Here is a 118,137-nt window from a genome sequence, read left to right on the forward strand (position 1 = left end):
TTTGTAAACTGACTACCTCATCTTCAGCACTTTCACTCCAGTTCCCATCTCCCTGTCAAATTAGTTTAAACTCTCCCGAACAACTGTAGCCAACCTGCCCCATAAGGATATTTGACCCCCTCGGGTTCAGGTGTAACCCTTCCCTTTTGTACTGGTCATCCCTTCCCCAGAAGAGATCCCAATGATCCATAAATCTGTACCACTGTCCCCCACACTGGTTCTTCAGCCACGTATTCATCTGCCAAATCATCCTACTCTTGCCCTCACTGGCGCGTGTCATAGGCAGCAGTCCAGAGATTACTATCCTGGAGGGCCTGTTTCTTGGCTTTCTACCTAGCTCCCTAAAATCAGGACCGCCTCAGCTTGTCTGACAATCTACCCCATCCAAGCCTGATAAGCCAAAACCAACGTAAAGACTGGTAAACTCCAAAAGAATGGCTGCTTGACCTGCACTTGAATTATTCTTATTGGCCCTTTCTAATGAATCCCTCTTGTTGATTGGTCACTCCTCAAATCAGAAAAACAGCTGTGAAACTTAGCCACCCTAATAAACACTCACAATGGGTTTTCTCTCCATAACAGGCTTATTTTTGGAGTAACATCTGCACCTGCACTCTGGGAGAAAGTTATGGGCCAGGTGCTGTAGGCTGTCCAGCTACTCAGTGTTACCTGGATGACATTATTGTTACCGGTAAGGATGACAAGGAACATCTCCAAATTCTCAAGATAGTGTTACAAAGATTCGAGGCTTGGAGCACGACATGACAAGTGTGACTTCTTTAAACCAAGCATCACTTACTGTGATCACACCATTTATGCACAAGTTTTACATAAGTGTGCTGAGAAAATTCATGCAGTGGTGGGTGCCCCAAGGCCAAAGGATGTGTCATATTTGCAGTTCTTTTTAGGATTTGTCAATTACTATCTCAGGCTCCTGTCAAACTTAGCTAATGTGCTTCATTTCCTGAACTCATTACTGCAATCAGGAAGAAATGGCAATAGACAGAGTGCTCCATTTTGAGTACTGTTGGTGGAAGGGCCGACCTGGAGGAAGCAACGGCAGCCATAGCTCTGGCACTGAGTCTGGTCCTGTGGCTCAGAAGGGTAGGGAACTGAAGAGGATGTCAGCAGTAATAGAGGCCTCTATAGTCAGGGGGACAGACAGGTAATTCTGTGGATACAAAAAAGAAACATGGATGGTAGTTTGCCTCCCAGGTGCCAGGGTCCAAGATGTTTCTGAATGCGTCCACACTATCCCGAAAAGGGAGGGTGAGCAGCCAGAAGTCATGGTACATATGGGTAGCAACAACATGGGTAGAAAAATGGAGGAGGCCCTAAAAGCAGAATACAGGCAATTAAGAAGGAAGCTGAGAAACAGGACCTCAAGTGTAGAAATCTCAGGATTGCTGCCTGTGCCACACGATAGTGAGGATAGGAATAGAATGAGGAGGCAGATAAATGTGTGGGTGAAGAATTGGAGCAGCGGGCAAGGATTCGGATTTCTGGGTAATTGGGACCTCTTCTGAGGCAGGTATGCCCTGTACAAAAGGGATAGGTTGCACTTGAATCCAAGGGGGACCAATATTCCTGTGGGCAAGTTTACCAGAGCTGTTGGGAGTGGTTTAAACTAATATGGCAGGGGATTAGAACCAGTGTGATAGAGCTGAGGATGAGCCAGCAGGTTTACAAGTTGATGATGGGTGTAACGTGAATGTAAAGACAGGCAAACCAATGATTGGGTACAAATGCAGACAGAGCAAAGAGTTAAATTGTACCACAGCGGCAAAATTCAAAAGGTGAAGAATGCAAGTCTGAACGTGCTATATTCAAATGTGCGTAGCATTCAGAATAAGGTGGATTAACTCATGGTGCAATTAGAGATTGGTCGGTATGTTGTTGTGGGCATCATTGAGTCGTGGCTGAAAGAATGCCACAGTTGGGAACTAAACATCAAAGGATATACTTTGTATCAAAAGGATGGGTAGGATGGCATAGGCAGTGGTGTGGTCTGTTGGTAAGAGATGGAATTACATCTTGAGAAAGAAGTGACAAAGGATCAGAGAATGTTGAATCTTTGTGGGTGGAGTTAAGAAACTGCAAGGGTAAAAAAAAGCACCATAATGGGAATCATGTGTAGGCCTCAAAATAGTAGCCAGGACATGGGGTTGAGATTGCAGAGCTAGTTGGAAAAGGCATGTAATTAGGGTAGTGTCACAATTTTAATGGAGGACTTCAAGGTGCGAGGGGATTGGGAAAATCAGGTTGGTGTCGGATCGCAAGTGAAGGAATTTGTTAAATACCTATGAGATGGCTTTTTAGAGCAGCTTGTCCTTGAGCCTACTCGGGGAGAGGGTGTTGTGTAATAAACCAGATCTTAGTAGAGAGCTTAATGTAGAGGAAACCTTAGGAGATAGTGATCATAATATGATTGAATTCATACTACAATTTGAGAGGGAGATGCATAAGTCAGAATTATCAGATTCACAATGGAATAACAGAGGCATGAGAGAGGAGCTTGCCTAGGTGGATGGGAGGGGGATACTGGTGGGGATGAAGGCAGAGCAGAAGTGGCTGAAGTTTCTGGAAATAGTTTACAAGGTGCAGGGTAGATATGTCCCACAGAAGAAGTAGTTCTCAAATGGTGGAAATAGGCAACCGTGGCTGACAAGGGAAGTTAAGGACTGCATAAAAGCCAAGGAAAGGGCATATAAGGTAGAAAAAGTGATTGGGAAGCTTTTAAAATCCAACAAAAGGCAACTAAAAAAGCCGAAGGGAAAGATGAAATATGGAGGCAAGTTAGAAAATAACATAAAACAGGATACTAAAAGTTTTTTCAGTTATATAAAGAATAAAAGAGATAGTGGACCACAGATAAAAGATGCTGATGAGGTAGTAATGGGAGACAAAGAAATGGCAGATGAAGTTAATGAGCACTTTGCATCAGTCTTCACTCACTGTGGAAGATATTAGCAGTGTGCCAGAGGTCCATGAGTGTCGGGTAACAGGAATGAGTGCCATTGCTATTAAAAAGGAAAATGTGCTACGCAAATTCAAAGGTCTTAATGTGGATAAGTCACCTGGACCTGATGGACTACATCCCAGAGTCCTGAGAGAGGTTGCTGAAGAGATAACAGATGGTCATGGTCTTTCAAGAATCACTTGATTCTGGCATGGTCTCAGAGAACTGGAAAATTACAAATGTCACCCCACTTTTTAAGAAGGGAGGAAGGCAAAAGAAAGGAAATTACAGGCCAGGTAGCCTGACCTCAGTGATTGGGAAAGTGTTGGAGTCTATTATTAAAGTGGGGTTTCAGGGTACTTGGAGATTAATGATAAAATAAGTCAAAGTCATGATAATGCATTTTGGTAAAAGGAACAATAGTGTGGACTATTATCTAAATGGGGAGAAGTTTCAAACATCAGAGGTGCAGAGGGACCTAGGAGTCTTCGTGCAAGAATCCCGGAAGGATAACATACGGGTTGAGTCCGTGGTAAAGAAGGCAAATAAAATGTTGCCATTCATTTCAATGGGAATAGAATATAAAAGCATGGAGATAACTGTGAGGCTTTATACAACAACTAGTCAGGCCACACTTGGGGTATGATCAACAGTTTTGGGCTCCATATCTCAGAAAGGATGTGTTGTCATTGGAGAGCATCCAGAGGAGGTTCACAAGGATGGTTCTGGGAATGAAGTCATTAACATGTGGAGTGCTTGGCAGCTTAGGGCCTGTACTCACTGAAATTCAGAAGAATGTGGGAGAAGCTCATTGAAACCTACCAAATGTTGAAAGGACTAGATAGGGTGGATGTGGAGAGAATGCTTCCTCTGGTGGGGGTGTCTAGAACTAGAGGCCACAACCTCTAAATTGATGGGTGACCTTTTAGAACAGAAGTAAGGAGGAATATTTTTAGCTAGAGAATAGTGAATCTGTAGAATGCTTTGCCACAGACTGTGGTGGAGGCCAGGTCAGCTCCTCAGGTATATTTAGAGCAGAAGTTGATAGTTTCCTTATTGGTCAGGGTATCAAAGGATATGGCAAGAAGGCAGGTGTATGGGGTTGAGTGGGATCCGGGATCAGCCATGATGAAATGGTGGAGCGGACTTGATGGAGTGAATAGCCTAATTCTGTTCCTATGTCTTATGGCCTAAAGCAGAGAGAAGTGGCTTTCAAGAAGGTAAAGGAAATGGTGACATCAGACACTGTACTCACACATTATGATCCACATTGTCCAGTGATGTCTCGCCTTATGGTGTAGGTGCAGTCATGTCACACATTATGAGTGATGGAAGTGAATGCTCCACATTCCTTTACTGCTGCAGAGAAAAACTATGCACAGATTGACAGAGAGGCCTTCAGTTTGGTATCGTGTAAACTGTTTCAACCAGTATTTGTATTGGAGCGAGTTTACCCTCATTACCGATCATCAACCGCTGGTGTCCATTTTCAGTCCACATAGGGGTGCTCCACTAACAGCAGCAGCATGAATGCAGAGGTGGGCTCTGTTTCTTGGAGGACACAATTACAAAATTGAGTTCTAGGGGATGACTAATCATGGAAATGTTGATGGATTGTCTTGCTTACCCTGAGAAAAGGAAATATCTGAAAAATTTACAAACAAAAACACTGTTTTTGACATATTCTCACCAATGCAAATTCAAAGTCTTCCCTATTATAGCAGAGATATTCCGAAGGGAATGCAGAAAGGTCTATGTGGCCATACTAAATGGTTCGAATGTGCAGCAGAAATCCCAGTTCCCACATTTTTACCATTTTTCAAGGAACTTGCCTTATGTGGGGATTGAGACTTATTGTACCATCCAGGCTGACAGCTAAATGTTTGGAGGAATTACATGCTGGTCATCTAGACATGGTCAAAATGAAAGTGTTGGCTCAAAGCTATGGTGGCCTGCGATAGAGCAGCGGATGGAGGAGATTGCCATGCACTGTTTGGGATGCCAACTTGTCCAGAAGATGCCAAGAGCATTTGGAAGAAGACAGAAGAAAGGTGTCCAGCGCTGTCAGAACCACTTCTTGCAATACCAGAACCAATTCCTACTAGCGGCACAAAAGAGCCCCCAGACCTGAGATTATTTCACAGTCAACACACATCAAAGTTGCTGGTGAACGCAGCAGGCCAGGCAGCATCTCTAAGAAGAGATACAGTCGGCGTTTCTGGCCGAGACCCTTCGTCAGGACTAACTGAAGGAAGAGCTAGTAAGAGATTTGAAAGTGGGAGGGGAAGGGGGATATCCAAAATGATAGGAGAAGACAGGAGGTGGAGGGATGGAGCCAAGAGCTGGACAGGTGATTGGCAAAAGGGATATGAGAGGATCATGGGGCAGGAGGCCTAGGGAGAAAGAAAAGGGGGAGGGGGGAAAACCCAGAGGATGGGCAAGGGGTATAGTGAGAGGGACAGAGGGAGAAAAAGGAGAGAGAAAAAGAATGTATGTATATAAATAATAAATAACGGACGGGGTACGAGGGGGAGGTGGGGCATTAGCAGAAGTTTGAGAAGTCAATGTTCATGCCATCAGGTTGGAGGCTACCCAGACGGAATATAAGGTGTTGTTCCTCCAACCTGAGTGTGGCTTCATCTTTACAGTAGAGGAGGCCGTGGATAGACGTATCAGAATGGGAATGGGACGTGGAATTAAAATGAGTGGCCACTGGGAGATCCTGCTTTCTCTGGCGGACAGAGTGTAGGTGTTCAGCGAAACGGTCTCCCAGTCTGCCTTGGGTCTCACCAATATATAGAAGGCCGCATCGGGAACACCGGATGCAGTATATTACCCCAGCCAACTCACAGGTGAAGTGTCGCCTCACCTGGAAGGACTGTCTGGGGCCCTGAATGGTAGTGAGGGAGGAAGAGTAGGGGTTTCACAGTCACAAGTTTCTCCTGCCAGGCAGAGTGATCCCAACCACTTGACAGAAAAGACATCCCACAAGAGTAAGAAATCTTCCACAGCAATTAAATTTTTTGGCCCCAATGGGAGTTTATATATAAACATATATATAATTATATACATATACACATAGTACCTATAAAAAGTATTCACCCTCCCCCCAGAAGTTTTCATATTTTATTGTTTTACGACATTGAATCACAGTGGATTTAAATCGTTTTTTTACACTAATCAACAGAAAAAGACTCTTTCATGTCAAAGTGAAATCAATTCTCTGCAAATTGATTTCAACTAATTCAAATATGAAACACAAAATAGTTGATGGCATAAGTATTCACCCCCTTTAATAAGACACACCAAATCATCACTAATGCAGACAATTGGTTTTGGAAGTCACATAATTAGTTAAATGGAGAACTGGTTTTGGAGACGTGTGCAGTCAGGGTGTTTTAATTGACTGTAGTAAAAATACACCTGTGTCTGGAAAGTCCAACCGCTGGTGAGACAGTATCCTGGCAAAAATGATACCATAAAGACAAAGGAACACTCCAAGCAACTCCATGAAAAGGTTATTGAAAAGCACAAGTCAGGAGATTCATACAAGAAAAATTTCAAGTCACTGAATATCCCTTTTTGAGTACAGTTAAGTCAATCATCAAGAAATGGAAAGAATATGGCACAGTTGTAAATTTGCCTGGAGCAGGCCAGTCTCAAAAACTGAGTGACCATGCAAGAGGGGAACGAGTGAGGGAGACCACCAAGAAACCTATGACAACTCTGTTGGAGTTACAAGCTTCAGTGGCTGAGATGGGAGAGACTGTGCAGACAACTTTGCCTGGGTGCTTCACTAGTCACAGCTTTAAAGGAAGAGTGGAAAAGAAAAAGCCATTGTTGAAAAAAAACTCAGCAAGGGTTTGCCAGAAGGCATGTGGGAGACTCTGAAGTCAGCTGGAAGAAGGTTCTATGGTCTAATGAAAGCAAAATTGAGCTTTTTGGCCATCAGACTAAATGCTGTTTAGCGTAAACCAAAGACTACACACTATTCCTAGCATGGTGGTGGCTGTATCATGCTGTGGGGATGCTTCACTCCGCAGGCCCTGGAAGGCTTGTTAGAGGATAAATTAATGCAACAAAATACAGGGAAATCCAGGAGGAAAACCTCAATCTAATTGAGAATTTGTGGCTGGACTTGAAAAGGGCTGTTCTCTCACGATCCCGATGCAACCTGACAGAGTTCAAGCAGTTTTGTAAAGAGAAAAAATTAGGCAAAATTGCAGTGTCCAGATATGCAAAGCTGATAGAGACCTATCCACACAGACTCAAGGTCATGACAAATCAGCATGTAGGAGGAAGATTGAATATCTTGTTGAATGGTGCCACACCACCAATTTCTCACTCAATGTTAACAAAACCAAAGAGGTGATCATTGACAACAAGAGGAAGAATCGAGAGATCTATGAGCCAGTCCTCATCAGGGGATTGGTGGAGGAGAGGGGGAGTAACTTTAAATTCCTCAGCGTTATCATTTCAGAGGATCAATCCTAGGACCAGCATGTAAGTGCCATTACAAAGGTAGCATGGCAGTACCACTATACTAGAAGTGTGTGTGGATTCAGGATAGCATCTAAAACCTTGTCAATGGTGCACATTGGAGACTATCCTTACTGGTCATATCATGGCTGGGTATGAAAACACCAATGCCCATGAATGAAAAAGCCTACAAAAAGTAGTGAATAAAGCCCATCATAGAAAAAACCTTCCCCACCATTGAGCACATCTAAGGCCCACTACCACAAGAAAGCAGCATCAGTTATCAGAGACACCCATCATCCAGTCCATGTTCTCTTCTTGCTGCTACCATTGGGAAGAGGGTCCTGTGCCACACCTCCAGGTTCAGGAACAGTTATTACCCTTATACCATCAGGCTCCTGAACCAATGTGAATAACTTCACTCACCTCAACACTGAATTATTCCACAACCTATGGACCCACTTTCAAGGACTCTTCAACTCACGTTTTTAATATTAGTTTTGTCTTATGCATATTAATAGCATTTGTGTAGTTTTTCATTGATTCTAGTTTTTTCTTTGCATCTATGAATGCCTGCAAGAAAATGGATCTCAGGGTAGTATGTGACAACATATGCATGGTTTTATAATAAATTTACTTTTAACTTTTAATAGTGTTGAAAATTGCCAAAATGATAGAATAGGATCATAGATCAGTTGCAGATAAGGGTGGAGAAATAAAGTTCAATCTGGCACAATTTAAAAGTGTTGGACTTTGGGCGATCAAATGTGAAGGGCAAGTACAGTTAATAACAAGACCCAAAAAGTGTTTATGGGATCCTAGTGTCCAAGTCCATAGCTCCCTGAAAATGTCTGCACAAGTTCATAAGGTAGTATTGATTATTTGCCTTTATTACATGAGGCACTGAGTTCAAGAGTTAGCCTTATAAAACTTTGATTTAGACTATTGCAGCCATTATGGGAAGCATGTGGAGGCTTCAGAAAGGGTGCTGAAGAAGATAAATGGTAGAACAAGTGAGTTGTGGAAGCTGAGGGGAGATCTAATACAACTTTATAAAATGATACAGTTGTATTTTATGTATTTTATTGTATTTTATATTTTATCCAGTGTTGAAATGTCTTGTACGGAAGGACATATATTTAAGATGGGAGGGTTAATTCAAAGGAGATGTGCTGATTTTCTCTCACACCCACAAACTCAAAATGGAGGATATGGAAATTGTGTACAAAGAAGGAATTAGATTAATCAGTTTAACACAATATTGTGGGCTGAAGACTTATGCTGTATGGTTTTATTTTCTATCCAAAGATAATCCTACTTGCAACTACTTGTAAAATAGTCTTTCCAACACAAATTTCTATATTCAGCATTCTGAAGCAGAAATCCTGGCTAATTTTCCCCAAACCAAATTAATTCATAGTTCCAGCAGAATTCATTAGTCACAGCAGAATTAACAAACTCTTCCAAACCTCAAACAACTTGGAAGAGAAAGGGGAAATTAATTACACTTATTACACAAAAACTCTTTATTCAATATTTATTCAACACAAAAACCTTGAATATGGACCTCATTCACTTTCGGTAAGGGACACATATGTACATATATAACAATTTCATTTGGAAAAGCCACAGTAGTCTTTGTGCACCTCTGTTGCAAGCTTGTAATTACAAAGGCTTCTTGTTGTGCATTTGATGTTTAATTTTCACATTCGCCAAAGAACTGAGCAGTTTAATAGACTTTTTTTTTAAATCAGGTTCTTCCCCCTATTCCTCCCCTCCAAAATAAAAAGGTTTAATAGTACAGGAAACAAGCAAAATTTTACACAACCCAAGCTGAGTAAAGGTTGAAAAAAAATATTTTTGCAGTCCACACCCTGATAAAGGTTATGTCCGGCCATAAATCTCCAAATGTTGCTGCATTCTCAGTGGTTAAATCTATTACTGTTGTGATAAATGATAAATACAACATGGCAAATGCTTTGGAAATTTCCAGCAGGGTCAAAATACTAAACAGACATCACTGCATTACAGACAATAGTTTATTACCCATATTCCATTTTGGCACCTCCTTTGTTGTCAAAAATGCTGGCAGAAACTGAACAAAATCCATATTTGTAAAATAAAACATGTAAAGATAATGCTCACAACTAGGGATTGATACCAATTATTTTATTGCAATACTAAAATTAATGTTAAAGTAAAACTTTCAGAAATAGTGAGCAATTAGGCTTCTCTCAATGCAGTTTCAAGTGTGTATGACACTAGTGGGATGCCTAATGAGATCAGGTAGCTTTGAAGACTCGTGCTCATTTACAAGAAAAAGAAAAATAAAACAAGCTCTCCCTCCAATAAACATGGACACAACTCAAAACAATTCGACAATGCTGTGGCTAATCAAGAAGATAAAACTGATGAGGTGTACTGATGAGGTGCAGCTTAGAATTGCATCCGTTCTTCACAATTACCAGATGTTAGTTTGAAACAGGGGAGGGGTCACACTTGGTTTTGGTGACCACTGCTACCTCAAACATGTTGAAGTCCAATAGCATTAGCAGAGATTCACAAAGTACTCTCTGGGTGGGTGCATTTTCCTTCAGAGAAGTTCTCTCAGTAATGCCATCTTCCATATATTTCTCAGCAATACCAACTAAAAACTCATTTACTGGGATCAGCATCATAGCACTAAGCTATTGATCACCCAAATTTTGAAGTGCTTGATGAAGTTTGTCTTCATCTGAAATTCTACGCCACATAGTTGTATTGGTTGGTATTTTCTTTGTCTCTCTCCATGTAGTCCCTGTCAATTAAACTCTCAATTCTTTTCTTTAGATCAGCAGGCTGAAAGAAAAAAATGGGAAATGTTATTAATATAGCAGAAAATTATAGCATGCCAGACTATGCCTAATCCTGATTTCATTTAACAGAATTAATGGTTTCTCAACTGATGGCCTACAAGGAACATAACCACATTTTTTGCATTCACCCACATAATGCCCGAGTAATTCACAAACATGATTATCTCTTTACGGTTTGAGGGTGAAAAATTACATTGCCAAATCAATTAAGTAAAATAATCATAATATATACCTTGACTGGAAATTTCAGCTGGTTATATACTTCAGATACAAGAAGATTGTGGCTCAAAGTTTTTCTCATTTTCATGATTCGCACAATAGCAGCATCTATTTGATACTGCCTATCTTGGAACACTCTCTCAGTGGTGCTGGCCTGCTCTTCAACCTACAAAAAAAGTGTTACAGTTGCAATACTTGAAAGATAATATAATCAGGCTAATCTTATTAATACTAGAATTAAATGAAAGTAATGTTTTAAAAGGAAAATATAGTCAAGGGATATTAAAAACTTTGACAAAAGCAGCAATTGAACTGAACTTTTCACAATTTCTTGTATTTCTACAGTGCCCAGAATATGGTAAAACATTGAAGATGGAGAGGAATTGAGATGGTTAAGAATCGTTTGATTTAGCTTTAGGCATTGGCTATTGAGAATGATGGACTTGAGATAAATATATCAAATTTATTAATTCCATTTTGAACGGTAACTAAAAGTTTTTCTTTAAACTCCCCTGGAAATTGGGTTTTCCAAATTTTCCTAGTTCCTCAACTGGTTATGACAGTTTACTTCAATGCAGTTCGCAGCATTTTGATAGTATCCTCAATGCCAAATAAATTAATCTTAATATGCCCAATGAGCTGAACAAAACTATTTGCATTAATATATAAGAGTTAAGTGGTAAATAGTGTGCTGATCCTGAAGTTATTTGTTCTTTTACAAGGAAGAAATCTAATATAAATATGAATGTATATATTGCATAATGAAAAAATATAATTCTGCTACAAAAACCTGCCGGCATTAACTGTGCAGGCTCAAACATCCAGAATGGCCACTTATGAATTATAATGAAGGAACATATACTATTACACACCAGTCTTCAGGAAAAGTATAGGAGGAAACAAGAAAATGAGATTAAAAATTCTTTTTTAAAAAACCACCAGTCTTTCACTTCTGTAGATTAAGACCACATGCGGAATGAGGGAAGCAAAAAAAAATTGTAAAGTTCTTTAACAGAATTTAGTAAGTATTAACAAAAACAGTCTTGCAAATGGCTAAAAAAAAAAAAAGCCTGCAATGCTTCAGTAATGGGTTAATTTCTGATCTGGATCTGAGCCACTGCATTGATATAGCATGATTAGGTGCCTCAAAAATACTCCATTCTTCAACATTAGCATTTCTTGTACCTTCAATCATATGAACATTCACATCGACCTTACACAATTAGTGTTTATGTATTTTAATTGGTAGCCTTCTCAAGAAATGAGGGAATTTGTGTACCGTTTCTTTCATCTGGATCTGGTTAATCTTGATCCTGAACAACTTATGTTTGAAATCATCATTACAGGTGAACTTATCATAGTCTTCTACATCTTTGCTTTTCGGAGTCTTGGTCAATACACGTGCTTTGCCACATGCCAATGACTGTAATGTTCTTCGTAATTCTCCGTCCTCTGATGATAAAATTTTCATAATTAATAACTTTACATAAGTATTTGAGAGACATCTGTCCCTCCCACCTTCTGATAATCATACTTAAGGCATCCTCCAGTATATTGTGTAATTGGCCATTTTCTTGTGAGCCAAGACAGTGAATGAGAGCAAGCTTTTCAAAAAGTCACAATTAATTCTGGTCTCATCTAATCTCAATATTAGAATGGACAATTTCAAAAAATTCACCGAACAACAGAGAAAAAATATTTTTTTCCTTTTCCATTGCTCAAGTTAAATTATGTATTTTAATAAACAGCCTCGACTCAGATCACCTAACCAGTATAAACCAATTATTTTTTATATTTAGAGCATAATTACAAGAAAAACAGATCAATTATTCCAGTATTTAAATAATTGCTCTATCACCCATTTTATTGGAGAATGACAAATACAAGTTTCTGACACTTGCTTTCATAGAAATATATTTCTCTTTTTTTTTTAATCCAGTTTTACAAATGAATACTTCTGGACATGTTCTACAGCTACATATTCCATTCTGGGGAAAAAAAAACACAAACCTATTCCAGTAGCAGTTTTAATTTCCTCCAGACTGAACTCTTCACCTTCATTAAACATGAGTAGAACCAGAGTTTGGAAAAGCGACACTTGAAGCTCTTTCTTACCCTATCATAAAAGGAGAAAACATTTGTAAAAATGCAATTTCCTTTATTAAAATGTTGTAACAATTTATCCAATTTTTAAACATATAAATTATGAATTATTTAGGTTCAGAAAATGGATGAATTCAATCCTGTAATTTACCTTGTTAAAATGAAGACAAATACAGACTACATAATAAATAATTAAATGTTCTTAAATGGGCTAATTGTCAGTAAATGCAACTTAGAAAAATATTCACAGGATGTGTGCACTGTAGGCTTGGAAAGCAATAAGATGGCAATGGGCAATCTCCAGGTTCAAATTAGAAATGGTGCCATGCATTCTCTGCTATATGGTAGAAAGTGCAAGTTGGGAGGCTCCATTGAGGATGGCAATGAGTCAGTTCCAGTTTTGCTCAACAGTCCATGTCCGTTGTCTGATTCTCCTCTTCATGATGCGCCATACATTTTCAATAGCAGATAGATCTGGACTGGCAGCAGGCCAGTCAAGCACACGCACTGTGTCTACAAAGCCACATTGTTGTAGCCCGTGCAGAATGTGGTCTGGCATTGTCCTGCTGAAATAAGCATGGACGTCCCGGGAAGAGACGTTACCTTGATGGCAACATATGTCTCTCTAAAATCCTAATATACGCCTCAGAGTCAATGGTACCTTCACATACATGCAACTCACCCATGCCGTGGGCACTGATGCACCCCCATACCATCACAGATGCTGGCTTTTGCACCTTTCGCTGATAACAATCTGGATGGTCGCTTTCATCTTTGGCACGGAGAACTCGACACCCGTTTTTTCCGAAAACTAGCTGAAGTGTGGACTCATCTGACCACAGCACACGGTTCCAGTCTTCCGGTCCATCTGAGATGAGCATAGGCCCAGAGAACTCGCCAGCGTTTCTGCATAGAGTTGATGTATGGCTTCCTCCTTGCGTAATACAGTTTCAAGTTGCATTTCTGGATGCAGCGACGGACTGTGTTGAGTGACAATGGTTTTCTGAAGTACTCCCGAGCCCAGGTGGCTATAATTGTCACAGTAGCATGACTTTTCTGTGCACTTTTCAATCTTATATTAACTCTGTCTCAACTTTTGTTGAGTGTGTTGCAGCCATCAAATTCTAAATTTGTGTATATTTACAAAATACAATTAAGTTGGTCAGTAAAGCTATTGAAAATCTTTTCTTTGTACTTTTGTCAGTTCAATAAAGGTTCACGTGAATTAACATCACAGATTTTTGTTTTTATTGCATTTTGGAAAATATTCCAACTTTTCTGGAAATGGGAGTTGTATATGTGGTTTCCAACTTAATTTATTATCTATTACCACTCCTAAAAATTTTGTTTCAGATACTTTATCAATTTCAACATCATTTATTCTAAGTTTACTATATGAGTTTGGTACACGGTTTCCAAATATTATGAATTTAGTTTTACTTAGATTCAGTGATAATTTGTTAGTATCAAACCATTTCTTTATAATTTTTAGTTCTTTCTCCACTGTATTTAAAAGTTGTTTTGGATGTTCCCTACTACAAAATATAGTTGTATCATCGCAAATAATATACATTTTAATGTCTGAGAGACCAGAACATATATCATTCATATACAAAATGAACAGCAATGGACCAAGCACTGAACCTTGTGGAACCCCACAAGTTACCCTCAAAAGTTTTGAATTCGAGTTGTTTATATGTACATACTGATACCTGTCTTCCAAATAACTACTTAACCAGTCATGTGCCACCCCTCTAATACAATATCTTTCTAATTTTGTTAATAATAATTTATGGTCAATGGTGTCAAATGCTTTTTTTAAGATCAAGGAATATTCCCACTGTGTATTCATTTCTTTCTATAGCGTTTGATATTTCTTCTACAAAAATTAATTAATGCTATTGTAGTGGTTCTGTTCTTTCCTGAAACCACAGAGTATATTATGTTTTGTTATGAAATTATTTAACCTTCTCACAAATATTTTTTCCAATATTTTGGAAAACTGTGAGCGCAAAGAAACTGGACTATAATTTGAAAATATATGTTTATCTCCAGCTTTGTATATTGGAATGACCTTGGCTATTTTCCTTCTATTGGGAAAGTTTCCAGCAATCAAAGACTGATTCCAAATATAAGCCAGTAGTTTCACAACACAATGATGTCTTTTTATTAAGTACACGTCATATCCATTCCAATCTGTTGATTTCTTGCTCTTTTATTTATATACTAAATCAATTATTTCTGTATCAATTATTTCTATATCAATTGATGTGAAGAATTATTTCAACAGTAATTCTATAAATGTCTTCCTTCAAATATCCTCACGACCTTGAATACAGTATATACTATACAGCAAATATTACAGAGTCAATCCCAGGTTCATTCTTAGCTTTCTCTTAATTCTACTGACGTGTTTTTCTGCAAGTCATCACTGGATAGTTGCAGGGCTTTAGAAGCATTTTCAAATAAAATAAATGCTGCAATGGCATATCCTGTCAGTAACAGGAAATGTTATGAAGCTTATAAATGCAATCCAAGTCAGCTAGATTGTTTTGGTCTTTACTAGAGTAAACATCATATAGAAAGAAAACATGTTGAACAACAGCATTTGTGAATTACATGTGCAAAAAGATCATGCACTTTCCATTTTAGCAATCCTTTCCTCAAGCATTTTAATGTTAGTCAGTTACCAAGTAAACCTATTATTCTGGCCTGATAATGCTCCTAAATGTAGTGCCTGCAGGCTTCCACTGAATCCATCAACTTCCAACACAATCCATCCTGACGGACCTATGTGTGTTGAAACCACAAAACTGGATTAAGCTCAAAGTTCAAAATACTTATATCACCATATACTACCCTGAGATCCATTTTCTTGCTTTCGCAGTAGAGCAAAAGAAAACTACAATTAATGAAAAACTACAAAGACTGACAAGCAACCAATATGCAAAAGATGACAAACTGCAAATAAAAAATAAATATATATTAAGAATGTAGTTGTATAATAACGCTGAGGTCTTGAAAGCAAGTCCATACGTTGTGTTCAGTTATCAGATCAGTGTTAAGATGAATGAAGTTATCCATGTTTGTTCCAAAGCCTGATGGCTTAAGGGTAATAACAGTTCCTGAACCTGGTGGTGGGATCTAAGGCTCAAGTACCTTCTTCTCGATGGCAGCAGTGAGAAGAAAGCATGGGCAAGATGATGGGGGTCCTTGATGATGGATGCTTTCTTGTGGCAGCGCTCCTTGTAGATGTGCTCAATGGTGGCAAAGGCTTTCCTGTCTTGCACTAGGCTGTACTCACTATGTCTTGTAGGCTTTTCTGTTCTTGCGCATTGGTGTTTCCATATCAGACCATGATACAACCTGTCAGGATACATTCCACTGTGCAACTACAGATGTTTGCTTGTTTTAGTTGACATGTCAAATTTGTGCAAACTTCAATAAAAAAAAGCAGAGTCTTCTTTGGAAAGGCATTTACATGCTGGTCCCACACAGATCTTGACATGATAACGCCAAGGAATCTAAAGTTATGACCCTCTCCACCTCTGATCTCGAATGTGACTGGCTCATGGACTCCCAATTTCTTCCTCCTGTAGTCAAGATCAGCTCTCTGGTTTTGCCAATGTTGAATGAGAAGTTGCTGCTGTGGCACCATTCAATCAGATTTTCAATCTCCCTCCTGTATACCAATTCGTCACCACCTTTGATTCTAAAACTCACCTAACACTGGTCAAATGCAATCCAATCACAGAAGGTTCTAAATAAGACTAAAAACATTTTTAGTCTACCATTGTGGGCTGAATTTGATCCAGAAGAAAGCTAGTGTCTACAATATTGCACAAGGGTTATATTGTATAAAGATGAAAATTAACTTTATTTGCAGCACATACATGGGAAACAGTGAAATGAGTCATTTGCATCAACGACCAACAATGTCCAATGATGTGCTGTGGGCAGCCTGCAAATATTGAAATGCTTCCTGTGGCAACGTAACATGCCCACAACTTACTAACCCTATTCTGTATGTCTCTTTCAAATGTGGGAGGAAACCAGAACACAAGGAGAAAACTCACATGGTCATGGTGAGAATGTACAAACTCCTTAGACAGTGCTTTCTGTTCCTAGCATTGTAAAGTATTATGCTAACTATTAAGATACCATGCTGTCATCTATTAAACGTCTTATTAAAGACATTACAGATAAAGAATAGAACTTCAATGGTTTACTTAGAACATAGAGTAGTACAGCACAGTACAGGCCCTTCGGCCCACAATGTTGTGCCGACCCTCAAACCCTGCCTCTCATATAAGCCCCCACCTTAAATTCCTCCATATACCTGTCTAGTAGTCTCTTAAACTTCACTGGTTATCTGCCTCCACCACTGACTCAGGCAGTGTATTCCATGCACCAACCACTCCGAGTAAAAAAAACCTTCCTCTAATATCCCCCTTGAACTTCCCACCCCTTACCTTAAAGCCATGTCCTCTTGTATTGAGCAGTGGTGCCCTGGGGAAGAGGCACTGGCTATCCACTCTATCTATTCCTCTTATTATCTTGTACTTCAGGAGTTTTGTTGAGGACTGGTATAACAAATTGACCAATATAAACACCCGACAGCAAAAATGTTGCTGCCTTTTTTTTGGGTCAGGAGGTTACAAAGACAACCCTTGCCTTCCCACCTCCTCTCAGGGCATTTCAGACATTTAAAATGAAATTGGCAATTGAACAATCAGCACAGATTATTAGTTTAAAATTCTGGAACTGAGATGGAACCCTTGATAATCTGATCCTTGAAATAACACAAAGCTAATACGTAGAAAACAAACATGCTTAGAACTCAGATTCACCAAATTAATTAAACTTCATAAATATTTATTTCAGCAATTAGCTTTATAACTTTATTAAAAGTCCAGATTTTGAAACATACCTCTTTAAATTCTGCTTTCAGTACACAATGACCCAATGTTGACTGCCACTGTAACTTCCTACCACTGTGCTTGCCCAGATAAAAGGTCTTAAAAATCTCCTGAAGTTTCACCATCTACACAAAAAGAAAACAAGGAGTAATGTTTGGGTAATTATATAAAACCTTGCAAATTCATTTGTGTTCACATGGCAATGTATCTTGTAGTTTAGTGTGTAATGGAAATTCACTTTCCACAGCCCAAGGGACTTGTTGGTAACCTCAGCTTTCCAGCAGAGCATCCAAAGGTTAAAGAGTTGTTTCTGATTAAGTTAAACTTCCAACAAATATTCCTTGCTCAGCCTCTCGTAGTAAACTAGAGAACAATGAAGTTCTCATTGGCCCATTATTTAATCAAGAGAAACAATGGGTCCACGCTGGACTAATTAAACATTGCATTCACCTGGCCTAATGAACGTAACTGAAAGACATCACATGCAGATGTGTCAACTGGTAGGAAAACAGTGAAGTATTAGAAAGCAGTCAGGGTTGTTAGGAATGACAAGGTGGAATGACAGAAAGATCTAGAATTCATTCTTCAGCCTTTAGTTTCTGTGACAGATGTCTCGTTCATTTGCAAACATTGGCATATCTTTTTTTGTTAGATCTGTATCTGTTTTTGGAAATTCTTTGTAGTCTAAAATCTTTTGTAATTTAGAAACCTGTTGCAAGTCAGAAACCTTCAGAGTTTTAAGTCAAGAACTATTCATCTAAATTAAACATGTATCAGCCACCAAATAGTGACTGATAGCTAAACTGCACCATGGAGACTAAACCGTGCAGTAAACTCATCCTTGAAGGGTAGCTTAATACAGTATGCTCTCCCTGCAGCAAGGGTACTCATAAATACTTATGTTGGATAGGGTTTAAAGTCTCCACTTAAGTTTAGAGCTTGCATACAGTGGACTCTTATCACAAATGCTGCTATGTCAGTTATTGGGAAGATCAGGTTGGTTTCCAAGGAAACTAGTCTTCTACATGGGTGAATGCTCTTGCTCTAGTTAGAGCGTTGCCATTGTATTTGACAATGAGGAAAAACAAATCCATACTTCAATAAAAGCAAAATTGCTATTATGTAGCACTCAAATCATGTTTCTTCAATTCTTTGCCATTCTTCAACATTCATGAATGCATTAAATAATTTCAGGTAATCTGACAATAAACAGAGTTCAAAGAAACAACTTAAATTCTGTTCAATCATGATAATTTAATTACACCGTGTAAATGTAAGTTAAATAGGCCTCATTTAAATTAATGCAAATTTCAAAATCCAGTTGAAATGATCTGCAAAGACCACTGTACCCATAGACTACTAATGAATTTTTCGGCACAGAGACTTGGTTCATAAAAACACTTACTGCATCACTAAATCACAACCAACTAATACTCAAGTGACTAAATAACACTCTGTAGGCCAGGTTCTATAGACTGGACAAGTCAACTTACCAAAATATTTTTGTTCTATCCATTTATAATATGAATTGTATACATTTAGACCAGGGGTTCTTAATTGGGTGTCTGTGAATTTGGATGGGAAAAAAAATTACATATTTATTTTTGCTAACCTCCAACTGAAGTTTAGCATTTCCTTCATTTACTGTTATGCCTTCATACTATTGTTTCTTTAAAAAAAATAAGATTTAATTTTAAGTTACCTATATTTTAAATATATAGTCTTGTTATTTAATGCATTAAGGACATATATTACTATTGTCTATTAACACATTAAATAACCTTTTTATATTTTGACATCTCTAATTCAATATAAATTGGTTTCTTTTGTAATCCAGCGTATTTTATATATTTAAATTCATTATTCTTAGAAGGGGTCCATGAGCTTCACCAAACTCCCAAAGGAGTCTATGGCATAAATAAAGGTTAAGAACCCCTGATTTGGACAAAAGTTGAGACAAAACCTACAACATTAAACTACTGGCAGACTTCAGAATCAAATGTAGTTATTCCCCCTAACTTGTGTTCTTCCAATGTCAGTTCCAATTCAATCTGTAGACAATGCAAATATGTGCACAACTCCTCAATCAGATCATCTGAAACTCCCCCCCCCCCCCACCCCCTGGCATATTACAATCCAAATCTGTATCACACTAATTTAACAATTTTACAGAAATTCTTTTGGCCACAGACTCATTCACATTTTTTAAAGAACTGAACTGAATTCAAAGCAATCTTAAAGTAAATATTCAAATAATGTTTTATCTATATTCTGAAGCCAGTGATTGGCAGGCAAGTTACAATGAATTTACTTAAAATGATTTGCAAAAATAAAACAGACTAAACTACTATATCTTTCCTTCCCTTTCCACCAGTACAGCTATTACTGCTATTTTGTTCTCCCTCACACAAGCTCCATCAACACCTGAAGCAATGTTTTATAAACCAAGGTAAGAGGACACTGATAGCAAAACAATTAAACTCTGGGGGGATTTGTAACCAACAAGTAATACAAAAAAATGGAAAAAAAAACAAATGGGGAATAGATACAGACCTCTAGCCATAGAATTCGAAAGCAAGTAATGAACTGATCAACATGAAGGATCATTTCATTGTGACTGGTGCAGGAAAACATCAGTTTCAGTGAACCAGGTTGAATCCTGAATTCTGGTGTTCAGAGTTTCCATGTTCTGCTTGGGGCTGCTTGGCTGTCAAGTTTCTTACCCCATTCCAATTAAGTGTGTATCAGTAGGATACCTAGCTATTGTAAACTGCCTCTAGTGCCAAGCAACAAAGAACAACTAAACAAGAAATAAGGAAAGGGAAGATAGAGTATGAAAGTAAATTAGCACAAAATATAAAAGCAGATAGCAAAAGTTTTATAAATATATAAAGTGGAAGAGGGTGGCTAAAGTCAACGTAGGTCCCTTGGAAGACGAGAAGGGGAAATTGATATTGGGTGATAAGGAAATGGCAGAGGCCTTGAACGACTATTTTGTGTCGGTCTTCACGGTGTAGGACAGGGGTCCCCAACCTTTTTTGCACTGCGGACCAGTTTAATATTGACAATATTCTTGTGGACCGGCTGACCCGGGGGAGGGGGGTAGGGTTGACAACAGACTAGAGTAGCAGTCCAATACATTGAGCTTACCCCGAGAAAGACTATAAAAGACTATAATGACCATGAAGCCTTGCGTGGGCACCAGTGCGCATGCGTGTACCTGCAAATCTTCTTTGGCAATTCTGTTCGGGGGTGGGGGGGGGGGGTGTTTATCATGACCGGAATATAGGTGATAAGTGGCTAACACACTCAATTTCGTTTCTAAAAGGTTTATCTAACGAATATAATATTAAACACATAGCACATATTTTCCTCGCATGAATATAGTGATAAGTCAATTATCAAGGGAGCTTGAAGTAGGTGTTGAACGAACTTCCAGTAGAAGTGGTCGAGGCAGGTTCGATATTATCATTTAAAGAAAAATTGGATAGCTATATGGACAGGAAAGGAATGGAGGGTTATGGGCTGAGTGCAGGTCGGAGGGACTAGGTGAGAGTAAGCATTCGGCACGGACTAGAAGGGGCGATATGGCCTGTTTCCGTGCTGTAATTGTTATATGGTTATATAAGTCAATAGCATCATAACATTTTAAGTAACATTTGGATATTAAACACAGCACACATTTTCCCCATATGAACATATAAAATCATTGCAACACACCAATATCGCTGAATCAGTGGGAGCCCTGGGCTTGTTTTCCTGCAACAAGACGGTCCTATCGAGGGGTGATGGGAGACAGTGATACTGAAAAGAGTTCCTTATTTTCAGTCTATTCCGCAATTTCGTTTTCGTTGCATTCATTGCAGAAAACTCCGCTTCGCAGAAAAATGTTGGAAATGAAAGCAACGTTTTCAGTGCTTTCGTGGCTATCTCAGGATAATTAGCCTTGACTTTGATCCAGAATGCCGGCAGAGCTGTTACGTCAAACATACTTTTCAGCCCGCCGTCATTTGCAAGCTTGAGGAGTTGATCTCCTTCCTGCGCTGACGTGGATGATGCATGGGTAATGACCTCGCGTGCATTCAAGTTCAACGGTGGGCATGATAGGGAAGGAGGAAAGGTGCAGCTGACTCATATCGCCAAATCATATCGTTTCCTGGCGGCCCAGTAGCGCATGCTTTGCGGCCCAGTACCAGTCCACGGCCCGGTGGTTGGGGACCGCTGGTGTAGGACACGTCTAGTATGCCAAGGAGTGATGTTATGGACAAAATCGGAGGTGAGGACCTCGATAAAATCACTGTCACGAAAGAGATAGTGATGAGCAAACTAGAGGGCCTGCAGGTAGTTAAGTTCCCTGGTCCTGCTGGGATCCATCCCAGGGTGCTGAGGGAATTGGCAGAGATTATAGTGGACGCATTTACCAAAACTCTCTACTCTGGGCAGGTCCCGGCGGATTGGAAGACAGCAAATATCATGCCACGTTTTAAAAAAGGATGTAGGCAAAAGACGGGCAGCTATAGGCCAGTTAGCTTAACATCTGTAGTTGGGAAAATGCTTGAAGCTGTCATTAAGAAATAATGAAACATTTAGAAAGGAGTAGTTCCATTAAGACAGATGCAACATGGATTGAGAAAGGGCAGGTCCCGTTTGACAAACTTACCAGAGTTTTTTTGAGGACACAAGTGCAGTGGATAGAGGGGAACAGGTGGATGTCGTATAGGGAGGGGGGAAAAAAAGAGGAGAGCGGTAGTGATAGGGGACTCAATAGTTAGAGGTGCAGATAGGAGGTTCTGTGGTCGTGACAGAGAATCCAGGATGGTTTGTGCCTCCTGGGTGCCAGGGTCAAGGATGTCTCTGATTGCTTGCATGACATTCTGAAGTGGGAGAGTGATCAGCCAGATGTCGTGGTGCACATCAGTACCAATGACATAGCAAGGAAGAGTGAGGAGGTCCTGGAGAGTGAGTATAGAGAGCTTGGTAGGAAGTTGAAAAGCAGGACCTCGAGGGTGGTAATCTCAGGATTGCTACCTGTGCTACATGCCAGTGAGGGTAGGAATAGGATGCTCTGGAGGATGAACAAGTGGCTGAGGAACTGGTGTAGGGAGCAGGGTTTCAGATTTCAGGATAATTGGGACCTCTTCTGGGGCAGGTGGGACCTGTACAAGAGAGACGCGTTACACTTGAACTACAGGGGGACCAATATCCTTTCAGGGAGGTTTGTTAATGCTATTGGGGAGGCTTTAAACTAGATTTGCAGGGGGATGGGAACCAGAGTGCCAGAGCTGACAGTGTGGCTGGGGTGAAAATAAATCATGTTAAAAGTTCAAGCAAATCCGCTAATAGAAAGGTTGTGAGTGGTGGTAAAAATCTTCTGAGGTGTATATATTTCAATGCTAGGAATATTGTGGGGAAGGTGGATGAGTTGAGGGAGTGGATTGACACGTGGAATTATGACGTTATAGCAATTAGTGAAACTTGGCTACAGGAGGGGCAGGACTGGCAGCTTAATATTCCAGGGTTCCGATGTTTCGGATGTGATCGAGGCAGAGGAATGAAAGGTGGGGGAGTAGCATTGCTTGTTAGGGAAAATATTACAGCAATGCTCAGGCCAGACAGATTAGAGGGCTTGTCTACTGAGTCCTTATGGGTGGAGCTGAGAAACAGGAAAGATATGGCCACATTAGTGGGATTGTATTACAGACCACCCAATAGTCAACGAGAATTGGAAGAGCAAATCTGCAGAGAGATAGCAGGCAACTGCAGGAAACATAAAGTTGTGGTGGTAGGGGATTTTAATTTTCCATATATTGATTGGGTCTCCCATACTGTTAGGGGTCCAGGTGGTTTAGAGTTTGTAAAACGTGTTCAGTAAAGTTTTCTAAATCAATATATAGAGGGACCAACGAGAGGGGATGCAATATTGAATCTCCTGTTAGGAAATGAGTTAGGACAAGTGACAGAAGTCTGTGTAGGGGAGTACTTTGGTTCCAGCCATCATAACACCATTAGTTTCAACTTGATCATGGACAAGGATAGATCTGGTCCTAGGGTTGAGGTTCTTAACTGGAAGGCGGCCAAATTTGAAGAAATGAGAAAGGATCTATAAAGTGTGGACTGGGACAGGTTGTTCTCTGGCAAGGATGTGATCGGTAGGTGGGAAGCCTTCAAAGGAGAAATTTTGAGAGTGCAGAATTTGTATGTTCCTGTCAGGATTAAAGGCAAAGTGAATAGGAATAAGGAACCTTGGTTCTCAAGGGATATTGCAACTCTGATAAAGAAGAAGAGGGAGTTGTATGACATGTATAGGAAGCAGGGAGTAAATAAGGTGCTTGAGGAGTATAAGTGCAAGAAAATACTTAAGAAATCAGGAGGGCTAAAAGAAGACATGAGGTTGCCTTGGCAGTCAAAGTGAAGGATAATCCAAAGAGCTTTTACAGGTATATAAAGAGCAAAAGGATTGTAAGGGATAAAATTGGTCCTCTTGAAGATCAGAGTGGTCGGCTATGTGCGGGACCAAAGGAAATGGGGGAGATCTTAAATAGGTTTTTTGCGTCTGCATTTACTAAGGAAACTGACATGAAGTCTATGGAATTGAGGGAAACAAGTAGTGAGATCATGGAAACTGTACCGATCGAAAAGGAGGAGGTCCTTGCTGTCTTGAGGAAAATTAAAGTGGATAAAACCCCAGGACCTGACAGGGTGTTCCCTCGGACCTTGAAGGAGACTAGTGTTGAAATTGCAGGGGCCCTGGCAAAAATATTTAAAATGTCGCTGTCTACAGGTGAGGTGCCGGAGGATTGGAGAGTGGCTCATGTTGTTCTGTTGTTTAAAAAAGGATCGAAAAGTAATCTGGGAAATTATAGGCCAGTAAGTTTAATGTCGGTAGTAGGTAAGTTATTGGAGGGAGTACTAAGTGACAGAATCTACAAGCATTTGGATAGACAGGAACTTATTAGGGAGAGTCAACATGGCTTTGTGCGTGGTAGGTCATGTTTGACCAATCTATTGGAGTTTTTCGAGGAGGTAACCAGGAAAGTGGATGAAGGGAAGGCAGTGGATATTGTCTACATGGACTTCAGTAAGGCCTTTCACAAGGTCCCGCATGGGAGGTTAGTTAGGAAAATTCAGTCGCTAGGTATACATGGAGAGGTGGTAAATTGGATTAGACATTTCTCAATGAAAGAAGCCAAAGCGTGGTAGTAGAGAATTGTTTCTCCGAGTGGAGGCCTGTGACTAGTGGTGTGCCACAGGGATCAGTGCTGGGTCCATTGTTATTTGTCATCTATATCAATGATCTGGATGATAATGTGGTAAATTGGATCAGCAAATTTGCTGATGATACAGAGATTGGCGGTGTAGTAGACAGTGAACAACAGGTATTCTGCAGATGCTGGAAATTCAAGCAACACACATAAAAGTTGCTGGTGAACGCAGCAGGCCAGGCAGCACCTCTTCCTAGAGATGCTGCCTGGCCTGCTGCGTTCACCAGCAACTTTTATGTTAGTAGACAGTGAGGAAGGTTTTCAGAGCCTGCAGAGGGACTTGGACCAGCTGGGAAAATGGGCTGAAAAATGGCAGATAGAGTTTAATACAGACAAGTGTGAGGTATTGCATGTTGGAAGGACAAACCAAGGTAGAACATACAGGGTTAATGGTAAGGTATTGAGGAGTGCAGTGGAACAGAGGGATCTGGGAATACAGATACAAAATTCCCTAAAAGTGGCGTCATAGGTAGATAGGGTTGTAAAGAGAGCTTTTGGTACATGGGCCTTTATTAATCAAAGTATTGAGTATAAGAGCTGGAATGTTATGATAAGGTTGTATAAGGCATTGGTGAGGCCGAATCTGGAGTATTGTGTTCAGTTTTGGTCACCAAATTACAGGAAGGATATAAATAAGGTTGAAAGAGTGCAGAGAAGGTTTACAAGGATGTTGCCGGGACTTGAGAAACTCAGTTACAGAGGAAGGTTGAATAGGTTAGGACTTTATTCCCTGGAGCGTAGAAGAATGAGGGGAGATTTGATAGAGGTATATAAAATTATGATGGGTATTGATAGAGTGAATGCAAGCAGGCTTTTTCCACTGAGACAAGGGGAGAAAAAAACCAGAGGACATGGGTTAAGGGTGAGGGGAGAAAAGTTTAAAGGGAACCTTAGAGGGGGCTTCTTCACACAGAGGGTGGTGGGAGTATGGAATGAGCTGCCAGACGAGGTGGTAAATGTGGGTTCTTTTTTAACATTTAAGAATAAATTGGACAGATACATGGATGGGAGGTGTATGGAAGGATATGGTCCGTGTGCAGGTCAGTGGGACTAGGCAGAAAATGGTTCGGCACAGCCAAGAAGGGCCAAAAGGCCTGTTTCTGTGCTGTAGTTTCTATGGTTCTATGGTATACTCAGATTTCCAGAAGGCGTTCGATAAGGTGCCGCACAAGAGACTTATAAATAAGATACAGATGCATGGAGTCAGAGGAAGTGTATTGGCATGGATAGTGGATTGGTTAATCAATAGAAGGCAGAGAGTTGGTATCAATGGGTGTTTCTCCGGTTGGCAGTCAGTGGTGAGTGGGGTGCTGCAGGGGTCGGTGCTGGGTCCGCAGCTGTTTACCATTTACATTGATGATTTGGAAGAGGGGACTGAGTGTAGCGTAGCAAAATTTGCTGATGATACTAAATTGAGTGGAAAAGCAAATTGTACAGAGGAGGTGGAGGGTCTGCAGAGGGATATAGAAAGGTTAAATGAGTGGGCCAAGGTCTGGCAGATGGAATACAACGCTGGTAAATGTGAGATCATCCACTTTGAAAGGAATAAGAGAAGAGCAGATTATTATTTAAACAGTGAAACAGCATGCTGCTGTGCAGACAGACTTGGGAGTGCTTGTTCATGAATCACAAAAAGTTGGTTTGTAGGTACAACAGGTTATTAAGAAGGCAAACGGAATGTTGGCCTTCATTGCTAGAGGGATTGAATTCAAGAGCAGAGAGGTCATGCTGCAACTATGCAGGGTACTGGTGAGGCAGCACCTGGAGTACTGTGTGCAGTTCTGGTCTCCTTACTTGAGGAATGATATACTGGCTTTGAGGCAGTGCAGAGGAGGTTCACCAAGTTGATTCCAGAGATGAAGGGGTTAACCTACAAGGAGAGATTGACTCACCTGGGACTATACTCGCTGGAATTTAGAAGAATGAGAGGGGATCTTATAGAAACATACAAAATTTTGAAAGGGATAGATGAGGTAGTAGAAAAGTTGTTTCCATTGGTAGGTGAGACTAGAACTAGGGGACATTGCCTCAAGATTCAGGAGAGAAGGATTTAGGATGGAGATGAGGAGAAACTGTTTTTCCCAGAGAGTAGCGAATCTGTGGAATTTTCTGCCCAGGGAAGCAGTTGAGGCTTCTTCACTAAATATATTTAAGGTACAGTTAGATAGATTTTTACATAGTAGGGGAATTAAGGGTTACGGGGAAAAGGCAGGTAGATGGAGCTGAATTTATGGACAGATCAGCCATGATCTTACTGAATGGCGGGGCAGGTTTGATGGGCCGGATGGCCTACTCCTGCTCCTATTTATGTACTATGTAATTAAGAGGTTCAAAGTTCAAAGTAAATATGTCACCATATACATGTCTGAGATTCCTTTTTCTGCGGGCACTATCAGCAAATCTACAGAGTAGTAACTATAACAGGATCACTGACAGATTAACCAGCGTACAGAAGACGATAAACTGTGCAAATACAAATATAAATAAATAAAGAGAACATGAGATGAGATAACAAGTCCTTACAGTAAGATCATTGGTTGTAGGAACATTTCAATGATGGGGCAATTGAGTGTAGTTATCCCCTTTTATTCAAGAGCCTGACAGTTGAAGAGTAGTAACTGTTCTTGAACCTGGTGGTGTGAGTCCTGAGGCTCTTGGAGCTTTTAATTGATAGCAGCAGTAAGAACAGAGCATGACCTGGGTGGTGGATATCTGTGATGATGGATGATGCTTTCCTATGACAGCATTTCATGTAAGTGTGCTCAACAGTTAGGAGGGCTTTACCCGTGATGTACTGGGATATGATGGGAATGCGGAAAGAATAACATTGGATTGGTGTGAATGGGTGCTTGAATGGGCACTGGCTGAGAGAATTGGAGGGAAAGTTTCTGTAGCATATTACTCTATGATCAATTTATTCAAAATTAACAGAACACACGAACCTCCAGAGGCAAATGAACTTCCATGGGCACGTATGTTGGCCAGTAACCCATTGTGAGGATGTTTACAGTCAGTTCAAGATTCCCAGGTATGTTCTGATTTTGCATGTACTGGGAAAAATAAAGAAAAGATTAACAGTAATCCTTACAATAGTTAGATCAAGATCTAAATTTCTTACTTGAACATTGACATATCAAAAGCAAACACACGATTCCTAAATCATCTGTAATACTGTATCCATGCTCTCTCAATTGCCACATCTTAAGTTATCAATATCAAAATCAGCATTGAATGGTTCTTACCTTAATTTATGATCAAAGCAGACAATCCCTATTTGCTTAAGTTTGCTCTGATAACAAATTCATATCCAATTTCATCCTGAATCACCTCTTCTCCAACATTTCTGGGCCTTGGTATCCTATTTTGTGCACAATTGCACAGCTGAGGCCTAACTATTAATTTTTTAAAGTTCAGCATGACCATTTTCAGTTCCATACATTTATTTAGTAATTTCTCATATACATAATTACATTGATGATATTAATGCAATAAACATCACTTTAACTCCAGAGACCCAATCAGCAGCAGGAGCAGGCCACAGCAACAAGGCTTCCCACAGTTTGGCAGCACTTGTTTAAAAGTACAGAAGAGACAAGCAGAGGGGTCATTGTTGGGAGAAGGCCAGAGTTGAGAGGAGTGTCAGGCTTTGGCTCAAAAGAACCGTTGGCTCTGGGTAAGCTTCTGTTAAGTTTCCCTTTTTCCCCCTCTTACTGTACCTAGTGTAGTAAACAACTGTTGTGTGCTCTTCGTGCTGGGTGCTGGAGTCCTGGGAGACCCAGAGTCTCCCAGGTAACTAAGTCTGGGTGAAGTACATCCAGCTGCAGCTCCTTGAAGACCGTGTTAGGGATCTGAAGCAGCAGCTGGACGACCTTCAGCTTGTACGAGAGAGTGAGGAAATCAATCGGAGTTACAGGGAAGTAGTCACCTCGTAGTTGCAGGAGGCGAGTAGCTGGGTGACAGCCAGGAGAAACGGAAAGGTGAACAGACAGCGCAGAGTACCCCTGTGACCATTCCCCTCAATAACTGTACCGCTTTGGATACTGTTATAGGGGATGACCTCCCAGGGTAATGCCACGGAGAACCGATTACTGACACTAAGCATTGGTCTGTGGTGCAGAAGAAAAAGGAGAAGAGGGGAGAGGTAGTGATAGGACTCGATAGTCAGGGGAACAGACAGAAGATTCTGTGAACGTGAATGAGACACCTGCATCGCCTCCCAGGTGCCAGGGGCAGGGAGGTCTCAGATCGCACCCACTACATTTTGGAGAGGGAAGGAGAGCTGCCAGATGTCTTGGTACATATTGTAAAGAGTAAAAGCAAAAAGGCCCTTTAAAGAATTTAGAGAACTAGGTGGACAGCTGAGAAGTAGGACGTCCTGGGTCGTAACTTCTGGATTGCTGCCTGTGCCACATGCCAGTGATGGTAGAAACGGGATGATTTGGCAAATAAATGTGTGGCTGAGAAGCAGGTGTGGGGGCAGGGCTTCAGGTTCTTGGATCATTGTGACCTCTTTCAGGTGAGGTATGACCTGATCAAATATGATGGGTTGCACCTGAACCCGAGGGGCACCAAGAAACTCACGGGCAGGTTTGTTAGAGCTGTTGGGGAGGGTTTAAGCTAATTTGGCTTGGGGGTAGGAACCAGAGTGAAGGAACTCAGGATAGGGCAGAGGGTTTTAAAAAAAGCCAAGATGGCGTGCAGTCAGACTATCAGGAGGGGCAGGCAAATGATATGACATTACTGCAGCCAGCAGGGTGAGCTGGTTGAATGCCAATGAGATGGCTTTTCAAGAGCAGCTTGCTGTTGAGCCTACTAGGGGATCAGCTATACTGGATTGGGTGTTATGTAATGAACTGGAAATTAGACAGCTAAGGGTAAAAGAAGCCTTAGGAGGCAGTGATCACAATATGACTGAGTTCAACTTGAAAATTGGGGGAGAAAGTCTAATGTAGCAGTATTTCAGTGGAGTAAGGGAAATTACGACGGTATGAGAGAGGAGTTGGCCATTGTAAATTGGAAGGAGATGCTGGTAGGGATGACAGCAGAGCGGAAATGGCATAAGTTTCTGGGGAAAAAGAGGAAGGTACAGGGTAGATGTATTCCAAAAACGAAGGAATACCCAAATGGCAAAATAATACAAGCATGGCTGACAAGGGAAGTTAAAGCTAATGTAAAGCAAAAGCGAGGGCATATAACAAAGCAAATATTAGCGGAAAGACTGAAGATTGGGAAGCTTTTGAAAACAGAGATCTAAAAGAATCATTAAGAGGGAAAAGATGAAATATGAAAGCAAGCTAACAAACAATATCAAAGTGGATAGTAAAAGCTTTCTCATGTAAAAAAAAATAAAAGAAAGGCAAGAGTAGATATGGGACTACTAGAAAGAGACCGGAGATATAATAATGGGGGCCAAGGAGGTGGCAGATGAATTAAATGAGTATTTTGCATCAGTCTTCACTGTGGAAGACACTAGCAGCGTGCCAGATGTTGAAGGGTGCAAGGGAAGAAGAGTGAGTGCACTTACTATTACAAGTGAGGAGGTGCTCAAAAAGCTGAAAGACCTAAGGGGACACAAGTCACCCGGAACACATGAACTGCATCCTAGGGTTATGAAAGAGGCAGCAGTTGATATTGTGGAGGCATTAATAATGATCATTGGACTCTGGCCTGGTGTCAGAGGACTGGAAAACTGTAAATGTCACTCCACTCTTTAAGAAAGGGGGAAGGCAGCAGAAAGGAAATTATAGACCAGTTAGCCCGACCTCAGTGGTTGGGAAGATATTGGATTCAACTGTTAAGCATGAGGTTATGGAATACTTGGTGACACAGGACAAGATATGACAAACTCAGCATGGCTTCCTTCTGGGAAAATCTTGCCTGACGAACTGTTGAAATTCTTTGAGGAGATTACATGTAGGATAGATAAAGGGGATGCAATGGATGTTGTATATTTGGACTTTCAGAAGACCTTTGACAAGGTGGCACACATGAGGCTGCTTAACACGTTAAGAACCCATGGCACTACAGGGAAGTTACTGGTACGGTTAAAGCATTGGCTGATTGGTAGGAGGCAGCAAGTGGAAATAAAAGGATCCTTTTCTGGTTAGTTGTCAGTGTCTAGTGGTGGTGGGACTGCTTCTTTTTATGCTGTGTATCAGTGACTTAGATGATGGAATAGATGGCTTTTTTGCCAGGTTTGCAGATGATACCAAGATTGGTGGAGTGACAAATCATGTTGAAGAAACAGGTAGGCTGCAGAAGCATTTAGACAGATTAGAAGAACGGGCAAGAGAGTAGCAAATGAAATATAATTTAGGAAAATGCATGGTCATGCACTTTGGTCGTGGAAATAAATGTGCAAATTGTTTTCTAAACGGGGAGAATATCCAAAAATCTGAGATGTAGAGGAATTTTGAAGTCCTTGTGCAGAACACCCTAAAGGTTAGCTTGCAGGTAGAGTCAGTGGTGAGGAAGGCAAATGCAATGTTAGCATTCATTTCAAGAGGTCTAGAATACAGAGCAGGGATGTGATGCTGAGGCTTTATAAGGCACTGGACAGACTTCACTTTGGGTATCGTGAGCTCCTCATCTAAGAAAAGATATGCTGGCATTAGAGAGGGTTCAGAGGAGGTGCACTAGGATGTTTCTGGGAATATAAGGGTTATCATATGAGGAACGTTTGATAAGTCTGGGTCTGCACTCGCTGGAATTTAGAAGGATGAGGGGGGAATCACATTGAAACCTTTCGAATGTTGCAAGGCCTAGACAAAGAAGTTGTGGAAAGGATGTTTCCCACAGTGGTGGAGTCTAGGCCAAGTGGGCGCAGCCTCAGGATAGAAGGGCATCCATTTAAAACAGGGATGTGGAGAAATTTCTTTAGCCAGGGGTGGTGAATTTGTGGATTTGTTACCGTAGGGAGTTGTGGAGGCCAGGTTGTTGGGTATATTTAAGATACAGCATGTTCTTGACTGGACACGGCATCAAAGGTTACAAGGAAAAGGCTGGGTAGTGGGACAAAAGGATCAGCTATGATTGAATGGTGGAGCAGACTCACTGGGCCAAATGGCCTAATTCTGCATCTATGTCTTATGCTCTTAAATCTATTATTTTTCAAAAAATGAAATTTGTGATACTGGGAAAAAAAAACAAGAAATAGATATAGTGAAGGCAGGAAAGGCTAACACAAACAAAAACAGTACTATGGTATAACACCATCTAGACATGTGGATTCATTAATAATACAGAACACCTGATCAAAGCAATTGATCATAAACCAAATCACTGAGAAAATACAGTAAGAACCTTGAAATAAACTCCTGGTATGTTTCTAGCAATCACAAGTGTTAAAACACATGCTTGTACAAAATGCACCATCTAAGTGAAAATGGAATACCTGTTTAAACTGGATCATAATATCTTTTGAGAGCTCCATGTCTCTGAACATTCCTTCCAATTTGCTGGTGAACGCAGCTCCACATTCTTAAAAACAAAAAAAAAATAGTAACAGATTAACCAGCAGTAATAAACATGCATTGGATGTGTGATCGAGATTCTGCAGGGAGCGCTCATGGAGTGAGGTCATCTCTCTGGCTTCGCTCCATTCCCGTTATCCTTTTTAACCTATGATCTCCTTGATCTAATCAACTTTAAGTACACCAGAAGACTTACTTTATCTCTCTGAATTATCGATTAATTGACTTCATTTTGTCAATCGCAACTTTTGAGCTTAAAGAAATGAGTACGAGATCTAAAACCAAAGATGGGAAAGACGCTGATGGGAACAGAGGAAAGAAGAAAGGTGACTCTAAACCAACGGAATTAACTTACGAAGTTATGGTGAAGTGTTTGGAGGAAATGTTTGAGCAGCATCGGATAAAATTATCTGAAAGTTTAACTGCTCAATTTGAACAACATCGTCAAAGCCTTAATGAAGATTTAAAATCAATCACGGAATCTTTGAAATTCCTGAATGCTGATGTTCAAAAACACGATGCAAAAATTTCTGATCTGGATACTAAATCTCAGAAGACAGATACAAAAGTTGAGATCTTAGAGAAGAATCTAGCTTCGACTACTAAACAGCTCCAACAACTTAAATCCAAAGTTATTGATCTTGAGAATCGATCGAGAAGACAAAATTTACGTTTAATTGGCCTACCCGAGGATGTTGAGGTTGGAGATCCTGTAATATTCTTTGCTAAACTTTTAAAGGATTCGTTCGGTTCAGTTTTTCCCAACGATCCTCCATTACTCGATCGCGCCCATCGTATACCGTGGGTAAAGTTGGTAGCGGCTGTTTCCAAACCCAGACCAGTTATTCTTCGTTTCCATTATGCTAATGTTAAAGAACAACTTCTCCAGATCGCTCGTCGACAAGGGATGATCAAGTATCACCAGCATTCCTTCAGGATAGTTCAAGACTACAGTCCTGAAGTGATGAAGGAACAACTGACTTTTAAACCTTTAATGTCGGAATGCTATCAAAAAAATCTCAAACCGGCACTACTGTATCCTGCACGACTCAGAATCTCTCTTCCCGATGGAAATCGTCGTGTTTTCCACTCTACAACTGCCGCTCGGAGCTTTTTGGATGATAATTTCCCATCTGATACAGATACCCTCTCTTAATCTGTGTTGGGTGCTTCCAGCACCAATTTTTTTTTCTCTCTGGTGTTTTCCTTCAAAATAAACCTCCTACTACTGTGCGATGAAGGTTTTTTTATAAGTTTAAGATTTTTGTTCTTTGTTCTTTACTATAGTGATTATTCTATAACTTATATAGAATATTTATCTTCTGTGAATAACATCACTTTCCCTTAGTTAACCTTTTGTTTTAATTTATCCTTTTTTGTTATTACTAATGATCTGATCCGACGGTCATTTGTAGTTATATGCTTCCTATTTTTGATTTTCGCATAATTAAAATGGTGACTTGTCTTTCTTTTTCTATAATTTTTATTTTTTTTCGGGACGCCATGTTCTTATGCTTCTTCTTCCCATAATCCATTTTTCTTATTTTGGAAGCGTTTTTTTTATTTACTCGTTTATAATTAACTAATTATATGCACTGATACTGGTTTCTTTTATTTTATATATTTTAGTAATTTTTACTATGGAGACTAATTTACAATACTGTTTATTTTTCACATATTAGTCTTTGGGAGGTCACTTATCTAACATATATTTTTGGAGTTGCCCCCTGCAGAAATGGGGTTAAAGTTAGTATTAGTTAGCGCTTTTTTCAGCCTTCTCTGGCTCAGTTCGGGTTTCTATTTGGGGTTGGGGGAGGGGGTGGTCTTTTTCTTTTTTAATTTTTTCCATTGAGCTGATTCAGAACTACAAAGATGTCCCCAGTGTCGAGGTTTCCGGTTCCTCTCTAATCATGTATTCCTCTTCTGATTTCATGAGCTCACATTATGGTTAACCCCTTACTCACCAAAGGGTTAATTTTTAGTTATGGCTCATTCTATTAATTTTGTCTCTTGGAATACAAATGGTTTAAACCATCCAATAAAACGGAAAAAGATTTTCAAAATATTCCAAAGACTGAATGCTCATATTATCTTTGCTCAAGAGACTCATGTAAGGAAAGAGGACAGTCAACGCTTCTTTAAGTTTTGGAAAGGAAAAACAATACCACTCAAATGCTCAAGCCAAAATTAAAGGCGTTTCAATTTTTATTGATCCCTCAATTACATTCATTCATCAAGACATCATTTCAGATCCTAATGGCAGATTTCTGTTAATTACGGGGGTACTTTTTAATAAAAAGGTCGCTATGGTTGTTTATGCTCCGAATGTGGATTATCCTGAATTCTTTAAACATTTACTTACTTCCCTTCCTAATTTAAACGAGTATATGTTGATAATGGGCGGTGATTTTAATTTATGTTTGAATCCCATGTTGGATAGATCCACAAGTAGTCCGGCTTTACCGAATAAGTCGGCTACTATTATCAACTCTTTTATGTTGGATGCTGGGGTTTCAGAAATTTGGAGATTTCTACATCCAAATGATAAGGAATTCTCCTTTTTTTCACATGTTCACCGTTCTTTTTCTCGAATTGATTATTTCCTGATTGACTCTCGTTTGATTCCATATGTAGTTGATTGTAATTATGACATTATTGCTATTTCAGATCATGCTCCATTGAAACTTTCCATCAAGTTAATGGATACCTTTTGTACTACCAGACAATGGCGATTTAACCCTATTTTGCTTCAAGATCAGGACTTTGTCAAATTTATAAAGGAGCAGATTGATTTCTTCTTTTCAACTAATACTACGGATGAAGTTTCCAACGGAACTGTTTGGGACGCCTTTAAAGCTTATATCCGTGGTCAGATTATTTCCTATTCGGCCGGTTTGAAAAGACGTATTAACAATGAAATACTTCTACAGGTTGATAAAATTAAAGAAGTTGATAAAAAATATGCTATTTCTCCTAGCAAGGAGCTGTACAAACACAGAGTTGAACTCCAATTGGAACATAGCTTATTATTAACATCCTTGATCGAAAATCAATTAATGAGAACTAGAAGTGATTTTTATATTCATAGTGATAAATCGGGTAAACTACTGGCTAACCAATTGAAATTTGATTCGGTTAAACGTCAAATTACTAAGATCCCCAAACAGGATGATACTTTCACAGTTGATCATGTTGGGATAAACCAAACCTTTCAAGAATTTTATACCTCTTTATATCATTCTGATTTTCCTCATGATTCTAATTTCATGCATGATTTTTTAAGTAAATTGAGTTTTCCGAAACTATCTCCCGAAGATTGCCTATCATTAGAAACTTCCATTTCAGAGGAAGAAATAATAACTGCAATCTCATCATTAAATTCCGGTAAAGCACCCAGTCCCGATGGGTTTACAGTGGAATTTTTAAAATGTTTTTCCTCCATTCTTTCTTCTAAGTTGTCTAGAATATTTAAGGAAGCAATTAGTTTAGGTAAATTACCACAATCGTTTTATGAAGCCTCTATTTCCTTAATTCTTAAAAAGAATAAAGATCCTACGAATTGTGCATCCTATAGACCAATATCTCTTCTGAATGTAGATTCAAAAATTTTTTCAAAAATTCTAGCTACTAGACTGGAGAAGGTGTTACCTCAAATTATTTCCATGGATCAAACCGGATTCATCAAAAATCGCTATTCATCTTTTAATATTAGGAGGTTAATGAATATTGTTTATACCCCCTCACTTACTATCCCGGAATGTATTATCTCATTAGATGCTGAGAAAGCCTTTGACAGAGTTGAATGGCCTAATTATTTAATGTTCTTGAGAAATTTAATTTTAATTTGACATTTATATCTTGGATTAAATTGTTATATTACTCCCTGGTAGCCTCAGTCTGTACAAATAATTATAGATCTCCTTTTTTTCGTCTTTTTCGCGGTACTAGGCAAGGTTGCCCTCTTAGTCCTTTACTATTTAATATTGCTCTTGAACCTTTAGCAATTGCTATCCGTGACTCGCCAAATATTGTTGGTATTACCCGTGGAAATGAAATACATAAACTATCATTATATGCAGATGATTTGTTGTTATATATCTCTAACCCGGAGAAGTCAATTCCTGCTATCTTAGATCTGTTAGCTCAATTTAGTAACTTTTCTGGTTACAAATTGAATCTTAGTAAGAGTGAATTATTCCCTTTAAATAAGCATGTACCTATTTATGGACATTTACCATTTAAATTGGTTACTGATTCATTTATATACTTAGGGATAACAATTACCAAAAAATATAAAGATTTATTTAAAGCTAATTTTTTACCTTTAATTGATCAGATTAAACTTTTATTTACCAAATAGTCCCCAATCTCTTTGTCTTTGATTGGTCGGATTAACGCTATTAAGATGATCATTTTGCCTAAATTTTTGTATATATTTTAATCGGTTCCAATTCTTATCCCAAAAATCTTTTTTTGATAACGTAGATTCAAAAATTTCCTCATATATTTGGCAGAATAAAAATCCTAGGTTAGGTAAAAGATATTTACAGAAATCCAAGAAGGAGGGGGGACTTGCCCTCCCAAATTTTAGATTCTATTATTGGGCAATTAATATTCGATATTTAAAATTTTGGCTACAAGATTTGGACGCATCTTTCAACCCTCATTGGGTAAATCTTGAATCTAATTCATTACAAGGGTTTTCCTTGGGTTCGGTTTTAGGAACTTTACTTCCTTTTACTTCTTTTAAATCATATAAACAAATGAATAACCCAATAGTTAAACATACTTTACGTATATGGTTTCAATTCCGAAGATTTTTTGGGTTTAATCAATTCATTCTAGCAAGTCCCATTATATCAAATTTTCTTTTTCAACCTTCCATGATGGATCAAGCTTACTTTGATTGGAAAACCAAAGGTATAATATCTTTTCGCGATTTATTTTTGGATAACTGTTTTATCTCTTTTGATCAACTTTCTAATAAATATAACTTACCCAGATCTCACTTTTTTAGATATTTACAGATTAGAAACTTTTTAATTACTGTCTCTCCTAATTTTCCACACCCATATCCAATGGACACTTTGGAAAAAATCTTAGACTCAAATCTTTCTCAGAAAGGTGTAATAGCAATTATATATAATATAATTATGAATTTATGTCCTGATGCCTCTAATAAAATTAAAGCTGACTGGGAAAGAGAACTTGAGATAAATATACCGACTGAAAAATGGGAAAAAATTCTTCAGTTGGTGAATTCATCCTCTGTATGTGCTAAGCATAGGTTGATACAGTTTAAAGTAGTCCATAGGGCTCATATGTCCAAAGATAAACTATCTCGTTATTACTCTTATATTAATCCAATATGTGACAGATGCCAGTCTGAGATTGCTTCTTTAACTCACATGTTTTGGTCATGTCCCTTATTGGAGAAATATTGGAAAGGTATTTTTGATATTATTTCAACGGTCCTAAATCTAGACTTACAACCTCATCCAATTACTGCTATCTTTGGATTACCAATGATAGACTCAAATAATTTAACCTCTTCATCACAAAGGATGATTGCATTTCTTACTTTAATAGCTAGAAGGTCCATCTTGTTGAATTGGAAAGAGATCAACCCTCCTACAGTATTTCATTGGTTTTCACAAACTATGGTGTGTCTGAATTTGGAGAAAATTAGAAGTGCAGTTTATGACCCTTCTATTAAGTTTGAAAAAATTTGGAGGCCATTTATTCAGCATTTTCATTTGATGTAATTTGATCATTTCCAAACTGGTTTTATTTCTCTGTACTGTTGTTGGAGGGGAGTGGAGGCGTCGACGCTGAGGTTTTCTTCTTTTCCATTTTTAAGTTGTTAGTTTTGCCCAAGTCTTTTAGTTTAGTTTTTTTTTCTTTTGGGATGGGTTTTTTTTCTCTTTTTTTTGTCTTTTTCCTTTTTTTTTTGCTTTATGTTATCCGTGATCAATTCTACATGTATGGGAGTTTTGGTAATTTCCACTATTTGGTTTTGCAATTACTCTTTTTTTAAATGTAACAATACATCTCATATTATCTGTATTATTGCTATGTTCTGTTTCTATATTTTGAAATTAATAAAAAGATTGAAAAAGAAAGAAAGGATGTGTGATCATTTCTAAGATTTAAGAGTGTTATTTCTTTATCTGAGATAATTGATTAGAATAATCCTAGATGAAAATGGGTGAAACGGAGGAAAATTGTTTGATATTAGGTCACCCAACATTGGTGAAATACTTAGTTAAATTCAGCCAGTTGTGTTATTCATGAGAGGAAACATACAACGTACACAGTGACTTGTTATTAATATAAATATCTAGTCAGTCAAATCATTTGGTATCAACTCAATGCATACATGATCAAGAGGTTCATTTGCTCAGAACAAACATCAGAATGGGGACGAAATGTGATCCAAGTAATTTTGACTGTGGAATGAATGTTGGTGTCAGACGGGATGGTCTGAGTATCTCAGAAACTGCCGATCTACTGGGATTTTAATACATTACAGCCTCTAGAGTTAATAGAAAATGGCGCAAATAAAAAAAAAACATTCAGTGAGCAGTTCTGTGGGCACAAACATACAATTAGCAGGCCTTTTATTAGGTATCTACAGTACCTAATAAAGAGCCCACTATTCCTCTAACTGGAATTTGAAACATTTCATGACCTAACTGATCAATGGCAGAATTTCCATTCAATCAAATAAATTTGTACGCCAACTATAGAGAAACATTTTTGGTACCTATTACACCATTTGATGACAAAGCAGTGAAGGATCTCAAGAAAGCTGACACTGTCAGCTCAAATGCTCACCTTTCCTCAGAGTCTATTCTGCAGCTGAGAGAAATGGGACAATCCTTTTAGAGACATTAAGTGCTACATGTAAAAATCTAACCAACACCATCCAGCTGAAGGTCAAAGGAGTTGACTCGTAACTCTCGGAAATGATTACACATCAAATACAGCAGACTCTGGTTAATTGGGACACACTAAGACCAGTACATTTTGGCCCAATTAAGCAGCTGTCCAATTAGCGCAAGTTTCAAGGAAATAATTAAAGAGGTACAAAGACAAACCATCATTTAAATAACATTATTTACTTAATTATTGAGGAAGAATTCATCAGTGTATGTTGATGTATCATTTTGATTGACAGTGTGTGGCTCTCCTTTGTTGGAGGTCGACAATAGATGTTGTGTCCTAGCTATCTACATTGTTGGCACAGTGCTGACTGTGGTTGATGAGACCAATGCAAGAGTGGCAGTCTCTGCTGCAAAGACTGCATCTATACATGGCCTCAGCTCTGCAGGAGAACCAGTGTTCCTTTCTATGGGCCCATTTGTCATTCCAAAAAGTAGAAGTTTCCTCGATTTGTTGTTTCAGGGCACTTCTGCATCTGGGGAGTGGTTGGCTGCAAGATCCTCCCCAGACTCAGCACTGATCTCCAGTGAATTCATGTCCCACTTGCAGATACCCTTGTAGCACAATTGCAGGTAGCCAGCAATTCTCTCGCCTGAAGCCAGCTCATTGTGGAGGATGCCTTTTGGGACACAGCCATCCTGCATGCAGCAGACATGGCCCAGCCAGTGGGAGGTCAGCACGAGAGAGAACCTCAGCATCAGATACTCCCTCTCTCCACAAGATACTCAATGTGTGACAAAGGCCCCTTAAATGAAAGTTGTTGAGGCTTCTGTCCTGCTTAGCGCATGTTGTCCAGATCTTGTTGTACAGCTGTGTGCTGGTGACACAGGAGATGAACACTGACATTTTTTTTTGAGAAACTGTAGTTTTCCGAGACTCCTGTCAGAGAAGAGAAGCCTTTCCAATGTGCTCGTCAATTTTTGAATCCAAGAAGTTGCCAATGATGATGAACCCCAGGCATGTTAACTGATGAACAACATCCAGTTTGTAGTTATCTGTGGTAATGACTGGTGGTACCTTCACGACTTGTCCAAAGTAGTTTGTCAATTTCAGGCTGATAGACCAAGTTTCTTGCAGGTCTGGGAAAAGTGATTCGTCAAGCTCTGGAGGTGCTGCCGCATGTGGTTTTGCAACACCAGCAAACAGTTCATCCCTGATCACAGCCTTGCATACTTTGGTTTTGGCTCTTGGGCAGGTGAGGTTAAAAACACTGCCACCTGATCTGATGTCGAGGTATATCCTCTCTGTTGCAGTACCAAATATGTGCCTTAGGGGAAGGGCAAAGAAGATGCCAAAGAGCGTTGAAGTGAGAACACAGCCTTGCTTAATGCCACTGTTTATATCAAAGGGTTACGAAGAGGGTGCTGCACAGTCCCCTCCATGTTGTTGTGGAAGGATTTAATCATGTTCTGTAGTCTTGGCAGGCAGCTTACCTTGGTGGGGATCTGAAATAGCCTGTTTCTACTGATCAAGTCAAATGCCTTGGTGAGATTAATAAATGCAATGCCAAGGGGCTTCTTTTCATCTCTGCACTTCTCCTGGAGTTGGTAGAGAGAAAATCATGTCCACATCTGACCTTCCAGCATGGAAGCCACTCTGCGACTTCGGGTAGATACGTTCAGCCAACTTCTGTAGGCAGACCAACACGACTCATGCAATGACTTTGCCAACATTCAATAGGGAGATGCCCTTGTACCTGTGAGTCGCTTCTCTCAACTTTTTGTAGAGTAATGATTTTGGTTTCCATCAATTCCTGTGGTACAGCTCCTTCCTGCCAGCACTCACTTCATGTAGCGGGTGCAGCAGGGTAGTTATGCAGTGCTTGATCAGGTCTGTGGAAATCCCATTATTACCTGGTGCCTTCCCCGAGACCAAGCTGCCTTGAGCCTTGCTCAGCTCCTCTCAGGTTGGCTCTGTATCCAGTTCTTCCATTGTCGACAGGCACTCAATGGTATCCAGGGCTGGGTTGGTGACAGTCTTCACTCTAGAGTAAAGGTCAGAATAACGTTCCAACTATCGCCCTATCTGTTTGACCCTGTCTGTGATTATTTCCCCATAGATGGACTTGAAGGTAGCCATCTTGCTGAAAGAGGCTGAGGGCTTTCTTGATGCCACCCCACATACCCCAGATATTGCCCGTCAGTGCTATAGACTGGATATCTTCACTGAGCTGCATCCAGTACACATTGGTGCAACACCAGGCAGTCTGAGGATCTGTAGGTTCATCTCAGTTGACAAATGCTTATACATGGCTAGGGCAGCACATTGGCTTCAATGACAGGGATCACCTCCCTGGATTTGGCTTCGAATAGGTCATTTGCTTTCAAGGTCTTCTTCCCAAAGGTAGCTAAGGCTGTGCTATAGATGATATTCAGCAGGTTGATAGTAAATTAACAAAATGAGCGTAGACACCTCGTGCAGATAGTCGACTGCCTTCAAATAGTGCTTTTGACAATTGCATCAAATTTTTATTTTCATTATAACATTCAAGATGGTTGTCAATATCTCCAAATTCTTCATAGTCCCTGACTCGTTGGTTTCACTCCTGTCTGTTTCTGGCACTTCCAAGCCTGAATGCTTGAAACTGCAGTGTGCAAAGCATTCTGAATTATCTTACTGTATTTTACTCTCAACTTATTGAGAACAAAAATCACTGCTTTTCAAACAGAAACACGCAAGTGACGCTACTTAAAAACTCTTTGCTCTAAGCACAGTGTAGCGTCTAATTGGCCACACTATCAGCATGCGACCGATGCTAGTTAGAAAACATTTGGCAACAGTCTCCTGCCTCAATTAAGTGGCATAGTGTCCCAAATAAATGATGGGAATCCCAGCTATTTGATTGTTTAGTAGTTGTCCCAAATAATTAGAATCCACTTTTATTTATTCAAAACATTTTTTATGATATCGTCAAAGTTTTATTTTCTGTTTGCCATTCTTCTTCTTCCCATTATTCACTATAAGGGTGGAGGGAAAAATAAAATTCTTGCATTTTCAATGGCTAAATATCAAAAGCATCATAATGACCTGGCATAATTTTCCTCATTTAAATTGAAGGATGAGAAATTTTGAGCGCACAACCCACCATGATCCTCTGCAAACCTTAGAGCTTAACAGGTAGGTTTTAAAGCCTACAAGATTAAAAGTTAATTTAAAACCCATAGATTCGGTAGACAAGAACACAGAAAATGCTGGAGGAACTCAGCAGTCCAGGCAACATCTATTGAAAAGAGATTAAAGGGCTTGGCTGAGTTTCTTCAGCATTATTACTTTGATTTCCAGCACCTGCAGATATTTTCATAAAATTTGAAATCAAAAGTAGCCAGTCATGATGAAAATAATCTCTTTTGCTAGACCAATGATTACATTCAAAGTTAATTTATTACCAATGTACATATGTGTCACCATATACAACCCTGACATTCATTTTCTTGCAGGCATACACAGCAAGTCCAAGAAACACAGAAGATTCAATACATGAATGCAGCCAACAGGATGGACAACCAACCAATATGTAAAACACAGCAAATTGCAAATACAAATAATAATATACGCAACACAAGGTGAGTCTACAGGTTTTGGAAACAGTTCAGCAATGAGGCAGGTGAAGTTATCTCCTCTGATTTAAAAGTTTGATGGTTGAGGGAAAATAACTTCCTGAACCTGGTGGTAAGGGTTCTGAGGCTCCTGTACCTTCTTCCTGGTGGCAGCAGTGAGAAAAGAACATGGCCTAGATGGTGGGGGGTCCTTGATGATGGATGTTGCTTTCCTGTAACAGCACTCTGTGTCGAAGTGCTCAATGGTGGGAAGGGTTTTACCCATGATGCGCTGGACTGTATAACTTTCTATTCAAAAGCATTAGTTTTTCCATAACAGGCTGTGATGCAACCAATCAATATGGTCTCCACCACATTTTTATAGGTGGTGGTCAAAGTTTTAGATGTCATGCCAAACCTTTGCAAATTTCTAAGGAAGTAGAGGTGCTGCTGTTCTTCCTTCATAATGGTTTGACATGTTGGACCCAGAACAGATCCTCTGAAATGATTAATTCAAGGAATCCAATGTTGCTGACCCTCTCAACCTCTGATCCCCAGTGAGGACTGGCTCATGGACCTCTGGTTTCCACCTCCCAAAGCCAATAATCAGCTCCTTGGCCTTGATGACACTGAATAAGAGGTTGTTATCGAGGCACCACTCAGCCAGATTTTCAGTCTCCCTCCTATATTCTGATTCATCACTACCTTTGATTCAGCCAACAGTGGTGTTGTCGGCAAACTCAAAAATGGCATTAGATGTGTACTTAGCCTTACAGTCACAGGTATAAAGTGAGTAGAGTGGGGGGGCAGGGTAAACACACAGCCTTGTTGTGCACCTGTGCTGATGGAAACCGTGGAAGAGATGTTTTTGTGAATCCAAATTGACTGGGATCTGCAAGAGAGGAAATTGAGGACCCAACTGCACAAAGAGGTATTGAGGCCAAGATCTTGGAGCTTATTAATTTTGAGGGGATGACAGCATTGAATGCTGAGCTGTAGTCAATGAAGAGCATCCTTATGTATGCACCTTTGCTGTCCAGATGTTCCAGCATTGAATGAAGAGCCAATGAAATGACAACTGCTGCAAACCTGTTGTGATGGTAGGCAAATTGGAGTGGATCCAAGTCGCTTCTCAGGCAGGAGTTTTATATGTTTCATCACAAATCTCTCAAAGCACTTCATCACAGTGTATGTAAGTGCTATTGTTGTTAAGGCAGGTTACACATTCTTCTTAACACCAGTATAACTGAAGCCTGCTTGAAGCAGATGGGTACCCCAGACTGCTGAAACGAGATATTGGTGAACACTCTAGCCACGTGCTGCAAGGTACATGTTGATGATAATTAGGCAGAGATTTCTACAAACATGTCTGTTTGAAGTCCCTGACAATAATTTGAAAGGCATTGGGCTAGGTAGTTTCTTGTTTGCTCATGGCAGCATTCAATTTAGGTGCCAAGGTAGAGTAGCAGTTAGCGTGACACTATTAAAACACGGACATTCCAGAATGCAGAGTTCAATTCCGGCACTGTTCAGAAAGGAGTCTCTGTATGTCCTCCTTTTGAAAGGGGCATGGGTTTTCCTCAGGTATTCTGTTTTACTCCCACAGTCCAAAGATGTACCAGGTAGACTAGTTAGTCATTGTAAATTGTCCTATGATTAGGTTAGGGTTAATCAGGGCTGTGGTGTTGCTGGGATGGTGTGGCTCAAAGGGCTGGAAGAACCTACTCTGTGCTGTATTGTTAAATAAATACTGAGAGTGCTTGGTTAACATCTGCCTTTGCTGGTATGTTAGCTGCAGTCAGAATCAGGGAGAAGTCCCCTGTTAACTAGAACGGTCAGCACTTCATCATTAAATGTTCTAGGTTGGGGAGAACAAGATTGCGACAAGACCACCATGTCCAAGCACCACAAAGAGCCTATCATGAAGCACAAATCCCACCGCTGTTTGCCTTCTATGAATCAGCAGTCCAATTAACCATGTGCATCAAGAAGCCGTTGAGTCTTACCGACATCTCCAGCACGTTCTGAGTGAGCCATATCTCTGTGAAACGCACAATGCAGCAACTTCTCATTTCCCTCTGATACAGCAATCTTGTCCCTAAGTCCTCAATGTTGTTTTAGAGCAACTATACATTTGCTAACAAGATGTTGGGTTAAGGAAGTTTCATTCCCCTGCATTTCAGTCTAGCTAGGACTCTTCCCCTCTTTCCTCTCTCATGGCCATAGCGATGTACCTTTGTCTGCTTAAAGGTGCCGTAGCTGCATGCTTGAGAGTTAAGTCTGCCGAGTCCTTCAGAAGATCATGAAATCGCTAGATCTTTAAGACAGTTCGAAAGTATGTTACTTAAAGGGAAGTTACAGGCTAGAGACTGCAGTGAGAGCATTTCAGAAGAACTTATAAACCGTCTGCAACATGTTCACCAGTGCCATTTTGCCATTGATTATGCAGTGCAACAGATAATAGCAGGAAAAATAAAAATCAATTCGCTGTTAGGATGGATAATGAGTTAAAAATCGCTAATGAAAGAGGTGATAAGATGGGCTGAAATGCCCAAGTCTTAATGCTCACAATAGGACTTCACTGACCCTCCCTTAAGTTCACATACAAAGCAAAATTTGGGAAATTATACTTGAGCCCAAATTTATAGGTTGCACATTTAATTTCATGTATAGTGTTGCATGAGTTTAGAAAAATTAAACATTATGGGTCAATTGCTAAAATTAATGGAAAATTCACATATTATAGTTATAATTTTAAAAATTGGGAAACTATTCCCCCTTAACATCTAACCCAAGAAATAACTTGGGCATGATCTCATTAGCACTTATTGCTCATCTTTATGTGCACTCAAAGTTCTATTGAACACTCTTACTCCCTCATCATTTTAATCTTTTTAAGTGAAATGATTTCTATTGTTGAAAATGTTTTGACATGCTCTCCTGAGTTCTCTGGCAAATGCTACAGGTGAGTAAAAAAAAAAGGATGCACGTTAATGTTTGAATAGGCCATTAAAAATGTGCTTAATGATCCAAACAGCAACACAAATAACTTAATAGAATTAATTTGTATATCTTATACAAATAGACCAAAGTCAGCATGGTTTCCTTAAGGGGAAACCCTGCCTGACAAATCTATTGGAATTCTTTGAGGAAGTAATGGGTAAGATAGGCAAAGGCAAGGCAGTGTATATTGTTCATTAGGATTTTCAGGCCTTTGACAAGGTGTTGCAAATGAGGACATTTCACAACATTAAGAGCCCATGGTATTACTGGTAAGATACTTGCATGGATACAGACTGGCTGACTGGCAGGAGGCAAGGAATGGGAATAAAGGGGCCTTTTCTGGTTGGTTGTTGGTGACCAGTGGTCAGTGTTTTGAACCACTTTTCTTTCCTCATCATATGTCACCAATTTTGATAACAGAATTCATGGTTTTGTGGACAGGTTTGTGAACAATATGAAGATAGTTGGAGGGAAAGAGTGTAGCAGAGGAGGATGTTTGCAGGACTTAGATTGGGCACAGGAGTGGCAAACAGAATATAGTGTAGGGAAGTGTATAGTCTTGCACTTTGTTAGGAATAAATGCATAAATCAGAGGTGCAAAGGGGCTTGAGAATTCTTGTGTAGGATTCTCTACGGGTCAACTTGCAGGTTGAACTGGTGGTAAGGAAGGCAAATGTTCGCAGTCATTGACAGGACTAGAATACGAGAGCAAGGAAGTAATGTTGAGGCATTATAAGGCATTGGTCAGACTGCACTTGGAGTATTGAGAGTTTTGGAGAATTCATTGCCACAGATGGCTGTGGAGACCAAATCATTAAGGATACTTGAAACAAAGGTTGATAGGTTCTTTGTTAGTCAGAGTATCAAAAGGTTACCGGGGAGAAGGCAGGTGATTGGGATTGAGATGGATAACAAGTTACCTATGATGGAATGGCAAAGAAAATCAATGGGTTGAATGGCCTGACACAGCTGCTATGCCTATGGTCTTATCCTTTTAAAGCAAGCAGATTTGGCTTCAGTAAGATATTAATAAATGTGGGCAACTAACTAAAAAAGTGAGGACAATTTAAAAGTATATTAAAAGCAAAGATTTATCCATATTGCTAGAATTCTGAAACAAAATGGACTTCCTTATTTGTAGTCATTTACATTCATTTACTAAGAGATTCTTGCTGCTGTAAATTTCAGAAGTCTGAATTTCAAAGTTAAAGTACAAAAATAATGAGTTACCAATAGAATGGGAATAAGCAAAGCAATTTTTAAAAATGTCTTTTGGAACTGAAACATTCATTCGAACACAATTTCTTCAAAGACAAACTCACCATGTTTCAATTTGGACAGCATTGATTTTTCTGCATCAACTGATGCACTTTTCCCCACCAACAGTCTCTTTGCCAAGTCCTTCTTGTAAAATGCCTCAAAAACATCTTTTCCTGTTTTTTTAAAAAGACAAATTGGAATTAAAGCTTAGTTCTTTGACTGTACGTCCAGAATAAAAAGTCAATGAAATTAGCTTAAAGCCTTCAAATTCATCCGTTTTAAAATGAACAAAAAGAAATTCACTGCTAAGCTAAAGCCAAGTGAAATCATTAGAAATTAAGGGCACACATTTCTTTAATGTCGATTAAGTTGTGCAATTATCAAATTTTCAAACAAGCCATCTAACTAGCCTAAATTTGAATCTGCTGCACAAATTAATTTTCTTTCTTCCACAATCCTGATTGAGAAGTTGCAGAACTTGGGCCTCTGTACCTCCCTCTGCAATTGGACCCTCCATTTCCTAACCAGAAGACCACAATCTGTGCAGATTGATGATAACATCCCCTCCTTGCTGACGACTGACGATCAACACTAGTGCACCTCAGGGGTGTGTGCTTAGCCCACTGCTCTACTCTCTATATACCCATGAATGTGTGGCTAGGCATAGCTTAAATACCATCTATAAATTTGCTGACGATACAACCATTGTTGGTGGAGTCTCAGGTGGTGAGGAGAGGGCGTACAGGAATGAGATCTGCCAACTAGTGGAGTAGTGCCACAGCAACAACCTGGCACTCAACGTCAGTAAGACAGAAGAACTGATTGTGGACTTCTGGAAGGGTAAGACAAAGGAACACATACCAATCCTCATAGAGGGATCAGAAATGGAGAGAGTGAGCAGTTTCAAGTTCCTGGGTGTCAAGATCTCTGAGGATCTAACCTAGTCCCAACATATTGATGCAGTTATAAAGAAGGCAAGATAGCGGCTATACTTTATTTGGAGTTTGAAGAGATTTGGCATGTCAACAAGTACACTCAAAAACTTCTATAGATGTAGCATGGAGAGCATTCTGACAGGCTGCATCACTGTCTGGTATGGGGGAGGGCTACTGCACAAGACCAGAAGAAGTTGCAGAAGGTCGTAAATAGTCAGCTCTTGGGAACTAGCCTACAAAGTACCAGGGACATCTTCAAGGAGCAGTGTCTCAGAAAGGCAGCGCCTATTATTAAGGACCTCCAGCACCCAAGTCAAGCCCTTTTCTCACTTAAACCAACAGGTAGGAGGTACTGAAGCCTGAAGGCACACACTCAGCGATTTAGGAACAGCTTCTTCTCCTCTGCCATCCGATTTCTAAATGGACATTGAACCCTTGGACATTACCTCACTTTTTAAAAAATATATAGTATTTCTGTTTTTTGCATGATTTTTAATCTGTTCAATATACATATAAAGTACACTGAATAAGATTTACTTTATTATTTTTTTCCTTCTATGTAATATACTGCATTGAACTGCTGCTACTAAGTTAACAAATTTCACGTCACATGCGGGTGACAATAAACCTGATTCTGATAATATGGATTCATTGCTGTGGACCAGATCAGGAGCCTATCACCCTTTGATTCTTCACCCAATTTACCATTCATTCTACAGGAGCTGGGATAAAACATTGGGAAGCAACTCAGATATGCTGGGGACTTAGGGGAAAGAAGGCTAAAGAAAAGGCAACAAAAGCTAGGCCAATTGCATTCTCCACACCTATATTTCCAAAATGGTAAATCAATGACGATAATCAATTACAGTACAGGCAACCCATATGTTTTCCCCGTGACTGTGTGGGTTTCCTCCGAAGTGCTCCAGTTTCCTCCACAGTCCAAAGATGTACCAGTTGGTAGCTTAACTGGGCAACGTAAATTGTCCTGTGATTAGGCTCAGATTGCTGGATGACGTGATTTGAAGGGCTGGAAATACCTATTCCACGCTTTATCTCAATAAATACAATAAAGATAAATAAATGTGGCAACTCCATGACATCCAACTACAATTCTGGTTGCTGAGCCTTCGCCATCAACTTCAAGTGCAAGTAGCTCTGCAGCACACCACAACATATATATTTTTTAAAAAATCACTGGTCTAATGATGAGGCATGGATTAATTATAAATTAGAGATTAAAAAATTATAAACACACCATAAATGAATCTAAATATTATCATAATCTTATCCAGCATCTTCTCAAGCTCTTCATCAGTAGCTTCTTTATTCCCAGCTCGAAGCTTTGAATCCACATATTTTGCTGAAAAAGAGAAGAACACTGATTGTCTCTTGAAAATTAAATTCTCTTTTAAATGGGAGATTGTTACTTCATCTAAAACAAGAGGCAAAATCCCAATAGCTTTTGCAGCATTGTTGCTCCCATCTTCTCTCACCATCTTATCCTACCAGCTTACAATTTCCTCTTTTTCATCGCACGTACTTATCCTGCTTTTCCTTTAACACTCAAAAATTTGGCTCAATTATTCTTTGTGGCAATACACTGCCCACACTGAATAAGTACAGAGTAATGGCAGGAAAACAGTGAACCTTCTCAGTCATTACAGTTTTGGATTCCCATAGCTGTAGTCATTATTAAGCAACAGATTGTATTTTGATTTGTTTGGTGTACAATTCAACTGAAGACTGTCACATTGGAGGAAAATCACTGAGGACAAGCACTCAATGAGGCAGACTTTTACAGTATTACTGTGTTTCAGCAATGCTTAAAAATGGTTAACTGTTGAACATGCTTAAATGTTTAATGTGTTCCAAGTTTTTGTCTCGCTAATGACCTGCGACTTTAAGTTCCTGAACGTCTTGGAAGATCATAAACAGTTTTAGTGAAATCTGGGGTATAAAAGTTTTTGTCAAATTTTCCATCATTTACAGGTTGGTTCAGGTTACCCACCTGACGATCCTTTTATGTCTTTAGGCTGGCCACCTTGTAAAAGATCCAACAAGTTCTCCTCTACAAGTTTCTACTGGGAGGCCAGTTCTTTTAAGGTTGCACTTAGGGGAGTGTGCTCAACACGACAATATCATAAAAATTTCATTCATTCAGGGACATTATTTACTACTGCTACTTTTATATACCACTGTACAGCTCATTTATGAGCCATCATAAATGCCATTCAGAGGAATACCATAATCTGCTTTGAACTAATGAAACCAGTGGTAAGCATTTCCACCCATTACTCTAAAATGATCCACTCATCACATTGCCAACCCTATTGGACACTTAAGCAAGCTTCTTAGGCAGCTCAGCTACAAGCACAATAGTACTTTAAGTTCAGAACACGTCACACAAACTCTAAGAGAAAGTTCTGAAAATGTCAGAACATGAAATAAAAGGATAATTCAATTCAAATGAAACATTTGATAACATTACAACAGAATCATCCAGCCTTTAAAAAAACTGAAGTGAACAATGGATTTCACTATACTGACTCCTATAATAAATTAATGGATTGATTTCCTTCTGTTTCAATAGAAAAGTAGAAAATATGACATTACATGAAAGAAAAGGAATTTCAAAGATGCGCCAGTTTTTTTTTATTACATGTAATTTCTGGGGCAAGATTTATACAATGTTTGATATGGCTTGGTTCAGTCTGACAGGAATTCTATACCCTGTAAAGTAAAATTTCTCTCAGGCTGCCATGGTAGCACAGAGGTTAGCATGACACTATTACAGCTGGAGGTGAGTTTAGAGTTCAATTCTGGCGCCATCTGTTTGTACGTTCTCTCAGTGACCGCATGGGTTTCCTCCAGGTGCTCAGCTTTCCTCCAAAAGTCCAAAGATGTACCAATTAGATTAATTAGTCATTATGAATGGTCCTGTGATTAGGCTAGGGTTAAGTAGGTGGGCTACTGGGCGGCACAGCTTATTGGACGGGAAAGACCTACTCCACCTTTAAATCAATAAAATAAATAAATAAATTCAAAAGCTATTGGGATATCAAGTTGGTGTAATGCTTTAATTTTTGCTTATTATGGAAATAATTGGTCAGGGACTATTATTCTTTATAGATCAACATACCTATTAGTTCAGCTGGTTTGTTTGGTCGTTTGTTAATGAAAGTTTCAAAGGCTTCTTTCATTGCATTGACAAATTTTTCATTCTTCAGGAAGCAGACATCTACTACATGATCCACTTTGTCCTTGAAATCAAGTAATTCTTGAACCATCGTTTTATCTTTTTCAGGATTAATTACTATAGTACTACCAAATGTCTGAGGGGGAAAAAAATTAAATTCTGAAACATACAAACATTAATTGAAAATACGAAAATGACCTCATAATTTCACATCAAAAAAAATCTCGACTTCAACCATAATAATTTAAACATGGAGCACAACTTCAATTGCATTTTGAAAGGGCTGTTTCCACAACCTGTGCCAATATTACAAATCTTAAGTTCTATATCCTCAAGGGCAACACACACAAAATGTTGGAGGAACTCAGGTCAGGCAGCATCTATGGAAATGAATCATCAACAGTCGACATTTCGGGCTGAGACCCTTCTTCAGGACTGAGAAGGAAGGGGAAAGATGCCAGAATAAAAACAACCAGCTGGAAGGTGATAGGTGAAGCCAGGTGGGTGGGAAAGACCATGGGCTGGAGGAGGAGCAATCTGATGGGGGTGGTTGAGGTGTAAGTAAAGATGTTTCGTGGTAAGATTGCTTTGGTGATGGTGGAAGTTGCTGTGATAATCTGTTGGATGTGGAGACTGATGGGGTAGTAGGCAAGGACAAGAGGAACTATATCTCTATTACAGTGGCAGGAAGTTGGGAAGAGCACAGATGTACAGGAAATTGAGGAGGGTGAGGGAGGCATCAATAGAAGAGGGAGGGAAACCCTGTTCTTTAAAGAAGCAGCACATATCCTCAAGAATTTTGTCAATGTAAACACCTTTCTAATATGGGCCATGATACAAAAGGTATTTTGGAACTTGGGACACGTAACTCTGTTCTTTCTTCATTTCTCCGACCAGCATCCCTATTCATCACAAACAAGTACAACGCACAGCTGAGCAGAAGTCCATGCATTACAACGAACCGAAGAAATCAGAATGGCATTCAATAAATGGAACCCCAACTTTATGATGCTTTTAAGGACATAACCAGCGCAATTTCTAGTAGCTACTAAATTACCAATACACCAACTGCTTTCAACCAAGACCAACTGATTCATACATTATGATGTTAGTGAAAGTCTAGCAAACACCTTGACAAAGAAATCCTCCTTTGGCAACAACCTTAAAATTTATGATTTTTATTACTGAATCTCAACAACTGGCATGTTTTGTTTTCCCACATTTAAACTTCAAAAACATTTCTAAGTTTCAACAAACCAATGAAATCTTCTCAATCACGGGACATACTGTAGAGCCACAACAAGAAATGCTTCTCAACACGGGTGCTTCCTATCGCGTGAACATTTTTTTGGGCATTAACAGCCATAGTACTTCACTCAGGTTAAACACTTCTTGTAAAAGAAAGTTCCTCTCCTTAAAATCAAGAGTCAATCTTTTCTGAAGTACAATAATTTTTATTTAAGAGACCTGTGACAAAAAGGGCTCAGATATGTTTCCAGAATAATATGTACTCCAATGAGCAAAACAAAACCCTAGAGGTCTTGCCAATGTGGATGCAGAAACAATGTTTCTTTTAATAGAATAACCCAGATCTTAGGCTAATGATCTTGTCCCAATGAAGCTATGAATTCAGGTGTCTGGGAAAAAAAAGATAACTGAGACTTTTCCCTATTCCATTGCAAGTTTACATTGCTAAAACTAATATGATACCAATCACAAATTAAAATCTGCACGAAACCTCAGGAATGTGCAACAAATTGAAAAATGCACTTGGACCAAAACAAAAATGGGAGGAAAGGTAAAACAAAAATACCAAATAAGTTGGTTAAAATAAAACAAATTTCAATGATACGGTTACAAATGGTAAAAAGTTAATCATCTTGGAAAATTTACTCAACCACAAAATGGGAGAAAAGAAGGTATCTTTGTTAATTTATCACTGTATAATTTATTCACAGACTCTTACAGCTAATTTTTTTTCATCAATTTGAAATAAACAAAATATTAAAATAAATGACTAACATACCTTTATATACTCAATCCAATGTTGCAATAGAACCTGCACCCCACCTCGAACCCGACTAAAAAGTTGGTAGAGAAGAGAAAGATCTTGTATTCTATTTTCATCCAGAAGGCTGTTTAAACCTGCAGGGTGTTACAAATAATTTTGCTTCGGTCTAGATAGGGCAAAGCACCAAGTATTGAAAAATCCAAAACTTCTTCAAGAATTAAAGTAACTTGCATAATGCAAGTTTCAACTAACCTATCACCAAATTCCAAAAAGAGACTCATCAATTAAATCTGATTCATATTTACTGGAGCACTATACCCTAAGAGTTTATATCAGCAATCAAGTTAAAAATCTAAGTTACCTTTCTGAAGAATGGCTGGTAAATGTTCTCCTAGAAGTTGTTTCTCCACAGTGGCTATTAGAGGCTTCCTGAAGAAAATTAAACAAATCAAAATTTATAAAAACAATTCAGGCCTACAGTTGCCTGCTACAATGTAATAAACTTGCTACAGAACCCACAAAGATATTGACATTACTCAAACTCCAGTTCCTAAGCAAGTATTGCAATTAGATTTAGAGAGTTAATTTGATAGATCATTTCAGGGCAATCCAAATTATATTTCCTCAGTAGATAGCATTCTGAAACTAAGTTGATCAAAACAAAACCAAATCCATTTTTATAGGTAAAACATTAAGAAATAAGTGTTTTAGAGATACTGCAAAGATTAAATTATGTAGCACCATGCAACCAACAAACATCACTGAGTAACTGTTCAGAATCTGTACTTACTGTGTACTTTGATCTAAGTAAGTGATAACCCTATCTGCTTCTTCCTCCAAACGTTTATTAACATGGTGCAAATATTCAGGGACCTAAATAGAATAAAGTTGTGAATTTCAACTGCACGTAAACTGCAAACAGGCAAGTTAATACCTAATGCTGAAATTATATCAAAATTCTTTCAAGAATAGGAACTTGTTTATTGGAAAACAAAAGATCAAGACAACATTAATAGCACTGCCTTATGTCCATTGTTGGGATAAGAGCAGAAGCACAGATTGTGAAGAGGGAAATGGGATAAAAAAAAATGTGGGAAACTGTACTGATTGAAGCACTATGAAACAATACCGGTTACATGGATTTTTCTTCCACTCTCTACAAACTCCATTGACTTCTTGCTCTTGGACGTTAGCTCTCATTTGAGCCAATCTATCATGAACTCCCAAGACTAATGGATACTGTGCCATTGACTGCACTGACATTCTGCTTTGACCATTGACAATGATATGCCTCCTCCAATCGAACTTTATAATGCCTTTAAAACTAGTGATCTTGCCCAAACCTCTCCAGTAGGAGTATGATCCTCATTTACCCATTGGTGTCTTCCCAAGCTCCTCTTGTACCTTCCAGAAATTGTTCTTGGTCTATACCTCTTATCCCTTCTTGGTCCTTATACCCCTCTCCAAAAACAACACTTCTTACAAAGATATCTGCCCTGAGCATTGATGGTGATTCCTCTTCCAGACCTTGATGACCTTTGAACCCCACCACTCACTTTACTAATTGCTTATATACTGATAGAATAAATCAGAATTCCTTCCTACGCCAAATGTCATTAGGTCCATCTGTTTTCCTTTTCTCCTCCCCTGTAAGCCCCCAATGCCACCTGAATTACTCAACTGATAAGCATTAGTCACATTTTTCTCCACCCCACAACTGCAACTCCTCTCCCACCTTCACAATATACTTTTAAATTAAATTTCTATCTTCTGCATCCAGAAAGCTTTGGCCTGGTCACTGGCTTTAACCATTTCTGAAGATGGACAAAGTTTAAATGCAAAACATCAGCGTTGTTTTGTAATGCTTCTGCCTGCCAGTAACTGATTTTCACTCACCCTGGCCAGATCAGCACTAATCCTATTGAATTCAACCTTTCTCCATTTAACATGCCCTGCCCTCGTACACTGCCATTCAAACCACATTACACTTGAGTTCCTATTCTCCAATTGATAAGTACATGCCTGCTTGGTCGACTTTATCCTCCTAAGAACCAGATCTACTCATGTCTCCTTCCTCACTAGCCAGTTAAGGAAGTTCCTATTAACATTTTGCAATAATTCCACCACCATCGTTAACAGTATCTATATCAATATTAGGGTAAATGAACTCTCCCAAATTCACATTCTTAAGCATCTCTAACATCCTTGCTAGTTTTGTCTTAACTCCGTGTTTTTCGATTGCCATTCCACTCTTAGTTGTTTTGTAGAATATTCTAATCGCTTGATAGCATGTTTTTACGATTTGAACCAAATGGATACTGTCCTCAAATCTGATAGGATATTTTCTCTCTCTAGCCTCAAAATACTCTTCCTTAATGAGTGCTGTTATATTACTCCTTTTCCCCGTCCCTTTCTTGACTGAATATATATCAAGGAGTATTAAGTGGTTAAGACTTTTTTTTAAAAACACACACCTTTTCATTAAGATAGGTTTTAAGACCCCACTAATAGTGGTGTATAATGTTCTCTTTACCTATCCTATCAATTTATTTCACATTCCTGCTAAGTTCATTTGATAATCCTTTAACTTCCTGGATGCTAAAACACAAGTCTAGAATCTCCTCAAACTGAAATGCCAAGATACTCACCAAATTAATTATTTTTTTTTAACTAACAATGATATCTGAGTGCATTATCAATAATGTCAAATTACAGCCATTTTAAATAGTAGACCAACCATGATTTTTGACAGGAGCTCTGCAATGTGATTTCAAAATGGAAATGAATGAGGACAGTAATTTTTTTCACATGGACATAACTGGAAATCGCTGGCATTTCTCCTTCAGAAGTATTTGTTTTTTGTTTTACATACTGGAACCAAAAGTTTTGCCTCTTTTGTTTCTCTCAATTAACAAAATCTATTAATTCCTTTGGTTGTAACTTTGTTTATAGGCCATCTCTAGTTATGAACACTTGACTTGAACAGGCTCCTATAATTTTAAATTCAAAAATCCAACATGTGACCTCTCACTACTTTCATTGACTGAACCTTCCTTAGCCTTGTATGCTTTTAATGCCATGTATTACAATATCATGGAATGTGATTTTACATACTTTCCTGACTTGGGGAGAAAATGCACATCTGTAAAAGTGAAACCTGTTCATCACCCAACAACAACCTGTACCTCTACAATTCAGATCCACAGAAAGATGTTGTGCTACCATTGTGCTGTTCTTCAGCTGTGGTATATCAAACTTTTCTTTAATATGCACTTAAAAATGGACAGGCTGGCAAAAAGGATACTTCGTACCTCACGTTCTTGCATTAATCTTTGACCTTCTGTAGCATACAGACGATTGGTTTCTTCCAAAAACCTTTGCTCAAATGAATCTTGGTATATCTGAAAAGCAAAACAGAACAGATGAAACAGCAACAAATGAAACTAACAGGATTAACTATGTTTAAAAGGATTCAAATCTTACCTGCAAATCTGATAGCATACTCAAGAGACTTCGAAGCAAACTACGATCAATAGCTTCACCATTTCGTTCTCTCTCAATTAACAAAAGAATCCCATCAATAGTTTTATTTTGAACCTTCCGATCACTTATTACATGGGATCTAAATAACTCTAGGCCCATGTCCCTGCAAAGGAAAGCAACTCAAATGAATAAGAAAATTATGAAATTACCAATTGATTCAGCAAATTTAAATTTCCTTATAGATCAGAGAACACCATCGCACAGAAATAGGCACTTCAGCCCACATCTGAATGCCAAATTAAACAGATTCTTTTTTCTCTGTACATAATCCACATCACTATTCTCTGCACAATAGAAAATTTCCTATAGCTTCAGTATGACTTCCTGACTCTCGTACTCAGTGCCTTGACCAACAAAAGTACGCATGCCATATTCTTCCTTTACTGTTATTTGAACATTTTCAGTGAACTATGGACTTGGACCCTAAGAACCTTCTATACATTAATCCTGCGATTAGCTGCAAATTTTTTCCCTGGAATAAATAGCACCCCCCCTGCGCCCCCCCCCCCAAGTCACACTTGGTCAGATTAAATGTCATTGAGCATTTCTCCATACATATCTATAACTATAACTTAATGCAAGACTTTTAACCTCTCTGCTATATACCTCTCTCAATGTGTATATGCAGAATACTTAAACATAAATCACTTTCCAAATATTTATAAAGCTCCTCCTCTTATATGGCAGCAATTCAATTAAAATCAATATTTTATTATACCTCTCACTTCTGAACCATCAAATGTCTACCAGGAACATTTTAAGTGAACAAACCACCTCAAAATATATTAATCACTAAACTAAATCTATAACACTGTAACACACTGATTGGGTCCATGTAGCCAAACACTGACAATTGATGTTTTATAGTTCATCTCATACCTATGCTTTCCACTTTCTTTAAAAGTCACAATCCACTGAAGAAACTCAAATATAGAATAAATGCAACATTTTGGTAAACTAGAGTAAAATACAGCCTTAATTACAACTTCATTTTCTCAATTACTTTTTATTTTATTTTTATTTGGAGGAGGTATTCACAAGTAATACACAAACTTTTCTTTCTACATATATAACCTTTTCCATTTTTTATGTGAGTAAATCTACATTTTCTTACTTTCTAATGAAGAGAAGACCCTTGCAATAGTGCCTTTCCACTCATATTAGAAGCCTTCCAGAAGGCTGGCAGCCTTTTTGTCTCCCAACACTAACCCAATAATAAATGTTGGCAAATTATAATTGCAAAGCTATCACAGCTGAGTTTGATCCTTCCCCAATAGCCTTTACAGGGTCCAGAGTACTCAACAGGACCTCAATTGATGAACAACCAGGGGTTCAAGGTCAATTGTAGCATTCATTCTGCTGTATCTTGTAAAATCAATTACAACATGCAAGAAGCTAATTTGGGAAATTTTGTCTGTCTAGTTTAATAATATGGCAAAAACAGTGAGCTAGTTGGAAGATATATCTTCATTGAATACACTATTAGCAACAAAATATTAGATCACAACTATATAGATTGTTATTCTGGTAAATATTTCAAAGTCAAGCTCTTCTTTTAATATTCATATAAAAAAAAAACAAGTGGTCAATTTTAAATTTATAAGAAATGACTCTACTCCCTGCCCATACCACACCCAACAGATGAATATACCTATACAGTGAATACAAAGGCACAACTTCTGCAGCTTATATTCCATGATTATAGTCTTCTTTCACAAAACAGTATTTGGAAAACTCCAAACATACACTACATTTCTAACATACCCAACTTCTTAGACAATGCAAAGCAAAAAAAAAAAATAGATGTACAACATTTTGCCAGGGCAGCGGAATGCAGTAAGAATAAAAATTTAAGAGTTCTTAGCACAGGAAAATTCCTGTTCGTGTGAAAAGAGCCTTAAGCAAGATGACTAGATGAAGGATGTGATTCCTTTCACAAGAACCTCACAAACACCACTGCTCATTCTTCAAGGGCAGACAAAAGATACGACAAATGATACATGGCATCATACACCTTCAGGGAAATTCCCTTCAGGTTCTATTTCTATTAGCGTAAATTCCATGCTATCAAAAATTATAATGCCAAAAAATTGAATAACACTAACTATTAGGAGGCAGCAAACAGCATTTCAATTAATAAAAAACATCTGGGGAACCAACAATTCAGTTGGAAACAATTGTAGTTCTCAATTGCATCAAAATTTGCACTTCCATTTGGTGAAAATGTTAAAACGTTTGCTGTTTAATCACGACCGACAATATCTAACCTGCTTATGTTCTTAGCAATGCCATTTAATTTTTACACTTCAGATTTCCAGCATGAGCAGTATTTTGTCATTTGTCGTCTTCGCTGTGAGCAACAAATGTATAATTTTTGGAAAATCATAAACAAAAATAAAAAGCACCAACTACTGGGAAATTCCATAGAACTTTTCAGAAGGCATCAACATGTGACTTGGATTTCTGTTGATTAAACAGCAGGTTCTCTCACAGATGCATCTGAATAATATCCTATCAATAAACTTCTGAAACTTACGAAACTGTCTACCACATTAGAAAGGATCACTGTTGGAGATTTTAGATTTCCTCCCCACTATCCCTAATCTTTTGTGTTCTTAGACAAACTGTTGTGCAGCACTCCTTCTGCTCTCCGATGTGTAATAAGATGTAAGCTTTCGATTCACATTTTAAATGATGCAATTTAAATAGCTACGGCAAATCAAAAAACAGGCTTAGCTGAAAAACAAGAGCTGAAGCTTTAACATTCAGATGTACTTAATTCCATGTCACAAAGAGAGAACAAGTAATACTTTCGGAAAAAAAACTTATGAAAATTGAGAAAACTTACAAAGATAATTTTCAATGTTGGTCTTTCTCTTTTCCCTTTATTTCAACCCAATCAAGCAATTCTAAAGGGAAGTTATTAGCATTGCAAATAGCATCTTCCTGTCCATTATAAAACTGCCCCAATTACAGTCACAATTTAAGGATGTTCATGGCATTCCTCCAATCCATTAAGTTTTCTTCTTTGTACAGAGCTGGGCAATGCATGGGATTTAGCTGTGAAGGATTACAGCAAAGACGAATTCTTCTCTCAACTTACAATCAAATATTTATGTTCCAGCATGGATCACAGGAAGTCAAACAGGAAAAGAAACCAGCCAATTTATAAATTAATTCAGTAACATGAAGATCAAATCTGTATTTCATAAGTGAAGTCAATGTTGGGAATGAAACTTGCTATTCTGATATACAAGCACCACAGCTTAATGGTTTTATAAAATGGATCAACAGCCATAAAAAACTATTAATACAAGACTAAAACTTTTCAACCCAGAAATAGGCCTATTAGATGAAATACACAGTAATATGGAGAGTACCCTTATGGAATAAGGAATACTTCCCCTGAAAGGGAGCAATATACCTTAATTCTTCATTTACAGTATTCTCTTTGTGCAGCTGGGATCCAGGGATGCTGAAGCTTCAAATAGGAGTGACTTTTGCACAGAAGGCATCAAACAACACCTGCTCTGGGATTAGGATCCTGTTGGACGCCCAATGATCTGAAGTCATAACCTTTTCACTAGTGTCAGCTGTAGCAAAGCGCACCAATACAGGAGCTTCTTGGCTCTAGAGGAGACCTCAATGCGGGCTCATACGGGTGGTGAAGAGGCAAGATGGCTCACAGGTCACAGATTCTTTGGATGAGAATGAACTAATACCTGCCAACATCAAGGAAAGTGCCTTAGAGATGTGACCAGCATTAAATGGCCCAAGTCAGGGTTGCAAATCGGTCAGCACTGCCAATCCTTCGACTGAATGATGTCTTCTAGGTTGCGCCTGGAACAACTTGTTTTGAAATGCTGATTCCAAATAAACAGCTGGTAAAATGTGCCAAACAAAATGCATCAGTACTCATTTAATTTGACTCGGATCCTTTTCTTCCAGTTGGAAGAAGATCTAAAAACATGTTCAGGGAGCACTAATTAAGGATTCTTTCCTCTAGGTCCTTATCTTACCTATAAAATGTGGATCTTCAAAAATCAGGTGTCAAAATTATCTGCAATATACCTTTATTTCCTTTACTCAAAAATAACAAACATCTGCGAGGACAGTATTCCAAATGGTCCAGGTTCTTTGACTTGCTGGAGAATCAGCAATGAGGTATTCCACCTCACTTTCTTGAAGAGCGCCTGTATTACAATATTTTCACAAACCCCTGAAAATGCCGGCAGAATTTTCAGTGGGCCACAGTGTGGTAAAACAGGAGATACTGAAGAAAGCATGTGTGATCTCTAGTGGCCAAAAATACTCATCTGTCATTTAATATGTAATTTGGAGCTTGAAACTGGCATGAACTAAGATTCCAAGGAAAACTAAAACAAAATTGAATCACATGCATGATTGAAGACAGGAAGAGTGGAAAGAAAATTTTATAAGTACGTACTTACTTCAGACACTAAATAGATAATGAGAGGGAGTGGTCAGAACAGTGTCCTCATAGCACTAGTACTACTTTTCAATTTTTATTTTAAAGATACCGGTGACCCCTGTTTCCATCCAGGGGGTCAGTGTGGACATGGCAGAGGATTACAAATACCTGGGGATACGAACTGACAATAAACTGGACTGGTCAAAGAACACTGAGGCCGTCTACAAGAAGGGTCAGAGCCATCTCTATTTCCTGAGGAGACTGAGGTCCTTTAACATCTGTCGGACGATGCAGAGGATGTTCTACGAGTCTGTGGTGGCCAGTTTGCTGTTGTGTGCTGGGGCAGCAGGCTGAGAGTAGCAGACACCAACAGAATCAACAAACTCATTCGTAAGGCCAGTGATGATGTGGGGATGGAACTGGACTCTCTGACGGTGGTGTCTGAAAAGAGGATGCTGTCCAAGTTGCATGCCATCTTGGACAATGTCTCCCATCCACTACATAATGTACTGGGTGGGCACAGGAGTACATTCAGCCAGAGACTCATTCCACCGAGATGCAACACAGAGCGTCATAGGAAGTCATTCCTGCCTGTGGCCATCAAACTTTACAACTCCTCCCTTGGAGGGTCAGACACCCTGAGCCAATAGGCTGGTCCTGGACTTATTTCCTGGCATAATTTACATATTACTATTTAATTATTTATGGTTTTATTACTATTTAATTATTTATGGTGCAACTGTAACGAAAACCAATTTCCCCCGGGATCAATAAAGTATGACTATACAGTACGGTAACAGGCCCTTCCAGCCCAACAAGTCTGTATCACCCAATTACACCATTTGCCTAGTGAACCTAACCCATATGTCTTTGGAATGCGGGAAGAAGCCAGACATCTGGAAGAAACCTATGTTGCCAACAGGGAGAAAGTTATTGTCAAGAGAATTAAGTCTACAAACAATTTGGCTTTAGACTCAAAAATAAACCACAATACATACCCAAAAAAGTGTCTTTGAAATTATTTTATTTTCAGTTTATCAAACTAAAAGTATAATATTTAAAATTTGCCATTTTGCCTACAACGTGTTTTGTTTTCTATCTGTCAGTGTGGTGAGAGAATTAAGTGCTTCGAAGTTATACTGTCCAAAGCAAACTTTGCTGCAGGACGGGATGAAGAAAATTACCTATCTGACTACTTCAACGTATGTTGTATTGATCTTGAAGTAGTCAACATCTGCAAGACATTCATGCATATAAGGAAAACAAAGGATGGCTATAAAGCCCAGACAAAAAGATAGTTTAAACAAAAATATCCAGAGGGAAAGCGTCCTACAGACTACCTGACTTTAAAAACAAAATCAGAATTCTTCTGAATTATTTTTCAATTCCTTGACATTGTACAAAGTTCCATTAACTGTCATACCACACTGAGTAATATAGATGTTTTGAAATGCAGATTCAATGTTGTTCATCCTATGATGCTCTAACCTACTTCCAGTATCATTTGGTGTAATTACAGAAAGTGTAATCACTAACAAAGCATTTAATAAAACCAAACGAAAACCACTGCAATGTTAAATGTGAACATTTTCACAACCACAGAAACCAAAAAAGCTTTAACTTGCATATAATAAACAAGCTAATTCCCTTATGTTCTCAGCAAGAAGCCAAGCCCTAAAGAGCAAAAGGCTCAGGTTTAACCCTCTTTGCTGTGATAAATGATCCCAGTTAGTGCAGCAGCAAGACTCAGGCGGTTTCATGTCATCAAGAGTTGAGGGTGTGGACCACAGGAAGATGATCCTGTTATTCACTGATTGTTCTTAGATATATACACATAGGTATTGTCTGCTGGCATCTTAGTAGACCGCAACATACAGCTGCAGAAAACAAATTACTCGATTTTTTTTTAAACCAAAGTATCCACATTAACTATCAAATGTTTCAATAAACCTCTGGTACCTGTGAAACAATTCAAAAGAAGTCAATTCCCCTACAATCTGGGGGTAGTTCAAAACATGCTAATTTTTAAGCAGTATTTGCAAACCCTTAATGACTCCTTAAAAGTATGATCACTAGCTTGGTGTTACCATTAACATTATGATTAAGTATACAGCAAGCCAATCAACTCAAAGCTAATATCTCCAGAATTTAACAAGTTATTTTGCATATGATGCATAACATGGATAACTTTGATCTGGTTTCCTTCAAAGTTACCCCTACCCTTCTTTTGCCTCACCCAGCTTACTGAATTATCTCCACCAAGGCGGCCAGCTATTGCTGTGTAGTGTCTAAGCGGCCACTGGAGTTACTCCTCCTTGAAATGTGTATAATGCCTGTAGTACTTATTTTCTGTTATTCTATGAAAGATTGTAAAGATCATACTCTGACTCATACAAACTGAAAAATAATGCAGAGATGGTAGAACTTTTAATTAAGCCAGAGCTCAAAATATCTGGAATCGTTCAGAACAACTGTATATTGCATAGCATAGAATCTTAAATTCAAACTTGATTTTTGACTTTTAATTCAGACTGCTCTAGACAGACCTTGGTTTTACTTTTGGGATATATTCATCAATTGCCAAGTACCAAAAACAAACTTATCCAAAATTTAAGAGTCATAATTTCAAACAAGACAATTCAGCAAGTGAGAAAAATAGCTGCAAACTATCAAAAACAGGTTGCTTAGGCATGGTACATCAGACAGATAAGCCTCAAGGATTCTTAAATTCCAAGCTGGAATACCCAGTGGGAATAGGGAACATTAGGGTTTAAGCAAATAAGCCAAGTGGGCCAAATGTCTTCTTTTCTTGCATCTTCAGCACTGTGTTTTACATTTAAAGCAATGACTCTATGCCACCCTGTAATTCTTGAAAAACTGTTGGTGTATTTTCACCTTTCTAATCAGTTTGCATCCTCTTCACAATATTTATCATTCAAATTTCAAAATCAGATGATATTCCACACACTTTTCTTCTTGGTACTGCACATTTTAACTAATGTGAGAAACTGTTCATAATCCTGCTCTATTTGATATGTAATTCTGATACAAAATGATCCCAAGCCTAAACTGGACAAAAAAAACTTGCTGAGATACAGCGCACTGGTTCAGTCATCATTCTATTAACTTATACAAATGGCCTTATTGCTGACTCCTGGGATTACCTCACATCCTCTCACCCTTTGAAAAGAACAAAACCAACTTGCCATCAATCTATTGTATGTAGTTTCCAGGTGCTAATAAGTCCATTTTCTTTCTCATTTCTTAAGTGATAGTAAAATACTTACTGTTCTAGTTGTAATTTATGAAATTACTTTGTCATGAAGATCAAATCTTTAAACTTACCAAATAGAAGGTAGCATTGAATTTTGCAAAACATACGTTCTATCCAGAAACAAGAAAATACTTCTAATCATGATCTGAAAACAAGAAACAAGCCAATAAACACCTTAGTTTAAATTATTCGTTAAGCAATTACATATATTGGAGTTCTTCATAATTTTAATGGCTATATTATAGAACAAACTTGTTAGCAGAGTCACAATTCAGAAATTATTTCTTCAAAATTAATTATTTGTCATTACTCTGATGACGTTCAAATAAATGGCAAAAGATACAATGTAATGGGACATAAATGTGAATAAAAATAACCAGAATTCCTGGTGTGGCTCAACCAATGCAGTCAATAACAAAATTGTCAGAATTGGATTTGTTTTGGAAGCAAAGTAGCATAGACACAAATCCACAAAGGATACAGATAAAAGTAAAAGGTTAAAGATTAGCTTTGTCATATATACATCGAAACATAGCGATATGTGTCACTACCTTCAGGGATGCAATGGAACAGCCGACATGTGTCGTCACACTTCCAGCTGCAACATAGTATACCTCATTAACCTTAACTTGTATGGCTTTGGAAAACTGGAGCAAGCCTCACTAACCACAACTTGTATGTCTTTGGAATGTGGGAGGAAAGTGGGAGAACCCGGAGCAAACCCAAACGGTCATGTGGAGAGAGTACAGACTCCTTACAGTGGCAGGAATTGAACACTGCTAGTGCTGCTAAGCCAGCCTTGAAAATGTGACCTGTTCTTTCAATAGACTGTGGAAAGGTTGTCAAGGGAGTTACCATGATTATGCACCCAGGTCATGTTTGAAACATAGATACTTGGAGGTTCCAGTAAAGTTGACCAGCACGCATGGAACTCTATTCCAGTAAAAAAAAAACACACAAAAGGAAGTATTATATATGGTTAATTGGGGTATCAGCTAATCAGGGAGGTCGCTGATTTGGGACAACTTTTAAAGAACATAAGCTAATCAAGTAGCCGGAATTCCCTTTGTTTATTTGGGACACTATGCCACTTAATGGGACAGGAGGCTGCTGCCCAACAGTTCCCAACTTGTGTCAATTGCATGCACTCGTTAGAAACTACACTGTGCTTAAAGCAAACAGTTTTTAAAATAGTGTCAACTGCACATACTTGTGTTCAAAAAGCAGTGATTTTTGTCACTAATAATTGCCGAAAAATAATCAGCAAGACAATTCAGAACTGTTTTGTACACTGTGGTTTCAAGCATTCGGGCTCAGAGGTGCCAGAAATGGCTTGGGGGTGGGGGGGGGGGGGCGGAGGGGTGAAAATGTCATAATTTCACTACCTCAAGAAGAACTGTGAAGAATTTGAAGGTACTGAAAATCACCTTGACTGTTACAATGAAAATGAAGATTAAGAGGATGCGATTGTCAAGCCAGTCCATTACCTATACTAGGTGTCTGCACTAATTTGTTCATTTACAGTCAATCAAAAGAACATGGCAGCTTACACTGAATGAATTCCTCCGATAACTATTAGGAACTAACAGTTTTATAGTACTGTGGTTGTACTGGTGGCATTCTAATTTGTTCTGTATTTAATTTAAATACATAATTTGTTATTCAATTAAACAGCAGTTTCTTCTTTGTACCTTTTTAACTATTTTAATGAACCTTAGGCTAATTGGGGCAGCTGCTTAGCTGGGTCAAAATGTACTGGTCCTGATTAAGCAGAAGTATATAATGGAAATAAAACAATTTACATTCCTTTGACATTAGTAGACAAATAGATCTTTCAAGGCACTGAATAGCAACCAGGCAATGAGTTGGAGATTGAGAAGTCAGTAGAACATGAAAGTAGCATTAATGCTTTCAAAGTCAAAGCAGAAGTTGAGCGATCAACTGCCAGAAACAAAGATTGGAGGGCCAATTCAAAGAAACAATTAAATGACTACTTCTCAAGGATAAAAAAAAAGCTGCATTCTAACAGATCAAGGAACAAAAGTTTGATCCTGACTTTGAATGGTGCCTGTATGAAGCTTCCCTCGTGTCTACGTGGGCTTTTCTCAGGTGCCCCAGTTTCCTCCCATATTCCAAAGAGGAAGATTAATGAGTTGCCGTAAATTGCCACTAATACAGGTGGGAGAAGAATCAAATGGAATTGGTGGATATGAAAACAACAGAATACAGAGGATGGATGCGATTACTCTGTTGGAAGCTGGCAAGGACCAAATGAGCTGAACAACATCCTTCTGTGGCAAAGAAAGGATTTAAATCTTTGAAAGAGTATGGAAGAGGTTTTTGAAACTATTACTTTCAAAGATTACTCATGCAAAGGAAATGAAAAATGAGGACATTGTTAATTATAAGAGCGAGTAAGTATGAAAGCAAGCAAAAGTAACTGATAGAATCAACAGGTAATATTAACTCTAGTCTAGGGAAGAGAAGCTGGCACATTATCCATGGAAACCAAAGGAAACTGTAAGGCTAATATTTAGATAATTGTGTACTGAGATTTCCTGTACTAAATGCTCTCATCAGCACAGCCAAATATGTATCTGCAAATCTGCTGCACATACACTGGAATTCAAAGGATGAACTCATACATCTGTAATAAAACTTATTGTTGGGAAACGAACTTATATCAATTCTCATTTGAACCACCCAAGAATTTACCTCAGTGCCTGCAAAATAAAAATTCCTTGAGAAGGTCTTAAATATGTCCAATTTCTCTCTAGGACTGCAAATAGTAATATTTATCTTTTCTGTAAACATGTAATTGAAAATAACTGTTCAATTCCAAGTACTGTACACAATATTACACAGAAAAAGATTTAAAACTCTCCTAGCATCTAAAGTTCAGCCTTCAAAAGAACAAATGGCTAATATTCAAATTCAACAAACTCCTAGGCACAATTACCATTACTTCAAGACATTTCATAGATGAAGAAAAACAAATATATCATCAGCCCTTTCCAAGATGAATTTCAATACAACTTCATTGCTGGATAAACACTTAATTATATACTCTTAACTACTTTTTTTTTAAACTGAAAAAAAAATCTGAATTTCGTGGTCTTACTTACCATTTGTCTGCAGTGATCCTGCCAGCATTTATCTATTTTCTTTAAAAAAAGAACACTATCCAAGGAATCCATGAAGAATTAGTTAAGGAAAACAAAAAATGCAGTTAGTTCTTAATGAATGATGGGAACCAAGTTTTCAGGCATTTACAAATAAGTATCTTCAAATTCATTTAAATCTATTTCATAACCCAATAAAATTGGAAGGGAGAAAAAAATAAAATTCTCACACTCTTATATCAGCAGAAAAGGATGTCAGGTAGCCTCTTGCATTAATGTGTTTGTTTAGGAGCACCTTCGGTGAATAGAACTTTCAACTAAAGTTATATTCAAATTTAGAAAATTCATCTCGGGTGATAGCTGATGATAAAAAATAGGTTGTATAAAATACATGTTTCAGGAAATGCACCATCGGTTCTGAAAGTCAATGAAAGCACTTTCAGTATTTATCAGTGCTACACTTGTACTCATTGGGAAGGCTGTGCATTAAAATAAATGGAGGTAGAGAACCCAAGCACATATAGAAGAATGCTTATCACAGTATGAAGATATGTATAAAATGCACTCAGTCCATTGATGCACAGGAGCACATACAAAAAAAATTGCATAGCTGGCCTGGCTAAACTATTTTACTGCAATAAAACTACTAAACTACTCTTAAACTCCTTGGTCCATTACGAGTACTTTCTGGTGCTTCAAACTGACACACTGTATGTACCACATATGTACACCATTGGTAAGGGCCATTCAAAACAAATGTTAAAGATTGAATACTATGACCTGAGTTTCCGAAGTCTACTGAACTCTTAAATATTTGATAATCCTCCCAACTTAGAACTGAAGTGGGGAAAGTAGTTATTCAAAACATAAATATCCAGCCAATTAATTCACAATGAAAACTATATAATGCAGAACATCCCCATGTTTTTTAGACATTCACACCAACCAACAACAACCACTGTAAGAGTAAATAACAATATAAAGACAGCCATGAAGAAAAGGTGCAGGAAATCATATGGAGGAGGCAGGAAGTCGGGTGTAGAGGGAGAGGGAGGTGTAAAAGGTGATGGGGAGGGGAAATAAAGAGGTCTGTAAGGATTTTAGAGACGGAGGATCGAGAATTGCTGGAGATAGATAAATCAAGAGAAACTTGCCCAATGCCCACTGCCCCCAACAATAGAAAGCCATTCTTTGAAACTGAGTTTTCACACAGAAGCCAAATATGCAAATGCCACTTTGTTACTAATTGATATAGGTTTCAAAAATTTACACAAGCGCAACTTCAGTTTTATTGCCTTCACAAGTACCTCTAGTGACATTCTTTAAGCAAATTAAAGGATATTCTCTGAACTGGTGAATTTGAGCTTTGATATGATCCTCGCAGACTTGCCTCAGCTGCTTGTATAAATTTGCTGAAACTTTGTAAGAACAAAGGTTCTCCACAGCCTAAAAGTAGAAAATATTATCACATTATCACAAAGTAAGAAATATCTAGTTAGCCTACATAATACACCATTTAGGCACATTTTGTTAAAGTGAATTTAAAAATTTTTTTGAAGATGCATTTTCAACTTTTGTTCTAATCCACAGAGCAGGGTTCTATAAGCATACATGGAGTTTATAAGATGAGATAGCTACTCAGCTATAAAAACCAATAAGAAACATTGTGCCTTTTAAATGTGCCTTTGGATCAACAATGAATTCCCTTCAATTAACTAAAATGGAAAGGAGGCAAAATAAAACCACTTTTCTCATGCTGAGAATGTTATTTATCTAGGGAATTTTGTGAAGTTTTATTTTCACCAGGCTAGAGTCTAGTTTTCTTACATGGCCTGAAAGAACCAAAATCAGTTTTTTCTGATTGTCGAGAACATCACAGCCAAGTACCATTCTGCTTTCTCATACACACTTTATTGGATAGTGTTCAAGGACTGTAGTTGTTTATCGCTTTGTATTCTCGATAAATTAAGTCAAAATCTTGCTTTAGTTTGCAATAAAGTGTAGATGGCATTATTTGTCAAGAATAGACAGCAACAAGGAAATGTCGGAGGAAAAATTACACTTTTTTGGAATTTGGCAATTTAAATTTTCCACACATCACTGAAGTTGTTAAACTTAGACATGTTCGGTTATGTCACTACTCTTAAAATACCTATTTCATTGAAACATGCATCATGTTCATCACCTGATAAAGTTCCTCTAAATTGTATTTGATTGAGGTGCTCTTCTGAATTGCTTCTACTGCTTCTTTCAGTTTTTGCCAAGTTTCATTGGTGTAATTATCAGGCAGTTTAGGTTTATCTGAAATTGAAAAGAGCTACATATTCATTTTTTGAAAGAGTTTGCAGATTCCAATACTTTAGGAGAAAACAGAGACAAAATACATAATAAACTTAATTTAGCACAAGATGAATCCCCACAGAACTTTAGCTGGCAATGACAACTGATTGCAGAGATCCCTTGACATTATAAGCCTATTTTTTTCAGACTCTGAATAGAGTAAACAGATACAAGGGTTTGTTTTCAAATCCATGAGTGCAAATAAAACATTTATATTAATTTGTGAACAATATTCATTTCTGCTGACTTGTAAAAGGAGATGAAGAATGCCTGGGTTCACTTCTCAATTCCTACAAAGCGATGACCACTCCTGCAAAGTGCCCAGTTGTGAACACTGTACAGAAGGTCAAGGCAAGATCAGATCTTGCACCAAACAATGTATACTCATTATGTACAATGCATCTTAAAGTGGATTCTGAAAATTTGAATAGTCACCTTGAAGCACTCAAAGGCTACCTCTCAGAAAAAGGAAGAAAATATCAACAAATTAACAGATAATATTCAATATTATTTTCACCTGCAGCAAATTTGCCTAAAAAGTCAAAGACAACAGATATCCACCAAGTGTTTCTTCCACTATACACATGAAATTTCACAAAACCAGGAATAAGCTCAGCTAACACACATAAAAGTTGCTGGTGAACGCAGCAGGCCAAGCAGCATCTCTAGGAAGAGGTATAGTCCACGTTTCCGGCCGAGACCCTTTGTCAGGACTAACTGACAGAAGAGCTAGTAAGAGATTTGAAAGTGGGAGGGGGAAGGGGAGATCCGAAATGATAGGAGAAGACAGGAGGGGGAGGGACGGAGCCAAGAGCTGGACAGTTGATTGGCAAAAGGGATATGAGAGAATCATAGGACAGGAGGCCCAAGGAGAAAGAAAGGGGGAGGGGGGAAGCCCAGAGGATGGGCAAGGGGTATAGTGAGAGGGACAGAGGGAGAAAGAGAATGTGTGTATATAAATAAATAAATACAGGATGGGGTACGAGGGGGAGGTGGGGCATTAGTGGAAGTTTGAGAAGTCAATGTTCATGCCATCAGGTTGGAAGCTACCCAGACAGAATATAAGGTGTTGTTCCTCCAACCTGAGTGTGGCTTCATCTTTACAGTAGAGGAGGCCGTGGATAGACGTATCAGAATGGGAATGGGACGTGGAATTAAAATGTGTGGCCACTGGAAGATCTTGCTTTCTCTGGCGGACAGAGCATAGGTGTTCAGCGAAACGGTCTCCCAGTCTGCGTCGGGTCTCACCAATATATAGAAGGCCGCATCGGGAGTACCGGACGCGGTATATCACCCCAGCCGACTCACAGGTGAAATGTCGCCTCACCTGGAAGGACTGTCTGGGGTCCTGAATGCTGGTGAGGGAGGTAGTGTAGGGGCCGATGTAGCACTTGTTCCGCTTACAAGGATAAGTGCCAGGAGGGAGATCAGTGGGGAGGGATGGAGGGGGGACGAATGGACAAGGGAGTTGCGTAGGGAACAATCCCTGCAGAAAGTGGTGGGGGGGGGGGGGAGGGAAAGATGTGCTTAGTAGTGGGATCCCGTTGGAAGTGGCGGAAGTTACAGAGAATATATTGGACCGGGAGGCTGGTGGGGTGGTAGGTGAGGACAAGGGGAACCCTATTCCTAGTGGGGTGACGGGAGGATGGAGTGAGAGCAGATGTGCGTAAAATGGGGGAGATGTGTTTGAGAAATAATAATAAGTTCAGCTGAGATCATGTATGATCTCCAGTATTCCTTTTGTACAACAATCAGCAAATATTAATTGCTTTTAGACAACCAAGGTCAAATTTTTTGATCAGCTATTAAGGCAACAGTAAAGCTTCAACAGCATTTGTCAAATTTATATTCAAACTGTAGTGTTAGAATCAAATAATGATTCTATTCAGGAGGTATCCATCAGATCCAGTGAACCTATATAGACTCTATAGTACAGCTATCCCGATTACTATTCTCCATTTTTCCTTTTACAGGCATATACTTTTTCTCATTCAAATACTGATGAAATTTACCTCCAAAGGGCACAATCACCATTTTCATGAAATTCATTCCAGAATACCAAAGCCTGGTGCATAAAATCATCAACTATGTGTCATGATTTGCTCTCCTTATTTACTATGTTGTAATCCATCAAGACATTAATTTATTTTTACCCCATCTGCCTGTGAGCATTCTTGTGTTTCCAGTCAGAAGTAACACTCAATTTCTGTTGCAAACTAAGACCTCAATTTACTCTCTGGTATGGTACAATATTGAACTGAGAAAGAACACTCCAACTAAGGACATATCATGGGATTTAAAAGAAAGTTGAACATAACATTGATACTTTCACATTATCTTTGTTCATTTCAGCATGCAGGAATATCATAACACTTAACTTATCTTGCCAACTTCAAGCTTATTTTATGCATAACACCAGATCTGTTCCCGATACTTCCAACCCCATCAACTAACTTACGTTACATCTGACAATCTGTTGGAAGAACTCAGCAGCATCAGTGACAGGAAATAAAATGTTGACTTTTCCAGGCAAAATCCTGCACGGGGACTGAGGATAGCAAGGCAGGCATAGAGAGAAGACGAGAGAAAGCATGAATTCCAAGAAAGTGATGCACTGGGGGGCGGGGGGAGGAGGAATACAAGTGCCGGTTAGGAGAGTTTGTGAAGTTGGAAGACGGTGGCAAGAGTCTCATAGATAGATGCAAAAAGATAAAAATCAGACAGAGCAACACACACAAAATGCTGGAACAACTCAGCAGGTCAAGCAGCATCTATGTCTGGAAATGAAGTCAACATTTTGGGTCGAGACCAGAAAGGAAAAAGACAGAAACCAGAATAAAGAAGGGGAAGGGGAAGGGGAAGGGTCAACCTGGCAGGTCATAGGCAATTCCAGGTGAGATGGAATAAGGGAAGGAAATAGTGAACCAGAGGGAAGTGATGGGCAGGTGATTCTCTGGATTCCAAGGCCTACTGTTGGACCAGATTCCTCCTCTTTCAGCCCTTTGCCTCTTCCACCTATCAGCTCCCAGCTTCTCACATCATTCTTTTTCATCTCTCCTTCTTCCACCCACCTACCTTCCCCCCCTCCACTGCCAACTTGTACCACATTAGTTTGCTTCATGAACTCACCAGCTTGTGCTCCTCCCCCTCTTTCTTGTGCAAAGTGGGGGTGGGGGTGGGTTGTGTGGGAAGGATGTGTGAAGATGGGAGACAAGCAGGAACGCCGTTGCTGGATTCTGATATGGTGATGATTTTTGCTCCTCCAACTGAAGCTGCTTGATCTGCTGAGCTCTTCCAGCAGATTGTGACTTGCAACAGATTGAAGATAACATGCTACTACTGTTTGCTTGTAAAAGGAGACATGAAGAATTTTTGGATACACTTCTCAATTCCAGAAATCCAATCATCAGTCCTGCTAAATGCCCAATTGTGATCACTAAAGTCTTACGTCTTACATTACATCTCCTTATACCAAAACATATTTAACACTTTTACACTTGCCATTTTTCTGCCCATTTCACCAGTCTACATGTTTTCAAGATAAGACCATAAGACATAGGAGCAGAGTTAAGCCATCCGGCCCATTGAGTTTGTTCCGCCAAAATCATGGCTGATCCTTTTTTGCCCTCCTCTTCAACTCTAGTTTCCAGCCTTCTCTCCGTAACCTTTGATGCCATGTCCAATCAAGAACCTATCAATCTCTGCCTTAAATACACCCAACAACTTGGCCTCCACAGCTGCATGTGGCAACAAATTCCACAAATTCACTACCCTTTGGCTAAAGAGATTTCTCTGTATCTGTTTTCAAAGGGCGCCCCTTAATCCCGAGGCTGTACCCTCTTGTTCTAGACTCTCCCACCATGGTAAACATCCTTTCCAAATCTACTTTGTCTTGGCCTTTCAACGTTCGAAAGGTTTCACGGAGATTCCCCCACTCATCCTTCTGAATTCCAGTGAGTACAGACCCAGGGCCATCAAACATTCCTCGTATGATAACCCTTTTCATTTCTGGAATCATCCTTGAGAACGCCCTCTGGACCCTTTCCAATGCCAGCACATCTTTTCTAAGATGAGGGGCCCAAAGCTGTTCACAAAAATGCATTATTGTCATCCTCAAGGTTTTGCTACATCATTCACAATATCAAAAGGTTTCATAAATATTCCAAAGGTGTGGAAGCTATGGAAAATAAAAAGCAGGGATAAACAGTTTTTAAACACAACATATGGAAGATGCTTGAAATATCGAGCAACTCACTGAAAATGCTGGAGGAACTCAATCAGGCAGCATCTATGGAGGGGAATAAAGTTTCAGGCTGAGACCCTACATTAAACAGGTCATTTTCAGTTTGGAAGCTGTGACTAGTGGAGAAAAGGGGGGGGATCAGTGCTAGGGCTCTGTGGTTCACCATCTACATCAACATTTTATACAAGAAAACAAAAACAACACAAACATAAAATCTGCAAAAAAACAAAAAGCCGGAAACATTTGTAATGCACGTAGCATCTGTGGAAAGAGAAACAGTTAATGTTTCAGGACAAAAACTCTTCAATAAAGCTGGGAACAAGAAAAAAAAAACAAGAAAAGATTAAGAAAAGCAATGAGATGAATTTACAAAGGGATAAACAGACAATTTACATCAATGTATCAGTCACTACTTTTTCATTCAAAACTTCTACTTTATAGAGGCAGAGATATGCCAACTCACTCCGCAAAATAAACTAATTTTGAGATACTATTATCCAACATACTTTCAGCCAGTTTGCACTTGCTACAGCCCATTAGATGGAAGTAACAGTGCTTAACTACAAAGTAAAGTAACTCTTGGGCTCACACACCCTCCATGAAATGCCAGAGCCCAGGACTTAATAACAGATTTGGAAATTTGAATTTGTCAATTCACCCTGTCCGTGGCACCCAGTCTTGCTGGAATTCTGCAGAAAAACAGTGGGGGATAAGAAAATCTCTCAAATTCTGAACAACATTAGAAATGCCCCATTGATTTCAATGGTGATTGTAATCCAAGAATTCAGCAGCTAGAGAGTAAGTTTTTTTATTTGCTTTAGTTTAATCATTTTAATTATTTGCAAGTGTATTGTAATTATGAATTTAGAAAAAATCTTACATATGTCAGTTCATTTCAATAGTTTTTGTAGATATTTGTTCAATGTGTTTCAAGGTCCCAGACTAATTGGCTATCAAAGATTTGGGAAATTATGCTACTAATGTACACTACTGGACCCCAAAATACAAATGTAGTCCCAGGTACTCATCAACCTACAAAGGTACGTCGGGAGTGGAAGTGCATAGCCAAGAATACATTACTATTCCATTCTACGTGTGTTCTGAATTTTAAATCCCAAAGACATTCAAACTGTAGTTAATTAGCTACTGTAGATTATGCATGCGTAGGTGGGTAGAAATTAAATTCATGAATACTTGCAAAAGGGTAGGTTACAGAGAAATAAGCAAGGGAATGAGATTGCTCTGTGAACTGTCACAGTTCAGATCAACTGAATGGCCTCTAATGTTGCAAGGAGAAAAATAAAAAAAATCATAGCTGCTTGTCTACATTTGTATATAATTAACAGGGGCCCCTTCAGCTTTCTCCTTCATCTATCCAAAGCTGCTATTTCAGAAATGTAAGTCTGCTTCAAATTAAGAGCAGGAGTTTCCTTCTTGCATACCTGCAGTGTGTAGATAAGTTTAAAATGTTCAATTCCAATACTCAGGAGAACCACATAATCAGACCAGGAATCTGAGAGTGAAGAACTAGTTTGTAATGATATTTAAATAGTTTTGCAGCGAGAGTTGGACATCATAATGTTTTTTGCCAGTTGTCAATCACAACTTAAGGTCTTTTCTTGGAAGGAAGAATTCTCTCAGTAGATAAACCTCTTAGCATAATGTCTTCCTATCCTGTTACATGGTTATTGCATACATGGGAAATTTTCATTTGCTCGAACACAATAACCATAAGCAGTGGAAGCCGCAAAGTCTTTCAAATTTATGGTACACAGCTAGCTATTTTAGTCACTGCTGCAAGGCAATTTGTAAAAAAGGATTATTTAGAAATGAATGAGGAAAAATATTGTCTTGAAAGGGTTACCTGGGGTCCTTTATGTCCACCTAATTCTACAACCTTTCATTCACAACACACAATATTGCCAGCAATCCACTAAAGCTTCAGCACAAATTGTACCCCTGGAGATAGCACAAACCTTCTGATCCAGAAACGAAATATCACGATTAAGCCAAACCCTCAACCAAGAAAAAGCCATAAATAAATAATGAAAAGGCCATTATTAGTGTGTATAGCTGCTCCTCGAAAACAAATTCCAGATGACAGATTTGTGCAAAGTGGTGATGCAGTTACCTAGCCTAATCCCACCTTCAGGGACTCAAAGTCAGTTAAAAGCAACATTATTATCAAAATACATATATGTCACCATATACTACCCTAAGAATCATTCTAAATGTGATAAAGGTTTCTGCCTTTATCATCCTTCCAGGTAGTCAATTCCAGACCATTACCATCCTCCGAGTGGAAACCAAGTTCCTCATCAGCCCCCTTCATTTTTCCACCAATTATAATCAATTCACACTCCCCAATTTTACCATAACACTCAAGGAAAAAAAAATTCTCATTATAATCTACACAGATTAAAACTCATCTTCAAAAAAAAACACCCTTAGTTATCCTCACTGTCAACATCCTGACAAGTCTTCTTTGCACTATTTCAAATGCAATCACATCTTCCCTGTGAAGCGACAATGAAAGTAGTATTCCATAATCAAACCATGGCCTATCAGTTGCAGCTTTATAATGACTTTCCTCCTTGCATAGTCAATGGTCAAACAAACTTGCTACTTATAAGCATTTATGGAAATGCTTCTTACCACACCTCCCCCTCATACAAGCCAATGAATAGCCTCATACTTCCTGTGCATTCCTTTGCCTTCCTACCCCCCCCCCCCAAAAATCCTTTACTTCACACTGCTGTGGATTAAATTCCACCTGGATATTTGCTGACCATTGGACCAGAAAGTCTTATCATATTCCATTCTAATGCCTTCTTTCTCCTAACCACAAAACCAATTCCTTGAACATATGTAAACTTCTGCCATGTCACTTTCAAATTTAACTATTAACATATTTGGCACAAAATAAAGGAATCAAGTGATAAATTTCCCATTACAAAAGCACCCATCAACTATTAACCTTCCTTCCCTGCATTGGAAGTCTAGTTCAGAACCAACTGTCCCTCATTTTGCATGGTTTTTATTTTGTCAAGACTAGCAAGAGGGATGTTGCCAAAAAGGAGAAACACAATAAACCATGTTACCTTTATTCTTTTCCATTACTACCTTAATTCTTATCAAATTCTTATAAGTACTGTAAGTTGCTAATAATCTTGTCCTCCCTGCTTCATTAAGTTTGCTATCTATTGAATACAGCTTTCCACTCGGCCCTTAAACCTTTCACTGTTTGCATCCCAGCTAATACACGAGTAATAAGAATATTGAAAAAGCTCACTATTTCTGCAATGATTTTACATTTCACAGAAATTTGCTGAAGTTTAATCTGGACAATTTGGAGATCTGCAGCATGTTCTCAGTGTGATTTGTTCATTATTTTAACTCTGAACTTTAGCTAATGATCTTTCCCAGATATGATTCCCTTCCCAGAGATGAGATTTGTTTCTTTAGCAAATAGTTCACACATCCCATTTTTAACCCCTCTTGTTTGAAAGAATATAAAGCAGTATTTCTTATTTCAGTAATGACAGAAACACATTTCTACTTGTCTATCAGACTATCGAGCTTATCTCATTTGCCAGCTGAACGTGGTGCATTTAGGCATATTCCATTAAGTAAAACCAGACAGTTGTGTTTCCTTTCAAACTTGTGTTTGCATTGTACCCATCCCAGTTCCTTTGTCACATGATCTCCCAGCCATCAATCCATCTGCACCCTGATTTCTATGCGCACTAGTAAATAGCACCAGGAATAATGCAGTGATTGCTAACTTTGAAATCACACCCCTTGACGCTTTTCTTAACTCAATTAAGTCTGGCAATGATGTCATAGTATCAACCTGGAGAACTCCAGTTCACCACTCCCTCTGAGAATTTTGGCAGTTGCCAAGTAATATTCTTAAACCTGACAATGTACTATCTTGGAAACACTTATACACAAATGTCTACGTGCACTCAATTACTGCTATCAATATTTTTCCCCTTTCGCTGCATAAATGTGTCACCTATGGCCTTCAGCAAGGCAGCAATTCTCAAAGTTCAAAGTAAATTTATTATCAAAGCATGTACTGTATATGTCACCATATACCATCTTGAGATCCATTTTATTCCAGGCATTCATAGTTGAACAGGGAAACATAATTAAATGAAAGAGAAAATGGATTCAAAATCAAATTCTGCTGAGAAAGCACAACCCCCTCAGATTGTTCTCACAAACAGCCCAATTATTTTTAACCTGTTTCACAGTCACCCAGTCTCCCAACAAAACAGGTAACCTTCATTCTTAGTTACAAACAGTATCTTTTTCCCCCCAATACACCAATTTGGGCTCTACTCAAGTTTGCTTTTAGGACCTGATACAATTTACAGGGCATCATAAAGTTCTATGCATGCAGCGAACTCAACATTCTAAAAAAAAGTATTTTTAATAAAAACATTTATTTTGTAGATGATATTCCTGATCATATCTCAAGTAAGCATCTTCCAGTTAAAAAAGGGACAACTCTATTGTAGTTCAATGCTTTGGCTTCCATTCATCTGTTCCTGCAACTACTGAAGTGTTTACCAACATAAACTGCTACTAGCAACAAGAATAATGAGAAAATTATGCTCAGGGTAGTAGCAAATCTGCTTCACTCACTTATTCCCTGAACACCAACATCACCAAACTATCAAGTAAAGCTCTTTTACTCAAACTTCTGTACATTTTTTGGAAAAACACTAAGAAAGCCAATGATTGGAGTTGGGTTTTCATTTAGTAGAGATATAATCATAATTAACTACAAATGGTTACCATTTAGCCAATTATCTTTCTTCCCCCAAATGCAATTCTCAAAATGCCGACTACTGTTAATACATGCTATACAACATCTATACTGAAAAGTATTAACAATTAAAATGAAAAATATAGATGATTTCAGTAAGTTGCGCTCTATGTTAAATTGCCCTTACTTATCTTTCCACTTCCAATTACAGATCCATTAGTCCCTCGTTAGACTCACATCAAAAGAAAAGTGTTTACAAATTACCACACAGAGAAGTAATCATACCTGGATCTCTTTAACGGCTCCATCATTTTGCCCATCTCAAGTTAGTCAGCATCCAATTTGAAATTAACCAAATTTCTATTTCCCTTATGCAAATGCCACCTTGAGAGTTCAGAAGATATCAACATGATCAGAAGTTCAAATTCCACCTTGCAATGAAATAAGTATTTGCTACCAACCCTACAAAGAGGATGCTACCAATGTTGAAATGGAATAAATAACACTAATCACATCTCAGTGACGAACACACCCAGGTTAGACTAGTTGATATTCAAAATGAAAAGAAAAATTGAATGGAAAAATTTATGAAATGGCTTCTCAAATAGAATAAAAGAAAAACTATAACTTCTACAATTTTATGTATTCAAAATTAAGGGCTTAAGTGTAAGATTGGTCAGCATCATCTTACCATAGAAAAAACAGCACAGAAACAGGCCTTTTTGTATCTTACCCAAGATACAAAGATGTAAAGATTTGGTCCGGTACAGGTAAACAAACCTTATTCTTATTGTAGCTCAAATTCTTTCTGAGAACTTCAGCAGTGCCACAAACACAAATGACAAGTATAACATACTGTAACTAGAAGCTTAAAAAATTCATTAAGGAAAAATTGAAGTTTAAATTTTCAACAAGGGAAACAAGCTGGTGTTCAGATGGAGCTGTTTTCTGTTAGGCTGAATGTTTAAGTGCATATCAATTGGCAGATAACTCAAATTCAGTTTTTTAAAAATAAAGCCAAAACTGTGTTGTGATGATTGCCTAAACACATGCAAAATCTGGAAGTCAATCTGAACTATGAAATAAATTGTTTTGCAAGCCTGATTCTTGTTGATGTGTACAACTAGACAAAACTGATGCATAATTAAGGTTCTTTAAATGAGCTGGTATAGGCCTAGGCAAAGAGCAGACCTGAATCTGCTATCACATTTTATTTTATTTTAAAACCTTATTATACCTTTAAAATTTTTAATAACTAATTTTTTAGCCGTCCCCGGCTTGCTGGTGGCGAAGGTGGTGGACTTGGTCAGACCGTTGGCATGCCCCGTTAACACGGAGCAGTTGCTGTTTTTCCTCTGCTCCTCCGCCATCACATCGAGTCCCACAAAGTCCAACGAGTCCTCGAACTTGACTTTCTTCTGGAGCTGGTGATTGCAGCAGGTGGAGGAGGAGGAAGACTTAGGGGCTGAGGAAAAGAGCTGGAGTTGGGCTTGCTGGGGTGTCTGGTGCTGGTGCTCAAACTCGCCGGCCTCGGCTAACTTTCGCTTCCTCGGACTAACATCAGCCTGTTGTCGCACCTCCTGCGGTGAATTTTGTGAAGAGAGGCCCGTTCGAAACATGAAAACTTAAAGCCGATGCCGTCCTATTGTTTCTCTATTTTCGAAAACAAAACACGCGCGCGCGTCCTCACACACCTCTGCCAGGGAAAAGCGGAAAACGAAAAAAAAGAAAAAAAAAACACAATTTGGAACCGACTCGGCGAGATTTCGATCACCTGTTTTGTCAATAGAGTAAAATGGCGGCATTTCCGGCGCCCCGCGGCCTGCCGGGAAACCTTCATCCTGTGACATCACGAGTGCCAGCCGCTTATTTGCCCGCCAAATGTCAGTTAAATCTCGAAAATTGAAGCCTCTAGTGTGTGAAAACAATCAGATAAGTTTAACTCGTGTGTGCGTGTTTTTTTAAAAATTGGAAGTATAGATTATATATCTCAGTGTTTTCGAACATGTAACACTGGCCCATATCGAATAGGCAAAGTCATTGCTGTTGTCTCCTGGAGTTTGGGTGAACTGGATACTGGTTGAAGCGGTTCCACCTCAAGCAGCAATAGGTAGAGGGGAAAAATATTCCGTTTGGTAGTTCGTAAGCAACATGTATTCCCCCGGTTGTTCACTCCCTCCGTGCTGCTACAATTCCTCTAATGAGTATCCAAGTTTTACATTTCGTATGTTTCTAGGATATCACCATCTTAATATACTAAGGTGGTTATATTCAAAGTACATTTATTATCAAAAAAGGTATAAATTAGACACCTTGAGATTTGTTTGCTTACAGGCAGTCACAGAGCAAGAAACCTGAAGAACCCAATTTAAAAAAAGACCGTGACTACTGCATGGAGAAAAAGGGAAAAAACACACACACATCATGCAAACAATAGAAGAAAACAACGGCATTCCGAACCAGAATGAGTCCATAGATAATACTTGCTACTTTCCTTTTCAGGAAACTAATATACCATTTTACTCTTCATTCTCACTCTGCCCAACATGGGCTTGATTTTTTTCATGCCTTTTGTAAAGAATGAGAATGCAACATAGCTACACCAGGTTGATTTCAGGGATATGGAGTTTGCCATATGAGAATCTAAGCAAATTTGAAGTAGAATGGTGAGAGATGATCCTACTGATGAGCATACACTTTTGGCAAGGTGGGTGCAAGAATGATGATTCCCCAAGCTGGAATGCTTGAACTGGGTGACAACTTCCCAATAAGAGGCAGACCATTCAGGACAGAAATTGAAAGGTTTTTTTTCAGCCAGTGATTGTGAACCTTGAGAATTCATCATATTCCTTATGTAACTAGGTATGTATAGTTATACAGTACATCTTGGAAATATGTTGGAATTCTGTCAAAACAAATGAATCAATAGCATTAATACATCAAAAAAAGTACTTCAGCAGCTCTTACATTGTGAAAAATTGCTATTGATTGTTTATATCACAGCAATATTCTGCATTTTAAAAGATATTTATGAGACAGTACAGATGTATTCTTGTTCTCATTATTTTCACCATGGCTTGGAGTGCCTAGAACCAGGGGGGCTAAAGTTCAAACTAAAATTTATTATCAGACTACAGACATGTCATCACATACAATCCTGAGATTCTTTTTCTGAGGGCATACAATGTGAAATCTATAGAAGAGTAACTGAAAACTGTAAAAAAAAAATACCTGCAGATGCTGATAATAAATGAATAGCAATAAATAACAAGATAAAAGAGTCCTTAAATGAATGTAGTTATCCCCTTTTGTACAGGAGCCGGATGGTTGAGTAGTGGTAACTGCTCTTGAACATAGTGGTGTGAGTCTTGAGGCACCTGTACCTTCTACCTGATGGCAGCAGCAAGAAAAGAGCACGGCCTGGGTGGTGAGGATCTTTGATGATGCTTTTCTACTGCAACGTTCCATGTAGATGTGCTCAATGGCTGGGAGGGTTTTACCCATGGTGTACTGGGCTGAGTCCACTACCTTTTGTAGGTTTCCACTCAAAGGCATTAGTGTTCCCATATCAGGATAGAGATACAAAGACATTTATTTACCTAGCAGTTAAAAAACTTTTTTTTTGTTTAGGAATGCTGTGGAGGCTCAGTTGTAGATCATATGCAAAAAGTAATTAATAATTTATAGGTATATGAATCAACAGTTGAAAATGCTGAATAGCTACTGTAGGCAGAACAATTTATATACTTTCTCCATGTGAACTTTCTTTATTGGTTCTAATCTAGAAAATATACTGCATCTTCTTCAATGACTCACATTGTTACCAAAACTGTCATGTCCAGTGTTTAACATAATAAAATACATAAAAATTTGAGGATACCTTCCTCATTTTTGTGTGGTTGCTTCTGTTTAAAGAAATATGTTTCCTAACTTTTTTGTTTTATCCTTGTTAATTTGTTGTACCATCTGCAATGATTCTTCTTTCTATTCCTGCCTAATCTTTTAAATTGTTACTTATCTTAGCAAGTGGAATGTTAGATTCAAAATTCAAGAATGTTTATTGTTATTTGTCAGGACACAGGTGTAAAGGTGAACAAAATGATTGTTGCCCCAGATCTGATGCAGCATAAAAAACACAGTAAGCAGAAGGAACACAATAAAAAAACAAAATATTGGTTTATATACATAGATTATGTATATTAGTATATGTACATAGTGTATGCTAGGCACAGGAGTATTTATGCATAAGACGAATGACAGAAAGTGATTATGTAGTGGTGGTGTTGATCAGTCTGATGTCTTGGGTGAAGTAATTGTTTTTGAGTCTGGTGGTCCTAGTCTGAAAGTTATGTAGCCTCTTCCTTGATGGGAGTGGGGCAGACAGTCCATGAGAATGAGCAAAATAGTTCTGTTACATTTCTTCCGTTTCTCCTCATTCTTACCTTGAAAGTAAATGATTTCCCACATAAATTTCATTGACCATCCTTCCAACGATTTTACTACTGTTTCAGTCCTCCCAAAATTTATTACCATTTTATCAAGCTGAGTTTCAAATACAAATTTAAATTTTGCATTGTCTACACAAGTCAAGATCATTAATGGATTCAAACAAAAGCAACGGCTCAAAGATGAAACCCTGGAAATTACAAACTTCCTTCAGTCATAAAATCAACTATTCATCGCTACTCTGCAACCTTGACTAAATTGATATCTCAAACATTTTTGATTGAATCCCATGCCATCAAATTTTCTACCATTTATTTTAAGATATTTAGTCAAACACCTGTTCGAAGTCCAAATACATTATAGCAAACATCCTCTCCATACATCTTTGAAGATTTTTGTAGCTATGATTGACCTTCAAAAATCTATGATGGATTTTATATAACCAAATTCTCCTCCAACTGAACGTTAGGTAGACATAAACTATTGATTTTGGTCCTTGTCCCAAATTCCACTAGCCACTTACTTCATTCCCTCTTTCCAACAACTGAATGACTAACTTAGAAATATTCACAACCTTGGTATCATAATTAACCTCGAGTTAGGGTCTCAGCCCTAAACATCAAGTGTTTATTCCTCTCCATAGACGCTGCCTGACATGCTGAGTTCATTCAGCATTTGTGTCCATTGCTTAAGATTTGCAGAATCAATTGTGGGTTGTGAGGTTTGAATTTATTGCTGCTAACGTTGACAGCTCACCCTTAGAACACAATCTACACCATCACTGCCTCATTTTATCCATGACCAAAATCCTCTCCTATTGGTTCTTCCAACTGTTAAAATTGTGGTCAACACAACTAAGGTGGAAAGGTGAGATACCTGACAAACCCTACTCACAGATCCAAATACCGAGGTTGGGAACGAACTATAGTGTGTAAAGTTTATTCATCAGCTTGTCAATGTAAGTAGAAATATGCATGTACAAAAAATACGTAATTTGATACCGAAAGGGAAATATCAGATGCACTATGCGGCTAGTGTGACTTCACCCAGCTAAAATCCACATCGTGATCTTCTCCAGTTTATGTTGAACTTGTAAAGCATTGTGACCAAAACAAAGTTTCATGCAATTCGATTTCAAAACGAGTGAACAGTGAGTTAGATCTGTCACAGGTAGATTCTTGTTTCGATTCCTGTTCTTCGTTGTGATTATCTAACAGTTCTTTTTCCTGGGAAAGAACATACTTTGCACATTGAGTAAGTCGTTACATTCTGCTCAACACTGCCCTCCAAGTCCGCCACTCCATTGAATGCACGGAGGCGAATCCACTTTACAGCAGCCGCTGCGATTTGTTATGTAGTTACGACGTGCCGTAACACGTTGTATTTCCCGTTGGGCCTCGTGGAGTTGGCAATTTTTACAGCTGCATAATGTTTAAGAAGTGAGTCTTTCAGCATTTATCCTTTTTGTTCTATTTCTGCTCTCGGAAGGAATCAGTTTTGTGACATTTTAGTTCCTAATGCTTGATTTTTCGAACCGTTTCATTTTTAAATAGAATTTGAGAACATGGTAATGTGACAGCATTTGCATTAAGTATGTTCATTTCCTAAATGCAAATAATTTTAATTAAAATGGGTATTTTCGAGCATTCTTCGTCCTTCTAGCATGCAATGTAGACTGCTAATGGGATATTCTTCATCTCCTTTTCTGGCGTGTATCTTGCAGATATATTCGTCTCGTATCAAGAACGGTAAATTAATGACAAAGCTCTTCACAGCCTTTATCTTTGTGTCGTATACTAAATAGCTAACTATCATTGGGAATATTAGATTCCTCTCCGTCAGTTTTCTAATGACTTTGGATCAACAAGTCATTCAGATGACCTGACGTGTTATTTTGGGGTGCACCTGAGTCATAAAGATCTTAACTAGTTCTACCCCTGGCACTGACTGGCTGATCCCATTGGTAATGTTGTCATTGAGGAATATTGTTCGTGGGGAGTACAGTGACAAGAGTCCTTGCTGTTTACTTTCATCCTGTAATTCAGTTGCCTTGATGGCTGTATGTGGACGATGGATGAATACGGTATTGGTCTCGAGTTTGATGTCCCCAGAGATTCTTATTGACACTCAATGTCAGGTTGATGCACCTGTTTAAGTGAAGCTTTGGTAGTTATGGAACATGACAAAAGCAATTGCATTTGTTTGGAGAAATTGATGGTAACTATTATTTTTTATAAACATCAGTGAGAATGATTTATTTGTTTTCTACTTTGACAGGTTTGATGAGAAGGAGAATGTTTCAAACTGCATCCAGCTGAAAACATCTGTTATTAAAGGCATTAAGAGTCAATTGGTGGATCAGTTCCCAAAAATTGAGCCATGGTTGAACCAAATCATGCCAAAGAAGGACCCTGTAAAAATAGTAAAATGGTACAATTTAGCATTATTAGGTTAAATGTAAAATAATTTTTTAATTGTCATTCTCTTACTTCATGCCTTTTCCATTTCAAAGTTGCTTGTGGACTTTATATTATGGTCATTTAAGCTTTTCTTTTGCTTACAACATAGAAGATCATTTGGTTCACTGAGTTCTTAAAGAAATCTCTTAAAGAAATCCCATTTTCCACTTTTTCCTCCTCTAACCTGTTCTTCCTCATGTGCCCATTCACTGCCCTGGATTCTTGCAACACCCACTTAAGCTAGGGGGGATTTATAGTTGCCAATTAACCTAATAACCACCTGTCTTTGGGATTTTGCGAAACTGAGTCCCAGGCGATCAGTGTCCCTGACAATAATAGACTAATTCCAATTCCATTCACAGAGAGAACTGACAGCACCAAAGATCAAGATCAAACTTGGACTGCAGAAGCTTAAGGCAGCAACACAAACTGGCCTGACATTGTACTGGCCCCTATAATTTAGAATTGCGGAAACTTTCACAGCATCAGTTCTTGATGCTTCACGCGTAGTAGAGCACTGTTTGTGTGTCTGTCTCCAGTTGCAACTTAGATTCAGTATTACATGAAAGGATGCCCAAGGAGCTAAATTGGCGGGTGAACATTTTAAGGTTTAGGTAAATGGGTAGGATGTCATCTGGCTACTTGAAAAGCCGCCCACATTTGAATCTCGAGCTGAGTTGTTCTTCGTCAGATGTTTTTCAGATGGAAGGGAAAATCATTGGTTGGGAAGTGTTTATATGTGGATTAGAGTGGCACAGAATTCCAAAGCCCTTTCTACCTAAACCTGTTGTTCATGCTCACTAGGAATAAAATATTCTTAGGTAATTGTTTCTTTTCCAAATGTGGTATTATATGAAGAGCAAAACATTTGTGAAATGTTAACTTCAAATAAAGCTCAGTAAATGTCACTGATGCCTGAATGTCTAATGCCTGAAAGCTGTCAATAATAATGCTGCTATCCCAGTGAGAGGCAGTGTTCTAAGGAGAAGAAAAAAAAATTCCATGCTCATTTTTTTCATACTTTTTAAAGATTAAAGACACTGCACATTATTTTCCCCACTAAAATGGAAATAACATTTTGGGACCATTTTCTTTTTACAAAAGGAATTATCTGCATTTTTGCACTCTTGTTGCAGGGGTTTAACCCAAACTGTCATTAATTCCTTAACCTGCACAGATTTTTTTGTTACTCATGTGTTTTGACATGCTGAACTAAATTTTACAAGTGTGGAGACCTGCGTAAGTTTTTCGGTTGTGTAATCAGAATGTAATTTGTAGCACTCTGTTCTGTAGGCCGATACCGTGAGAATTTCCACCATAATCTAGCCTGGTATTTTGTAAAGTGGTTTTAGGAAATTGAATTTGTTAGAAGATGTGAGATTTTGAAAGCCTCACCTGATGATGTTAATGGCGATATCTATCAATTATCTGAAGGTTGCCCTTATGCTATAATCAACACTCTCTGTTCTTGCCAGTAAAAAAAACATTTTAACCAGCTGTTTGTCTCATTGTATCTGGCATGTTGTTCAACTAGATCATTTTGATGTAAGCAAACAATGGCTGTGCTTCATGAACATAGAACATAGAACAGTATAGCGCAGGAACAACCCAAAAAACGAATCCCTCCTATCTACAGAATGTCCATATCCCTCCATTTTTCTCACATTCATGAGTAATTGTGCATTTTCTTTGAAATATTTTTAAGTAATAAATAACCGTGGAAATATAGTTAAACAAGAATAAAATAATTACTCTATCTTGAGCACCATAGCTAGGTAATAATTTTGGATATTATGTTTGGAAAAGAAAAAAAAGTACTAAGACTGCATTGCACTCTGCAGGACAATGTGATTGAACTGGAAATTTAAAAAAATAGAATTATTATTTTGACAACATGATAACCTTGTACTTCATTTTCCCTCTTTCTCTGATTGAAGCCATGAACATATTGAGATCCTGACGGTTAATGGAGAATTGCTGTTCTTTAGACAGAGGGAGGGACCATTCTTCCCCACCTTGCGATTACTTCACAAATGTAGGTCGATTGTTTCAATATTTAAATATTCTCAGCGAACTGATAAGGTCAAAATTATTTACTGAGTTAGTTATTCAAATGCTATATCTCCGGGGTCCCCAACCTTTCTTACACCATGGACCAGTTGAATATTGACAATATTCTTGCGGACTGGGGGGGGGGGGGTTCAAGTAGGGTTAAACTCACCTCAACATGTCTTTTACAGTTAGGGTTACCAACTTTCTCACTCGCAAATAAGGGACAAAAGTAGCAGTCAAATCCCGGGACACTTTACCCCAGGAAAGACTAACATGACCATGAAGCCTTGCGCGGGCACCTGTGTGCGCATGCGTGATGTGCACATATGTGATGTCTGCATGTGTGTACGTGCCCATTTTTTCCCACAAATCGCTTTTGCCTTCATCTTCCCGACTACACTGTACATACATTATTTCTACTATATATAGGCTGTGTATTTATCATATCATTCCTGCTTTTACTATATGTTACTGTTATTTTCGGTTTTATTTATTATTTGGCATGATTTGGTAGGTTATTTTTTAGGTCTGGGAATGCTCAAAAATTTTTTCCATATGAATTAATGGTAATTACTTCTTTGCTTCACGCCATTTTGGCACGAAAGGTTTCATAGGAAAGCTCTACCTTAGCGGGGGAATACAGGACAAGGGTGGTCCCATATGGGACAAACCAATTTAGCCCAATATAAGGGATGTCCCAGCAAATACGGGACAGTTGGCAACCCTATGTTCAAGTTCAACAGTGCATGACAGGGAATGAGGAAAGGTGCAGCTGACTCATATTGTTTCCTCGCGGCCCGGTAGCACATGCTTTGCGGCCCGGTGGTTGGGGACCGTTGCTATATCTTAAGAGATATGAAAAATAAATGCCATTCGTCATAGTTTAATTCTTAAACCAACCCAAAGTTAAGAAGCTAGTCCTTGCAGACAAGACTATTGCAGTGGATTGATACACCATTATTCATTTTTAAGACCCAAGTTGTCACTCATGGAGTAAGGCCATTAATGTGACTTCTGTGTGTAACCTTTTGAAGATTTTTTTCCAAATTTAAAGTACGCGGATTGCTGCAATAGTAAAATGTAAAAGTAATTTACATAGTACCCCCCCCCCCCCGTGTTCCTAATGTTGTGAAAATTGTATTTTACACAACATTAGTTTCATCATTAATTTAACAAGTATCTGCTTATGTTCTTCAGATACAACTGGTAAGGAAGTTTAAAACATATTTCACTTCTCCAATAACCTCCAGATAATTGCTTTTTCCTTTTTGGCAGTTGTGCATGACTCTTTGCAGTGAGTGCCAGATCTATGTGGATCCAAGGGCCGCTCACAAAAAAATGTGTTTTATATTGATTGTTCTACTAGACTCTGATGATTTTAGTCTTACTTGAAGAACCAAGTTCCATGGTTCTCACTGCTTCCTTCATTGTCCCTTGCTTCCTCACTTAATACATCTTCGATGCATCTTCCTATCTTGTTAGTGCTCTGTCTCATCATTGATAGGTTGTCTATAAGTAAAGCACTAATTAATGTGGTAGGCAGGAACTGAGGCTGTAGTCAGACTAGCCACCTGAATGATAGAGCAGGCTGGTGGGGCTGAGTGGGTTAAAAGTGTTTGTGTGTATGTATACTGAGCCCTGTGCTTATCAGTAAAGTTCCTGTTCAGCTGGAGGTAGGCCCAGATTTCCTTTCAGGTCAAGATTGTTTTATCAGATCTATGGGGAGAGTCCAGCCAATAAAATTGACTTCTCTATTTGAAAATGGGGATCATTTATTCCAGTGAAAAGCTCAGTTCATTTCAATTCCTTGGATTTTTTTTAGTGTGTTAACAATCCTTTCACCCTTTTGCATTATTTAAACAGCAGAAAAGATCTGAATTTTGAGAATTGCAGGAGATCACAGGTATGAGTCAAAATTATGAGGAGAGGATGGGATAGAAGCTGGGTCAGTGAAAATTAATGTTTGTTGATTTCCTTCTGAGTGAAGTGGAAAAGCGTTAACTTGGATTATTAACTGTAAGTTAAATACAAAATGAGATGAAGCCTATATGTTGCGACAAACAGTAATGTGTCTGTCATAAAACTGTTTTAATTTATTGATTTTTTTTTTCATTACAGATCCTGTTATTTTGCCACAACAGCAGGTTGATAAAGGAGCTATCAAGTTTGTGCTCAGTGGCGCCAATATCATGTGTCCTGGTCTGACGTCCCCTGGAGCTAAGCTGTACCCAGCTGACACTGACACAATAGTTGTATCCTTCTAAAAACCTAATACAAATACTGTTCTGTGAAATAAAAGAACTGTTAGTGAAGTTGATGTACGAGGGAAAGTGAGTTGCAAACTGAATAGTTTGCCAGATCACTCTCACAGTAAATTTCAGTATGTTCTGTTTAAGTCCTTCAAAATGCGACTTTGAGTGTAGTCCTTCGTGTAGGGTAATGGAGTTGGTTAAAAAAATGCACCAAATCATTAGGTACATTATTTCTAATTCTGAATCAATCTGCGCTGTAGCCCTTGTGATTTCATTGACTTCTGTAGATACAAGGTTCACTCTACCTAAGTGATGATTATCTCTCAGTAATAGAAATTTCTTGGCTGGGTTGACTGAATAGATGGTTAGTGAAGTGTCATGTTGCTATGATTTAGGAACTAGGGAACACAGCCTCCAAATAAGATTCCAGCCATTAGGACAGAGATGGGCAGCAATTTCTTTAATCGAATGGTTGTGAACTTGTGGAATTCTGTATATTTGAGAGTCATGGGTTCTAATTTGACCATATTGTGAGGGAGTTAACAGAATTGTAACTAGTGAGGTAATTGAGAGTATGTTTAAGGGGAATTTCTTTTGAATTATCATGAATTTTTGAAATCCTTTATCTTGTAGTGGGTCGCCACAATCTCAACTTTGGAGGCGAGTCAGAAAATATATTTAAAGCTGGGATGTAATTCTGGAAATGGGGAAATCAAAGGTTATGGAACTAGGCCAGGAAATTTTACTGTGTGGCTGTCAAAGATCAGAACAGCCAAGGTTTATGTGGCCTACTACTGCTATTTTTACGCAAACAACAGAAATTCTGTAGATACTGGAAATTGAAACAACACACATCAAAGTTGCTGGTGAACGCAGCAGGCCAGGCAGCATCTCTAGGAAGAGGTACAGTCAACGTTTCAGGCCGAGACCCTTCGTCAGGACTAACTGAAGGAAGAGTTAGTAAGAGATTTGAAAGTGGGAGGGGGAGGGGGAGATCCAAAATGATAGGAGAAGACAGGAGGGGGAGGGATGGAGCCAAGAGCTGGACAGTTTTTCTCCCCTTGTCCTTCTCCCCGGACCTCCTGTCCCATGATCCTCTCATATCCCCTTTGCCAATCACCTGTCCAGCTCTTGGCTCCATCCCGCCCCCTCCTGTCTTCTCCTATCATTTTGGTTACTGCTATTTTTATCTTATTCCTGTGTCATTCTTGTTGGTGCACGTTGATCAGCTGCTCAGCTTGAGTAACAACTGGTAGGTTCTGTCCTCACTTGATATTGATTCAGGTATTTTCCAGTGGGTTTTCTGTCTGTCCATTTGAAGGGTCTCAACCCAAAATATCAACTGTCCATTTCCCTCTACAATTATTGCCTGGGGTATGATTGAAGAATACACATCAATCAGTGTGTTGATAGGGAGGAGGATAGGCATAACTACTATAGAGGTGGTAAGATGAGCAGAATAATGGCAAATGGAATTTAATCCTGACAAGTGAGAGGTGATACACTGGAAGAATTAATAAAGTTAGGAGTTATACAATTAATGTAGGGCCCAAAGTGAATATTGAGAAATGGAGCGACCTTGCTGTTTAAATCCAGGGATCTCAGAAGATGGCGACACTGAAGGTGGTGAAAAATAACCACAGGATACTTGCTGCCTTTAGCCAGGTCACAGAATATAAAAGTAACGAGGCTATGGTCATTTTTTATTTAGCAGTAGTGAGGCCACAATGGCCCTACTACATACAGTTTTGGTCACCACACGACAGGAAGGATTGGATTACACCAGCAAAGGTGCAGACAACATTCACCAGTATTTTGCTGGGTTTGGAGTGTTTCAGTTATGAGAATAGACTGGATAATGAGGATTTGGTTTCTTTGGAGTGGAGGAGGTTGAGGATGATCTGACAGATGCACAAAATTACAAAGGACATAGCAGGAAGGTTTTTCCCAAGGCAGAGAGTATAGGATTAAGGTATGGGATGAGAACTTTAGAAAAGATTTGAGGAAGAGCTTTTTAACCTGGAAGATGGTTAGAATGTGAATTGCCCGTTTGAATGGGTAGTGGAAGCAGATGCTCCTTAGCCTGAGGCAGAGTCTTAACCCAAAACATTAACTCTCCCGCTGTTTCCATAGATACTGCTGGGCCTGCTGAGTTTTTCCAGTAGTTTGTTTTATACTTTCAGATGCCAGCATCTGCAGTCTCTTGTGTATATGTTTATCAGGTATCGAGATGACCACTTGAATCAACCAAGGCAAAGAAGGCTACAGACCAGTACTGGAACTGAAATTAATGCAGTTGAGTGCTTGATGGTTGGCATGGAGGAGGTGGCTGAAGAGTCCTCTTCTGCATTGTATAACTTTGTTAGTTGCACAGCGTTTGAAAATATTGGGAGAGTTACTTTCTAACATTTAGTTCACTCATTGGGATGGGGGTGAAAATACCAAATTTCATTTACAGTGTTTTATTCTCTCTGTAAAAATTACACGTTCAGATCTTGTATATGATTAGTTGTAGATAAACACCTTTGTTTTACTCTTAGTACCTGAACATTTTCTTAACTTGCAATTCTTAAGGCTATTATGGCAGAAGGCAAGCAACATGCCCTTTCTGTGGGAGTCATGAAGATGCCAGCAGATAAAATGTAAGTATCCAGTATTTCAATTAATTGCAACTCATTGGGACCAGTACATTTTGGCCCAATTAAGCAGCTGTCCCAATTAGCCAAAGTTTCATGGAAATAGTTAAAAATTCATTTTTAGAAGAAGACAAGCTACCTTTTAACTGAGTAACAAATTGCGTATTTAAATGAAATACAGAATAAATTAGAACACTACCAATACTATGACAATACTATAAAACTATTGGTTCCTAATAATTATTGACAGAGAAATTAATCCAGTGTACCATGCCATGTTCTGTTAGTTGATTGTAAATGAAAAAAATCAGGGCAGACACCTAGTACAACTATTGCACTGCTTTCAAACAATGCTTTTGATGATTGTATCCTCAAATAGTTTCTAACTGAATGCTTGAAACTGCAGTGAACAAAATGGTTCTGAATTGGCTTCAAACAAGAGAAAATCTGCAGATACTGAAAATCTAAGCAATACCCACAAAATGCTGGGGGAATTGCTGAAGGGTCTTGGCCCAAAATGTCAACTGTACTCTTTCCCATAGATGCTGCCTGGCCTGCTGAGTTCCTCCAGCATTTTGTGTGTGTTGTCTAAATTGTCTTACTGCTTATGACTCACCAACTATCAGTGACAATAATCACTTTTTTGAACACAAACACACACAAGAGGCGCTATTTAGTTCACTCTAAGCATGGTGTTGTGTTTAATAACCACCCGATGCGAGCACAACTGACACTAGTTAGACCCTGTTTGGCAACAGTCTCCTGTACCAATTATGTGGCATAGAGTCCCAAATAAATGAAAGGAAACCCGACTATTTTCTTGATTAGTTTTTGTTCTTTGAGAGTTGTCCTAAATAAGTGGCTGCCCCAATTAAACAAAATCCACTGTATTTTGCTTTGATATTTGCTTACAATAAACTAGATAATGCTTTCAGTTATATGATAACCATTTATTTCTTGGACCTAGGTGGAGTTGATCAGAAGAAAGTAAATTAGTCTTTGTATTTCTTCATATTTTGAAGAATTTATTGCCTCTCCCTAATTTCCCTTGAGAAATTAATGGTGATTCCTTCTTGAAATGTTGAGTTCATTCAAATGAAGGTTCTTTTGGATAGGGAGTACTAAGAATTAGACCTTTATTAAATATAAAGGACCAGTGTTATTGTTCCAACTCGTCAGTTCAGCTGCCTACAATTGCACTCGCGTTGCAATATTACCTCGAGGCTTCAGGTTGTCAGCCTAGTGCATGGTGTAGAGTACCCTGCAATAATGTGAATTGAGATGTGTATGAGGCATGGGAGAAAAATGGGTTCCTTTGCTTTGCAACTATATGGTTTCTGTCCGCTGTTGGTTGTAGTTGTTCTGAAGTTGAAAATGCCTTGTATTGCAGAATTGAGTTCATTAATCTATCAGTCCAGTTATGATGGTATGAGGAGGAAGGCCTAGATAGACAAGACTTCAAAGGAGATTCCTCTCTTATGTCCAGTGCCACATTATCATACTTTAATTAAGTGCTGGAGGAGCACTAGTCCTGTGGCCTTCAGCAGCATAAACATAACTTTCTTAAGGGTTACCACAAGCAGCAAATGGGCTAGTTGCAAGTAGAGGTGAAGAGACGCTAGTTATCAAAACTGCATTCAATTACTGGTGGTTGTGTAAGTTGTGAGGAAATGTAAAGAGGCTTTGAGGGCAGACAGGCAGACTTGGTGAATAGGTGAGGATATAATGTGGAAAGTATACGATCATCAACTTTGGTAGGAAAAATAAAATGGACGAGCAGATTATTCTAAAATTGTGACGCATTTAGAAGGGCTGTCATTAGCAAATCAATCATAATTAACATACAAGTGTGATAATTAGGAAGGCAAATTGTATGTTAGTCTTCATTGCAAGAAGATTTCAGTGCAAAATTCCAGTCAAGATATCTTAGTGGGATTATATAACTCCCTGGTGAAACTGCACCTGAATGGAATGCCGGAATATTGTGCTTAGATCTTGTTTTCCGACCTAAGAAATCAGTTTCTTGCAATGAAAGAATGTTATAAAGATCCACCAGACTGATTCCTGGGATAATGGAATTTGTTCTGTAAAGGAAGATTAGAAAAACTGGGTTTCTGTTCTTCAGAACTAAAAAGAGTAAAAGATTATTTACTTTTTTATTTAGAAATACAGTGTGGAATAGACCCATCCAGCTTTTCGAGCTGCGCCACCCAGCATCCCACGATTTAACCCTAGGCTAATCACAGGACAATTTACAGTGAATAATTAACCTACTAACCAGTACAGCTTTGGACTGTGGGAGGAAACTGGAGCATCCGGAGAAAACCCACTCATTCCAGAGGGAGGGCATACAGACTTCTTACAGATGTCAGAATTGAACTTTAACACTCTGAGCTGTAATAGTGTCATGCTACCATGGTATCCAATTATCCTACTGAAATGCACACAGATTTTAATGGGTATATGCAGGCGATGATATTTTTTTCTGACAGGATGTGTCAAATGAGGTTGTAGTAAAAATAGTAATTTGGCCATTCAGCACAGAGATGAGAAGACACTTCTTCACATTGAGGGTAGGAGGGTAATGAATAATTGGTCTGAGGTTTGTGGAAGTCCATCTTTCAATAATTATGTCTGAAGTTGATTTTTAGATATTAAGGTAATCAGGAGACATGGTGCAGGACAGGAGCATCGGAAGAAGATCAGCCTCTTTAATGGAATAATGGAGCAAGAGCAAGGGATCAATGGCTCAGTGGTTCCATTTAATATCAGGATGTATTACAGTACACAACCTGAAATTCTTGCATTTCGTATATATACACAGAATCAGGAGAACCTCCAAAGAATGGATGGCAATAAAACATTAGAACCCCAAAGCCCCTTTGCCCCTCCCATGCACAAGCAACAGCACTCCCCTCCACCCCGCCCTCCCCCCAACTTATTTCAGCTGGAAGCATCAACACCCACTATACACCAAGGAAGTAAAAGCAAAGTCCCCAAAGAGACACCATGATGTACAGTTCAACAAAAACTAATTGTTTGCCCGACAATTTGATATGCCACAGCCTCTCCCTCTCCCCCTCCCCCCCAACAAGAGACAGAGAGGTATCGCCCCTTTTCCACAGCGAGAGGCGAGACAGAACAAAACAGTTCGCTGATTGGGCCAAAAAGATAGCTCATGTTGTTGATGTTTATTTTAATGATGAAACATTGAATGAGATTTTTATTTTTCTACTCTTTTTCTTAAAGAAAAAGACCTGCATTTGTAAGCTTTAAGTTGGGGGTATTGTGGATAGTGTGGAGGTCTGCCAGAGGTTACAGTGGGACATTGATAGGATGCAAAACTGGGCTGAGAAGTGGCAGATGGAGTTCAACCCAGATAAGTGTGAGGTGATTCATTTTGGTAGGTCAAATATGATATCAGAATATAGTATTAATGGTAAGATTCTTGGCAGTGTGGAGGATCAGAGGAATCTTGGGGTCCGAGTCCATAGGACACTCAAAGCTGCTGCGCAGGTTGGCTCTGTGGTTAAGAAGGCATAAGGTGCATTGGCCTTCTTCAACCATGGGATTGAGTTTAAGAGCCGAGAGGTAATGTTACAGCTATATAGGACTCTGGGCAGACCCCGCTTGGAGTACTGTGCTCAGTTCTGGTCACTTCACTATAGGAAGGATGTGGAAACTATAGAAAGGGTGCAGAGGAGGTTTACAAGGATGTTGCCTGGATTGGGAAGCATGTTTTATGAGAATAGGTTGAGTGAGCTCAGCCTTTTCTCCTTGGAGGGACGGAGGATGAGAGGTGACCTGATAGAGGTGTATAAGATGATGAGAGGCATTGATTGTGTGAATAGTCAGAGGCTTTTTCCCGGGGCTGAAATGGCTAACACGAGAGGACACAGTTTTAAGGTGCTTGGAAGTAGTACAGAGGAGATGTCAGGGGTAAGTTTTTTTATGCAGAGTGATGAGTGTGTGGAATGGGTTGCCGGTGGCGGTAGTGGAGGCGGTTACGTTAGGGTTTTTTAAGAGACTCCTGGACAGGTATATGGAGCTCAGAAAAATAGAGGTTCATGGGTAACCCGAGGTAATTTCTTGGGTAAGGACATGTTGGGCATAGTTTTGTGGACGAAGGGCCTGTATTGTGCTGTAGGTTTTCTGTTTTTATGTTTCTAAGTCAGTGCTCTAAAAAGAAAACTAAATATTTTACACTCAGCATCATCATCATCGTCATCATCAGATGCCATGCCCAGTTTGAGCTTTGACTGCCATGGCCCACACACTCCTGTTTCAGGTCAAGTGGATCAATGCACTGGTATTCATTTCCAGTTCTCTGGCTGCTGTCTCCATCATCATTTGTCTTTGTCTTCCTCTTGCTTTCTTCCCTTCAATCTTTCCCCTAATTACCATGCATTCTAAGTCCTCTTTCCTAATCACATGTCCAATGAAGTTACGTTGCCTTTTCATGATCTCATACATTATTTCTCTTTTTGTGTTTGCTCTGTTCATGACATCCTCGTTAGATAATTGTTTTGTCTATGAAATTCTTTGCATCCTCCTCAAAAACCACATCTCTGCTGCTTCAGTTTGTTTCCTCACGTTACTAGATATTGTCCAACATTCTGAGCCATATAACATAACTGGATAAATGTAACATTTCAGTACTCTGAGGCAGGTTGTCATGCCTAGTTTAGTATACTCTTCATTCTCGTAAAGATGTCTTTTGCCATCCCTATTCTTCTTTTGATGTACATGTGGTATCTGCCATGTGATGTCACCCAGCTTCCTAAGTAGCAAAAGTTCTGTTCTTGTTTTATGTCTTCCCAGTTTATTCTCAGTCTGCAGATAGGATTCTCCTTCTTTTTGGATATAACCATACATTGTCTTTTTGCAATTGATGGATAGACCCATTTTTGCACTTTCTTCAACAACTATATCAATTAAGTTTTGTAGTTCTTCCTCCGTACTTGCAATTAACACAGTGTCATCTGCATATCTGAAATTTTTGATGTTTTCATCACCAACTTTGATTCCTAAGATGTCTCTTATTTTTTGTAATATTGTTTCACTTTACACAATAAACAAATCAGTGTAGAAAACACACCCTTGTCTAACGCCTCCCTTGATTTTCGTAAACTGACTCACTTCTCCATCTATTCTTACAGCTGCAGTTTGTTCCCAAAACAGATTTCTGATTAGGCGGAGGTCTTTCAAATCTAGATCTAGAGTTTCCTGTAATATTTCAAATAACTTATTGTGCTTCACTTTATCAAATGTTTTTGTGTAGTCGATAAAACAAACAAATCTTTTTGCACTTGAATAGCTCGTTCTGATAGTATCCTTAACATCAATATTGCGTTCACAAAACCAGATTATTCTTTACCTGTTTCAGCTTGCATCTTACTTTTCGCTCTTGTCATCAAAATTCATAGAAGTATCTTGGTGATATGACTCATTAAACTTGTGGTCCTATGTAATTCACATTCTATTGCTCCAGGTTTCTTAGGAAGAGTGATAAATACTGATTTTTTTCATCTCTTCTGGTATTATTCCAGTCTCATAAATGTCATTGATTAAATCAGTAAGTTTTTCAATTCCATAATCTTCAAGGGTGATAATTTGTTCTATTACTAATTCATCAGGACCTGCTGCGTTTCCTTTCTTCATCTTATTTATTGCATTACGAACTTCAGGTTTTAAAATACTTGGACCTTCAATATTTTTCTTAATTCCTGGTTTTTTGCCTCGATTGTCTTCAAACAATTCCTGAATATACTCAGTCCATCTATTCATAATCTCATCTTTTTCTGTGATAATGGTACTATCCTTTGCTTTCAAACATCCACCTGAAGAACAGAGGAGCTTTTTACCAGTGATATTCTTGATTTGTTGATGTAACCTTTTTGGATCAGTAATAGGGATTCTTTCTATTTGCTCACATTCCTGGTTTAACCATCCTTCTTTGGTTTTTTCACATAAGCTTTTAACTTTTTTTTATCTAAGGACTTATATTCTGTAGGATTTGCTTTCTTCCGTCTCCTTTCTTCCACTAGATTTTTGATTTCATCTGTCATCCATTAATTTTTTGTGCTTTTTTTCTTTTTTAGGAATCACTGACTTTGCTGATTCTACCAAGGCGTCCTTTAGAGAGTTAATCTTCATTTCTACATGATTGCTATCATCTTCAACAGATTCTATTTCTAGACTTTGAAATCTATTCCTTACTTCAATTGTAAATTTTTGTCTTAAGATTTCTTCTTTAATTAATTGCAAGTAGTCAAGGGATTGTTTAGGTTTTTGCTTCTTTAGTTTTTTCAGTTTTACTTTTACTTGACATACTACTGGGTTATGGTCACTATTACAGTCTGCACCTGGATATGTTTTGCATTGAGTCCCTGAGTTTCTAAATCTTTGGTTTATAGTAATAAAGTCAATTTGATTTCTAGTGTTATCACCTGGACTTTTCCAGGTCCACAAGCGTCTTGGATGGTTTTTAAAGTAGGTATTCATAATGACCTGATTATTCATCTTGCACCATTCTACCCATTTCTCACCTCTTTCATTTCTTTCCCCTAGTCCAAATTTTCCTATGGTATTTCCATCAACATACTTTAGCATTTAGATCTCCCATGACAATAACAATATCTTGAGATTTGCACCCATTCTTTGCTTGTTCAAGCTCTTCATAGAATTTATCTATATCTTCATTTGTTCCATCTATTGTTGGTGCATATACCTGTATAATTGCTAAATCAAATGGTTGTCCTCTGAATCCATCAAGGAGCACTCTTTCTGATATTGTCCAATGTCCTAAAACACTTTTTGCCATGTTTTCATCCATAAGAATTCCTACTCCATTAGTATGGGATGTTCCACAAGAATAAATTAGTGTTTTATTTCTATTCTGACATGTTCTAGCACCTATCCAAGGAAAATTGAAAGAGCAGATTATCATTTAAATTAGTGGTCACCAACCTTTTTAAGCCCAAGATCCCCTACCTCGACCTCAGTGAAAGGCAAGATCGACCTACTAAATTGTTTAGAGAAAAAACAGCTCAGATTGTACTTCCAATTTGAGGCCTTTTATTTGGGCAAATTGTATTTGAATTACACAAAATACTTTTGTCAAACTTTCAATTTAATTCAAACAAGAAAACACTGTAACTAGCATATCAAACAGGCATAGCTGTCTTTCTTTAAGAATATTACAATACTTCACACCTTTAATTCTAAGTTTCATTATTTAATTTTACTTCAACACGAAAAATAAATGAATAAAAATTGACTGTTGCACTCAGTGTGATGACTGGGGCTGAATACTTTCTGCTAGTTCCCTGAAATTTGGCTCATAACTACAGACAACCAGTCTGGGACAGTCTGTGAGGTGTAGGGTTGCCAACTGTCCCGTATTTCTCCCCGCTAAGGTAGAACTTTCCTATGAAACCTTTCATGCCGAAGTGCTTTACGCCGAAGAAGCAATTATCATTAATTTATATGGAAAAAAATTGAGCGTTCCCAGACCCAAAAAAAACCTACCAAATCATACCAAATAACTCATAAAACCTAAAATAACTCTAATATATAGTAAAAGCAGGAATGATATGATAAACATATAGCCTATATAAAGTAGAAATAATGAAAATTAAGCCAAAACCGATTGCTGGGGTAGAGAAAAAAAATGGGCACGTACGCGCATGCGTGCACAGGTGCCCTCGCAAGGCTTCAAGGTCATGGTAGTCTTTCTCGGGGTAAACACAAATGTCCCGGGATTTGACTGCTACTTTTGTCCGTTATTTGGGAGTGAGAAAGTTGACAACCCTAGTGAGGTGTCTGTCAGTAAGTCAGTTCCTGTACTTAGATTTAATAATTCTCATCTGTGAAAATGCAGTTTCACATAGATAAGTTGACCCGAAGTTGGCACTGACTTTGTGGTATAAATCCAACGCGCACACCGCACATTGCTTGGCCCCATCAGTAGTAATTGCCACCAGTTTATGAAAGGGGATGTCATTTTCACAGACATATTTTTTTAAACTCATTGTAAATATCCTCACCTCTCGTTCTTTCCTTTAATTGCGAAAGAGTGAGGAAGTCCTTCTTTGTTGTAAAATCCTGGAAAGCTATTCTGACAAATACACCAAGCTGAGCTGTTTGCATTACATCCAGGGATTCATCGAACTGTAGTGAAAAATATTCACGTCCTCTGACAGTGACTCTAACCTCCTTGTCACTGTTGCAGGGCCAAGCGGTATATTACGTATTGTGGTTGTGATGCCATTTTTGTTTTTGAAGTCATTAAAAACAGTCTCTGCGGTAATGACCCATTGCTTCCTTGAATAAATCGCTATCTGTAAAAGGCTTCTTGTCTTCCGCCAGAAGGTGACTTATACGAAATGATGCTTCAATAGCAGCCTTATTTTGAGCAGCATGTTTTGTGAAAAACGATTGCTGGGCCTTCAACCCCAATTTCAGCTCAACTTTCCAGGCACGAATTGCGCTCTTTGGGGGGTAGGTGTCTTTAAATTCCTGGTGGTTGGTGTTGCGGTGCCGCTCCAGATCCCCTCTTTTAGTCAGTGCTTGTGTTTGGTGGCACAATATACATACACACTTGTCTTTCACCAAGGTAAATAGGAATTCCTCTTCCCATTCTGGATGGAATTTATATGTTTTCACCTTCTTTCGTGGAGCCTCCGCTATGCTATCAGGATATCACGAGCGATTGCGGATTGCGTCGCCTCTGATCTGAGCCAATATTTATGTGCCGGGCAGCACCTAATTAATTAGCTTGTTTATTTTGGTTTTTTTTCTTAAAAATGTGCTGTGTGCATCCCGACTACCACTGCACCACTGCCTGCTTCGCGGCCTGGAGGTTGTGGACAACTGCCGTATATTGATGTTTGAGACAGTCAGTACTCTTATTCCTAATCTGATTGGTCACTTTGATGCAGCACAGGCTATGCTGAAAATACAGTGCATGGCGGGGGAACTACACACATGCACACTGGGCAGAAAGAACGGAACCTGGAAACAACCTCTCTTTACAGACAGCTTTTTAGCGAAAATATTGCTATATTACCATTATCCTAATTAGTATTACTTACTTTTATAATGCTCACATTACAACAGTATTTGTGTATTTATTTTTGATTTTTCTTTGGGATCTACTGGGAAAGTCTGAAAGATGGTCAATCGCGATCGACGGGTTGGCGACCCCTAATTTAAATGGTAAAAAAAAATTGCAGCAGGCTATCAAGAAGGCAAATGGAACGTTGGCCTTCATTGCTAGAGGGATTGAATTTAAGAGCAGGGTGGTTATACTGTAACTGTATAGGATACTGGCGAGGCCGCACCTGGAGTACTGAGTGCAGATTTGGTCTCCTTACTTGAAGAAGGATATACCGGCTTTGGAGGTGGTGCAGAGGAGGTTCACCAGGTTGATTCCAGAAATGAGGGGGTTAGACTATGAGGAGAGATTGAGTCACCTGGGACTATAGTCGCTGGAATTCAGAAGAATGAGAAGAGATCTTACAGAAACATAAAATTATGAAAGGGATAGATAAGATAGAGGCAGGAAAGTTGTTTCCAGTGGACACTAGAACTAGGGGGCATAGCCTCAAGATTTGGGGGAGTAGATACAGGACGGAGATGAGGAGGAACTGCTTTTCCCAGAGAGTGGTGAATCTGTGGAATTCTCTGCCATTGAAGCAGTGGAGGCTATTTCAGTAAATATAATTAAGGCAAGGTTGGATAGATGTTTGCATAGTAAGGGATTTAAGGGTTATGGAGAAAAGACAGGTAGGTGGAGATGAGTCCTTGGCCGGATCAGCCATGATCTTATTGAATAGCCGAGCAGGCTCAATGGGCCAGGTGGCCAACTTCTGCTCTTATTTCTTATGGTTTTCTATTCTGAGGCTGTGCTTTCTAGTCCCAGACTTTCCTATTATTGGAAACATCCTTTTCATATGCTGCCCATATCCTCTCTATCCTGGCCTTTCAATATTTGATAGGCTTCATTGAGATCTCCCCTTTATTCTTCTGAACTCCAGTGAATACAGGCCCGGAGCCGTCAAACACTCTTCTATGTTAATTCTTTAATTGCTGGAATCATTCTCATAAATTTTCTTTGGACCCTCTCCATTGCCAGCACATGCTTCCATAGATATAGAGCCCAGAACTGTTCACAATACTCAAAATGCATTCTGACAAATGCCTTATAACGTCTCAGAATTACATCATTGCTTTTTATGTATTAGTCCTCTTAAAATGAGTTCTAACATTGCATTTGTCTTCCTTACCATTGACTTAACCTGCAAGTTAACCTTTAGGGAATCTTGCACTGGGACTCCCTGCACCTTCATTTTCTGAATTTGCTCTCTGTTTAGAAAATAGGCTACACCTTTATTTTTCCAGCTGATGCGGATCTCTCTGCAAGCTATGATCGCCTTCCTTGCTGTCCACTACATCTATAATCTTGTGTCATCCGGAAATGTGCAGATCCAGTTAAACACATTTATCAGACAGATTGTTGATCTAGATGACAAACAACAATAGCACTTACCACCGCGACACTCCACTAGTCACAGGCTTCTACTACCTCTCTGGCTTCTCTCACAAAGCAAATGTCTAATCCAATTTACTACCTCATCTTGAATGCCAAGGAACTGAACCTTCTTAAACAATCTCCTATGCGGGACCTTGTCAAATGCCTTGCTAAGGTCCATGTAGACAACATACGCTACCTTTTTCCACTTTCCTGGTAACTTCTTCGAAAAATTCTGTAGGATTGGTTAGACATTACCCACCACACACGAGGTCCAATGATCCAAAAATCTTATGCCCTCCCTCCTACATCAACTCCTTAGCCACTGTTAAACTGTATGATCTTCCTATTTCTGGCCTCACTAGCACATGGCACGGGTAGCAATCCTGAGATCACAACCCCGGAGCTCCTGTCCTTTAATTAGCACATAACTCTCTGAACTTACTTTTGCAGAACCTCAATACTCTTCCTACCAATGTTAGTGGATCAATGTTATGGACCACGACCTCTTGCTGCAGCCCCCACTTAAGAATGTCGAGGACTCACTCCGAGATGTCCCAGACCCTGGTATCCAGGAGGCAATATACTATCCAGGAATCTCATTCTCGTTCACAGAAACTCCTTTCTATTCCCTTAACTAATGAATCCTGCTCACCACAGCATGCCTCTTCATTCCCCTTCTCTTCTGAGTCACAGAATCAGACTCAGTGCTAGAGACCTGACCATTGTGTCTTTGGATACTGGTTGGTGGGGGGGTGGCGGGGGTGACTCTGCACTGGCTGTTTCATCCCTTTCCCCTTCCTGACTGTCACCCGCCTTCCAGTGTCCTGCACCTTGGGTGTAGCTATCTCTCTATAAGTCCTATCCATCGCCCCTCAGCCTCCTGAATGATTTGGAGTTCCTCTAGTTCCAGCTCCAACTCCTTAATGTGGGGTGTTAAGAGCTGCAGCCAGATGCACCTTGCAGGTATGGTTGTCAGAGAAACTGGAGGCCTCCTCGCCTTCCCACATCTCGCAGAACGAGCATTCCACTATCCTGCCTAGCATCACTACTGTTCTTAACTGAGCTAATATAAAGAAAGAAGAACAATAAACTATGGAGGTGGGGATTCTACCTGCAGCTTTTTAGCCTTCTCTGTCTGAAGCCGCTCCTCACTGAAGCCTTGAAGAACTAAAACCTAAAAATCTCCACTGTAACTGACCACTCCAACAATAATCGCTTCACAGTGGCCACTCCACCAGCACTTGCCTTACTTTAATTTGTTCTTGCCAATCAATCCTGAATGCTGATAGGCTGCTGCCCATACTGCCATGAATCAATGTCTTTTCTACTCAATCAGTGAACCTGAGTGAGCTACGCCTTCTCGGGCTTACGGTCTCTGATTTGCTGCTGCTCAAAACTCTAAACTGCCACAAATTGCTGCCTTTTCTACTCAGTCGGCGGCCCTGAGTGAGTTATGTCTTTTCATGTTCCAGTGTCTGATTGGCCACTGCTCAGAGCTTCAAGCTGTCATGAGTTTCCTGGAACTATTCCAGAATCTGGTGATAAGATCACTACTAATGTCTCCACAGTTTCTCAAGCTACCTCCATCTGCTCCAGGTGACTTAACTACCTTCAGACCTTTCAGCTTCCCAAGTGGCTTCTCCTTAGTAATGGTGATTACACCCACTTCTGCCCTAGACAGTTTTGATTTTCTGGCATGTCAGTGCTGTCTTCTACAGTGAAGACTGATGCAAAATACTTACTTAGTTCATCTGCCATTTCTTTTTTCCCCATTACTACTTCAGTGTCATTTTCCAGCAGTCTGATGTCCACATTTGCCTCCCTTTTACTCCATGTCTAAAAAACATTTGGTGTCCTCTTTTATATTGTTGGTTAGTTTACATTTACATTCAATCTTTTCTCTCTTTATTGCTTTTTTATTTACTTTCTGTTGGTTTTTAAAAGCTTCTCAATTCCCTAGCTTCCCAATATTTTCTTGCTGTATTTTATGCTCTTTCTTTTGCTTTAATGCTGTCTTTGACTTTGCTTCTCAGCCATGTTTGACTCATCCTCCCTTTGGAATACTGCTTCTTTGGGATGAACTGTTCCTTGGTCTTATGTATTACTCCCAGAAGTTCCTACCATTGCTGCTCAACCATCATCCCTCTATTGTCCCCTTCCAGTCAACTTTGGCCAGCTCTTCTCTCATGCCTTTGTCACTCCTTTTATTCTACTGTGAGACCAACCCATCTGATTTTAGCTTCTCCCTCTCAAACTGCAGGGTGAATTCTGTCATTTGATCTGTGCCTCCTCGGAGCATTTACCTTTAGGCAGTGTTTGCCAACCTTTTTTAGCCCAACACATCCCAAGAGCACTTTCATACTTGCCAATGGCCCCCTAAAGCACCTTCATATTTGCCAGTGCCCCTCTTAGGCACAGTATACTTTCCAGCACCCCCATAGTGTAAAAACATGTCGACCATAGGCTAGCATGAGAAAAATGATTCTGCTTTAAATATTTATTTGTATTTAAACCTAGCTTACACAGAACCTGTGTGCTGTACAGCAGCTTCAATATCAATGTGATCCTTGGGCTTGATGGTTTTGAGTAAGAGTTGAAATACCTGGTTCAAATTGTGACAGCAAAAGCCTTATGTCTCCACGTGTAACAATGTCCAAGAGGTTTCTGTTTTTTGTTAGTTTGTGGTTCACTGCACTGAAGTGTCTTTCAGCAAGGTAGGAGGATGGAAATGAAATGAAGAGCAGTTTGGCTCTTCTCCAAAGACCAGGAAATTTTGTATGACTGTGTTGCCACATACCAAAAAAGCCGACATTTTTGAAAAGCTTATTTTGCTTCTTTATCATTCTAAACTTCGATAATTTCTCCTTGCAAGCTCTCTTCCTTGTTTGTCCATCTTGCGAAGAAATGGGTTAATTACCCAGTACGGAATTTCCAGATTGTTCAAATCTCAAATCAATACTGAAGATCCTTGTTCAGTGACTGCAGGTATAAGCAGTATTCTTGCATATCACCATCTGTGAAAGAGATTGCCATAATTTCCAAGCAGGGAAACTGTGAGAACATTCGTCTTCCAAAGTTTTGCTTATACATTTCCAATTTTCCAATAAAAGTGGACTTCACTTTTCGCCTGGAATAAATTGAAATCTTCACTCTGCAGTTTCATATTTAGAATGTTCGTTTTGTCACACAGATCGGTTAGGCATGGGATGCCACATACTGTAGAATTTCAATCTTGTTTCTCAAGTTCTTGTCGACTTTGAGCAAAAATTCAACCACGTTGTCAAAAAGATCGAAGAAACATTTTAAGCAGCAGCCTTTTGACAGCCAACGCACCTCAGTGTGGAGAAGCAAGTGTTCAAACTCTTCATCTTTATCTTGGCATGACTAGTGAAATATTCTGAAATTTAATGGATGAGCTTTAATTTTGTTGATAGCAGACATTACAAAAGTCATGCTTGGATAAAGTCACTGGCTGAGGATTTTGGCAGCAAGATGTTGATGATGAATTACATAATGCATTGCAAACAGATTTGGAATTTCTTTTTTCATAAATGCCACTAAACCAGCATGGTGACCTGTCATATATGGTGCTCCATCTGTTGCATAAGAAATCATGTTCCTAATTGGAATACTTTTATCCTTAATATACATTTTGCACTTGTTGCAGATTGCTTATCTATTGATATTTGTTTTTAACTTTTTACAAAAAAGAATCTTTTCGTAAACTTTTCCGTTTTTGATAAACCATACATATGCCTTGTTGTCTCGCACAGTTGACTCATCCAGTTATATCCCAAATTCTGTTTTTTGTAGCTGTGTGCATAATTGATACTCAACATCTTCACTTATTTCGTCAATACGATGAGTTACAGAGTTATTACAGAGGAATTGATTTTAAAATACTGGTATCCAATTTGAGAACGGTGGTGAGCACTTCTGATACAGCAGGCATTATTAATCTTTCCCCAATTGTATGAGATTTTCCACGCTTTGCTATCATTTTAGAAATGTTGTAAGAAGCAATGAGATCACTATCAAGGTCATTTTAGCTTTCTTGGCAAATTACTTGCGTGTGCAACACTTTTCAGATGCTTCTTTCATCTGGAGCTGAGTAATATCTTAAGTAGTCTTTTCATGGGGCTTTTACGAAAATATTCCTGCAGTCAAGATGGTTTTCCTGGGTTCGTTAGACAGTACAGTATTACAAATAAGACACATGGGGCATCACTGATCTGACGGGAACAGAATAAAACCATACTCCAGGTATGTAACATTGTATTGACACGCTTTCTGCAGTTTTTTTTTCTTAGCAGGATTAGAATTCAAGGCTTCACCGCCTTCAGACTCTCAGAAATCGCACTGTATGTATTTACCCATCATTAACAGTGCTAAATTAAAATAAAAAGTTAACACAAACTGGGAATGCCCATCAGATGTTGACAATGGCAGCGAGTTGCCACGGTCAGTCAGATCTTGTGCCTCAAGTTAGGGTGCTGCTTACTGCCCATCCCCGTCCCCCCAAGAATCTTGAATGCATGCCCCCTTAGGACACATAACCGCCCCCGTTGGGAATCACTGCCTTAGGAGTTCCTCCATCACTTCCATTCAGAGCCTCAAACAGTCCTTCCAGGTGAGACAATACTTCTTGTGCCAGGTGCTCCCGATATGGCCTTTTCTAGATTGTTGAGACCCGTCATAAATTGGTGGACCAATTCGTTGAGTGCCTCTGCTTGCCAAAAGTGGAACTTCCTGGTGGCTAGGCATTTTAATTCTCATTCCTATTCCCACTTCAACATGTCGATCCATGGCTACCTGTTGTGCCAAGATGAGGCTACCCTCAGGGTGGAGGAACAACAGCTATATTTCTTCTTGGTAGCCTCCAACCTGATGGCGTGAATATCAGTTTCTGCTTCTGGTTTTAAAAAAATCCCCCCCCCGCCATCTATTCCCCACTCTGGCCTCTTACTTCTTCTCACCTGCCTATCACCTCCCCTTAGAACCCCTCCTCCTTCCCTATCTCCTATGGTCCACTCTCCTCTCCTATCAAATTCCTTCCTTGCCAGCCCTTTATCTTTTCTCTCTAACTGGCTTCACCTATCACCTTATAGCTATCCTTCCCCTCCCCCCACCTTTTTATCCTGGCATCTTCCCCCTTCCTTTCCAGTTTGAAGCAATGTCTCGGCCCGAAATGTAAACTGTTTGTTCATTTCTATAGATGCTGCCTGACTTGCTGAGTTCCTCCAACATTTTGTGTGTGTTTGTTTACCTTGAGTTTCCTAATCTAATCTGAGTCATTACATACACCCAATCCAGAATTGTCTTTCCTCAAGTTGGCTCAACAGAAAGCTGCTCTAAAAAGCCTATCTCATAGGCATTCTATAAAGTCAATCTCCTGGGATCCAGTACCAATCTGATTTTCCCATTCTATCTGCATATTGAAATCCCCCTTGACTATTGTAACATTGCCCTTTTTACATTCCTTTTCTATGTTCCATTATAATTTGCACCCTGGCTACTGTCCAGAGGCCTTCATACAACTCCTATGAGGGTATTTTTACCCAGAGAAATTCTTAGCTGCACTCAAAACAATTTGACATCTTCTGAACCTGTGTCACATTTTTCTAAGGATAATGATAGCATATCAGAATTTGTTTTAATATCACTGGCGTATGTTGTGAAATTTGTTGCTACAGTTGCAATAATTTTCTGAACCCTTTGCAATTACCTGGTTTTCTCCATCAAGTATTCATAATAACACGCAAACAATTGTACTACTTCTTGTCAATACTGAGTACACCATTTAAACAATCACAGTCTATGTTCGTAAAAGTATGTGAACCTCTGGGATAAAGCCCTCTACAAAAGCTATTTGGAGTCAAGTGTTCCAGTCAATGAGATGAGATTGGAGGTGTGGGTTGTAGAGGTGCCCTGCCAAATAAAAAAGGCACACAAAGTCAGGTTACTGACAGAACCTGCTCTTCTCAAGAAAGATTGATTTATGTGCACTGTGCCTCAATCAAAACAGCTTTCAGAGGACCTTAGAAGAAGAATTGTAGAGATGCATGAAGCTGGAAAATGCTACAAAAGCATTTCTAAAGATCTTCGACTGTTCATCAGTCCACAGTAAGAGAAATTATCTACAAATGGAGGAAACTCAGTACTGCTGTTACTCTCCCTAGGAGTGGGTGTTCTGCAAAGATCACACTAAGAGCACAATGTGCAATGCTGAAGGAGGTGAAAAAGAACTCAAGGGTAACAACAAAAGGCCTGCAGAAATCTCTAGAACTTGCTAAAGTCTCTGTTCATGTGTCCACTATAAGAAAAACATTGAACAAGAATGGTGTTAATGGAAGGACACCACGGAGGAAACCACTGCTTTCCAAAAGAAACATTGCTGCATGTCTCAAGATTGCAAAAGGCCACCTTTATGTTCCATAACGTTTGAGACAATGTTCTGTGGACAGATGAGGCAAACGTTTTGGCAGAACTGTACACTGCTATGTTTGGAGGGAAAAGGGCACTGCACACAATACCACAACCTCATCCCAACTGTGAAGCATGGTAGAAGGAACATAGCACCATGGTTTGGGGCTGCTTTGCTGCCCCAGTGCCTGGACAGCTTGCAATCATTGAGGGAACATTGAATTCAAATTTGTTTCAAGACATTTTATAGAAGAATATCAGGGTAGCGATCTGTCACGTGAAGCTTAATAGAAGTTGGATGATGTAACAAGGCAATGATCCGAAACGCAGAATTAACAACAATTCAACAACAAATCAACAGCAGAATTGTTTAAAAAGAAGAAAGTTCATGTTTTGGAATGACCAAATCAGAGTCCAGACCTTAACCCAATTGAGGTGCTGTGGCATAACCCTTAGAGGATTGTTCATGCAAGGTATCCCAGAAATATTGATGAACTGAAACAGTTTTGTTTGGAGGAATGGACTAAAATTGTACAAGTCTGATCAGCAGCTTGTGGAAACATTTGGTGGAAGTTATTGCTGCTAGAGGAGGTTTTTACCAGTTATGAAATACAAGCATTCGTCTACTCTTTCCAGCTGGACTGTGAATGATTAAACAATGAGTTCAATAAAGACATGAAAAGTACAACTGTTTGTGTGTTATTAGTTTAGGCAGATTGTGTTTGTCTATTATTGTGAGTTGGATGAAGATCGGACCACATTTTATGAGTATGTTGTCTTCTTAATGGTGCCACAGAAATCCACCCAACCCTCTGCTTGCTGCCTACCTTTTCGATAATGATATGTTACTTTGTTTCTTTTCAAATCTTTTTATTGTTATATACAGGAAAAATAACATGAGTATATCAAAGTAACAACACTTAAGTGCCTCAAAAAAAACATTATCTTAAAGATTGAAAAAAAATTTGTGATAACAAAAAAAACCTACTAAGCAGAAAAGTGAGAAAAAAAAAGAACCCATTAGGTGTACAACCCCGGAGTCATGCGTCATACAAAAAGCTTCTAAAAATAAACATCATACTGCCAGCAAGAAAAGAAAATATACTAAAAAAATTTACAGTTAGATCGTGGAAAGATTATATCAATTAACTCAAATGATAATAACGAGCAAATGAGCCCCATCTTTTCTCAAAATCAAATAAAGGTTCAAAGGTTGGACTTCTAATTTTCTCCAAACTAAGACATAGCATCACTTGAGAGAACCATTGTGACAAAGTGGGAGCTGATGTATCCTTCCACTTCAACAAAATGGCCCTCCTAGCTATCAATGTAACAAATGCAATAAAATATTGGTCAGACACAGAAATACCATAAATATTTTGAGGAACTATTCCAAAGAGCACAGTTAATTTATTAGGTTGTAAATTAATTTTAAGTGCTTTAGAAATTGTTGAGAAAACCGACATTCAGAACTGATCCAATATAGAAGAAGAACAAAACATATGTGTTAGTGTAGCTATCTCAGTTTTACATCTATCACAATGACTATCAACATTAGGAAGGATTTTAGAAAGTCTGTCCTTTGTCAAATGATAACGATGTACAATTTTAAGTTGAATCAATGAATGGCTAGCACAAATTGAAGAAAAGTTAACCAACTTCAATATCCGCATCCAATCCTCCGTCATAAAAGTCAAATTAAGTTCCTTTTCCCAATCCTGTTTAATCTTAGATAAAGGACGCTTATCCCATTGTAATAATAAATTATAAATTCTTCCAATAGAACCCTTAATCAAAGGATTCATACTCATAATAGTATCTAAGAGGTCAGCCTCCAATATGTAAGGAAAATTACTTAAATATTTTGTAAAAAATATCTAACTTGAAGGTATTGCAGAAAGTGTGAGTATGAAAGAGCATATTTATCAATTAATTGTTCAAAAGACATCAATCTATCTTCTTTAAATAAATCCAAAAAAGAATTAATACCTTTATTTTTCCAAAGTAAAAAAATTGGATCACTCAAAGAAGGTTTAAAAAAGTAATTTTGGTAAATTAATCTACAAAGTTTAAATTTTTTAAGATTAAAAAAAATGTGGAACTGGAGCCAAATTTGTAAAGAATACTTAATCACAGGATATAGGTTTAAATTAACAACTTTACCTAATTGCATAGGTAAAGGAGCTCCCAATAACGAGGTTAAATAAAACTGTTTTACAACTTTCAGTTCCAGGTCTACCCAAATTGGCTGATCACTCTTATCAACCCAGTATAACCAAAAAGACATATATCGCACATTAACAGCCCAATAATACATTCTAAAATTAGGCAAAGCAAGACCCCCATCCTTTTTCAATTTTTGTAAATGACATTTACTAATTCTTGGTCTTTTATTATTCCAAATAAAAGATAAAATAATAGAATCAATCCAATCAAAAAACTTCCTAGTCAAAAAAAAACAGGAATATTCTGAAATAAATATAAAAATTTCGGGAAAATCATCATTTTAGCTATATGAATACGACCAACAAGTGAAAATGTAGGTGGACTCCATCTACTAAATAAATACTTCATAGAGTCTACTAAAAACAAAATTAGCTTTGTAAAGATCCTTATTTTTTTTAGTAATTATAGTACCTAAATATCTAAAAGAGTCTGAAACTTTAAAAGGAGTATTATCATGTATACAGACAGAATCATTTAAAGGAAACAATTCATTTTTACTAAAATTTATTTTATATCCTGAAAAACCTCCAAATTCATTAAATAATTTTAGCAAGGCTGGAATGGATTCGTCAGGGTTAGATATATAAACCAATAAATCATCAGCATAAAGAGAGACCTTATGCATGGTCTCATTCACAAAGATCCCATGGATATTTTTAGCCTCACGAAGAGCAATAGCAAGGGGTTCTAATATTAAATAAAACAACAAAGGACTTATTGGACATTCTTACCTTGTCCCCCGTGAAAGCTGAAAAAAAGGAGACCTACGATTGTTAGTGACAACAGGAGCAATAGGCGCTTTATATATCATTTTAATCCAATTATTAAAATTAACACCAAAGCCAAATTTCTCTAAAACATTGGATAAATATTTCCATTCAACTCGGTCGAACGCTTTTTCAGCATCCAAAGATACAACACATTATGGAGTTTTAGAAGAGGATGAATATATAATGTTAAATAGCCTCTGAACATTTGAAAAATAATAGCGACCCTTTATAAAGCCTGTTTGATCTTTACAAATAATTTTACCCAAAATATTCTCCAACCGATTGGCCATTATCTTTGACAAAATCTTAGCGTCAACATTCGGTAATGTTACTTTGGATATTTAACTTCCAGCTGTGATCTTCTTTCAACCATGACTCTAATGCCCACAGCATTATCCCTGCTAATTTCTAGCTGCAATATAAGCTCATTTACCTTATTTTGTATATCATGTGGATTCAAATATAACACCTTCAGTTGTGTATTCATCACTCTTCAGTTTTGTCTCTATGTTACTTGAAGTTAAATTCTTATCTTTTTCAAAACTTTCTGTCTTATTCTTTGTTCTGGAGACTGCAATAACTTCTCCTGCATTTGGCCTTTCCTTTATCCATACTTTTCCAAGTTCTCTTACACTTTTTGGTTTGAGGAGATCTCATTTTTCTGAACTTGAGAGAACACAATCCCAGTCAATACAGTCTTGTCTCAAATATCAAACCCACCACTCCTGGAATGCGTCTAGTGAATCTTTACCAAACTCCCTGTATGGTACATAAATCCATTCTGCACAAAGTACTCCAGATGCGGTCTATGAAGGCTTTATACCATTGCAGATTTTTTTTTATTCCTGTAATTGATCCAGTTTGCTTCCTTTGTTTTGGTACATTTTTTAAGCTTCTCTGTCACATGGGGTGTCATACCTTGACTTGAGTATTACCAGTTGACCTATCTGTACTAATTGCAGGATTTTAGCTTGCCTCAGTTACTGCACCCTGGGCAGTAATTCGTTGTGTGCAATGTTTTTAGTCATGTCAATCTAAGAAATCTGGGGGAATGTTGATATATTAGTCACTTTAGATAACATTTCGTTATAACTTTCTGATTGACTTGTGTAGATGATAAATGTAATAATTGAACTGTTATTTTAATCTTAATCTGGTATAATGTTTACATCTGTGAGTTAGTTGAGGCAGTTGTGGGTATATAAGCTATTTGAATAGATGGATGGATCATGTAATTTCTATTAATGTACAAATAGTAAATCCCTTTTGCTCTTTAATGTTTTAATAGTTGTATTTTTATTTTTTTATACAGCGAACAAGTGAACAAAGGTATTGGAATTGAAAACATGCATTACTTAAACGACGGTCTCTGGCATATGAAGACATATAAATAACAACAAAATTCAAGATCGATTTCTGAAGGAAAAATGGACTAACAACTGCAAGAGATTAAGATATTTGAAGAATAAATTTTCAATGTGGTATTTTCCCATACACCGGACATTATAGGGAAAAAAACAAGTTTTGTGTGCATCTGATGCCATTTTCTCTTTGTGTAAATCTGTACAAAATACAAAAGGAGTTGTAACCATGGTGAAAAGCTACTTCTAGCATGTACTTCCTTGACTTCCTTTGTAAAATCCAATCAATGCAGATGCCTTTAGCATGTACAGTTGGTTTATACAAATATAAATGCACAGTTGGAATTTCTGAATGTTTACTGAATTAATACCGCGATGATATGATGAATAATTTTTAAAAAGAAATTTCAGATCTTTGCATGTTGTAATTCCATCTTTGGAAGAGAAAGCCTTAATTTGGCTTGAGAATTCTCTTAACAGTTTCATCCCAGTTTAGGAGAAAATGGTGAATTCCTACATCTATATGATATTTAATGGTATGCATTACCTGAGATTTGAAAGGTTTGAGCCTTGTTAACATTTTGCAGCCAAGTGTGCAGGTAATGATCTGGACTGGAGAATAGGTGAAACTTTCTGCTGTGAACTTTGATGCAGATTTATTAAAATATCAAATGGACAATATCAGTGAATGATTGTAGCTTTACTTTTATTAATTCATAACCCTACTTGAATCAGATAATAACAAATGATGTAGTTGCAATTGACAATTTTATTTTAATCATCCAGCAGTATTAATAATTTATTTTATTTTATTTTATTTTATTTTAATCATCCAGCAGTATTAATAATTGCTCCTATGTTTTTTTTTAGAATGTTCCCATCTTTTTCAAATCAGTCGATGGCAACATTAACACTTCTATATGCTGAACTAATCACTAAATTCAGATTGCTGTCTTAGCATCTTGTTCAAGTTCTATGTAGTATCTACCTAAATCTAGCTATTTGTCATGTTCACATTGAAGTGATTAGTCGTACCTCATGAATGTTAAAAATAGTGGCATCAGGGAGGATTTGTAATTGGCAAAATATAACTGATAGGCAGTCATTCCATGCAGAGAATTAGAGGTGGAGGTTGAGTTTCTCATCCCTGTCAAAATTATAGTATCTGAGGAGAATAGTTCTTACAGCTATAGATTTTTGTTTTTGCAGCATTGTTTTCTGGCTCGAGTGGACATGGTCCATCCATAGCTGGGAAACTGACCACTTCCATTAACTGCAAAATCCTTTGTTGCTTCCACAATTTTGTGAAGGAAAGGGGAGGATCTTGGTATCAGACCTTCGAAAATGTCTTGCGTATGATGGATGCTTAATTTTCAATTATGTCGCAAAAGTCTAGACAAAATGTACAGTTGATAATGTTCATTTAGTGACTGGTCTCCAGGTTATAGAAGAATTGAAATAAGTGGTCCTCAAGACAGAAATATTCATTAATGCTCAAATGTTATATGACAGCAAAAATATTTTCAGATATATAGATTTCTGAGCAAAAACTTTCATTCTTAAGAGGGATAATAAATCAGCCATGATAGAACAGTGGAGCAAATTCAATAGCCCAAATGGCCTATTCCTATTCCTATGTCTTATGGTCTAATAACCTAATTAGTCCATCGTTGTTAATTGAGACAAAGGTAATGACACCTGCAAGGAAGCAAATGGCCCAGGAGCCCAATAACTAAATTCAGTGGTCCATTTTTAAATCAGGTTTATTCATAAATAGACTGCCAATGGTTTCTTGGCAATTTTGTGGACTTTGCTAACTTTTGCCTCCTTTCTGCACTCACAGTGGCAGTATTTGTCTGTGGAAGGTACTGTTGTGGCATTTGACTTTGCCTTTAAGTCTTCAGAACTCCCTTCCTCAAAAAGTCATAGAAGCAGAATCTGAGTATTTTTAAAACAAAGGTTGATAGATATCTGATAAGCAAGGAAGTGAATTGTTACCCTGGCTGGATGGGAATGCTGCATTGAGGTTATAGTTAGACCAGAGGTGGGGCTTGGGGGGAAAGTGGCCTACTCCTAATCCTGTTATCAATTTGTATTTATGTTTGTTCTCAAATCTCCATGCTCCAACTTAGCCACAATTGAAAGGACTTTTAACCATTGAAACCGGCAATGAAAACCTGTTAACTGATGGACATAATTTGAACACAACATTATGTATGTTGTTCAATCAAATATTATTTTAATAGTCTTTAGTTGGTTTCAACAATATAATGCATAGTTGATCATTTTGAACATGTCTATTAAATTATTAAACAAGAATATACAGTTTTTCATGTTCCAGGTTTATACTGGATTCTTCACACACTCTCGATCTCTTCAATCACTTTAAGTTCCCTGGGCCTGATTGCCTCAATTTCACTGTGGGTTTCTAGTCCATATACACTTAAATACCCCATTATGAAGGCCTTAAAGCTCTGCTTCTTTCTTGACAACAGACCTAACCAGTTCCCCTGTGCCAGCACATTCCTTCGTCTGGTGGAACTTGTTCTCAACATCAACAATTTTTCTTGGCTCCTCCCAACTTCTCCAAACCTAAGCTGCAGCCATAGACAACTGCATGGGCCCCAGTTATGCCTGCCTTTTTGTCGGCTCTATGAAACAGTCCGTGTTCCAAGCCTCCACTGGGTATGCCCCTCAACTCTTTCTGCCCTACGTCAACAACTACATTAGTGATGAGTTTGTAAATTTCATCAACTTTGCCTGCAACTTTGATCCTGTCCTTAAATTTACATGATATATCTTGGACATCTCTCCCCTTTCTCAATCTCTCTGTCTCCATCTCTGGAGACAGACTGTCTAATTATATCCTTTGCAAGCTTGCTGACTCCCAGAGCTATCATGTCACCCTGTCACTTGTAAAAATACTGTTCCCTTCTCTCAGTTCCTCTGTCTGTTCCACATTTGTTCTCAGGATGAGGCTTTCCATTCCAGAACATCTGAGGTGTCCTCCTTCAAGGAATGCATTTTTCATTTCTCTACCATTGCTGCTGCCTTCAACTGCATCTCCTCCATTTCCTGGACATCCAATCCTTTCTCCCTTCCACCATAACAGGGTGAGAGTTTCCCTTGCCCTTTCCTATCACCATTTATATTGCTATATCCAGCACATCATTCTACATAACTTCTGCCATCTTCAATGGAATCCTACCATTAAACACATCTTTCTGTCCGCCACCCCCCCATCCCTCCATTATCCCCAGGGATCTCTCTCCGCAACTCCCTTGTCAACTTGTGCCTCCCTACTGATCTCCCTCTGGGCATTTACACCTGTAAGCCACTACACCTTCTCCATCACCACCATTAAGGCCCCAAACAGTTCTTCCAGGTGAAGCGACACTTCACTTGTAAGTGTCAGGGTCACCTACAGAATCCAGCTCCTGGTGTGGCCTCTATATCAGTGAGACCTGACAGGTTGGGAGACTGCTTCATCGACTATCTTTGCCCTATCTGCCGCAAAAGGTGACCACCAACTTTAAATCCACTTCCCATTCCCATTCCGATATATCAGTTGATGGCCTCCTCTACTGCCACAATGAGGCTACTCTCGGGTTGGAAGAGCAACACCTCATATTCCATTTGGATAGATCAAAACCTAACTGCATGAACATCAATTTCTCTAACTTCAGGCAATTTTTCCTTTCTGTTCCCTAACACTTCTCTCTTATTCCACTTTGCAGTTTGTCTCCTCTCTTACTCCTCCTTTTCTCCTCACCTCCCTTGGGTACCCCTCCTCCTTTCCTTTCTCCCATGGTCCACTTTCCTGTCAGATTTCTTCTTCTTCAGCCCTTAACCTCTTCCACCTATCACCTGTCAGCTTTTCACTACATCCCCACTTCCTCACCCACCCATCTTGCCCCTCACCTGGTCTCAACTATCACCTGCAAGCTTTTGTTATTTTTGTGCTTCCCCCTCCTTTTGCAGTCCTCATGAAAGGCTGCAGCCTGAAATGCCAACTGTTCATTCCTCTCTGTAGATGCTGCCTGATCTGCTGAGTTCCTCCAGCAGTTTTGGTTTGTTCTTCTGGATTTCC

The 118,137-nt window shown here is 38.7% G+C and overlaps 2 protein-coding genes across 4 annotated transcripts; one reads left to right on the forward strand and one right to left on the reverse strand.

Moving 5' to 3' along the window:
- Positions 1–8,961: 8,961 nt before the first annotated feature.
- On the reverse strand, positions 8,962–80,697 carry cul4b (cullin 4B). Of its 3 annotated transcripts, XM_072270792.1 has the most exons (20): positions 80,123–80,697; positions 69,711–69,826; positions 68,868–68,971; positions 67,529–67,598; positions 64,475–64,548; positions 56,638–56,800; positions 56,466–56,555; positions 53,945–54,027; positions 53,516–53,583; positions 53,170–53,288; positions 51,087–51,279; positions 49,203–49,307; positions 47,075–47,185; positions 32,190–32,275; positions 27,739–27,846; positions 17,546–17,659; positions 12,523–12,628; positions 11,792–11,964; positions 10,526–10,678; positions 8,962–10,276 (listed from the first exon to the last, which is right to left on the reverse strand). In XM_072270792.1, the coding sequence occupies exons 1-20, from the start codon at positions 80,502–80,504 to the stop codon at positions 10,181–10,183; spliced, it is 2,514 nt and encodes an 837-aa protein (XP_072126893.1). In that variant the 5' UTR covers positions 80,505–80,697; the 3' UTR covers positions 8,962–10,180. The 3 variants fall into 3 exon arrangements, with proteins under 3 accessions (XP_072126893.1, XP_072126894.1, XP_072126895.1); XM_072270793.1 differs by lacking the exons at positions 8,962–10,276; positions 10,526–10,678; positions 11,792–11,964; ... (2 more) ...; positions 27,739–27,846; positions 32,190–32,275 and adding an exon at positions 42,488–45,066; XM_072270794.1 differs by lacking the exons at positions 8,962–10,276; positions 10,526–10,678; positions 11,792–11,964; ... (10 more) ...; positions 56,466–56,555; positions 56,638–56,800 and adding an exon at positions 60,127–60,419.
- A 4,000-nt stretch (positions 80,698–84,697) lies between these two features.
- On the forward strand, positions 84,698–114,756 carry mcts1 (MCTS1 re-initiation and release factor). The gene is made up of 6 exons (XM_072270795.1): positions 84,698–84,770; positions 85,609–85,761; positions 87,728–87,825; positions 89,961–90,094; positions 92,669–92,736; positions 113,999–114,756. Exons 1-6 carry the CDS (start codon positions 84,760–84,762, stop codon positions 114,078–114,080), a joined length of 546 nt encoding a protein of 181 aa, XP_072126896.1. The 5' UTR covers positions 84,698–84,759; the 3' UTR covers positions 114,081–114,756.
- Positions 114,757–118,137: the final 3,381 nt, after the last annotated feature.

This window comes from Mobula birostris, chromosome 10 (genome assembly GCF_030028105.1).
Source record: "Mobula birostris isolate sMobBir1 chromosome 10, sMobBir1.hap1, whole genome shotgun sequence".
Classification (NCBI taxonomy): Eukaryota; Metazoa; Chordata; class Chondrichthyes; order Myliobatiformes; family Myliobatidae; genus Mobula; species Mobula birostris.

Bases quoted from the DNA above. Each gene is read 5' to 3' on its own strand.
- cul4b (XM_072270792.1), bottom strand. From the start codon at position 80,504: ATGTTTCGAACGGGCCTCTCTTCACAAAATTCACCGCAGGAGGTGCGA. The intron at 47,186-49,202 runs GTGTGTTTATAA...TTAAAAAAACAG, and splicing joins AATATTTAGATTCATTTATG to GAAAAGATGTTTTTGAGGCA. The intron at 32,276-47,074 runs GTGAGTTTGTCT...TTTGTTTTTAAG, and splicing joins GCTGTCCAAATTGAAACATG to AATGTGGAGCTGCGTTCACC.
- mcts1 (XM_072270795.1), top strand. The intron at 85,762-87,727 runs GTACAATTTAGC...CTCTGATTGAAG, and splicing joins CCTGTAAAAATAGTAAAATG to CCATGAACATATTGAGATCC. The intron at 90,095-92,668 runs GTATCCTTCTAA...GCAATTCTTAAG, and splicing joins CTGACACTGACACAATAGTT to GCTATTATGGCAGAAGGCAA.